Genomic DNA, 144,179 nt, shown 5'->3' on the forward strand with positions numbered 1-144,179 from the left:
CCCGCTGCCACGGGAGGGTAGGACAAAAGATGTCATGCAAGTTCTTTTCCATAAGCACGTATGACTATATTCGGAATACATGCCTACATTACATTGATGAACTGGAGCTAGTTCTGTGTCACCCTATGTTATAATTGTTGCATGATTGCTCGCATCCGACATAAGTATCCATCATTGATCCAATGCCTACGAGCTTTTCACATATTGTTCTTCGCTTATTTACTTTTCTGTCTCTACTATTACAATCACTATAAAACCAAAAATATTACTTTTGGTACCGTTACCGCTACTATCATATTACTTTGCTACTAAATACTTTGCTGTAGATATTAGGTTTCCAGGTGTGGTTGAATTGACAACTCAACTACTAATACTTGAGAATATTTTTTGTCTCCCCCTGTGTCGAATCAATAAATTTGGGTTGAATACTCTACCCTCGAAAACTGTTGCGATCCCCCATACTTGTGGGTTATCACCCCCGCGTGTCAATCTAGGGCTGGTTCGTCCCCAGGCGGCTCTTTTTCGGCGCCCTTGGGGGCCGAACGGCTAGAGATGCTCTTATAATTAAGATCCCAAAGGAAGTGATGGAAGCACAATTAGCAAACACTGAGATCGCAAAGTCTGTAGGAATTTCAAACAAAGCAATAATTGATCTTGTGGACGAACAAGCATGTGGACTTCCAAATCTTGTGTTTGCACCCGAAGATATGAAAATCGTTTGTACTCTAAGAGAACACTACAAGCAAAAAAAGGTGACACAAGGGGAGTGAGGGAGTCCTGGATTAGGGGGTCTCCGGACAGCCGGACTATATCCTTTGGCCGGACTGTTGGACTATGAAGATACAAGATTGAAGACTTCGTCTCGTGTCCGGATGGGACTCTACTTGGCGTGGAAGGCAAGCTAGGCAATATGGATATGGATATCTCCTCCTTTGTAACCGACCTTGTGTAACCCTAGCCCCCTCCGGTGTCTATATAAACCGGAGGGTTTTAGTCCATAGGACAACATACAATCATACCATAGGCTAGCTTCTAGGGTTTAGCCTCTCTGACCTCGTGGTAGATCTACTCTTGTACTACCTACATCATCAATATCAATCAAGCAGGACATAGGGTTTTACCTCCATCAAGAGGGCCCGAACCTGGGTAAAACATTGTGTCCCCTGCCTCCTGTTACCATCCGCCTTAGACGCATAGTTCGGGACCCCCTACCCGAGATCCGCCGGTTTTGACACCGACATTGGTGCTTCCATTGAGAGTTCCTCTATGCCGTCGCCAGAAGGAAGGGTGTCTCGTCTCGTCTTTAAAGACGATACTTCTGTCGGGGGAGCTTTGGCTGTCGGCCAAACTCTCCGGCTAGGCGGATTCATCATGACCGCCTGTTCGGCCGCCGCGCCGACGATGACTTCTCGGGTCATCGAAAACAGCCTCCATGTCAAATCGGCACTCGCCTAACAGATGGATCCAATGGAGTTCCCCTCCTTAAACAAGCTCTTGGATCGCGTCGCCGCCTTGGGAGTCGCTACGGACTATGATCGGATTGGGCTTAAACCCGACCAAAGGGAGATTAACTCTCCACCGATCACCCATCATATTGCAGTGGTGGAGGAACAACGCGACGACCTTTCCTCTATCTTGAGGACCAATTATGTCCGGATTCCCGAGCTCTCCGAGCCGGATGCCCGTTCGCGGGAGGACAACATCCAATCCCTGAACCTTGAGTCAGGTAGCGGACCAGGATTATCGGGTAACACCCCGGAACCGGAACTTCCAAAATTGGAAACTCCTCGCCCCTGGATCCCAGATGGGGAGTGGGTTCGGATTTAATTCCACCCACCCAAACATAAGCGATCTTTCCCACATCAGGCAAGAGCCGCAGGAAATAGTACATCACTATTGGGCCAGATTCCTCCTTGCAATAAACAAGGTTAATGACTGTCACGAGGAAGATGCAATCTCATTTTTCTGCAGTAATTGCATGGACAAGGGAATCCTTAACGCCATAAATCGCCGTGAGATAACACGCTTCGCTGATTTGGCGTCCATAGTACGAAAGTACTGTGCGATGGAAAGTGCCTGGAAAACTGAAACAAACTTTTGGGATAATCCGGCCCTGAATACAAACCTCGTCCGAAATAAAAGTATGCATTATCACAATACACCCAGGTTAACTACCAAAAAGCAAAAACCCTCTACAGGGCATGGAACCGTACTGGAGGGATGGCTCAAGGGACCCTACAAAATTCATAGCACAGCGGATACAATACCAACGCACAGCCTTAGAGCATGTTGGATACTCCGGCAGGTGGCCAAAAGTGGTGAGGATCTTCTTATCCCAGATACCACAGAGCACCATCCCTTGGATAGCAATATGGTGTTAACAGTGTTCAAGACCTTCGCGTCAAATAATAGGCGCAAGCGAACACTCTGCAGCATGGCCGAAATCTGCCACGTAGCAGCAATAAATCCATGGAGTGACACGGCTATTACCTTCAATGCCAGTGATGAACCCAAATTCCGAACAGCCCGAGCACCAGCCGCACTGGTCCTCAGTCCAATCGTGTACGGCTTTCGACTCAGTAAAGTACTCATGGACAGCGGCAGCGGACTAAACCTCATCTATGAGGAAACTCTTCAAAAGATGGAAATAGACTGGAACCGCATCGAGCAAAGTAGTACAACCTTTAGAGGAATTATCCCTAGCCGGGAAGCATGTTGTGCTGGGAAAATCACACTAGATGTGGTATTCGGCACGCCGGACAATTACAGGTCCGAAGAAATTACATTCCAAGTGGCCCCATTCAGCAGTGGCTATCACGCTCTTTTAGGACGGGAGGCGTTTACGATCTTCCAAGCCGTACCCCATTACGGGTACATGAAGCTTAAAATGCCCGGGCCCAACGGAATCATCACTCCCGCCAGTGATCCGGATACAACACTCCGCACCGAAAACAAAACAGCCGCTTTGGCCCTCGAGGCATTATCCGAAGCCCTCTCGGCCGAGGAATTAACCACGCTACGCTCCAAAGTGGACAGGGACGACGTGATACTCGACAAGAGATCCAAGTCTACCTCTTTTAAACCAGCGGATGAAATAGTCAAATTCCAAGTCCACCCAACGGACCCTACAAAAACAGCCTCCATCGGGGCACAGTTAAACCCCGTTGTGGACGCCGCACTACGAGAGTTCCTGCGCGAGAACTGGGACATATTCGCCTGACATCTCTCAGACATGCCAGGAATCCCACGCAGGCTGGCCGAGCATAGCCTCAATATCCTAAAGGGATTCAAGCCAGTCAAGCAAGCTCTTCGGCGTTTCTCCGAACCTAAGAGACATGCCATGGGAGAAGAACTAGCCAAGTTATTGGAGGCCAGATTCATTAGAGAAATAAAACATCCGGACTGGCTAGTAAACCTGGTGATGGTACCAAAGAAGGACAAATCCTGGCGCCTTTGTGTCGATTTCAAAGACCTCAATAAAGCTTGCCCAAAGGATCCCTTCCCCCTCCCATGCATCAATCAAATTATTGACGCTACCGCAGGACACGAGTCATTGTGTTTCCTCGACGCATACTCCGGTTACCACTAAATCAAGATGGCGGAGTCCGACCAAGCCGCAACGGCATTTATCACACCATACAGTCCCTTCTATTTCAACACAATGCCTTTTGGGCTCAAAAACGCTGGCGCAACATATCAGCGCATGATTCAGACATGCCTGGAGAAACAAATTGGCAAAACAGTAGAGGCATATGTAGACGATGTGGTCGTCAAAACCAAACACGTCGACTCTTTGATAGACGACTTGAGGCTCACATTCGACAACCTCCGAACATATGACATCAAGCTCAATCCAGAAAAATGCGTTTTCGCCGTACCAGCCGGAAAGCTCCTGGGATTTATTGTCTCCAGTAGAGGTATTGAAGCTAATCCGGCCAAAATCCGAGCGTTGTCACAGTTGGCTACCCCAATAGACCTCAAACAAATCCAGAAGTTAACTGGATGCATGGCGGCTCTAAGCCGCTATATCTCCTGCTTAGGAGAAAAGGCTTTACCCCTCTATCGCCTCCTTCGGCGCACCGAACACTTCGAGTGGACGGATGCGGCCACAGCCGGATTGGAAGAAATAAAGGCCATTTTGGCAACCAACCCAATCCCGGCCGCACCAAACATCGGTGAACCAATGCTGTTATACATTGCGGCAACTCATCAAGTTGTAAGAGCGGTGCTCGTTGTCGAACGGGAAGAGGACGGGCACAAATTCCCTCTTCAAAAGCCGGCATATTATGTATCCACTATCCTCACTCGATGCAAATCATGGTACCCGCATTACCAAAAGATAGCATACGCGGTATTCATGACATCGCGGAAACTGTGACACTACTTTCAAGAGTGTTCGATTATAGTAGCCTCGGAAGTGCCACTTAATGATATTATAAACAACCGCGACGCTACGGTCCGGATTGCCAAATGGTCCATTGAGCTCCTCCCATTCGACATAACATACAAACCTCGACGAGCCATCAAATCGCAAGTATTGGCCGACTTCGTCGCCGAATGGACGGAGGCCGAACTCCCTAAAGAGTACGGCACATACTCCAATTGGATCATGAACTTCGACGGTTCTAAAATGTTGGCCGGTCTAGGGGCTGGCGTCGTCCTGACGTCCCCAACTGGAGATACCGTTCGGTACATACTGCAAATATTGTATACAGACTCCAACAATGCAGCCGAATACGAAGCTCTATTGCACGGTCTTCGGATGGCAGTCTCCATGGGCATTCAACGCCTGGAGGTGCGTGGGGATTCAAACCTCGCAATATCCCAAATAAACGAAGATTTTGATGCCAAGGATCCGAAAATGGCGGCCTATCGAAACACCGTCCTAAAAATGTCAGCTCGGTTCGAGGGACTCGAATTTCACCATGTGGCTCGGGAAAACAATCAGGCGGCGGATATCCTCGCCCGCATCGGCGCAAAATGCGACGCGGTCCCTCCCAACATATTTTTGGAAAGGCTTTTCAAGCCATCCGTAGTTTGGGAAGGGGACACCGGTAACAATAGTTCGGACCACCGAACTCTCTGACACAATCGGAGGCTCCTCCACCGAAATAACACCTTCAGCCCACGAAATAATGGCCATTATTACCCCATGGACAGAACCATTCCTGGCCTACCTAACTAGACAGGAACTTCCAGAGGACCAAAATGAGGCACGCTGCATAGTGCAGCGATCCAAGGCCTACAGGGTCCATGAGGGAGAATTGTACAAGAAAAGCACTACCGGAGTCCTTCAAAGGTGCATCTCCGAAGAGGAAGGGCGGAATCTTTTGGCAGAAATTCACGCCGGACTCGGCGGTCATCACGCCGCAGCCCGGGCTCTTGTAAGCAAGGCCTTCCGTACATGATTCTATTGGCCAACGGCCCGGGCAGATGCATAGGACTTGGTCCAACGTTGCGCCGGTTGCCAGCTCTTTGCAAATCAAAGCCACATGCCACCCACCGCCCTCCAAACAATCCCCATTACATGGCCCTTTGCGGTGTGGGGGCTCGACATGGTTGGACCCCTTAAAGGGGGAACCCACAAGAAAAAATACTTATTGGTCATGGTGGATAAATTCACCAAATGGATAGAGGCCAAACCAGTTAAAACAGCCAAATCCGGACCGGTGATAATTTTCATATCCGGGGTTGTACACCGTTATAGCGTCCCCCACAGCATCATCACTGATAATGGCACGAACTTCACGACCGATGAGGTAAAACTCTGGTGCAGCAAAATGGGCATTAAGCTCGATTATGCCTCAGTCTATCACCCACAAACCAATGGTCAAGTCGAGCGAGCAAACGGTCTTATAATGAGCGACATTAAACCTAGATTAGTGCGTTCCTTAATGGAGTCTAACACACACTGGGTAGAGGAGCTCGACTCCGTATTCTGGGGGCTGCGGACCACGCCGAATCGTAGTACTGGATATACCCCTTTCTTTATGGTGTACGGCGCAGAGGCAGTCTTGCCCTGTGACATAATTCATGACTCACCTAGAGTGCGCATGTACAAAGAAAGAGAAGCCGAGCTCGATCGGTAGGATAGTCTGGACACCTTGGAGGAGGAGCACGACGTAGCCAAAGCCCGTTCCACATTTATCAGCAACTGGCTCGTAGATACCAAAGCAGAGAAGTACGGGCCAAAACTTATAATGTTGGCGAACTAGTTCTACGCCTGCCGGATAAGAAAAAGAACAAGCTCGAGCCCAAATGGGAAGGTCCCTTCATTATTGACCAAGTTCTGACCGGTGGAGCGTACCGACTGCGGGATGCATCGACTAGTCGACTCGAGCCGAACCCATGGAACGCGGCCAGGCTCCGAAGATTCTACGCCTAGCGCCGGACTCTATGTTAGTCCCCTCCCTTTGTCCATTTTTCACAAATGCATTATCTGTCTTGTTTTCCTTTCTTTCTTTCTTTTCTCATCTCTCTAGGCCTTCAAGGGTCACCTTGTGCCTTGTTCGCACATGACAGATGCTCTAGCTGCACTCTTCATACCTGGGGGCTTCTTTCACAGAAGCTTAAATTATTTATCCGGGCTTCAGGCCCAACACATGTGTTATACTTCTGCATGTACCTTTTTTAACCATTATATGCATCGATATGACTTAAGTTTTGGCCAAGCTGGGTTGCCTGGCTCTTGTATTTATGCCCTACGTTCCCGTTAATTAGGTAGGGCATAAGGGGAGCACCTCTGCGATTGTTACTGCCGGGTCAGCCGGATGTGTACCTCAGACTGGGTGAAGCCGAAAGCTAGCGTTCTTAAGGGAATATTCGGTCGGTGAACAAAAGATGATTTTTTATTTTTCATATCTACCCCCAGATGTTTTTCCTGTGTTTCCTATCACAGTCCAGACATGCACTTTAGGGCATGCTTGCCCAGGGAAAGGAACCCTTAATGGAACTATTCTCCCTGGAAGATGTTTCTTACTACCCATGTAATATAACATAACTAGTTGGGCACTTGTCTGATAAAGCACTAATGACCCCTAGGCCTAGTCTCCACGCATACCCCTGTTCTTATATAACTGAGCGGGTATTCGGATACACTCCGGACTATTGGGCCCGGAGGCTGAAGCGAAAAGGTCCGCAGCGACAAATGATCTACAATCCGGCTAGAAGGCATTATACATGTCACTTCAATTACATAGTCATGCAGACTGACTAAATTCTTCTTCTATACCATCCAACAGGCGGTCTAGCTTACAATCCTGTTGGGAATACTTTGCGGCTAATTCTACTTGCCCATAAACTAAGCTAACGGGAATCTCTTTTCCGTCGGGCCCCACAGGTCCGACCTCGGCCATGTGATTTGGGTCTGCTTTGGTATACCGTGTCTTCACCATGGCCCAGGCTTCTCTGGCACCCTGTCAGCAGGCTGATATCTTCCATAATTGGAAGCACCGCCGCGCTCCTTAGAGCTTCTCCGCAAGCTCCGCAACACCCTCTGGCAGGGAGAGGACGGCCACAAGGCCTGGGCAACACCCTGCATCACCTGCCAAACTTGTTTGTGCAGATGTGACAGCTCGGACAGAAGATCACCCGCAGACTTGGGCATTTCCTCCGCGGGATGACCCGTCAGCATACCTACAGACATAACGCTGTTAGCCGGCTTCTTCGCCGAATACCTTTAAAGGATTCGTTCAAGCACTTACTAAAAATGCCGTGTCGAAGCTTCTTATTCTCCTTCTCGGAGTCTGCAAGCTGGCTCCGAACGTCTTTTAGTTCCACGTTCAGCCTTATATTGCCGTCTTGGAGATTGTTTTTCTCCCGCCTAACCTGAGTCAGCACGCATTTGCCAGCTTCTAGCTACCGCATAACATGCCGGTCCTCCGGATTTTCTCCGGATTCATCTTTAAAATCTATTGTTAGATTTGCAGCCACACCGCGCACTATATGGTAACCATCATTTTTTTTAAATGTTACCAGCAGGAGGCTTTTTCTGTTCCTGCAATGCGGCAATAGCGGCCCGCAGTTGGGTCTTGCATTCCTCCAGCTCCTGAGACAGCCTAGTACTCTTCTCCGTAAGAACCTGCACAATAAAGATGATCCTTAAATCAGTTCTGCTAACTGTTTCAAGTCTCAGGGGCTACTGATACATACAAATCATCAGATTCACTCACCCATACATCCTTTACATATTGATCTGTGGCTCTGGTTAGACCATCTTGAGTGGCATGGAGGTACGCCTCTCCAGAATTAAAGGCATCAAACGCCTCTGGTGAGAAACAAGCGTCACGGAGTACGGCCCGGCAGCGCCTATGATTCATGGTGCTTTCCACTTCTGAGTTTGTAGCAGATAACCTATCCGCACCCTCTGTAGGGGGATTATCCGGTGCCTGCCCCATATCGCCTTCTGCCTTCGTGTCCGGTCCTGGTGCCCGACTGGTGGAAGCATGATCGGCGACATTGTCGGACATATTCTTGCGAGCGTTTTTTCTGTTAAAGAGACACGGGCGTCATTATATTTTGAAAAAGACGACAACCACGAAGCGGGGTTTGTTGTACCTTTGCACCGGCGTCTCCGTCCTAACCGCCTTCCTTTTTGGCCTACCCTGCCTCGATGCCTCCTGTTGGCGCGTTGCTGCAGGGCGTCCCGAATGCCTTCCCTGTAAAAAAGGCCATGTGAATATGGTGGGTGAAGTGTCCAAAAGGGGATCCTACCTTTTTGATTTGGGAATTTTCGGTTTTTCTTACATGCGATGCAGGGAGCAGTCCGGGATAGTCGGCCGTAATAGCCACCATGGCATCGTCGCAGCTCAACTGATAGAACTGTCGGTTTATCAGCTCCACGGAGATAACCGGATCTTCTTCGAGTGCGGAGTCAAGGGCCCGGTCAGGGTCCTCCGGTTGTGGAGAAGGGCTGCCGACCTCCTTTATGGCCTTTCGCAGTTCCTGCCGTAAATTGGCAAGGTGAATACCTATAATGAAAAATGCGAGAAGATGGAAATAAGGGGATATAGCTTACCCAGCTTGGAGGATTGTACATGGAGAATCCGTCCCGTGGCTTGATGCGGGTGAACTCCTACTCCTCTCCCTTGAACAGTTCGGATAGAATTTTGGCTAATGCGGGAGCATCGCCCAGACCCTTACGCCCGTAGCGGGTGGCGTCATCCTCCCCGTTGAAACACCACAAGGGGTGCCCATGATATTGAAGTGGTTGCACTCCCCGCATTATGCAAATCGACATAACTTCGGTTATTGTCAATCCTGACTGAGCCAGTGCCTTAATCCGGTTCATCAGATAGAGGACTTCTCTGTCGTCTTCCACCTGGGGGCTCCGTGGGCGCCAACTTCGGTGCTTCTTCAGAGGAGCATTGCTGAACTCACGAAGACCCCGCCGAACAGGGTCCGGAAGGGGAACGTCCTCCATATAAAACCATTTTGAAGGCCAGTCTTCGGACGGCTTCTTCGGGGTACCGGACAGATATCCGGTATCGGCGATACACCATACTTCGGCTCCGCCCACTTGATAGAGTGATTCCCTCTGTGTGCGAGGAACGAGGCAAAATAGCCTTTTCCACAGCTCAAAGTGAGCCTCGCAGGCCAGGAACAACTCGCAGACGGCAACGTAGCCAGCGATGTGTAGGATGGAGGCAGGGGTGAGATTGTGTAGTTGGAGGCCGTAGAACTCCAGGAGCCCGCGGAGGAACGGATGAATTGGAAATCTGAGTCCCCTTAGTAAGTAAGGAACAAGGCAAACCCGTTCCCCCATGGAGGGACAGGGAAAGTTCTCCGCCTGCTCCCCGCCATTGTAGGTGGCGAGCCCGGCTCGAACGGGCACCATGTATGCTGGAGGAAGAAATCCTTTGGTATGCAGTTCGACCAATCGACTATGTGGGACTGAACACCTCTCCCGATCACCAAGCTTAGGGCTACGTGGGTGGGAGGAGGAGCTGCGGAGGTCGGCCATGCTCGAATGGATCTTTCTGAAACACGCTCTGATGGATTCTCGCTGAGGGGAGGAAGGTGTAGATCGGATCTAAGAATCCCTATCCCTTTAATAGACAATTTATTTATTTGGCTGGGGGGGGGGCGAATGTAAAAAAACGCCCTGGCGCCTCGTATTCATTCGACGCGTGGGAGATAGCCCTTACTGGGCACAGAAGCCAAGAGGTTCAACATTTATGGAGCCGGACACTACTTACGCACACTTGAAGATCAGATAAGAACCCGGCTTGCAATGCCAAAGACAATACTGCGCGCCGGACTCATCGTCATTGAAGCCTGGTTCGGGGGCTACTGAGGGAGTCCTGGATTAGGGGGTCTCCGGACAGTCGGACTATATCCTTTGGCCGGACTGTTGGACTATGAAGATATAAGATTGAAGACTTCGTCTCGTGTCCGGATGGGACTCTACTTGGCGTGGAAGGCAAGCTAGGCAATACGGATATGGATATCTCCTCCTTTGTAACCGACCTTGTGTAACCATAGCCCCCTCCGGTGTCTATATAAACCGGAGGGTTTTAGTCCGTAGGACAACATACAATCATACCATAGGCTAGCTTCTAGGGTTTAGCCTCTCTAATCTCGTGGTAGATCTACTCTTGTACTACCTACATCATCAATATCAATCAAGCAGGACGTAGGGTTTTACCTCCATCAAGAGGGCCCGAACCTAGGTAAAACATTGTGTCCCCTGCCTCCTATTACCATCCGCCTTAGACACACAGTTCGAGACCCCCTACCCGAGATCCGCCGGTTTTGACACCGACAGGGAGTGTTAGAATACATGGAGAAGAAGGTAAAAGGAGATGCCAACTTTTTATATTCAATTTGAATTGATGAGCGTGATGTGATAACCAATATTTGTTGGGCTGACTCCAAAAGATCTCAGACTATGCATTATTTGGTGATGTTATTTATACGTCTCCAACGTATCTATAATTTTTGATTGTTCCATGCTATTATATTATCTATTTTGGATGTTAATGGGCTTATTTATACACTTTTATACTATTTTTTGGACTAACCTACTAACCCAAGGCCTAGTGCAAATTGCTGTTTTTTTGCCTATTTCAATGTTTCGCAAAAAAGGAATATCAAACGGAATCCAAACGGAATAAAACCTTAGGGAGAGTTATTTTTGGAACAAACGTGATCCAGGGGACTTGGAGTGGACGTCAAGAAACCAACGAGGAGGCCACGAGGCAGGGGACTCTTTTTGCGGTGTGTTTGTCGAGATCCGATGAATTGTGGGTTTATGATCAAGTTTATCTATGAACAATATTTGATTCTTCATTGAAATCTTTTATGTATGATTGGTTATCTTTGCAAGTCTCTTCGAATTATCAGTTTGGTTTGGCCTACTAGATTGATCTTTCTTCCAATGGGATAAGTGCTTAGCTTTGGGTTCAATCTTGCGGTGTCCTTTCCCAGTGACAGCAGGGGCAGCAAGGCATGTATTGTATTGTTGCCATCGAGGATAAAAAGATGGGGTTTATATCATATTGCTTGAGTTTATCCCTCTACATCATGTCATCTTGCCTAATGCATTACTCTGTTCTTATGAACTTAATACTCTAGATGCATGTGATACGTCTCCAACGGATCTATAATTTTTGATTGTTCCATGCTATTATATTATCAACCTTGGATGTTTTATATGCTATTTTATATGATTTTTGGGACTAACCTATTAACCTAGAGCCCAATACCAGTTTATGTTTTTTCCTTGTTTTTGAGTTTTACATAAAAGGAAAATCAAACAGAGTCCAATTGACCTGAAACTTCACAGAACTTATTTTTGGACCAGAAGAAGGCCATGGATTAAAAGAGTTGGGCCAGAAGAGTCCTGGGCTGCCCACGAGGGTGGGGGGCGCGCCCACCCCCCTGGGCGCGCCTCCCTACCTCGTGGACAGCCCGAAGACCCCCTGACTTGTTCTCGATGCCAAAACCTCTTTTATATACTGAAACTTCCAGAATAAACCTAGATCGGGAGTTCCACTGCAAAAAGCCTCCATAGCCACCGAAAACCAATCTAGACCCATTCCGGCACCTTGCCGGAGGGGGGGAATCCCCCTCTAGTGGCCATCTTCATCATCCCGGCGCTCTCCATGACGAGGAGGGAGTAGTTCACCCTAGGGGCTGAGGGTATGTACCAGTAGCTATGTGTTTGATCTCTCTCTCTCTCTCTCGTGTTCTTGATTCGAAACGATCTTGATGTATCGCGAGCTTTGCTATTATAGTTGGATCTTATGATGTTTCTTCCCCTCTACTCTCTTGTCATGAATTGAGTTTTCCCTTTGAAGTTATCTTATCGGATTGAGTCTTTAAGGATTTGAGAACACTTGATGTATGTCTTGCATGTGCTTATCTGTGGTGACAATGGGATATCACGTGGTCTACTTGATGTATGTTTTCGTGATCAACTTGCGAGTTTTGTGACCTCGTGAACTTATGCATAGGGGTTGGCACATGTTCTTGTCTTGACTCTCTGGTAGAAACTTTGGGGCACTCTTTGAAGTTCTCTGTGTTGGTTGAATAGATGAATCTAAGATTGTGTGATGCATATCGTATAATCATACCCACGGACACATGAGGTGACATTGGAGTATCTAGGTGACATTAGGGTTTTGGTTGATTTGCGTCTTAAGGTGTTATTTTACTATGAACTCTAGGGCTGTTTGTGACACTTATAGGAATAGCCCAACGGATTGATCGGAAAGAATGAATTTGAGGTGGTTTCGTACCCTACAATAATCTCTTCGTTTGTTCTCCGCTATTAGTGACTTTGGAGTGGCTCTTTGTTGCATGTTTAGGGATTCTTATATGATCTAATTATGTTATTATTGTTGAAAGAACTTGCATTAGTGAAAGTATGAACCCTAGGCCTTGTTTCAACGCATTGCAATACCGTTTGTGCTCACTTTTATCATTAGTTACCTTGCTGTTTTTATATTTTCAGATTACAAAAACCTTTATCTACCATCCATATTGCACTTGTATCACCATCTCTTCGCCGAACTAGTGCACCTATACAATTTACCATTGTATTGGGTGTGTTTGGGACACAAGAGACTCTTTGTTATTTGGTTGCAGGGTTGTTTGAGAGAGACCATCTTCATCCTATGCCTCTCACGGATTGATAAACCTTAGGTCGCCCACTTGAGGGAAAATTGCTACTGTCCTACAAACCTCTGCACTTGGAGGCCCAACAATGTCTACAAGAAGAAGGTTGTGTTGTAGACATCAAGCTCTTTTTTGGCGCCGTTGCTGGGGAGTTTAGTGATTGAACGTATATCTTTAGATCTTGCAATCAAATCTTTTAGTTTCTTGTTTTATCACTAGTTTAGTTTATAAAAGAAAACTAAAAAATGGAATTGAGGGTACCTCATATGCTTCATCTTTTTAATATCTTTCATGAAAATAAGGATTCCGATAATTGTGCCAAAGAGTTAGAAGAAGAATGCATTAGAATGTTTGGCACTGAATCTTTGAATCATGAGCATGATTGCAATGTTGTTAGTATGGATTCTTTGAATATCCATGATGCTAATGATATGAAAAGCCACAAGCTTGGGATGCTATGTTTGATGAAGATGATATTTTTTGTCCCCCAAGTTTTGATGAGAAAATTTATTTTGATGATAGCATGCCTCCTATTTATGATGATTATATTGATGAAAGTGGGTTTGGAAGAGTGTCAGCTTTAGAAAGTAATGATCCCACTATTTTGGAGGGTGTTGAATCTTATTGTGACAATTATGAAAGTGGGTTTGGAGAGGTCATGACTTTACTTAATGTTAATCCCACTATTTTGGAAGAATGTCAACTTTGCATACTTGTAGATCATGAAAAGAATGCTTTATGTGATGGTTATATTGTTGAATTCATTCATGATGCTACTAAAAATTACTATGAGAGAGGAACATATGCTTTTACATATTGCAATAATATCAAGTTTCCTCTCTATATGTTGAAAATCTTGAAGTTATGCTTGCTTTACCTTCTTATGCAAGTTGATTCTTGTTCCCACAAGTTGTTTTCTCACAAAATCCCTATGCATAGGAAGTGGGTTAGACTTAAATGTGCTAGTCATATTCTTCATGATGCTCTCTTTATGTTTCAATTCCTGGAAAATTCGAATCTGAGCCCGAGCTCATCTGCACCTGCGCTCACAAATAAAATTAAAATAAATACTAGAAAAATTCAAAAAAATCCAATAAAATTTGGGTGGTGGAAATTTGATGCGTGAGGTACTGTTCATATACTGTTCTGGTCTGATTTTTCTTTTTTGCTAAGAGCTGCACAGAAGTCCAAATGTTTTGAAATTTGGAGCGTGCCTCATGCATCAAATTGTCTACCACCCAAAAAAATTTGGAATTTTTTGAATTTTTTACGAATTTTTTTTGACCGGGTGCAGATGCACCCGGGCACCGAAACGCCGTTTTATGTGAGCATCATTGAAATCATCATGCCTAGCTAGGGGCGTTAAACAATAGCGCTTGTTGGGAGGCAACCCAATTTATTTTTTGTTCTTTGCTTTTTAATCCTGTTTAGTAATAAATAACTTATCTAGCCTCTGTTTAGATGTGTTTTTATGTTTTAATTAGTGTTTGTGCCAAGTAGAACCTTTGGGAAGACTTGGGTGAAGTCTTTGCGATCTTGCTGTAAAAAACTGAAACTTTAGCGCTCACGAGATTTGTTGCTATGTTTTACTGGAGAGTGCTAATTATTTGATTCTTTTTGCAGATGATTAATAGATAAATTCCACACGTCCAGAAATTTATTTTAGAATTTTTGGGGTTCCAGAATTATACGTTTGATCCAGATTACTACAGATTGTTCTGTTTTTGACAGATTCTATTTTAATTGTATTGTTTGCTTATTTTGATGAATCTATGAGTAGTATTGGAGGGTATGAACCATAGAGAAGTTGGAATACAGTAGATATCACACCAATATGAATTTAGAATGAGTTCACAATAGTACCAAAAGTGGTGATTTATTTTCTTATACTAACGGAGCTTACGAGTTTTGTGTTAAGTTTTGTGTTGTGAAGTTTTCAAGTTTTGGGTAAAGATTCGATGGAATATGGAATAAGGAGTTGCAAGAGCCTAAGCTTGGGGATGCCCAAGGCACCCCAAGGTAATATTCAAGGACAATCAAGAGCCTAAGCTTGGGGATGCCCCGGATGGCATCCCCTCTTTCGTCTTCGTTCATCGGTAACATTACTTGGAGCTATAATTTTATTCACCACATGATATGTGTTTTTCTTGGAGCATCATTTTATTTTATTTTGTTTTGCAAGCTGTTTAAATAAAATACCACTATCTGAAATTCTTAAATGTTAGAGAGTCTTCACATAGTTGCATAATTATTCGACTACTCATTGATCTTCACTTATATCTTTTGGAGTAGTTTGTCTTTTGCTCTAGTGCTTCACTTATATCCTTTTAGAGCACGACGGTGGTTTTATTTTATAGAAATTATTGAATTCTCATGCTTCACTTATATAATTTTGAGGGTCCTAAACAGCATGGTAGTTTGCTTTGGTTATGAAACTAGTCCTAATATGATAGGCATCCAAGATGGGTATAATAAAAACTTTCATATAAGTGCATTGATACTATGAGAAGTTTGATACTTGATGATTGTTTTGAGATATGGAGATGGTGATATTAAAGTTGTGCTAGTTGAGTAAATGTGAATTTGAGAAATACTTGTGTTGAGGTATGCAAGTCCCATAGCATGCACGTATGGTAACCGTTATGTGACAAATTTGAAGCATGAGGTGTTTCTTTGATTGTCTTCCTTATGAGTGGCGGTCGGGGACGAGCGATGGTCTTTCCTACCAATCTATTCCCCTAGGAGCATGCACGCAATGCTTGGTTTTTGATGACTTGTAGATTTTTGCACTAAGTATGTGAGTTCTTTATGACCAATGTTGAGTCCATGGATTATACGCACTCTCACCCTTCCATCATTGCTAGCCTCTTCGGTACCGTGCATTGCCCTTTCTCACCTTGAGAGTGGGTGCAAACTTCGCCGGTGCATCCAAACCCCGTGATACGATACACTCTATCACACATAAACCTCCTTATATCTTCCTCAAAACAGCCACCATACCTACCTACTATGGCATTTCCATAGCCATTCCGAGATATATTGCCATGCAACTTTCCACTGTTCTGTTTATTATGACACACATCATCATTGTCATATTGCCTTGCATGATCATGTAGTTGACATCGTATTTGTGGCTAAGCCACCATGCATAATTTATCGTACATGTCACTCTTGATTCATTGCCCATCCCGGTACACCGCCGGAGGCATTCATATAGAGTCATACTTTGTTCTAGTATCGAGTTGTAATCATTGAGTTGTAAATAAATAGAAGTGTGATGATCATCATTAATAGAGCATTGTCCCAAAAAAGGCCAAAAAAAGAATGGTCCAAAAGAAGAAGAATAAGAAGAAGGGGGCAATGCTACTATCCTCTTTTTCCACACTTGTGCTTCATAGTAGCACCATGATCTTTATGATAGGGAGTCTCTTGTTTTGTCACTATCATATACTAGTGGGAATTCTTCATTATAGAACTCGGCTTGTATATTCCAACAATGGGCTTCCTCAAATGCCCTAGGTCTTTGTGAGTAAGAAAGTTGGATGCACACCCACTTAGTTTCTTTTGTTGAGCTTTCGTACATTTATAGCTCTAGTGCATCTGTTGCATGGCAATCCCTACTCCTTGCATTGACATCAATTGATGGGCATCTCCCTAGCCCATTGATTAGCCGCGTCGATGTGAGACTTTCTCCTTTTTTGTCTTCTCCACATAACTCCCATCATCATATTCTATTCCACCCATAGTGCTATGTCCATGGCTCACGCTCATGTATTGCGTGCAAGTTGAATTTTTTTTAGATTACTAAAGTATGAAACAATTGCTTGGCTTGTCATCGGGGTTGTGCATGATGATTGCATTTTTGTGTGGCGAAGATGAAGCATAGCCAAACTATATGATTTTTTAGGGATGAGCTTTCTTTGGCTATGTTATTTTGAGAAGACGGGATTGCTTAGTTAGTATGCTTGAAGTATTATTATTTTTATGTCAATAATAAATTTTTGTCTTCTTATGGATCTGAATATTCGTGCCACAATAAAGAAGATTACATGGATAAATACGTTAGATAGCATTCCACATCAAAAATTATGTTTTTATCATTTACCTACTCGAGGACGAGCAGGAATTAAGCTTGGGGATGCTTGATACGTCTCCAACGTATCTATAATTTTTGATTGTTCCATGCTATTATATTATCAACCTTGGATGTTTTATATGCATTTATATTCTATTTTATATGATTTTTGGGACTAACCTATTAACGTAGAGCCCATTGCCAGTTTATGTTTTTTTCCTTGTTTTTGAGTATTACAGAAAAGGAAAATCAAACGGAGTCCAATTGACCTGAAACTTCACGGAACTTATTTGTGGACCAGAAGAAGGCCATGGAGTAAAAGAGTTGGGCCAGAAGAGTCCCGGGCTTCCCACGAGGGTGGGGGCGCGCCCACCCCCCTGGGCGCGCCTCCCTACCTCATGGACAGCCCGGAGAACCCCCCTGACTTGTTCTCGACACCGAAACCTCTTATATATACTGAAACTTCCAGAAAGAAACCTAGATCATGAGTTCTGCCGCCAGAAGCCTCTGTAGCCACCGAAAACCAATCTAGACCTGTTTCGGCACCCTGCCAGAGGGGGGAATCCCTCTCCGGTGTCCATCTTCATCATCCCGGCGCTCTCCATGATGAGGAGGGAGTAGTTCACCCTCGGGGCTGAGGGTATGTACCAGTAGATATGTGTTTGATCTCTCTCTCTCTCTCGTGTTCTTGATTCCGAACGATCTTGATGTATCGCGAGCTTTGCTATTATAGTTGGATCTTATGATGTTTCTCCCCCTCTACTCTCTTGTGATGAATTGAGTTTTCCCTTTGAAGTTATCTTATCGGATTGAGTCTTTAAGGATTTGAGAACACTTGATGTATGTCTTGCATGTGCTTATCTGTGGTGACAATGGAATATCACGTGATCCACTAGATGTATGTTTTGGTGATCAACTTGGGAGTTCCGTGACCTGGTGAACTTATGCATAGGGGTTGGCACATGTTCTTGTCTTGACTCTCCGGTAGAAACTTTGGGGCACTCTTTGAAGTTCTTTGTGTTGGTTGAATAGATGAATCTGAGATTGTGTGATGCATATTGTATAATCATACCCACAGATACTTGAGGTGACATTGGAGTATCTAGGTGACATTAGGGTTTTGGTTGATTTGCGTCTTAAGGTGTTATTTTACTATGAACTTTAGGGCTATTTGTGACACTTATAGGAAAAGCCCAACGGATTGATCAGAAAGAATAACTTTGAGGTGGTTTCGTACCCTACAATAATCTCTTCGTTTGTTCTCCGCTATTAGTGACTTTGGAGTGGCTCTTTGTTGCATGTTGAGGGATTGTTATATGATCTAATTATGTTATTATTGTTGAGAGAACTTGCACTAGTGAGAGTATGAACCCTAGGCCTTGTTTCAATGCATTGCAATACCGTTTGTGCTCAATTTTATCATTAGTTACCTTGCTGTTTTTATATTTTCAGATTACAAAAACCTTTATCTACCATCCATATTGCACTTGTATCACCATCTCTTCGCCGAACTAGTGCACCTATACAATTTACCATTGTATTGGGTGTGTTGGGGACACAAGAGACTCTTTGTTATTTGGTTGCAGGGTTGTTTGAGAGAGACCATCTTCATCCTACGCCTCCCACGGATTGATAAACCTTAGGTCATCAACTTGAGGAAAAATTGCTACTGTCCTACAAACCTCTGCACTTGGAGGCCCAACAACATCTACAAGAAGAAGGTTGTGTAGTAGACATCAGCATGCTGGATAGCGGTCGATGTGTGGAGTAATAGTAGTAGATGCAGAATCGTTTCGGTCTACTTATCACGGACATGATGCCTATATAGATGATCATGCCTAGATATTCTCATAATTATGCACTTTTCTATCAATTGCTCGACAGTAATTTGTTCACCCACCGTAATACTTATGCTATCTTGAGAGAAGCCACTAGTGAAACCTATGGCCCCCGGGTCTATTCTCCTTTATATTAATCTCACACCAACAAGTTATTTCTATTACCATTTTGCAATCTTTATTTTCCAATCTATATCATAAAAATACCAAAAATATTTATCTTACTATTATTATCTCTATCAGATCTCACTCTCATAAGTGACCATGAAGGGATTGACATCCCCTTTATCACGTTGGTTGCAAGGTTCTTATTTGTTTGTGTAGGTGCGAGGAACTTGCGTGTAGTCTCCTACTGGATTGATACCTTGGTTCTCAAAAACTGAGGGAAATACTTACGTTACTTTACTGCATCACCCTTTCCTCTTCAAGGGAAAACCAACTCAGTGCTCAAGAGGTAGCAAGAAGGATTTCTGGCGCCGTTGCCGGGGAGATCTACGCACAAGTCAAGACATACCAAGTACCCATGACAAACTCTTATCCCTCGCATTACATTATTTGCCATTTGCCTCTCGTTTTCCTCTTCCTCACTTCACCCTTGCCGTTTTATTCGCCCTCTTTTCTGTTCACCTCTTTTTTTCCTTTTGATTGCTTGCATGTTGGATTGTTGTCACGATGGCTCAAGATAATACTAAATTGTGTGATTTTTTCAATACCAACAATAATGGTTTTATTAGCACTCTAATTTCTCCTCTTACCAATGTTGAATCTTGTGAAATTAATGCCGCTTTGCTGAATCTTGTCATGAAAGATCCATTTTCCGGCCTTCCTAGTGAAGATGCTGCTACCCATCTAAACAACTTTGTTGATTTGTGTGATATGCAAAATAAGAAAGATGTGGATAATGATATTGCTAAATTCAAGCTATTCCCGTTTTCGCTTAGAGATCGAGCTAAAACTTGGTTTTTATCTTTGCCTAAAAATAGTATCGATTCATGGAATAAGTGCAAAGATGCTTTTATCTCTAAGTATTTTCCTCCCGCTAAGATCATCTCCCTTAAAAACGATATTATGAATTTTAAGCAACTTGATCATGAACATGTTGCACAAGCTTGGGAGAGGATGAAATTAATGATACGTAATTTCCCTACTCATGGTTTGAATCTTTGGATGATTATACAAAAAAATTTATGCCGGATTAAATTTTGCTTCTACAAATCTTTTAGATTCGGCCGCGGGAGGCACTTTTATGGAAATCACATTAGGAGAAGCTACTAAACTCCTAGATAATATTATGGTTAATTATTCCCAATGGCACACTGAAAGATCTACTAGTAAAAAGGTGCATGCTATAGAAGAAATCAATGTTTTGAGTGGAAAGATGGATGAACTTATGAAATTGTTTGCTAATAAGAGTGTTTCTTCTGATCCTAATGATATGCCTTTGTCTACTTTGATTGAGAATAATAATGAATCTATGGATGTGAATTTTGTTGGTAGGAACAATTTTGGTAATAACGCGTATAGAGGTAATTTTAATGGTAGGCCGTTTCCTAGTAATTCCTCTAATAATTATGGTAATTCCTACAACAATTCTTATGGAAATTATAACAAGATGCCCTCTGATTTTTAATCTAATATTAAAGAATTTATTAGTTCGCAAAAGAGTTTCAATACCTTGATTGAAGAAAAATTGTCTAAGATTGATGAGTTGGCTAGGAACGTTGATAGAATTTCTCTTGATGTTGATTCTTTGAAACTTAGATCTATTCCACTTAAGCATGATATCAATGAGTCTCTCAAAGCTATGAGAATTTCCATTGATGAGTGCAAAGAAAGAACCGCTAGAATGCATGCTAAAAAAGATTGCTTTGTGAAAGCGTGTTCTTCTAGTTTTGATTGTAATAAGGATGAAGATCTAAAAGTGATTGATGTGTCCCCTATTAAATCTTCATTTTGCAATATGAATCTTTGTAATTATGGGACTGGAGATGAGTTAACTTTAGTTAAAAGGCGTCCCAATGATTCGGAGTTTTTAGATCTTGATGCAAAAATTGGTAAAAGTGGGATTGATGAGGTCAAAACTTTACATAGCAATGAACCCACTATTCTGGATTTCAAGGAATTTACTTATGATAATTGTTCTTTAATAGATTGTATTTCCTTGTTGCAAGCCGTGCAAAATTCTCCGCATGCTTATAATCAATGTAAAGCTTTTACTAAACATATCATTGATGCTTTAATGCAATCTTATGAAGAAAAGCTTGAATTGGAAGTTTATATCCCTAGAAAACTTTATGATGAGTGGGAACACACTATTAAAATTAAAATTAAAGATCATGAATGCTATGCTTTATGTGATTTGGGTGCTAGCGTTTCCACGATTCCAAAAACTTTGTGTGATATGTTAGGTTTCCGTGAATTTGATGATTGTTCTTTAAATTTGCACCTTGCGGATTCCACTATTAAGAAACCTATGGGAAGGATTAATGATGTTCTTATTGTTGCAAATGGGAATTATGTGCCCGTAGATTTCATTGTTCTTGATATTGATTGCAATCCTACATGTCCTATTATTCTTGGTAGGCCTTTCCTTAGAACGATTGGTGCAATTATTGATATGAAGGAAGGGAATATTACATTCCAATTTTCGTTAAGGAAAGGCATGAAACACTTCCCTAGAAAGAAAATTAAATTACCTTATGAATCTATTATGAGAGCCACTTATGGATTGCATACCAAAGATGATAATACCTAGATCTTTTCTTGCTTTTATGCCTACCTAGGGGTGTTAAACGATAGCGCTTGTTGTAGGGAAACCCAATTATATTTTTGTTTCTTGATTTTTGGTTCTATTTAGTAATAAATAATTCATCTAGCCTCTGTTTAGATGTGGTTTTATGCTTTTAATTAGTGTTTGTGCCAAGTAGAACCTTTGGGAAGACTTGGGGAAAGTCTTTGCGGTCTTGCTGTAGAAAACAGAAACTTTAGCGCTCACGAGATTTGCTGCCATTTTTTTACTGGAGAGTGAGATTAAGTTGATTCTTTTCGCAGATGATTAATAGATAAATTCTTCACGTCCAGAAAATTATTTTAGAATATTTGGGGTTACAGAAGTATTCGAAACCTACAGATTACTACAAACTGTTCTGTTTTTGACAGATTCTGTTTTTCGTGTGTTGTTTGCTTATTTTGATGAATCTATGGCTAGTATCGGAGGTTATTGATGTCTACTACACAACCTTCTTCTTGTAGATGTTGTTAGGCCTCCAAGTACAGAGGTTTGTAGGAAAGTAGCAAATTTCCTTCAAGTGGATGACCTAAGGTTTATCAATCCGTGGGAGGCGTAGGATGAAGATGGTCTCTCTCAAGCAACCCTGCAACCAAATAACAAAGAGTCTTTTGTGTCCCCAACACACCCAATACAACGGTAAATTGTATAGGTGCACTAGTTCGGCAAAGAGATGGTGATACAAGTGCAATATGGATGGTATATATAGGTTTTTGTAATCTGAAAATATAAAAACAGCAAGGTAACTAATGATAAAAGTGAGCATAAACAATATTGCAATGCGTTGAAACAAGGCCTAGGGTTCATACTTTCACTAGTGCAAGTTCTCTAAACAATAATAACATAATTGGATCATATAACTATCCCTCAACATGCAACAAAGAGTCACTCCAAAGTCACTAATAGCAGAGAACAAATGAAGAGATTATTGTAGGGTACGAAACCACCTCAAAGTTATCCTTTCTGATCGATCTATTATAGAGTTTGTACTAGAATAACACCTTAAGACAAAAATCAACCAAAACCCTAATGTCACCTAGATACTCCAATGTCATCTCAAGTATCCGCGGGTATGATTATACGATATGCATCACACAATCTCAGATTCATCTATTCAACCAACACAAAGAACTTCAAAGAGTGACCCAAAGTTTCTACCGGAGAGTCAAGACGAAAACGTGTGCCAACCCCTATGCATAAGTTCACGAGGTCACAGAACTCACAAGTTGATCACCAAAACATACATCAAGTGGATCACGTGATATCCCATTGTCACCCTAGATAAGCACATGCAAGACATACATCAAGTGTTCTCAAATCCTTAAAGACTCAATCCGATAAGATAACTTCAAAGGGAAAACTCAATTCATCACAAGAGAGTAGAGCGGAAGAAACATCATAAGATCCAAATATAATAGCAAAGCTCGCGATACATCAAGATCGTGCCAACTCAAGAACATGAGAGAGAGAGAGATCAAACACATAGCTACTGGTACATACCCTCAGCCCTAAGGGTGGACTACTCCCTCCTCATCATGGAGAGCACCGGGATGATGAATATGGCCACCGGAGAGGGATTGCCCCCTCCAGCAGGGTGCCAGAACGGGTCTAGAGTGGTTTTCGGTGGCTACGGAGGCTTCCAGTGGCGGAACTCCCGATCTATTCTGCTCTCTGATGTTTTTAGGGTATATGGACATATATAGGCGAAAGAAGTCGGTCAGGGGAGCCACGAGGGGCCCACGAGGGTGGGGGCCCCGCCCAGGGGGGTAGGGCGCGCCTCCCTACCTCGTGGCTTCCTCGAAGCTTCCGTGACGTCTACTCCAAGTCTCATGGATTGCTTCCATTCCAGAAATAACTCTCCCAAAGGTTTCATTCCGTTTGGACTCTGTTTGATATTCCTTTTCTTCGAAACATTGAAATAGGCAAGAAAACAACAATTTGGGTTGGGCCTCCGGTTAATAGGTTAGTCCCAAAAATAACATAAAAGTGTTTAGTAAAGCCCATGAACATCCAAAACAGATGATATAATAGCATGAAACAATAAAAAATTATAGATACGTTGGAGACGTATCAAGCATCCCCAAGCTTAATTCCTGCTCGTCCTCGAGTAGGTAAATGATAAAAACAAAATTTTTATGTGGAATGCTACCTAACATATTTATCAATGTAATATTCTCTATTGTGGCAAGAATATTCAGATCCATAAGTTCAAGACAAAAGTTTAATATTGACAGAAAAATAATAATACTTCAAGCATACTAACAAAGTAATCATGTCTTCTCAAAATAACATGGCCAAAGAAAGCTATCCCTACAAACTCATATAGTCTGGCTATGCTCTATCTTCATCACACGAAATATTTAAATTATGCACAACCCCAATGACAAGCCAAGCAATTGTTTCATACTTTTGATGTTCTCAAACTTTTTCAATCTTCACGCAATACATGAGTGTGAGCCATGGACATAGCACTATGGTGGAATAGAATGGTGGTTGTGGAGAAGACAAAAAGGAGAAGATAGTCTCACATCAACTAGGTGTATCAACGGGCTATGGAGATGCCCATCAATGGATATCAATGTGAGTGAGTAGGGATTGCCATGCTACGGATGCACTAGAGCTATAAGTGTATGAAAGCTCAAAAAGAAACTAAGTGGGTGTGCATCCAACTCGCTTGCTCACGAAGACCTAGGGCATTTTGAGGAAGCCCATCATTGGAATATACAAGCCAAGTTCTATAATGAAAGATTCCCACTAGTATATGAAAGTGACAACATAGGAGACTCTCTATCATGAAGATCATGGTGCTACTTTGAAGCACAAGTGTGGTAAAAGGATAGTAGCATTGCCTCTTCTCTCCTTTTCTCTCATTTTTTTGTTTTTTGGGCCTTTTCTTTTTTATGGACTCCTTTTCTCTCTTTTTTTCATACGAAGTCTCATCCTGACTTGTGGGGGAATCATAGTCTCCATCATCCTTTCCTCACATGGGACAATGCTCTAATGATGATGACCATCACAATTTTATTTACTTACAACTCAAGAATTACAACTCGATACTTAGAGAAAAATATGACTATATGAATGCCTCCGGCGGTGTACCTGGATGTGCAATGACTCATGAGTGACATGTATGAAAGAATTATGAACAGTGGCTTTGCCACAAATATGATGTCAACTACATGATCATGCAAAGCAATATGACAATGATGGAGCGTGTCATAATAAACGAAACGGTGGAAAGTTGCATGGCAATATATCTCGGAATGGCTATGGAAATGCCATAATAGGTAGGTATGGTGGCTGTTTTGAGGAAGATAAATGGTGGGTTTATGGTACCGGCGAAAGTTGTGCGGTACTAGAGAGGCTAGCAATGGTGGAAGGGTGAGAGTGTGTATAATCCATGGACTCAACATTAATCATAAAGAACTCCCATACTTATTGCAAAAATCCATTAGTCATCGAAACAAAGTACTACACGCATGCTCCTAGGGGGATAGATTGGTAGGAAAAGACCATGACTCGTCCCCGACCTCCACTCATAAGGAAGACAATCAATAAATAAATCATGCTCTGACTTCATCACATAACGGTTCATCATACATGCATGCTATGGGAATCACAAACTTTAACACAAGTATCTCTCAAATTCACAACTACTCAACTAGCATGACTCTAATATCACCATCTTCATATCTCAAAACAATCATCAAGTATCAAACTTCTCATAGTATTCAATGCACTCTATATGAAAGTTTTTATTATACCCATCTTGAATGCCCATCATAGCAGAACTAATTTTATAACCCAAGCAAATTACCATGATGTTCTAAATACTCTCAAAATAATATAATTGAAGCATGAGAGTTCATCTATTCCTTCAAAATAAAACCACCGCCGTGCTCTAAAAAGATATAAGTGAAGCACTAGAGCAAATGACAAACTACTCCGAAAGATATAAGCGAAGCACAATGAGTAGTTGAATAATTATGTGAAAGGATCGAGAAGAGGTGTCTAGAGGGGGGTGATTAGACACTAAGTGCCAAAAATTGCAGTTTTTAATTTCTTTAAGTTGAAGTGGAGTTTAGGCACTAGTTTAACAAACACAATACATATCAAGCAAGCATGCAAAGAGTATATGAGCAGCGGAAAGTAAAGCATGCAACTTGCAAGAATGTAAGGGGAAGGGTTTGGAGAACTCAAACGCAATTGGAGACGCGGATGTTTTTGTCGTGGTTTCGATAGGTGGTGCTATCGTACATCCACGTTGATGGAGACTTCAACCCACGAAGGGTAACGGTTGCGCGAGTCCACGGAGGGCTCCACCCACGAAGGGTCCACGAAGAAGCAACCTTGTCTATCCCATCATGGCCATCGCCCACGAAGGACTTGCCTCACTAGCGGTAGATCTTCACGAAGTAGGCGATCTCCTTGCCCTTACAAACTCCTTGGTTCAACTCCACAATCTTTGTCGGAGGCTCCCAAGTGACACCTAGCCAATCTAGGAGACACCACTCTCCAAGAAGTAACAAATGGTGCGTTGATGATGAACTCCTTGCTCTTGTGCTTCAAATGATAGTCTCCCCAATAATCAACTCTCTCTCATAGGATATGGATTTGGTGGAAAGAAGGTTTGAGTGGAAAGCAACTTGGGGAAGGCTAGAGATCAAGATTCATATGGTGGGAATGGAATATCTTTGCCTCAACACATGAGTAGGTGGTTCTTTCTCAGAAAATGTGTATTGGAAGTGTAGGTATGTTCTGATGGCTCTCTCCATGAATGAAGAGTGGGTTGAGGGGTATATATGGCCTCCACACAAAATCTAACCGTTACACACAATTTACCAATCTTGGTGAGACCGAGTTGAGAAACTCGGTCGGACCGATTTAGCAAACCTAGTGACCGTTAGGGTTTTCGGTGGGACCGACTAGATCAACTCGGTGGAACCGATGTGCTAGGGTTAGGGTAAAACCAAAACTCGGTTTGACCGATTACTCAAACTCGGTGGGACCGATTTGGGTAATAAGCGAAATAGAGAGTTGGCCAAGCAAACTCGATGGGGCCGATTGCATATCTCGGTGGGACCGAAAATATTGCAACAGGTAACAGAGAGTTTGCAAGCCCATCTCGGTGAGACCGAGATCCCATTGGTGAGATCGAACGGATTAGGGTTTCTGGCAGTGGCTATGTCAACTGAACTTGGTGGCTCTGGATAGAAAGAATCGGTGGGGCCGAGTTTGACTTTTGGTTTAGGACATATTTGGAAGTGAGAAAGTGGTTGAGGGCTTTGGAGCATATCACTAAGCACTTTGAGCAAGCAAGCCATTAAGCAACACCTCATCCCTTCTTAATAGTATTGGATTTCCTATAGACTCGATGTGATCTTGGATCACTAAGATAGAGAATGTAGAGTCTTGATCTTGAAGCTTGAGCCAATCCTTTGTCCTTAGCATCTTGAAGGGGTTCCACATCCTCTAGTCCATGCCACTTCATTGTTGAAATTATCTGAAACATACTAGGTAAAAGTGTTAGTCCAACAAGAGATATGTTGTCATTAATTACCAAAACCACCTAGGGAGCACTTGTGCTTTCAATCTCCCCCTTTTTGGTAATTGATGGCAACATACATCAAAGCTTTAGATAAAGATATAGAGAGTAGCAAGTAAAGCTTTGGAAAGACATGTAACAAGCATAGGCTCCCCCTACATGTATGCAATCATGTGAATATGGTATATATATAAGCATGTGAGAGCATAACCATGACAGAGTAGCAATGTGTTACATGTATCTTGGCTATGTGCATCAGAGCAAGTGATGAAAACATGAGAAATGTACCTTTATGCCCATGAGTCCTTCTTGCAAACAGTATGTACATCAGCAAGAATTTCTCATACACATGACCATGATGCATATACTTACCTTGTGGTCTTGAGTTGGCTAGGATGGGATGAACCTGCGTAAACAAGGTTAGATAACATAGATGCACCTACTAGCTAGAGCAAACAAAAGAAACCACAAGAGTACCAAGACTGGGATGACATGTAGAGTGAGTACAGAGTACCACTATAGATATTGACATGTCCCCAAAGAGAAGGATATGCAATGAATTTAAGAGTTTTCTTTCCCTTGGATGTCTTTCTCCCCCTGAATCTAGCATGGGATACTGGGAGAAGATAGGGAACAGAAAAACAGAGCTAATGCAAATAAGCACATATGAACATGTCTTTCCCCCAAGAAGACATGTGGCATCTCTCCTCTTGAACATCAAGCATCTGGGATCCTCGAAGATTACTCTTTCCTGGAGTATTCCCTCCCCCTAGAGATATGATTAAGCTTTGATGTGATCTCTCTCTCCCCCTTTGACATCAATTTCCAAGAAGGGTCTTCTGCAATTTGTTGTGAATGGGTTCGGTCCTTGAGTCACAGTACAAAGCATTAAGGTAAATGTGATGCTTGCAGAGGACAAGATTCATTGAGTGGAGCTGGATCAAGAATAAAGCAGGAATAAATGGCAAAATGTTTTCCCTGTAGTGAAATCGGTGTCACCGAGTTGTATGCTTCGGTTGCTCCGAAAATCTTCGGTTAGACCGGAAACATGAAACCGGTGGAACCGAGTTCATCACAGAGAAAAACACTTGTCACCTCAGCTCACTAGAAAAATAAGATCTCACAAAGATTTGCAATGAATTGGATGCAGAAAATTGCAGAATGAAAAGCAATGAAAATAAACTAAAAGGTCTATATGAAGTTTGAAAGGGGAAACAAATATGCATGAGACAAGTGCAAGAACACAGAAAAGAACACAAGAGAACTTCATCTAGAGTTGGGCGGTGACAAAGTCACCTATGTTAGAGTACATTGACTTAGGAGTCAAGTAAGATCACTTGATCATAGGTCGTACTCATCGTTCAAGCTCAAAATGGGGTTACCATTTTTTGTTTACGTATCTTGATGTATTCACATCTTGTCGAGTTGCTTTGACTCATGACTTGGAGTAAAGCTACTCTAAGATGGAATAACATACCTTGGGTGGCGGTGTTGATCTTGATCATGTAGTTGAACTTGTGTGGGTTGCTCAAGGTTGATGTAGCCCATCAAGAGTTGGGAGCACCCTTTGGATTTTGAGTTCATCTACCTACATGGGTTAGTTTTCGCAAGGAAGAGCACTTGTGTATCCAACATGACAATCATGAAACTCAACATAGGATTTGTCAAAGGATATGTTTGAAAGGTTTCGTGCTTCCTTGTCATCAACCACCATTATGTAGAGACTTGGTGATGTACAGATTGCTCAAGATGTGAGTGAGTTGCAATCTCATAGAATTAGATTCGTCCAAGTACCTACAAGGGTTAGATAACATGCAAGATGCAAATTTTCAAGACATAAGATAATCATCAAAATATCAAGTGATTAGTCGTGAGCTCAAGTCTTGCATGTATCCAATGGATTTCCTACTCCAAGTTTGAAGCATCAATGATGTTCAATTCACCTCTTAAGCTGCAAAACACTTTCTCATCAAGTGGTTTAGTGAATATATCCGCTAATTGCTTATCGGTGCGAACATGCTTAAGGTTTATGTCACCCTTAGCAACGTGATCTCGAATGAAATGATAACGAACTTCAATATGCTTAGTTCGAGAGTGTTGCACGGGATTGTGAGCAATCTTGATAGCACTTTCATTATCACAAAGTAATGGAACATGTTTCACATATATCCCATAATCTTTAAGAGTCTGGGTCATCCAGAGTAATTGAGCACAACATGAACCAGCGGCAATGTATTCCGCTTCAGCGGTGGATAAGGATACTGAGTTTTGTTTCTTGGAAGACCAAGACACAAGAGATCTACCAAGGAATTGACAAGTACCCGAAGTGGACTTCCTATCAACCTTGTCACCGGCATAGTCCGAGTCAGAGTAGCCAACAAGATCAAAGGAAGCTCTCTTTGGATACCAAATGCCAAAATTTGGTGTATGTATTAAGTATCTCACTATCCTCTTCACGGCCTTAAGATGACATTCCTTAGGAGCAGCTTGATATCGTGCACACATGCACACACTTAACATGATATCAGGACGTGAAGCACATAGATATAACAATGAACCAATCATAGAGCGATAAACCTTTTGATCAACCGGTTCACCATCTTTGGTCAAATCAAGGTGTCCACTAGTAGGCATGGGTGCAGTCATACCTTTGCATTCTTGCATATTGAACTTCTTGAATAAGTCCTTGGTGTACTTCGTTTGAGAGACAAAGGTGCCTTCCTTAGTTTGCTTGATTTGCAAACCAAGAAAGAATTTGAGTTCACTCATCATAGACATCTCAAACTTCTCCGACATTAGCTTCCCAAACTTTTCACTAAAATGAGGGTTAGTTGATCCAAATATAATATCATCAACATAAATTTGGCATAAAAATAGTTCTCCATTAATCCTTTTAGTAAAAAGAGTAGAATCTATTTTTCCAATTTCAAAGCCTTTTTCAATAAGGAACTTGGTCAAGTATTTATACCATGCTCTAGGAGCTTGTTTAAGACCATAAAGGGCTTTGTGAAGTTTGTAGACATGATTAGGTTTCTTAGGATTGACAAAGCCAGGAGGTTGCTTAACATAAACCTCCTCCTAAATTTCACCATTTAGAAAAGCACTTTTAATGTCCATTTGGTACAAAGTGATATCATGGTGATTAGCATAAGCAAGTAAGATGCGAATGGACTCAAGTCTAGCAACGGGAGCATATGTCTCACCATAGTCCATACCTTCGACTTGTGTGTAGCCTTGGGTGACGAGACGTGCTTTGTTGCGAACCACTTGTCCATCTTCATCTTGCTTGTTGCGAAATACCCATTTGGTATCGATGATATTGTGGTTGTTGTCGGGCTTCTCAACCAATGTCCACACTTGATTTCTCTCAAAGTTGTGTAGTTCTTCATGCATAGCGTTTATCCAATGGATCTTCCAATGCTTCTTCAACCTTCATAGGTTCAATGCGAGAGATGAATGAATAGTGTTCACAAAAGTTAGCTAAACGAGTTTTTGAGCGAGTGATTCTCTCGGTTTGGATATCATTGTAGATTTGCTCCACGGGATGATCTTTAGCAATTCTTGCTCGAACTCGTGAAAGCTTTTGCTTGGGTCTTTGTTGAACATCTTCTTCATCTTGTTCTTCTTCTTGGCCTTCTTCATTGTTAGCGTTGTCGTTCTCTTGTCGTGGTGGAGAAGGAGGTTTTTGACGTTCGTCTTGGTGCACTTCCTCGTTTTCTTCATCTTGGTGTGTCCCACTCATGGATGCTTCCGTATCAATTCTTGGTTCACCTTGTCGTGAGGTAGAAGCTTCCACTTGGACGGACGAGGTACTCTCCTTTATCTCCATTGGACGAATCTTGCCAATAGGCAAGTCTTGGATTGCTTCTGAGGGTTCTTTGTCTCCTACATTAATTGGCAATTGCTCTACTTGTGAGCCGTTAGATTCATCAAACTTCACATCTACCATTTCTTCAACCTTTCGGGTGAAATTGTTGTAGACACGGTATGTGTGAGAGTTTGAGCCATAACCAAGTAGGAAACCTTCATGAGACTTAGGAGCAAATTTAGAACGATGATGCTTATAAAGAATGTAGCACTTTGAGCCGAATACTCGAAAGTATCCAACTTGGGGTTTGTTACCGGTGAGGAGCTCATATGCCGTCTTGCCGAGTAGTTTGTGAAGATACAAACGATTTGTTGCATGACAAGCTGTCTCAACTGCTTCCGCCCAAAAGTGTTTTCGCGTCTTGTACTCATCAAGCATCGTTCTCGCCATCTCGATAAGAGTCCAGTTCTTCCTCTCGACAACTCCATTTTGTTGATGTGTGTACGTAGCCGAGAAATCATGTGAGATCCCTTCTTCGTCAAGAAAGGTGTCCACATTTGCGTTCTTAAACTCCGTTCCGTTGTCACTCCGAACCTTTTTGATCTTCATGTCGAATTGATTTTGGGCCTTCCTAGCAAAGTTTTTGAAGATCTTTTAGACCTGCGATTTGTCATCAAGAAAGAACACCCACGTAAATCTTGAAAAATCATCAACTATGACTAGACCAAATGAGTTACCACCGAGACTCTTGTAGGCATTTGGACCAAAGAGATCCATGTGAAGTAGCTCGAGTGGTCTTCTTGTGGTCATGATGTTCTTAGTGCGATGACTTCCTCCAACTTGTTTCCCTGCTTGACAAGCACTACAAAGTCTATCCTTGTCAAATATGACATCGTTAACGCCAAGGATATGATTTCCTTTAATGAGTTTGTCAAGGTTTCACATGCCCACATGGCCTAGCCTTCTATGCCACAACCAGCCTTTAGAAGATTTAGCAATTAAGCAAGTTTTAGGTTGAGCCTTTTTAGTGAAATCAACAATGTAAAGATCTCCTCTACGCATACCGGTAAAGACCATTTTATGATTATGTCTACGAAACACTTGGCAGTCTACTTTAGTAAATAGGACATTGAAACCGAAATCGGCAAGTCTAGATACTGACAGTAAGTAGTAGCCAAGAGATTCAACGAGCATGAGATTTTTTATGGAGCTATCATGAGATATGGCCACCTTACCAAGGCCAACCACCTTACCCTTTGAATTATCACCAAAAGTGACATAATTTCAAGGGTCGTCGTTTTCAGCAAGCTCACGGAACATGTCTTTATCTCCGGTCATATGATCAGTACATCCACTATCAAGGACCCATTCCTTTCCTCCAGCCATGTAGCCGCGAAGACTTGCCATAAGACCAAAGTGTCTCATCGCATCATCGAGATCATAGTCACTATCATCATCATCCTCATCTGAGTATTCATGTTCAACATCATCTTGTGATTGATCAATTCCTAGAGAGGGCAATTCATTAGATAAATGATCATTTCTATAGTTATCTTTATGAATTCTAATAGCTCTAGAAATGATATTGCTAATGATTCCAACATCTCCTTTGGCACTCGTAAGATTAGTAAGCTCAATTAAGCAGTCACCAAATTTGGGATCATTGGAACTCATCTGAATCAAGGCAATAGACTTATGGAGGATTTCATCTAGATATTTCAAGGAATAATTAGGAAAGAGTTCCTCAAGAAATTTCCATATGGTGTAGGCACACTTAAGAGTCGGCAAACATCCAATCAAGTTTCTAGGCAAGCCTCTAGTGATAAGATTAACAGTTCTAAGATTGTGAATCATGTCAATTGACCCATCAAGGGTAGGATGCATGGGATCAACATGAGGTGCACAAGGGCTAGCAATATACTTGTTCAAGTGATATTCATTGAAAATATCAAGCATTTCATTTTCCACTCATGAAAATATTCTCCATCAAGAATAGGCACTCTACGTCTAAGACTCCCCAAAGTAGACTCATCCATCTTCCTCCAATGGTGTTTAAACTAAGGCAATGGAGACCAAAGCTCTGATACCAATTAAAAGGATCGAGAAGAGGTGTTTAGAGGGGGGTGATTAGACACTAAGTGCCAAAAGTTGCAGTTTTTAATTTCTTTAAGTTGAAGTGGAGTTTAGGCACTAGTTTAACAAACACAATACATATCAAGCAAGCATGCAAAGAGTATATGAGCAGCAGAAAGTAAAGCATGCAACTTGCAAGAGTGTAAGGGGAAGGGTTTGGAGAATTCAAACGCAATTGCAGACACGGATGTTTTTGTCGTGGTTCCGATAGGTGGTGCTATCATACATCCACGTTGATGGAGACTTCAACCCACAAAGGGTAACGGTTGTGCGAGTCCACGGAGGGCTCCACCCACGAAGGGTCCACGAAGAAGCAACCTTGTCTATCCCATCATGGCCATCGCCCACGAAGGACTTGCCTCACTAGCGGTAGATCTTCACGAAGTAGGCGATCTCCTTGCCCTTACAAACTCCTTGGTTCAACTCCACAATCTTTGTCGGAGGCTCCCAAGTGACACCTAGCTAATCTAGGAGACACCACTCTCCAAGAAGTAACAAATGGTGTGTTGATGATGAACTCCTTGCTCTTGTGCTTCAAATGATAGTCTCCCCAACACTCAACTCTCTCTCTCACAGGATATGGATTTGGTGGAAAAAAAGGTTTGAGTGGAAAGCAACTTGGGGAAGGCTAGAGATCAAGATTCATATGGTGGGAATGGAATATCTTGGCCTCAACACATGAGGAGGTGGTTCTTTCTCAGAAAATTTGTATTGGAAGTGTAGGTATGTTCTGATGGCTCTCTCCACGAATGAAGAGTGGGTTGAGGGGTATATATAGCCTCCACACAAAATCTAACCGTTACACACAATTTACCAATCTCAGTGAGACCAAGTTGAGAAACTCGGTCGGACCGATTTAGCAAACCTAGTGACCGTTAGGGTTTTATGTGGTACCGACTAGATCAACTCGGTGGAACCGATGTGCTAGGGTTAGGGTAAAACCAAAACTCGGTTTGACCGATTACTCAAACTCGGTGGGACCGATTTGGGTAATAAGCGAAACAGAGAGTTGGACAAGCAAACTCGGTGGGGCCGATTGCATATCTCGGTGGGACCGAAAATATTGCAACAGGTAACAGAGAGTTTGCAAGCCCATCTCGGTGAGACCGTGATCCCATCGGTGAGATCGAACTGATTAGGGTTTCTGGCAGTGGCTATGTCAACTGAACTCTGTGGCTCCGGATAGAAAGAATCAGTGGGGCCGAGTTTGACTTTTGGTTTAGGACATATTTGGAAGTGAGAAAGTGGTTGAGGGCTTTGGAGCATATCACTAAGCACTTTGAGCAAGCAAGCTATTAAGCAACACCTCATCCCTTCTTAAGTATTGGCTTTCCTATAGACTCAATGTGATCTTGGATCACTAAGATAGAGAATTTAGAGTCTTGATCTTGAAGCTTGAGCCAATCCTTTGTCCTTAGCATCTTGAAGGGGTTCCACATCGTCTAGTCCATCCCACTTCATTGTTGAACTTATCTGAAACATACTAGGTAAAAGTGTTAGTCCAACAAGAGATATGTTGTCATTAATTACCAAAACCACCTAGGGAGCACTTGTGCTTTCATTATGTAACTATGTGAAGACTCTCTAACATTTAATAATTTCAGATCTTGGTATATTATTCAAACAGCGAGCAAAACAAAATAAAATAGAATGACGCTCCAAGCAAAACACATATCATGTGGTGAATAAAAATATAGCTCCAAGTAATGTTACCGATGAACGAAGACGAAAGAGGGGATGCCTTCCGGGGCATCCCCAAGCTTAGGCTCTTTTTTGTCCTTGAATATTACCTTGGGGTGCCTTGGGCATCCCCAAGCTTAGGCTCTTGCCACTCCTTATTCCATAGTCCATTGAATCTTTACCCAAAACTTGAAAACTTCACAACACAAAACTTAACAGAAAACTCGTAAGCTCCGTTAGTATAAGAAAATAAATCACCACTTAGGTACTGTTGTGAAATCATTCTAAATTAATATTGGTGTAATATCTACTTTATTCCAACTTCTATATGGTTCATACCCTCCGATACTACTCATAGATTCATCAAAATAAGCAAACAACACATAGAAAACAGAATCTGTCAAAAACAGAACAATCTGTAGTAATCTGTATCAAACGTATACTTATGGAACCCAAAAAATTCTAAAATATATTTCTGGACCTGAGGAATTTTTGTATTAATCATCTTCAAAAAGAATCAACTTAATCTCATTCTCCAGTAAAAAATGGTAGCTAATCTCGTGAGCGCTAAAGTTTCTGTTTTTACAGCAAGATCGCAAAGACTTTCCCCAAGTCTTCCCGAAGGTTCTACTTGGCAAAAACACTAATTAAAACATAAAACCACATATAAACAGAGGCTAGATAGATTATTAATTACTAAACAGGAGCAAAAATCAAAGAACAAAAATAAAATTGGGTTGCCTCCCAACAAGCGCTATCGTTTAACGCCCCTAGCTAGGCATGATCATGACAATGATGCTCACATAAAAGATATGAATTGAAATATAAAGAGAGCATCATGAAGAATATAACTAGCACGTTTAAGACTAACCCACTTCCTATGCATAGGGATTTTGTGAGCAAACAACATATGGGAACAAGTATCAACTTGCATAGGAAGGCAAAACATGCATAACTTTAAAACTTTAAGCACATAGAGAGGAAACTTGATATTATTGCAATTCCTACAAGCATATATTCCTCCCTCATAATAAATTTCAGTAGCATAATGAATGAATTCAACAATATAATCATCACATAAAGCATTCTTTTCATGATCTACAAACATAGAAAATTTACTACTCACCACATAAGCAAAATTCTTCTCATTCATAATAGTGGGAGCAAACTCAACAAAATAACTATCATGTGAGGCATAATCCAATTGAAAACTAAAATCATGGTGACAAGTTTCATGGTTATCATTATTCTTTATAGCATACATGTCATCACAATAATCATCACAAATAGCAACTTTGTTCTCATAATCAATTGAACCCTCTTCCGAAATAGGGGGATCATTACTAAATAAATCATGACCTCTCCAAATCCAATTTTATACTGTAATTATCACAATAAGATTCAACATCCTCCAAAATAGTGGGATCATTACTTCCTAAAGTTGACACTCTTCCAAACCCACTTTCATCAATATAATCATCATAAATAGGTGGCATGCTATCATCGTAATAAATTTGCTCATCAAAACTTGGGGGACAAAAAATATCATTTTCATCAAACATAGCTTCCCCAAGCTTGTGGCTTTGCTTATCATTAGCATCATGGACATCCAAGGAATTCATAATAACAACATTGCAATCATGCTCATCATACAAAGATTCAGTGCCAAACATTATAATCCATTCTTCTTCTAACACTTTGGCACAATTATCGGAATCCTTATTTTCATGAAAAACATTAAAAAGATGAAGCATATGAGGTATCCTCAATTCCATTTTTTATAATTTTCTTTTATAAACTAAACTAGTGATAAAACAAGAAACTAAAAGATTCGATTGCAAGATCTAAAGATATACCTTCAAGCGCTAACCTCCCCGGCAACGGCGCCAGAAAAGAGCTTGATGTCTACTACAAAACCTTCTTCTTGTAGACGTTGTTCGGCCTCCAAGTGCAGAGGTTTGTAGGACAGTAGCAAATTTCCCTCAAGTGGATGACCTAAGATTTATCAATCCGTGGGAGGCGTAGGATGAAGATGGTCTCTCTCAAGCAACCTTGCAACCAAATAACAAAGAGTCTCTTGTGTCCCCAACACGCCCAATACAACGGTAAATTGTATAGGTGCACTAGTTTGGCGAAGAGATGGTGATACAAGTGCAATATGGATGGTAGATATAGGTTTTTGTAATATGAAAATATAAAAACAGCAAGGTAACTAATGATAAAATTGAGCATAAACTGTATTGCAATGCGTTGAAACAAGGCCTAGGGTTCATACTTTCACTAGTGCAAGTTCTCTTAACAATAATAACATAATTGGATCATATAACTATCCCTCAACATGCAACAAAGAGTCACTCCAAAGTCACTAATAGCGGAGAACAAACGAAGAGATTATTATAGGGTATGAAAACACCTCAAACTTATCCTTTCTGATCGATCTATTATAGAGTTCGTACTAGAATAACACCTTAAGACACAAATCAACCAAAACCCTAATGTCACCTAGATACTCCAATGTCACCTCAAGTATCCGCTGGTATGATTATACGATATGCATCACACAATCTCAGATTCATCTATTCAACCAACACAAAGAACTTCAAAGAGTGCCCCAAAGTTTCTACCGGAGAGTCAAGATGAAAGCGTGTGCCAACCCCTATGCATAAGTTCATGAGGTCACGGAACTCGCAAGTTGATCACCAAAACATACATCAAGTGGATCACGTGATATCCCATTGTCACCACAGATAAGCACATGCAAGACATACATCAAGTGTTCTCAAATCCTTGAAGACTCAATCCGATAAGATAACTTCAAAGGGAAAACTCAATTCATCACAAGAGAGTAGAGGGGGAGAAACATCATAAGATCCAAATGTAATAGCAAAGGCCGCAATACATCAAGATCATGCCGACTCAAGAACACGAGAGAGAGAGAGAGGTGTCAAACACATAGCTACTGGTACATACCCTCAGCCCTGAGGGTGGACTACTCCTTCCTCATCATGAGAGCGCCGGGATGATGAAGATGGCCACTGGAGAGGGATTTCCCCCTTCGGCAGGGTGCCGGAACAGGTCTAGATTGGTTTTCGGTGGCTACGGAAGCTTCTGGCGGCGGAACTCCCGATCTATTCTGCTCTCTGATGTTTTTAGGGTATATGGACATATTTAGGCGAAAGAAGTCGGTCAGGGGAGCCACGAGGGGCCCACGAGGGTGGGGGCGTGCCCAGGGGGGTAGGGCGCGCCTCCCTGCCTCGTGGCTTCCTCGAAGCTTCCATGACGTCTACTCCAAGTCTCCCGGATTGCTTCCGTTTCGAAAATAACTCTCCCGAAGGTTTCATTCCGTTTGGACTCCGTTTGATATTCCTTTTCTTTGAAACACTGAAATAGGCAAGAAAATAGCAATTTGGGCTGGGCTTCCGGTTAATAGGTTAGTCCCAAAAATAATATAAAAGTGTTTAGTAAAGCCCAGAAACATCCAAAACAGATAATATAATAGCATGAAACAATCAAAAATTATAGATACATTGGAGACGTATCATTTATGAACCATAGAGAAGTTGGAATACAGTAGGTTTAACACCAATATAAATAAAGAATGAGTTCATTATAGTACCTTATGATGGTAGTTTGTTTTCTTATACTAACGGAGCTCATGAGAGTTTTTGTTTAAGTTTTGTGTTGTGAAGTTTTCAAGTTTTGGGTAAAGATTTGATGGATTATGGAACAAGGAGCGGCAAGAGCCTAAGCTTGGGGATGCCCAAGGCACCCCAAGGTAAAATTCAAGGACAACCAAAAGCCTAAGCTTGGGGATGCCCCGGAAGGCATCCCCTCTTTCGTCTTCTTCTATCGGTAACTTTACTTGAGGCTATAGTTTTATTCACCACATGTTATGTGTTTTGCTTGGAGCGTCTTGTATGATTTGAGACTTTGCTTTTTAGTTTACCACAATCATCCGTGTTGTACACACCTTTTGGGTGAAACACACATGAATTGAAATTTATTAGAATACTCTATGTGCTTCACTTATATCTTTTGAGCTAGATAATTTTGCTCTAGTGCTTCACTTATATCTTTTAGAGCACGGTGGTGGTTTTATTTTATAGAAATTATTGATCTCTCATGCTTCACTTATATCATTTTGAGAGTCCCTCAGAACAGCATTGTAATTTGTGTTGGTTATGATACTAGTCCTAATATGATAGGCATCCAAGATGGGTATAATAAAAACTATCATAGAAAGTGCATTGAATACTATGGGAAGTTTGATACTTGATAATTGTTTTGAGATATAAAGGTGGTGATATTAGAGTGTGCTAGTTGAGTAATTTTGAATTTGAGAAATACTTGTGTTGAAGATTGCAAGTCCCGTAGCATGCACGTATGGTAACCGTTGTGTAACAAATTTGAAACATGAGGTATTCTTTGATTGTCTTCCTTATGAGTGGCAGTCGGGGACGAGCGATGGTATTTTCCTACCAATCTATCCCCCTAGAAGGATGCGCGTAGTGCTTGGTTGTTGATGACTTGTAGATTTTTGCAATAAGTATGTGAGTTCTTTATGACTAATGTTGAGTCCATGGATTATAGGCACTCTCACCCTTCCATCATTGCTAGCCTCTTCGGTACCGTGCATTGCCCTTTCTCACCTTGAGAGTTGGTGCAAACTTCGCCAGTGCATCCAAACCCTGTGATATGATACACTCTATCACACATAAACCTCCTTATATCTTCCTCAAAACAGCCACCATACCTACCTATTATGGCATTTCCATAGCAATTCCGAGATATATTGCCATGCAACTTTCCAGTGTTTCATTTATGACATGCTTCATCAGTGTCATATTGCCTTGCATGATCATGTAGTTGACATGTATTTGTGGCAAAGCCACCATGCATAATTTATCATACATGTCGCTCTTGATTCATTGCCCTTCACGGTACACCGCCGGAGGCATTCATATAGAGTCATATTTTGTTCTAGTCTTGAGTTGTAATCGTTGAGTTGTAAATAAATAGAAGTGTGATGATCATCATTAATAGAGCATTGTCCCAAATAAAAAAAAGAGAAAGGCCAAAAAAGTCCCAAAAAGAAGAAATAAAAAGAAATAAAAAGGGACAATGCTACTATCCTTTTTCCACACTTGTGCTTCAAAGTAGCACCATTATCTTTATGATAGAGAGTCTCTTGTTGTGTCACTTTCATATAATAGTGGGAATTTTTCATTATAGAATTTGGCTTGTATATTCCAACAATGGGCTTCCTCAAAATGCCCTAGGTCTTCGTGAGCAAGCAAGTTGGATGCACACCCACTTAGTTTCTTTTGTTGAGCTTTCATACATTTATAGCTCTAGTGCATCCATTGCATGGCAATCCCTACTCCTTGCATTGATATCAATTGATGGGCATCTCCCTAGCCCGTTGATTAGCCTCGTCAATGTGAGACTTTCTCCTTTTTTGTCTTCTCCACATAACCCCCTATCATTATTCTATTCCACCCATAGTGCTATATCCATGGCTCACGCTCATGTATTGCGTGAAAGTTGAAAAAAGTTTGAGATTACTAAAGTATGAAACAATTGCTTGGCTTGTCATCGGGGTTATGCAAGATGAGAGCATTCTTGTGTGACAAAAATGGAGCATGACCAAACTATATGATTTTGTAGGGGTGAACTTTCTTTTGCCATGTTATTTTGAGAAGACATGATTGCTTAGTTAGTATGCTTGAAGTATTATTGTTTTTTATGTCAATATTAAACTTTTGTCTTGAATCTTTCGGATCTAAATATTCATGCCGTAATAAAGAAAATTGCATTGAGAATTATGCTAGGTAGCATTCCACATCAAAAATTCTGTTTTTATCATTTACCTACTCGAGGACGAGCAGGAATTAATCTTGGGGATGCTTGATACATCTCCAACAGATCTATAATTTTTGATTGTTCCATGCTATTATATTATCTGTTTTGGATGTCAATGGGCTTATTTATAAACTTTTATATTATTTTTGGGACTAACCTACTAACCCAAGGCCCAGTGCAAATTGCTGTTTTTTGCCTATTTCCGTGTTTCATGGAAAAGGAATATCAAACGGAATCCAAACGGAATAAAACCTTCGGGAGAGTTATTTTTGGAACAAACGTGATCCAGGGGACTGGGAGTGGACATCAAGAAACCAACGAGGAGGCCACGAGGCAGAGGGGCACGCCTACCCCCTGGGCGCGCCCTCCACCCTCGTGGGCCCCTCGTGGCTCCACTGACCTACTTCCTCCTCATATATATCTATATATATTCATATACCCCGAAAACATCTAGGAGCACCACGAAACCCTATTTCCACCGCCGCAACCTTCTGTACCCAAGAGATCCCATCTTGGGGCCTTTTTAGAGCTCCGCCGGAGGGGGAATCGATCACGGAGGGCTTCTACATCAACACCATAGCCCCTCCGATGACGTGTGAGTAATTTACCATAGAACTTCGGGTCCATAGTTATTAGCTAGATGGCGTCTTCTCTCTCTTTGGATCTCAATACAATGTTCTCCTCGATCTTCTTGGAGATCTATTTGATGTAACTCTTTCTGTGGTGTGTTTGTTGACATCCGATGAATTGTGGGTTTATGATCAAGTTTATCTATGAACAATATTTGATTCTTCTCTGAAGTCTTTTATGTATGATTGGTTATCTTTGCAAGTCTCTTCAAATTATCAGTTTGGTTTGGCCTACTAGATTGATATTTCTTGCGATGTGTAGGATCGAAAGTATGTCTAGAGGGGGGGTGATTAGACTACTTGACCAAATAAAAATCTAGCATTTTCCCAATTTCAGTTCTTGGCAGATTTTAGCTATCTTAGCACAAGTCAAGCAATCTCCACACAATTCAAGCAAGCATGCAAAAGAGTATAGGAGCAGCGGAAAGTAAAGCATGCAACTTGCAAGAATGTAAAGGGAAGGGTTTGGAGGATTCAAACGCAATTGGAGACACGGATGTTTTTGTCGTGGTTCCGATAGGTGGTGCTATCGCACATCCACGTTGATGGAGACTTCAACCCATGGAGGGTAACAGTTGCGCGAGTCCACGGAGGGCTCCACCCACGAAGGGTCCATGAAGAATCAACCTTGTCTATTCCACAATGGCCGTCGCCCACGAAGGACTTGCCTCACTAGCGGTAGATCTTCACGAAGTAGGCGATCTCCTTGCCCTTACAAACTCCTTGGTTCAACTCCACAATCTTGTCGGAGGCTCCCAAGTGACACCTAGCCTATCTAGGAGACACCACTCTCCAAGAAGTAACAAATGGTGTGTTGATGATGAACTCCTTACTCTTGTGCTTCAAATGATAGTCTCCCCAACACTCAAGTCTCTCTCACAGGATTTGGATTTGGTGGAAAGAAGATTTGAGTGGAAAGCAACTTAGGGAAGGCTAGAGATCAAGATTCATATGGTTGGAATGGAATATCTTGACCTCAACACAAGTGTAGGTGGTTCTCTCTCAGAAAATGTGTATTGGAAGTGTAGGTATATTCTGATGGCTCTCTCTTCGAATGAAGATTGGGTGGAGGGGTATATATAGCCTCCACACAGAATCTAACCGTTACACACAATTTGCCAAACTCGGTGGGACCGAATGATTAAACTCGGTCGGACCGATTCAGCAAACCTAGTGACCGTTAGGATTTTCGGTGGGACTGATATGCAACTCGGTAGGACCGATATGGTTAGGGTTAGGGCATAACGTAATCTCGGTGTGACCGATTACACAAACTCGGTGGGACCGATTTTGGTAATAAGATAACCAGAGAGTTGGTCAGGTAAACTCCGTGGGACCGATCGCTCATCTCGGTGAGACCGAAATGTTACAAAAGGGAAATAGGGAGTTTACATTGCAATCTCGGTGGGACCGATCGCTCATCTCGGTAAGACCGAAACGTTACGAAGGGAAACAGAGAGATTACAATCCCATCTCGGTGAGACTGAGATCCCTATCGGTGAAACCGATTTGCCTAGGGTTTGTGGCAGTGGCTATGACATTTGAAACTCGGTGGCGCCGGATAGATAGAATCGGTGGTGCCGAGTTTGACTTTTGGTTTAGTTCATATGTGGATGTGGGAAGGTAGTTGAGTGTTTTGGAGCATATCACTAAGCACTTTGAGCAAGCAAGCCATTAAGCAACACCTCATCCCTCCTTGATAGTATTGGCTTTTCCTATAGACTCAATGTGATCTTGGATCACTAAAATATAAAATGTAGAGTCTTGATCTTGAAGCTTGAGCCAAACTTTTTGTCCTTAGAATTTTGAGGGATCCACTTTCCTCATCCATGCCATGCCATTCATTGAGCTTTTCTTGAAATATTAATCTTGGAATAATGTTATCTCAATGAGCTATATGTTGTTAGGAATTACCAAAACCACCCAGGGATAGTTGCATTTTCAATCTCCCCCTTTTTGGTAATTGATGACAACATATAGATCAAAGCTTTGACAAATGATAATAAGAGTGAAAGATATTGTCGCTTTGAGAAGTATGTGAAAAGCAATAGCTCCCCCTAAATTTGTGCATATCTTAAGATTTGCTTTGGACTGCAAATGCACGATGAATTAGGATCATGGGTTACTCTTCCATGTCACATACATCTTGGTGGAGCGCTCAAAATGATAAGAATTAAATACATGCACTCATCACCAAGCAAAGTGAATGATCATATAAGGATAAGTAAGATAATATCATCTAACAAGCATAAGTGTAGCCTATGATCAACCACATGATCATCAATGTCTCACAGATAATAGCGTAGTATCTCAAGCAATCAAAAGAAAAACAAAGTTCAGCCACCAAAGCAAGAGAGAATAAAAAGCAACGCTCTCTCTCGAAGCCTATGATCTATACATTTTTCTCCCCCTTTGGCAACAAGTTACCAAAAAGTTCATAGAAAATGCATAGCACTAGAACGTCTCTCAGGCTTGGTCTTCAAGTGGTGGTGTCTATAGAACTCCAAGAACGAAGGCTTCAGTTGAAGTAGATGGAGCTGCTGGGGTAGGTGCTAGAGCTGGTGGCACTGAAGCTATAGCTGGTGCAGATGAAGTGGCTCTAGTGTCCGGTACAGGCACTGCAGCAGATCTCTAAGCTCGAGGCACTCTGGCAAATGCATCAGTGGTTGTCTTGCCCTTCCTCTCCTGCATGTCATCCTGTAGCTGCTCCACAACAGACTGAATCTCAGTTACTTTGACATCTAAATCATAGAATTTTTGTTCCACGTTTCTTTCCAGGCTCTCCTAGTTTTGAGTTAGGGTGGCCAACCCCTTCTCAATCCTCAGAGATGATGCTATCAAGTAACCAAGTTGGTCCTGCTTGCTTTTCAAAAAGTACTCAGATGCCTCCTCTTGAGTTGGCATCTTGGCAGCCTTCTCTTTCCTTGCTTTCTCCTTCTTCTCTTGAGCTTGTACTGATGATGGTTCATTCTCATTCATCACAACTTGGTTGTCCTCGAAGTCAGGATAGATAGGCAAGTGTTCCTTATCCAACAAGTATGTGCCTGTGCCCATCTTTGAGTTTATCAACTCCTGGATCTGTGGGGCATATCCACAACTTCTTTTCTGGTCAGCTGTTGTCCTCTTGATAGTCTCAACTATAAGGCTCATGACCTTGAACTTCTGTGGCACATCAAATATATGTAGCAAGTTAATTGCATGCCCTCTGATCATGTGGTGGTCACCTGACTTGGGCAAAAGAGTGTGCCTTAGGATCCAGTTGATCGTTGGCAGTCCTGACAGAAGAAAATGGACTGACCCAAACTTGAAAGTCTCAAGAGAATCTTCAGGAATCTCCTTGTACATCTGTGACATAGAATTGTGATCCATCTTTTTCTTGGCATAAACATCCAAGTCATCTTCACTTTCCTTTGGGGCATTGATCAGATTGGCCCATTCCTCAATAGTTGATTGGTATCTCATACCTTCAGACATCCAAACTATTCTACCATCTGGATAGAAGTGTGATGTGGAGTATAATTGCATTATGAGCTCCTCATTCCACTTTGTGAGATTCTGCCCAACAAAGTCTGCAACTCCACAAGCACGGAAGCTGTCAAACAAACCAGGATAGTGTTCCTCATTTTCCTTCATGTAGGTCCAGTTGACCCACCTCATATCACACACTATAGGCTTCTTGTCCAGCAAAATTGTCTCATAGAAATCCTGTTGTTCCTTTGTGTGGAACCTGTAATCAACAGCAGTCCTTCTCCTTGTAGCATATGGGTCTGTCTCTCTCCATTTCCTCAGTCCTGAGTCTCTCCTGATCTTCATGTTCTCAGCCACAGGATGAGCATCATTGTGGTCTGGAATTTTTGGCTTCAATTTTCTCAGAACATGTTCTTCATCTTCTTCTTCAGCAACAGTCTCAGGCACTGGGGCCTTGTTCTTCTCAGCAGCTGGTATGTTTTTGGTATTTCTCTTTGGTGCAGTCTTGGGCTTGGAGGCAGCTTTGGGTGCTTCTTTGGGCTTTGATGTTGCAGCCCCTGTCCTGATAGCATCACCCATAAGCTTATGTGCCTTGGGTGCTGGTGCAGCAACCTCTTCTTCCTCTTCTTCCATCATGAAAGCCTTTCCAATCACTCTGGCCATGGTCTTCTTGACCCTTTCCTTCCTTTTCTTTCCTTCTGCAGCAGGCTCTTTGGGTTGAGATTGCAAAGATGCTTGAGAGGATTCTCTGGCCTTAGACATTGGTTGTCTTCCTGCTGGCCTTTTGATCTTCATTCCTGGCTTAACTCCAGCTGAGTTGTACTCCTTAACCACTTTCTTCTTTGATGTGGCCTCATCCTCAGTGGCCACATAGTCTTCATCCTCAGACTCTGAAGTTTTCTTCTTGCTTGCTCTAGTGGCAGCCTTTGGCAAATTGCTTGGGGTGCTCCTGCTACCATCATCTGAACTGCTAAAGGGACTAGTGCCCTCACTCAGGTGAACCTGCTCCTCTGACCTGTTCTGGCTGTCACTCTGGTCAGACATGTTGCAAACACTGACAGAAGACCCTGTGAATAGATATAGATGAGATAGAGTGGATGAGCATCACAAAATGCAGAGGTTTTTGCAAAAGAATGAGTCAAAAACTTAGTTTTAGTTTTCCACAGAAAGCATTTCGGATCAACCGATTTGCAAACTCGGTGATACCGAAGCAGGTGTTGGAACCTAAACTAGTGAACTCGGTCAGACCGAGTCACAGTTCGGTGGCACCGAGACTGCTAGGGTTTCACAAAGTCCTAAACTCGGTCACACCGATTTGCAATTCTCGGTCAGACCGAGAACCACATGTGCAATGGCCTTGGCCGAATCGGTGGAACCGAGTTCTGCAACCCGGTGGGTCCGAGATGGTTTCGGCGGAAACCTAACCCTAAATTTTCGATTCAACTCTAATCTACAGAGTGTTTTGACTGGATAGAAGCGTTTCAATCGTGGTAAGAATCATAATGAACACAATGTGCTAGGAATCGGACGGGGATAGCACTGTGATCGAGTCCATACCCTAGTTCGGCGATGAACTCGCTACGGCGGCAACGGCGGGGAAGAATTCCGTTGACGGCGGCGGAGACCAGCGACAGGAGGCGGCTGGCGACGAGGAGGACGATCCGGAGACCCAGGAGGCAGAGCGAGCTATGCGCGGGCGAAGGGGTTTCGGAGAAATTTCCAAAATTTTGCCCGTGAGTATATATTGCCCGACCCTGTCGGTGTGAGCGAGTGGAACAACTCGGTGGCACCGAGATGCATAACTGTTGACAGTTACAGCAACTCGGTGTGACCGAAAAGTTCAAATTGGTTGCACCGAGATTGAAAACCTAGATCGACTTAGTGATCTCGGTATGACCGAAATGGATGAATCGGTCAGACCAAAACACACAAATAAGTTTTGGAAGTTTAAGTCTATGACGAATCGGGGACTCCGAGTGCTCCTCACACAGAATGGTTCGAATCTGACTTGATCAAATTTTGTGATGTAGCATGAATAGAGTTTGAGACGAGAAAAGCATAGATAGCTAGAGAGGGTTCTTAGGCATTCTTGTCCATCCACTTGGCAAAAGAAAAGAAAACCAAACAATCAAAACAACAAGTGGATGTCCTCGAATGAGTAAAATATGCAATCAACATGCTCACACAATAAAATGGCAATTGAAATATGTGGCAAAGCATGCACAACCAATTCTAGCATCTATCAAACAATTTGCGATGACTAGGTCATCTATATATGAGTATATTGACTTAGGAGTCAAATGGGAACATTTGATCATAGGTCATACTCATCGTTTAAGCACAAGTGGGGTTACCACTTTTACATAAAGCATTGTTGTGTTCACACCATTAGAGTTGCTTTAGCTCAATTCTTAGAGTAAAGCTCCCCCTAGATGTGAGATCCCCCCTAAGAGGGATGAACTAACCTTGGGTTTTGTCGATGATGACTTCATGTAGATGTTGAAGATGTGGATGCTCAATGTTGATGTAGATCATTTGGAGCTATCCATTGGAGTGAGTTGCACTTTCAATACCTACACGGGTTAGTCCCACAAGGAACAAACAAGGATATCCATAGACATAGAGTGATGCACACACAAGATGATGTCTATGAAAGCTTTTAGGTTACCTTGTCCCTTGTCTTACCAACAAGAGGGTTTGTGACTCCTTGAACTAGTGCAAGATGTGGAAGTTGATTGCACTTGTTCTTGCCAAGATGATAAGAGTGAAGTATGTTGGCGGAGTCACCCTCAAGAACTCTCTAGTTCTTCTTCTTCGGGATCCACACCATCTCGATGGGAATCCTCGGTGTTTTAGTTGTACTTGATGAAGTGGACTTTGAAGTAGTCTTGGGAACCCACTTGACCAAGGCCTTAGGAGCTTCTTCAAATGCATCAATTTCCTCTGGAAGCTTGTCCTTGCCTTTTTGCTTGTGGTCTTGTGGTGGAAGATCATCTTGAGCTTGTGTCCCTTTGAGAGAAGTAGGATCATACTTCTCTTGTTGAGGAACAAACTTCGTCTTGGGGTATTGATCTTCTTCCCACTCAACTCCATTGGCATTGAACTTTTGTTCAAAGCCAACACCTTGATTCTTCCGGTGCCTTCCTTGCTTGCGTACAATTTCCTCGAATTGCTTACTTCCGGCAAGGCTCTTGTAAACACCTTTCTCTATAATTCCCTTCAATAAGCTATTTTCTTGCTCAAGTGTAACTTGGCTAAGAGAATCATTAGTGGAATCAAGAGAACTACTAGAAGCAACAATGTTGGATTTAACATGATTATTGTTACTACTAGAGGAAGAATCTTTCTTGTTCTTGTTACTAGACTTGACTTGAGGCATGTAAGTGGATAAGAGTAAACGCTTGGCAATTTAAGAAGAACTTTTCTTGTGGAGATCATCATTGATTGCTTTTAAGAACCCATGCTCTTGCTCAAGGTTGAGCTTTTCAAAGCGCAATTTCTCATGAGTCCTTAAAAGTTCTCGATGGTCTCCTAAGATAGTTTCATGAGCTAATTAAGAGTGTTTAGTTCTTTAGTTAGAGACTCAATCTTCTCCTTATGATTGTCATTCGTTTTATCTTGATTAGCATGATTAATTGACGTTTCATCATAGTATTCATCACTAGAGTTGTCAATAAGTAAATCATCATCACCTAACAAGTCATCTTCATCACTATTCAAATCAACATACTTAGGGTGTGATACCTTTGGGCCTTTAGCCATGAAGCATGTTCCAACTCCTTCATTTGGTGAGTCAAATATGTCGTAGGAGTTGGTTGTCACAAGTGCTAGACCGGCAACACCTTCATCTTGAGTATATTCGGAGTCGGAGTGATAGATTCTCTCGGAGTGGTTGTCGGAGTCGGAGCCGGATACCCATTCACCAACATGAGCTTGGTGTCTTCGTTTTGTGTAGCTCCTTGATGAGTTGTCCTTTCTTTCCGAATCCTTGCTTCTTCGTGAGGGTCTTCGTTCATAACGATCATCTCTACTCCTTCTTTCTCTAGATGGTGATTCTTCTCTTCTACTTCTTCTCTTGGGAGTATCTTCTCTTCTCTTGTAGGGGGCCGTACACTCATTGGAATAGTGTCTGGGCCTTCCACAATTGTAGCAGTTTCACTCTCGACTAGAAGATCTTTTGTCATTGTAGGACCTTGACTTGGAGCTTCTCTCTTTGCTTCTACTCTTATAGAACTTGTTGAAGTTCTTCACCATTAAGATCAATTCTTCATTAAAGGTTTGTTTCTCACTCGATGATGTGGGGGATTCACATGAGGCTTTGTAAGCACCACTTGATTTGTTGTGAAGTTCCTCTTTATCCTTGAGTGACATCTCATGAGCAACAATTCTTCTGATGACTTCCGTTGGCTTGAGATCTTTGTAATTGGGCATCATTTGGATCAATGTGCACACGGTATCATATTTTCCATCCAAGGCTCTTAGGATCTTCTTGATGATGAATCTATCGGTCATCTCTTCACTCCCTAAGCCGGCAATCTCATTTGTGATAAGAGCAAGCCTAGAGTACATTTCAGCGACGCCTTCACCATCCTTCATTTTGAACTTGTCAAGTTGACTTTGAAGCACATCCAACTTGGATTCCTTGACGGAGTCGGTACCTTCATGCATGTCAGTCAAAGTATCCCAAATTTCCTTTGCATTCTCAAGACGGCTGATTTTGTTGAATTCTTCGGGGCATAATCCGTTGAAGAGGATATCACAAGCTTGAGCGTTGTATTGTAGCATCTTCAACTCATCCGCGGTAGCTTCACGATTTGGTTCTTTCCCATCAAAGAATTCACCTTACAAGCCAACACACACAATAGCCCAAACGGCGGGGTTATGTCCAAGAATATGCATTTTCATCTTATGCTTCCAACTAGCAAAATTAGTACCATCAAAGTAAGGACCTCTACGGTGATATTTTCCCTCGCTAGATGTCATACTCTCCTAGGTTGTGAAACCAAGTCTATGACCACCAAAAGCTATGGAAATCAAAGCAAATGGAGACCAAAGCTCTGATACCACTTGTAGGATCGAAAGTATGTCTAGAGGGGGGTGATTAGACTACTTGACCAAATAAAAATCTAGCCTTTTCCCAATTTTAGTTCTTGGCAGATTTTAGCTATCTTAGCACAAGTCAAGCAATCTCCACACAATTCAAGCAAGCATGCAAAAGAGTATATGAGCAGCGGAAAGTAAATCATGCAACTTGCAAGAGTGTAAAGGGAAGGGTTTGGAGGATTCAAACACAATTGGAGACACGGATGTTTTTGTCATGGTTCCGATAGGTGGTGCTATAGTACATCCACGTTGATGGAGACTTCAACCCACGGAGGGTAACGGTTGCGCGAGTCCACAGAGGGCTCCACCCACGAAGGGTCCATGAAGAAGCAAGCTTGTCTATTCCATCATGGCCGTCGCCCACGAAGGACTTGCCTCACTAGCGGTAGATCTTCACGAAGTAGGCGATCTCCTTACCCTTAAAAACTCCTTGGTTCAACTCCAAAATCTTGTCGGAGGCTCCCAAGTGACACCTAGCCAATCTCCAAGAAGTAACAAATGGTGTGTTGATGATGAACTCCTTGCTCTTGTGCTTCAAATGATAGTCTCCCCAACACTCAACTCTCTCTCTCACAGGATTTGGATTTGGTGGAAAGAAGATTTGAGTGGAAAGCAACTTGGGGAAGGCTAGAGATCAATATTCATATGGTTGGAATGGAATATCTTGACCTCAACACAAGTGTAGGTGGTTCTCTCTCAGAAAATGTGTATTGGAAGTGTAGGTGTATTCTGATGGCTCTCTCTTCGAATGAAGAGTGGGTGGAGGGGTATATATAGCCTCCACGCAGAATCTAACTGTTACACACAATTTGCCAAACTCGGTGGGACCGAATGATTAAACGCGGTCGGACCGATTCAGCAAACCTAGTGACCGTTAGGATTCTCGGTGGGACTAAGATGCAACTCGGTAGGACCGATATGGTTAGGGTTAGGGCATAACGTAATCTCAGTGTGACCGATTACACAAACTCGGTGGGACTGATTTTGGTAATAAGCTAACCAGAGAGTTGGTCAGGTAAACTCGGTGGGACCGATTCGCTCATCTCGGTGACACCGAAATGTTACAAAAGTGAAACAGAGAGTTTACATTGCAATCTCGGTGGGACCAATCACTCATCTCGGTAAGACCGAAACGTTACGAAGGGAAACAGAGAGATTACAATCCCATCTCGTTGAGACCGAGATCCCTATCGGTGAAACCGATTTGCCTAGGGTTTGTGGTAGTGGCTATGACATTTGAAACTCGGTTGCGCCGGATAGATAGAATTGGTGGGGCCGAGTTTGACTTTTGGTTTAGGTCATATGTGGATGTGGGAAGGTAGTTGAGGGTTTTGGAGCATATCACTAAGCACTTTGAGCAAGCAAGCCATTAAGCAACACCTCATCCCTCCTTGATAGTATTGGCTTTTCCTATAGACTCAATGTGATCTTGGATCACTAAAATATAAAATGTAGAGTCTTGATCTTGAAGCTTGAGCCAAACTTTTTGTCCTTAGAATTTTGAGGGATCCACTTTCCTCATCCATGCCATGACATTCATTGAGCTTTTCCTGAAATATTAATCTTGTAATAATGTTAGCTCAATGAGCTATATGTTGTTAGGAATTACCAAAACCACCTAGGGATAGTTGCACTTTCATAATGGGAGAAGTGCTTAGCTTTGGGTTCAATCTTGCGGTGTCCTTTCCCAGTGATAGCAGGGGCAGCAAGGCACATATTGTATTGTTGCCATCGAGGATAAAAAGATGGGGTTTATATCATATTGCTTGAGTCTATCCCTCTATATCATGCCATCTTGCCTAATGCATTACTCTGTTCTTACGAACTTATTACTCTAGATGCATGCTGCATAGCGGTCGATGTGTGGAGTAATAGTAGTAGATGCAGAATCGTCTCGGTCTACTTGTCACGGACGTGATGCCTATATACATGATCATGCCTAGATATTCTCATAATTATGCATTTTTCTATCAATTGCTCGACAGTAATTTGTTCACCCACCATAATACTTATGCTATCTTGAGAGAAGCCACTAGTGAAACCTATGGCCCCCGGGTCTATTCTCCTTTATATTAATCTCACATCAACAAGTTATTTATATTACTATTTTTCAATCTTTATTTTCCAATCTATATCATAAAAATACAAAAAATATTTATCTTATTATTATTATCTCTATCAGAACTCACTCCCGTAAGTGATCATGAAGGGATTGACAACCCCTTTATCGCATTGGTTGCGAGGTTCTTATTTGTTTGTGTAGGTACGAGGGACTTGCGTGTAGTCTCCTACTGGATTGATACCTTGGTTCTCAAAAACTAAGGGAAATACTTACGCTACTTTGCTGTATCACCCTTTCCTCTTCAAGGAAAAACCAACACAGTGATCAAGAGGTAGCAGTTATATGCTTTGACACCACGTATAGGAAACTACATGATGGGCGTCTATTTATTTTAATTGCTGGGGTGAACAATCACAAGAAAACTATTGTCTTTGATGCCACATTTCTCTATGATGAAACTGCTGAAAGTTTTGGTTGTCCTTTTAGAACATTTCTAACAACTATGTCCGGGGAATGTCCAAGGACGATTCTGATTAATGAGGATGCAACAATGGCCAAGGCAATCAGTATAGTCTTGCATCAGTCTCAACGTAGACTTTGTGTGTGGTATATGTGTTGGGGAACGCAATAATTTCAAAAAAAAAATCCTACGCACACGCAAGATCTATCTAGGTAATGCATAGAAATGAGAGGGGAAGAGTGTTGTCCGCGTACCCTCGTAGACCGTAAGCAGAAGCGTTATGACAACGCGGTTGATGTAGTCAAACGTCTTCACGATCCGACCGATCCTAGCACCGAAGTTATGGCACCTCCGCGATCTGCACACGTTCAACTCGATGATGTCCCACGAACTCTAGATCCAGCTGAGTGTCGAGGGAGAGTTTCGTCAACACGACAACTTGATGACGGTGATGATGAAGCTACCGGAATAGGACTTCCCCTAAGCACCGCTACGATATGACCGAGGTGGATTATGGCGGAGGGGGCACCGCACATGGTTAAGACAATGATCAACTTGTGTGTCTATGGGGTGCCCCCTCCCCCGTATATAAAGGAGTGGAGGAGGGGGAGGGCCGGCCCTCTATGGCGCGCCCTAGGGGAGTCCTACTCCTACCGGGAGTAGGATTCCCCCTTTCCAAGTAGTAGGAGTAGGAGAGAAGGAAGGGGAGGAGAGAGGGAAGGAAAGGGGGGCACCCAATTTGGATTGGGCTAGGGGGCGCGCCTCCCACCTTTTCCCTTCCTCTCCTCTATTCCACCAAGTCTCAATAAGGCCCATACACTCCCTGGGAGATTCTGGTAACCTCCCGGTACTTCGGGAAATGCCCGAACTCATCCGAAACCATTTTGATGTCCAAACATTGGCTTCCAATATATCGATCTTTATGTATCGACCATTTCGAGACTCCTCGTCATGTCCGTGATCATATCCGGGACTCCGAACTACCTTCAGTACATCAAAACACATAAACTCATAATACCAATCGTCACCGAACGTTAAGCGTGCGGACCCTACGGGTTCGAGAACTATGTAGACATGACCGATACTCATCACCGGTCAATAACCAATAGCGGAACCTGGATGCTCATATTGGTTCCTACATATTCTACAAAGATCGTTATCGGTCAAACCGCACAACAGCATACATTGTTCCCTTTGTCATCGGTGTGTTACTTGCCCGAGATTCGATCGTCGGTATCTCAATACCTATAGTTCAATATCGTCACCGGCAAGTCTCTTTGATCGTTCCGTAATGCATCATCCCGCAACTAACTCATTAGTCGCATTGCTTGCAAGGCTTATAGTGATGTGCATTACCGAGAGGGCCCAGAGATACCTCTCCGATACTCGGAGTGACAAATCCTAATCTCCATCTATGCCAACTCAGCAAACACCATCGGAGACACCTATAGAGCATCTTTATATTCACCCAGTTAAGTTGTGACATTTGATAGCACACTAAATGTACCTCCGGTATTTGGGAGTTGCATGATCTCATATTCATAGGAACATGTATAAGTTATGGAGAAAGAAATAGCAACAAACTAACCGATCATCGTGGTAAGCTAACGGATGGTTTAAGTCAATCACATCATTCTCTAATGATGTGATCCTGTTAATCAAATGGCAACTCGTGTCTATGGTTAGGAAACATAACCATCATTGATTCAACGAGCTAGTCAATTAGAGGCATACTAGTGATACTCTGTTTGTGTATGCATTCACACATGTACTAAGTTTCCGATTAATACAATTCTAGCATGAATAGTAAACATTTATCATGATATAAGGAAATATAAATAACAACTTTATTATTGCCTTGCTACCTCTTGAGCATGCATTGGTTTTTCCTTGAAGAGGAAAGGGTGATGCAGCAAAGTAGCGTAAGTATTTCCCTCCGTTTTTGAGAACCTAAGGTATCAATCTAGTAGGAGACTACACGCAAGTTGCCTGGTACCTGCACAAACAAATAAGAACCTTGCAACCAATGCGATAAAGGGGTTGTCAATCCCTTCACGGCCACTTGCAAGAGTGAGATCTGATAAATAATTAGATAAATATTTTTGGTATTTTTATGGTATAGATTGGAAAATAAATATTAAACTAGAATTGTAGATTGGAAACTTATATGATGTCAAGTAGACCCGGGGGCCATAGGTTTCACTAGTGGCTTCTCTCAAGATAGCATGTATTACGGTGGGTGAACAAATTACTGCCGAGCAATTGATAGAAAAGCGCATAGTTATGATTATATCTAAGGCAATGATCATGAATATAGACATCGCGTCCATGACAAGTAGACCGAAACGATTCTGCATCTACTATTATTACTCCACACATCGACCGCTATCCAGCATGCATCTAGAGTATTAGGTTCATAAGAACGGAGTAACGCATTAGGCAAGATGACATGATGTAGAGGGATAAACTCAAGCAATATGATATAAACCCCATGTTTTTATCCTCGATGGCAACAATACAATATGTGTCGTTTCCCTTTCTGTCACTGGGATCGAGCACCGCAAGATTGAACCCAAAGCTAAGCACTTCTCCCATTGAAAGAAAGATCAATCTAGTAGGCCAAACCAAACCGATAATTCGAAGAGACTTGCAAGGATATCAAATCATGCATATAAGAGAATACTCAAATAATATTCATAGATAATCAAGTTCATAAACCCACAATTCATCGGATCTCGGCAAACACACCGCAAAAAGAGTTACATCGAATAGATCTCTAAGAAGATCAAGGAGAACTTTGTATTGAGATCCAAAGAGAGATAAGAAGCCATCTAGCTAATAACTATGGACTCAAAGGCCTATGGTAAACTACTCACACATCATCGGAGAGGCTATGGTGTTGATGTAGAAGCCCTCTGTGATCGAATCCCCCTCTGGCGGAGCGCCGGAATAGGCCCCAAGATGGGATCTCACGGGTACAGAAGGTTGCGGCGGTGGAAAAGGTGTTTCATGGTTCTCCCCGAAGGTTTCAGGGTATGAGAGTATATATAGGTGACAGAAGTAGGTCGGTGGAACTGCGAGGGGCCCATGAGGGTGGGGGCCCACTGAGGGAGTCCTGGATTAGGGGGTGTTCGGATAGCCGGACTATACCTTCAGCCGGACTCCTGGACTATGAAGATACAAGATTGAAGACTTCGTCCCGTGTCCGGAAGGGACTTTCCTTGGCGTGGAAGGCAAGCTTGGCGATACGGATATGCAGATCTCCTACCATTGTAACCGACTTTGTGTAACCCTAACCCTCTCCGGTGTCTATATAAACCAAAGGGTTTTAGTCCGTAGGACAACATACAGAACAACAATCATACCATAGGCTAGCTTCTAGGGTTTACCCTCTCCGATCTCGTGGTAGATCTATTCTTGTACTACCCATATCATCAATATTAATCAAGCAGGACGTAGGGTTTTACCTCCATCGAGAGGGCCCGAACCTGGGTAAAACTTCGTGTCACTTGCCTCCTGTTACCATCCGGCCTAGACGCACAGTTCGGGACCCCCTACCCGAGATCCGCCGGTTTTGACACCGACATTGGTGCTTTCATTGAGAGTTCCTCTGTGTCGTCACCATCAGGAAGGATGCCTCGCCCCGTCTTTAAAGATGGCACCGTTGCTAAGGGAGCTTTGGCTGTCGACCAAACCCTCCGGCTAGGTGGTTTTCTTATGACCACCTGTTCGGCTTCTGCGCCGACGATGACCTCTCGAGCCATCGAAAACAATCTTCATGTCAGCTCGGAACTTGCCGAGCAGTTAGATCCAATGGAGCTCTCCTCAATAAACGAGCTCTTGGATCACATCGCCGCCCTAGGAGTCGCTACGGATTACGACCAGATTGGGCCTAAACCCGATCTGAGAGAGATTAACTCTCCCCAAGTCACCCATCATGTTGCCGTGGTAGAGGGATAGTGCGGCGAACCTTCATCTATCTTAAGGACTAGCTACGTCCGGATTCCCGATCCCTCCAAGTCGGATACCCGTGGAGGGGAGGACATCACTCAAGACCTGAACTTAGAGTCAGGCGACGGGCTAGATTCATTGGACAGCATCCAGGAATCCAAATTTTCGAGTTTGGAAATTCCTCGGCCTCTGAGCCTCTGATGGGGCAAGGCCAGGACTGGGTTTTGACATCCGGAGACCATGTATACTACCCCTTTACCGCCTCCTTCGGCGCACCGAACACTTCGAATGGACGGATGCAGCCACGGCCGGACTCGATGAAATAAAAGCCATACTGGCAACAAACCCAGTCCTGGCCGCGCCAAACATTGGCGAACCAATGCTATTATACATTGCAGCAACACATCAGGTCGTAAGCGCAGTGCTCGTCGTCGAACGAGAAGCGGACGGACACAAATTCCCCCTTCAAAAGCCGGTCTATTATGTGTCCACTGTCCTCACTCCCTGCAAATCACGGTACCCGCATTATCAAAAGATTGCGTACGCGGTATTCAAGGCATCCCGGAAGCTGCGACACTACTTTCAAGAGTGTTCAATAACGGTAGCCTCGGAAGTACCACTTAACGATATTATAAACAACCGTAACGCAACAGGCCGGATTGCAAAATGGGCAATTGAGCTCCTCCCGTTTGACATAACTTATAAGCCACGGCGATCCATCAAGTCGCAAGTATTGGCCGACTTCGTCGCAGAATGGACGGAGGCCGAACTCCCTAAAGAGTACGGCACATATTCAAATTGGATCATGCATTTCGACGGCTCCAAGATGTTGGCCGGACTGGGGGCTGGCATCGTTCTGACGTCCCCCACAGGAGACACAGTTCAATACGTACTCCAGATTATGTACACGGACTCCAACAATGCATCCGAATATGAGGCCCTTTTACATGGTCTCCGGATGGCAGTATCCATGGGCATTCAACACCTAGAGGTGCGCTAGGACCTGAACCTCGCAATATCCCAAATAAATGGAGACTTCGATGCCAAGGATCCAAAAATGGTAGATTACTGCAACGCCGTCCTAAAAATGTCAGCTCGGTTCGAGGGGCTTGAATTTCACCATATAGCCCGGGAAAATAATCAGGCGGCAGATGTCCTGGCACGCATCGGCGCAAAACGCGATGTAGTTCCCCCCAACATCTTTTTGGAAAGGTTGTTCAAGCCATACGTAGTATGGGAAGGGGAGCCGAACAATAACAGCCCGGCCCCAACCGTAGTGCCCGACACCGAAAATTCTGACACAATCGGAGGCTCTGGCAATGAAATAACACCTTCAGCCCACGTAATAATGGCCGTCATCGCCCCATGGACAGAACCATTCCTTGCCTAACTTACTAGGCAGGAACTCCCCGAGGACCAAAATGAGGCACGTTGCATAGTGCGGCGATCCAAAGCCTACAGAGTCCACGAGGGAGAGCTCTATAAGAAAAGCACTACCGGAGTCCTTCAAAGGTGCATCTCCGAAGAGGAGGGGCGGAACCTCCTGGCTGAAATTCATGCCGGACTCGGCGGTCATCACACTGCAGCTCGGTCCCTTGTAAGCAAGGCCTTCCATACAGGCTTCTATTGGCCGACGGCCCGGGCAGACGCTCAGGACTTAGTCCAACGATGCACCGGTTGCCAGCTCTTTGCAAACCAAAGCCATATGCCACCCACCACCCTCCAAACTATCCCCATTACTTGGCCCTTCGCGGTCTGGGGGCTTGACATGGTTGGACCCCTTAAAGGCGGAACCCACAAGCAAAAATACTTACTGGTCATGGTGGATAAGTTCACCAAATGGATAGAAGCCAAGCCTGTTAAGACGGCCGAATCCGGACCGGTGATAGACTTTATATCCGGGCTTGTACACCATTACGGCGTCCCCCACATCATCATCACTGATAACGGCACGAACTTCATGGCCGACAAGGTAAAACTCTGGTGCAAAAACATGGGCATCAAGCTCGATTATGCTTCCGTCTATCACCCACAAACTAACGGCCAGGTCGAACATGCAAATGGTCTTATCATGAGTGGCATCAAACCCAGATTAGTGCGGTCCCTCAAGGAATCTAACACGCACTGGGTAGAGGAGCTCGACTCCGTACTCTGGGGGCTGCGGACCACGCCGAATTGCACCACCGGATACACACAAATCTTTATGGTGTACGGCGCAGAGGCAGTTTTGCCTTGCGACATAATTCATGACTCACCTCGAGTGCGCATGTACGAAGAAAGAGAAGCCGAGCTCGATCGGCAGGACAGTTTGGACGCATTGGAGGAGGAGCATGACATGGCAAAAGCCCGCTCCGCATTCTATCAACAGCAGGCTCGAAGATACTAGAGCAGAGAAGTACGGGCCAAAAATTACAATGTTGGCAAATTAGTTCTACGCCTGCCGGACAAGAAAAAGGAAAAACTCAAGCCCAAGTGGGAAGGTCCCTTCATAATTGACCAAGTCCTGACTGGTGGAGCGTACCGCCTGCGAGATGCATCGGATAACCGACTCGAGCCGAACCCATGGAACGCAGCCCGTCTTCGAATATTCTATGCCTAGCGTCGGACTCTGTGTTCGTCTCCTTCCTCTGTCCATTTTTTATATATACTGTCTGTCTTACATTTCTCCCCTTCACCCCTTCCTTTCTCTTATAACCTTTAAAGGCTCATCAAATGACGTGCTATTCGCACTCATTAAACCTGGGGGGCTTCTTTTAACAGAAGCTTATTTATACGGGCTTCATGCCCAACACATGTGTCACACTTCCGCATGTACCTTTTATTCACCGTTATATGCATCGATATGACTTAAGTTTTGGCCAAGCTGGGTTGCCTGGCTCCTGTGCTTACCCCTACGTTCCCGATTGTTCGGCTAGGTGGTAAAGCGAGCACCTCTGCGATTGTTACTGTCGGGTCAGCCGGACGTGTACCTCAGACTGGGTGAAGCCGAAAGCTAGCGTTCTTAAGGGAATATTCGGTCGGTGAACTAAAGATGATCCTTTTTATTATTTATCTATACGCCCCCAGATGTTTTTCCTGCGTTTCTTTTCGCAGCATAGACATGCACTTTAGGGCATGCCTCCCAGGGAAAGGAACCCCTAACAGAACTATTCTCCCTGGAAGATGTTTCTTACTAACCATGTAATATAACATAACTAGTCGGGCACTTGTCTGTTCACGCACTAATGACCCCTACGCCTGGTCTCCATGCATTCCCCGGTTCCTATATAACCGCATGGGAATTCGGACACACTCCGGACCGTCAGGTCCCGAGGGTGAAGCGAAAAGGTCGGCCATGACAAATGATCTACACTCTGGCTAGAAGGCATTATAAATGTCAATTAAATTACATAGTCATTTTGACTGATTGTATTCCTCTTCAATACGATCTAACAGGTTGTCTAATTTACAGTCTTGCTGGGAATACTTTGCGGCCAACTCTACTTGGCCATATACTAAGCTTACAGGGATCTCCGTCCCATCGGGCCCTACAGGACCGACCTCGGCCATGTGGTTGCGGTCAGCCTTTGTGTACCGCTTCTTCACCATGGCCCAGGCCTCCCTAGCGCCTTGACGGCAGGCCGATATCTTCCACAATCGGGAGCGCCGCCGTGCTCCCTTTAGCTTCTCCACAAGCTCTCCAAGACCTTCGGGCATGGAGATGGATGGCCACAGGGCCTGGGCGACGCCTTGCATCGCCTGCCGAACTCGATCGAGCAGTTGCGAGAGCTCGGGAAGAAGGTCACCCGTAGAACCGGGCATCTCCTCCGCAGGACGACCTATTAGCACACCTACAGACATTGCTCTGTTAGTCGACTTCCTCGCCAAACTTTCTTTCAAAGGTTCGTTCAAGCACTTACTAAATATGCCGCGCCGAAGCCGCTGATTCTCCTTAACGGAGTCTGACAGCTGGGCACGAACATCTTTCAGCTCGACGCCCAGCTTGGTGTTGGCATCTTGGAGATCATTCTTCTCCCGCCTCACCTTTGTCAGCACCTTCTCACCAGCCTTTAATTGGCATAGGAGGTGTTGCCTTTCCAGATTCAATCCGGCGCCATCTGCAATTTCATTTGACAGATTCGCACCCATGCCGTGCTTCGCAAAATACTTATCTTTCGAAGTGTATATTACCAGAGGGGGTCTCCTTGGGATCCCCTGCCGCGGCTAGTGCGGCCTCAAGTTGGGCTTTGCACTCTTCCAGCTCCTTGGACAGTAGGGAATTCTTTTTTGTAAGAACCTGCATAACAAATGATCCTTAAATCAGTTATTCTAACTGTTTCAAGTCTCGGGGGCTACTGGTATATATATATATATATATATATATATATAATTACCAAAATTTTCTTACCCGTATGTCTTTTACATATTGCTCCGTGGCTCTGGCTAGACCATTTTGAGTGGCACGGAGGTACGCATCTCCCGAATTGAAGGCATCTAACGCCCCTTGGGAGAAACAGGCGTCGCGAAGGATTGTCCGGCGATGCCTGTGGTTCATGGCACTCTCCACCTCAGAGTTGGTGGCAGACAACCCGTCCACATCCTCCGTCGGAGGAGCGTCTGGCGCGCGCCTTGCGTTCGCCTCCGCCTCCGGACCAGGCTTTGGAGCCTTGCTGGTGGAGGCGCGATTGGCAGCCTCTCCAGATATAGTCTGGCGAGGTCTCTTTGTCCTGAAGAGAGCACGAGTGTCAATGTGCCTCGAAGGTATAGCACCTGGGATAAGGGGGCACGCCATACCTTTGCGCTGACGCCTCGGTCCGGACTGCACTTCTTTTCTACCCACGGGGCCCTGCGGCCCCTCGTTGGCTTGTCGCCGCAGGTTCGGCCTTCCGCCTCAAAAACCTCCCCTGCAAAGTTCGGTTGTAATCGGGAAACTGAAAACACGAGAGGGCGGACACCTATTCAGGGTACTGGGACTTCGATCTCAGTTACCTGGGAGGCCGGGATTAGCCCTGGGTAATCGGCCGTAATGGCCACCAAGGCATTGTCCTTGCTCAATTGATGGAACACTCCATCAATCAGCTCCATAGATATGTCCGGATCCTCTTGAGAGGCCGGGTCGAGGGACCGTCCTGGGTCCTCGGGTTGTGGAGGAGGGTTGTTTATTTCCTTAACAGCTCGGCGCAGTTCCTGCGTTGAAGTCGTCAGACTGAATATTTAACAATGGGAATACAAAACGGATGGGCAAGTAAATGCGACCGCTTACCCAGCTTGGGGGATTGTGCATAGAGAATCCACCCTGTGGGTTGACGCGGAGAAATTCCTCCTCTTCTCCCTTATACAAAGTGGACAAGATCTTTAGTAGAGTGGCAGCTGAATCCGGCCCCTTACGGCCGTAGCGGGTGGCGTCATCCTCCCCGTTGAAGTCCCACATGGGGTGGCTTCTGTACTGAAGCGGTTGCACCCCCCGCATGCATTCGGCCATAACCCCGATCATGGTCAGTCCGGAATGGGCTAACAATCTTATTCGGACAATCAGGTAAATGATGTCCCTGTCACTTTCCCTCCGAGGGCTCCGTGGACGCCAGCTAGGCGCTTCTTTAAGGGAGCACTGTCGAACTCAGGTAGGCCAATCCGAACAGGATCCGGCAGCGGGACATCTTCTATATAAAACCATTCCGAAGGCCAGTCTTCGGACGCCTTCTTTGGGGTTCCGGATAGATATCCGGTCCCGGCGATGCGCCACACTTCGGCTCCGCCCACTTGATACATTGACCCCTCCTTAGAGTGGGGCACAAGGCAGAATAACCTTTTCCATAGCCCGAAATGAGCCTCGATACCCAAAAACAGCTCGCAGAGGGCTACGAAGCCCGCGATATGCAATACGGAGGCAGGCGTGAGATTGTGTAGCTGGAGGCCATAGAACTCTAGGAGCCCCCGGAGAAATGGATGGATTGGAAATCCGAGCCCCTTATTAAATAAGGGACGAGGCACACCCGCTCTCCTCTGGAGGGATTGGGGGCGCTCTCCGCTTGCTCTCCGCCATTATAGATAGCAAGGCCGGCTCAAACCGGGACCATATAGGCCGGGGGGAGAAATCCCTTGGTCTGGAGCGTCACTAGCTCGCTGTGCAGGATGGAGCATCTCTCCCAATATCCAGGCTGAGGGCTGGAAGGGCGAAAGGAGGAGTTGCGATGGCTGGCCATGGTGGAATGGACCTTTGTCGGATGCGCTCTCATGAACACTCGTGAAGGGGGGAAGATGTGGTTTGGATCTAAATCCTCGTCCCCTTAAATAAGGCAGCTCATTTATGCGGCTAGGGGTGTGAGTGTAAAAACACTCAGACTTTTCATATTCGTTTGACACATGGGAAACGACCATTATTGGGCATAGAATCCAAGGAGCGCAACATCTACAAGAAACCGGACTTTATTCAACAGGTACACGGAATTTGGAGGAGAACCCGCCTTGCAATGCCGAAGACAATCTGTGCGCCGGACTCATCGTCATTGAAGCCTGGTTCGGGGGCTACTGAGGGAGTCCTGGATTAGGGGGTGTTCGGATAGCCGGACTATACCTTCAGCCGGACTCCTGGACTATGAAGATACAAGATTGAAGACTTCGTCCCGTGTCCGGAAGGGACTTTCCTTGGCGTGGAAGGCAAGCTTGGCGATACGGATATGCAGATCTCCTACCATTGTAACCGACTTTGTGTAACCCTAACCCTCTCCGGTGTCTATATAAACCGGGGGGTTTTAGTCCGTAGGACAACATACAGAACAACAATCATACCATAGGCTAGCTTATAGGGTTTAGCCTCTCCGATCTCGTGGTAGATCTACTCTTGTACTACCCATATCATCAATATTAATCAAGCAGGACATAGGGTTTTACCTCCATCGAGAGGGCCCGAACCTGGGTAAAACTTCGTGTCCCTTGCCTCCTGTTACCATCCGGCCTAGACGCACAGTTCGGTACCCCCTACCCGAGATCCGCCGGTTTTGACACCGACACCCGCCCTCCTGCCTCGTGGCTTCCTCGCTGCTTTCTTGACGTCCACTCCAAGTCTCCTGGATCACGTTTCTTCCAAAAATGATAGTCGCGAAGGTTTTATTCCGTTTGGATACCGTTTGATATTCCTTTCCTGCGAAATACTGAAATAGGCAAAAAAACAGCAATTTGCACTAGGCCTTTGGTTAATAGGTTAGTCCCAAAAATAATATAAAAGTGCATAGTAAAGTCCATTAAACATCCAAAACAGATAATATAATAACATGGAAAAATCAAAAATTACAGATACGTTGGAGACGTATCATGCCTCTAGTGCATATTTCCTTTAGTCTCCCACTTGCACTAGAGTCAATAATCTAGATTACATTGTAATGATTCTAACACCCATGGAGTCTTGGTGCTAATCATGTTTTTCTCGTGAGAGAGGCTTAGTTAGCGGGTCTACAACATTCAGATCCATATGTATCTTGCAAATCTCTATGTCTCCCTCCTTGACTTGATTGCGGATGGAATTGAAGTGTCTCTTGATGTGCTTGGTTCTCTTGTGAAATATGGATTCCTTTCCCAAGGCAATTGCACTAGTATTGTCACAAAATATTTTCATTGGACCCAATGCACTAGGTATTACACCTAGATCGGATATGAACTCCTTCCTCCAGACTCCTTCATTTGCTGCTTCTGAAGCAGCTATGTACTCCGCTTCACACATAGATCCTGCCACGACGCTCTGCTTGGAACTGCACCAACTGACAGCTCCACCATTTAATAAAAATATGTATCTGGTTTGCGACTTAGAGTCATCCGGATCAGCGTCAAAGCTTGCATTGATGTAACCATTTATGACGAGCTCTTAGTCACCTCCACAAACGAGAAATATATCCTTAGTCCGTTTCAGGTATTTCAGGATGTTCTTGACCGCTGTCCGGTGATCCACTCCTGGATTACTCTGGTACCTCCCTGCTAAACTAATAGCAAGGCACACATCAGGTCTGGTACACAGCATTGCATACATGAGAGAACCTATGGCTGAAGCATAGGGAATGACTTTCATTTTCTCTCTATCTTCTGCAGTAGTCGTGCATTGAGTCTGACTCAACTTCACACCTTGTAACACATGCAAGAACCCTTTCTTTGCTTGATCCATTTTAAACTTCTTCAAAACTTTATCAAGGTATGTGCTTTGTGAAAGTCCAATTAAGCGTCTTGATCTATCTCTATAGATCTTGATGCCCAATATATAAGCAGCTTCACTGAGGTTTTTAATTGATAAATTCTTATTCAAGTATCCTTTTATGCTATTCAGAAATTCAGTATCATTTCCGATCAACAATATGTCATCTACATATAATATCAGAAATGCTACAGATCTCCCACTCACTTTCTTGTAAATACAGGCTTCTCCCAAGTCTTTATAAAACCATATGTTTTGATCACACTATCAAAACGTATATTCCAATGCCGAGAGGCTTGCACTAGTCCATAAATGGATCGTTGGAGCTTGCACACTTTGTTAGTACCTTTTGGATTGACAAAACCTTCTGGTTGCATCATATACAACTCTTCTTTAAGATATCCAATAAGGAATGCAGTTTTGACATCCATTTCCCAAATTTCATAATCATAAAATGTGGCAATTGCTAACATGATTCGGACGGACTTAAGCATCGCTACGGGTGAGAAGGTCTCATCGTAGTCAACTCCTTGAACTTGTCGAAAACCTTTTGCAACAAGTTGAGCTTTGTAGACAATAACATTACCGTCAGCGTCAGTCTTCTTACTGAAGATCCATTTATTCTCTATGGCCTTCCGATCATCGGGCAAGTCAACCAAAGTCCACACTTTGTTCTAATACAAGGATCCCATCTCAGATTTCATGGCCTCGAGCCATTTTGCGGAATCTGGGCTCATCATCGCTTCCTCATAGTTCGTAGGTTCGTCATGGTCAAGTAACATGACCTCCAGAACAGGATTACCATACCACTCTGGTGCGGATCTTACTTTGGTTGACCTATGAGGTTCGGTAGTAACTTTCAGAAGCTTCATGATCATCATCATTAGCTTCCTCACTTACTGGTGTAGGAATCATTGGAATTGATTTCAGTGATGAACTACTTTCCAATAAGGGTGAAGGTACAATTACCTCATCAAGCTCTACTTTCCTCCCACTCACTTCTTTCGAGAGAAACTCCTTCTCTAGAAAGGATCCATTCTTAGCAACGAATATGTTGACTTAGGATCTGTGATAGAAGGTGTACCCAACAGTCTCCTTTGGGTATCCTATGAAGACACATTTCTCTGATTTGGGTTCGAGCTTATCATGTTGAAGCTTTTTCGCATAAGCATCGCAGCCTAAACTTTAAGAAATGACAACTTGGGTTTCTTGCCAAACCACAGTTCATAAGGTGTCGTCTCAACGGATTTTGATGGTGCCCTATTTAACATGAATGTAGCCGTCTCTAAAGCATAACCCCAAAACGATAACGGTAAATCAGTGAGAGACATCATAGATTGCACCATATCTAATAAAGTGTGGTTACGACGTTTGGACACACCATTATGTTGTGGTGTTCCAGGTGGCGTGAGTTGCGAAACTATTCCGCATTGTTTCAAATGAAGACCAAAATCATAACTCAAATATTCACCTCCACGATCAGATCGTAGAAACTTGATTTTCTTGTTACGATGATTTTCCACTTCACTCTGAAATTCTTTGAACTTTTCAAATGTTTCAGACTTATGTTTCATCAAGTAGATATACCCATATCTGCTCAAATTATCTGTGAAGGTAAGAAAATTACGATATCCGCCGCGAGCCTCAATGTTCATTGGACCACATACACCAGTATGCATGATTTCCAATAACTCTGTTGCTCGCTCCATTGTTCCGGAGAACGGAGTTTTAGTCATCTTGCCCATGAGGCATGGTTCGCAAGTATGATACGTCCATTTTGCATCATGCTTTTATATCGATATTTATTGCATTATGGGCTGTTATTACACATTATGTCACAATACTTATGCCTATTCTCTCTTATTTTACAAGGTTTACATAAAGAGGGAGAATGCCGGCAGCTAGGATTCTAGGCTGGAAAAGGAGCAAATATTAGAGACCTATTCTGCACAGCTCCAAAAGTCCCAAAACTTCACGGAAGACGTTTTCAGAATATATAAAAAATACTAAGCACAAGAAGTTCACCAGGGGGCCACACCCTTCCCACGAGGGTGGGGGTGCGCCCCCCTACCTCGTGGCCCCCCTGGTGGCCCTTCGATGACCATCTTCTGCTATATGAAGTCTTTCGATGAGGAAAAAATCATAAGCCATCTTCTCGGACGAAACTCCGCCGCCATTCAACCCAAATTTATTGATTCGACATAAGGGGAGCCAAAGAATATTCTCAAGTATTAGCAGCTGAGTTGTCAATTCAACCACAACTGGAAACTTAGTATCTGCAGCAAAGTGTTTAGTAGCAAAGTAATATGATAGTGGTGGTAACGGTAATAAAAGAGTAATGAAAGCAAAGTAATATTTTTGGTATTATGTAGTGATTGTAACAATAGCAACGGGAAAGTAAATAAGCGTAAACCAGTATATGGAAAGCTCGTAGGCATCGGATCAATGATGGATAATTATGTCGGATGCGGTTCATCATGTAACAGTCATAACATAGGGTGACACAGAACTAGCTCCAATTCATCAATGTAATGTAGTCATGTATTCCGAATATAGTCATACGTGCTTATGGAAAAGAACTTGCATGACATCTTTTGTCCTACCCTCCCGTGGCAGCGGGGTCCTAATGGAAACTAAGGGATATTAAGGCCTCCTTTTAATAGAGAACCGGAACAAAGCATTAGCACATAGTGAATACATGAACTCCTCAAACTACGGTCATCACCGGTAAGTATCCCGATTATTGTCACTTCGGGGTTAACGGATCATAACACATAATAGGTGACTATAGACTTGAAAGATAGGATCAAGAACTCTCATATATTGATGAAAACATAATAGGTTCAAATCTGAAATCATGGCACTGGGGCCCTAGTGACAAGCATTAAGCATAGCAAAGTCATAGCAACATCAATCTCAGAACATAGTGGATACTAGGGATCAAACCCTAACAAAACTAACTCGATTATATGATAAATCTCATCCAACCCATCACCGTCCAGCAAGCCTACGATGGAATTACTCACACAGGGCGGTGAGCATCATGAAATTGGTGATGGAGGATGGTTGATGATGATGACGGCGATGAATCCCCCTCTCTGGAGCCCCGAACGGACTCCAGATCAGCCCTCCCGAGAGGTTTTAGGGCTTGGAGGCGGCTCTGTATCGTAAAACGCGATGAATTCTTCTCTCCTATTTTTTTCTCCCCGAAAGCAGTTATATAGAGTTGGAGTTGGAGTCGGGAGGTCTCCAGGGGGCCCACGAGGTAGGGGGGCGCGCCCTAGGGGGGCACGCCCCCCACCCTCCTGGAAAGGGTGTGGGCCCCCTGGTCTTCATCTTTGGCGAGGATTTTTTTATTATTTATTGTAAGACATTCCGTGGAATTTCAGGTCATTCTGAGAACTTTTGTTTTCTGCACATAAAACAACATCATGGCAATTCTGTTGAAAACAACGTCAATCCGGGTTAGTTCCATTCAAATCATACAAGTTAGAGTCCAAAACAAGGGCAAACGTGTTTGGAAAAGTAGATACGACGGAGACGTATCAACTCCCCCAAGCTTAAACCCTTGCTTGTCCTCAAGCAATTCAGTTGACAAACCGAAAGAAATAAAGAAAAACTTTTACAAACTCTGTTTGCTCTTGTTGTTATAAATATGTCAAGCTAGCATTCAAGTTTTCAGCAAAGATTATAACTAACCACATTTGCAATAATTCTCAGGTCTCATGATTACCCATATCAATAGCATAATCAACTAGCAAGCCATAATAATAAATCTCGGATGACAACACTTTCTCAAAACAATCATAATATGATATAACAAGATGGTATCTCGCTAGCCCTTTCTGAGACCGCAAAACATAAATGCAGAGCACCTTTAAAGATCAAGGACTGACTAGACATTGTAATTCATGGTAAAAGAGATCCAATCATAGTCACACCCAATATAAATTAACAATGATGAATGCAAATGACATTTGCGCTCTCCAGCTAGTGCTTTTAATAAGAGGGTGATGACTAACCATAAAAGTAAATAGATAGGCCCTTCGTAGAGGGAAGCAGGGATTTGTAGAGGTGCCAGAGCTCGGTTTTGAAATAGAGGTGAATAATATTTTGAGCGGTATACTTTCATTGTCAACATAACAACCAAGAGATGGTGATATCTTCCATGCTACACACATTATAGGCGGTTCCCAAACAGAATGGTAAAGTTTATACTCCCCCTTCACCAAGAAACATCAATCCATGGCTTGCTCGAAACAACAAGTGCCTCCAACATACATCAGGTCCCAGGGGGAGTTTTGTTTTGCAATTATTTTTGATTTAGTTTGCATAAAGCATGGGACTGGGCATCCCGGTGACCAGCCATTTTCTCGTGAGTGAGGAGCGGAGTCCACTCCTCTTGAGAATAACCCGCCTAGCATGGAAGATACAGGCAACCCTAGTTGATACATGAGCTATTCGAGCATACCAAACAGGATGATTATTTGAAGGTTTAGAGTTTGGCACATACAAATTTACTTGGAACGGTAAGTAGATACCGCATATAGGAAGTTATAGTGGACTCATCTGGAATAACTTTGGGGTTTAAGGGATTGGATGCACAAGCAGTATTCCCGCTTAGTACAGGTGAAGGCTAGCAAAATACTAGGAAGCGACCAACTAGAGAGCGACAACAGCCATGTACATGCATTAAAATTAATAAACATTGGATGCAAGCATGAGTAGGGTATAATCCACCATGAACATAAATATCGTGAAGGCTATATTGATTTGTTTCAACTACATGCGTGAACATGTGCCAAGTCAAATCACTTAAATCATTCAAAGGAGGATACCACCCCATCATACCACATCATAACCATCTCATTAGCATGTTGGCACGCAAGGTAAACCATTATAACTCATAGCTAATCAAGCATGGCACAAGCAACTATGATCTCTAATTGTCATTGCAAACATGTTTATTCATAACAAGCTGAATCAAGAACGATGAACTCATCATATTTACAAAAACAAAAGAGGTCGAGTTCGTACCAGCTTTTCTCATCTCAGTCAGTCCATCATATATCATCATAATTGCCTTTCACTTACATGACCGAACGATGTGAATAATAATAAGAGTGCACGTGCATTGGACTAAGCTGGAATCTGCAGTCATTCAATAAACAGGAGAAGACAAGGCAATATGGGCTCTTTTGTCAGATAAACAATAATGCATATAAGAGCCATTTCAACAATTTAATTATGGTCTTCGCCTATCGACCCCCAAAGAAGGAAAAGAAATAAAACTATTTACACGGGAAAGCTCCCAACAAGCAAAAGAAGAACAGGAAATATTTTTGGGTTTTCTTTTTAATTACTACTACAAGCATGGAAAGTAAATTAATTAAAAGCTACAACTAAATTTTTTTGGTTTTTCTTAAGGTTTATTAAACACACAAGAAGAAAGCATAAAAGGAAATAAATTAGCATGGATGATACAATGAAAAAGTATGAGCACCGACATCTAGCAATGAGTGTGTGTGAACATAAATGTAATGTCGGTGAGAAATACGTACTCCCCCAAGCTTAGGCTTTTGGCCTAAGTTGGTCTATGGCCACGGCTGGCCTGGCTGATATCCATAATAATAGTTGTTGGGGTCGTACTGCGATGAGGAAGAAGAAGGCTCCGATTGCCACTGGCTGGCAATCATCTCTGGATCCCACTGATAGTTAGACTGTCGTGAAGTATCAAATTGTGGTTCCGGTTCTGGCTCCTCGGCTGGTGCAGGGTTCCGGTAGGCGTGAATAGCCATCAACGGAACAAGGTACGTGCCTACAGTCAAATCAAACAAAGAAGGAGCAGGCAAGGTAATAGTCTCGGGATGATGTTTATTAAAGAACAATTGATATTTAAGCTCTCGTGCCCTATTCTTAATAATAAAATCATGTGCCACCATACTTTTATAATCCAGATAAACACGAGGCAGCACTTTTTCTTCCTTCTCAGCATGCCTAATAGGTATGTTAAAATGTGCAGCTAGGCGTGTAGTATAGATGCCTCCAAAGATGGGGCCCTTAGTACAGTTCATACTTAACCGTCTAGCAATAGTGCCACCCATACTAAAAGAGTTATCACCGTATAAGCCGTGGTGCAAAATAATAATATCAGGGATACTCAGGTTTCCACAGTTTCCGCGGCCAATTAAGCAACGACTAGAAAATAATGCAAAGTAGCGTAAAACGGGAAAATGTATGCTAGTGATTCGTGCATCGGAAACCTTCCTTGTTTCCCCTACAGTGATAGTGTCAATAAATCCCTCCACATCATCACGATGTGGTTCTTCTGTCTTGCCCCCAAAAGGGACTAAACAAATCCGACAAAAATCATAAAGTGACATCTCCTTATGCTCATCATATAAATAAAATTCCACCGTAGGTGGTGAGTTCTTAGAATGAAAATGAAAGTTTTGCACAAAGGTATTTGTGAGCAAGAGATACTGATCGCATTGGTCGTGGAGGAAAGCAGTAAGGCATGCAGTCTGAGCCAACTCATGAAAATCTTCATAAATCCCGGCTGCTCTTAAGAAATCCTTGGAAGGCCATTCACACGCCCGAACCTCCGCGGTGCGCGGCAAATTATATTTAGGCTTCGGTGCCTTTTCCTTCAAGCTTTGGCTCGATGAGCCCCTCAATAATCTTCTCATCATTTTCTGAAAAATTCTGAAATTTTTAGTAACTTCAAAATAAAATTAAACCAAAACTCAATAATATTGATAGCAACTACTCCTACAAGTGCCTAGAGCCTATATCATGCATCAAAACTACTTTTGACCATATAAATTTGACATGCAAGCTCAAGAATAGGGTCACCTAAGAAGCAAAAATTTGCAATGAATAAAGCACTAGAACAAAAACTAATTGGACCAATGGAGGAGTCACATACCAAGGAACAATATCCCCAAACAGTTTTGTGGGAGGTGCTTTGAGCAAGGAGATCGAAAATGGCAGCAAAGAGGGCCGGAACTCGTGCTTGAGTTGGTTTTCCGTGTATGTGGGAGGAAGAAGAAGAGGATGGGTACAGGAATAAGTGGAGGAGGGCCACCGTGGGCCCACGAGGCAGGGGGGCGCGCCCTCCACCCTCGTGGCAAGGTGGTTGGCCCCCCTGGTGTGTTCTTTGTTCCATAAATCCTCAAATATTCTAGAAAAAAATCATATTTAATTTTCATGGCATTTGGAGAACTTTTATTTTCGAGGTATTTTTATGTTGCACGGATAATCAGATAACAGACAGAAAATTATTTATTTTTACTTTAATTCAACTAAATAACAGAAAGTATAGAGAGGGTACAGAAGGTTGTGCTTCTAGTTTCATCCATCTCATGATCATCAAAAGGAATCCACTAACAAGGTTGATCAAGTCTTGTTAACGAACTCATTCCGAATAACATGGAACCGGAGAAATTTCGAATAATACTAGGTTACCTCAACGGGGATATGCACATCTCCAATAATAAGTATATCATATTTCTTCTTGACAGTAGGTAGAGGAAATTCAAAACTTCCAAATATAATCGATGGAATTTTTCCGATAGAATTGATACTATGAACTTGAGGTTGTTTCCTCGGAAAGTGTACTGTATGCTCATTACCATTAACATGAAAAGTGACATTGCCTTTAGTGCAATCAATAACATCCCCTGCAGTATTCAAAAAAGGTCTTCCAAGAATAATAGACATACTATCATCCTCGGGAATATCAAGAATAACAAAGTCTGTTAAAATAGTAACGTTTGCAACCACAACAGGCACATCCTCACAAATGCCGACAGGTATAACAGTTGATTTATCAGCCATTTGCAAAGATATTTCAGTAGGTGTCAACTTATTCAAATCAAGTCTATGATATAAAGAGAGAGGCATAACACTAACAAGGGCTCCAAGATCACATAAAGCAGTTTTAACATAGTTTCTTTTAATGGAGCATGGTATAGTAGGTACTCCGAGATCTCCAAGTTTATTTGGTATTTCACCTTTAAAAGTATAATTAGCAAGCATGGTGGAAATTTCAGCTTCCGGTATCTTTCTTTTATTTGTAACAATATCTTTCATGTACTTAGCATAAGGATTCATTTTGAGCATATCAGTCAACCGCATACACAAAAAGATAGGTCTAATCATTTCAGCAAAGCGCTCAAAATCCTCATCATCCTTTTTCTTGGATGGTTTGGGAGGAAAAGGCATGGGTTTCTGAACCCAAGGTTCTCTTTCTTTACCATGTTTCCTAGCAACAAAATCTTTCTTATCATAACGTTGATTCTTTGATTGTGGGTTATCAAGATCAACAACATGTTCAATTTCTACATCATTATCATTACTAGGTTGAGCATTATTATGAACATCATCATTAACATTTTCATTAGGTTCATGTTCATTGCCAGATTGTGTTTCAGCATCAGACATAGAGATATCATTTGGATTATCAAGTGGTTCAGCAATAGGTTCACTAGAAGTTTGCACAGTTCTATCATTTTTCTTTTTCTTATTTTTAGAAGAACTAGGTGCATCAATATTATTTCTATGAGAATCTTGCTCAATTCTCTTAGGGTGGCCTTCAGGATACAAATGTTCCTGAGTCATTCTACCAGTTCTAGTAGCCACTTTAACAGCATAATTATTTTTCTTAGTATTCATCTCATTGAGCAATTCTTTTTGAGCTTTAAGTACTTGTTCTACTTGAGTGGTAACCATAGAGGCATGTTCGCTAACAAGTTTAAGTTCACCTCTAATATTAGCCATATAATCACCCAAGTATTTGATCATATCAACATCTTGTTTTAATTGTCTACCAAAATAAGCATTGAAGTCTTCTTGCTTAAACATAAAATTATCAAACTCATCCAAACACTGACTAGCAATTTTAGTAGGAGGGATTTCATCTCTATCATATCTATAGAGAGAATTTACCTTTACTACCTGTGTCGGTTTATCGAGGTCTGGAGGTTCTTCAATAAATAAAGGACTAAGATCATATGTTTCTTCAATAGGCGGTAAATTAAGACCATGTATTTCTTCAATAGGAGGTAAATTCTTAACATCTTCAGCTTTAATACCTTTTCTTTCATAGATTTCTTTGCCTCTTGCATATCTTCGGGACTGAGAAATAGAACACCTCTCTTCTTCGGAGTTGGTTTAGGAATAGGATCATTAATTGGAGCAGGAGCTGGCTCAGGAGCTGGCTCAGGAGGTGCCCAATTATTTTCATTTGTCAACATATTATTCAATAAGATTTCAGCTTCATCCGGTGTTCTTTCCCTGAAAAGAGAACCAGCACAACTATCCAGGTAATCTCTGGAAGTATCGGTTAGTCCATTATAAAAGATATCAAGTATTTCATTTTTCTTAAGAGGATGATCAGGCAAAGAATTAAGTAACTTGAGAAGCCTCCCCCAAGCTTGTGGGAGACTCTCTTCTTTAATTTGCACAAAGTTGTATATTTCCTTTAAAGCAGCTTGTTTCTTATGAGCAGGGAAATATTTAGCAGAGAAGTAATAGATCATATCCTGGGGACTATGCACACAACCAGGATCAAGAGAATTAAACCATATCTTAGCACCACCCTTTAATGAGAACGGAAATATTTTAAGGATATAAAAGTAGCGAGATCTCTCATCCTTAGTGAACAGGGTGGCTATATCATTTAATTTAGTAAGATATGCTACAACAGTTTCAGATTCATAGCCATGAGAAGGATCAGATTCAACCAAAGTAATTATATCAGGATCAACAGAGAATTCATAATCCTTATCAGTAACACGGATAGGTGAAGTAGCAAAAGCAAGGTCAGGTTTCATCCTAGCATTTAGAGATTGCTTATTCCATTTAGCTAATAACCTTTTGGGTTCATATCTATCTTTGCAAGCTAAAATGGCTAAAGAAGCTTCTTGATCAAATAAATAACCCTCAGGAATAACGAGTGATTCTTCATCATCACTTTCATCATCATAATCAGATTCAATATTTTCAATCTCTCTAGCCCTAGCAAGTCGTTCCTCGATAAAATCACTAAGTGGCATAGTAGTATCAGGCATAGAGGTAGTTTCATCATAAGTATCATGTATAGCAGAAGTAGCATCATCAATAACATGCGACATATTAGAACGAATAGCAGAAGCAGGTTTAGGTGTCACAAGCTTACTCAAAACAGAAGGTGAATCAAGTGCAGAGCTAGATGGCAGTTCCTTACCTCCCCTCGTAGTTGAGGGATAGATCTTGGTTTTTGGATCTCTCAAGTTCTTCATAATGATAAGCAAATATATATCCCAAGTGACTCAAAGAATAGAGCTATGCTCCCCGGCAACGGCACCAGAAATTAGTCTTCATAACCCACAAGTATAGGGGATCGCAATAGCTTTTGAGGGTAGAGTATTCAACACAAATTTATTGATTCGACACAAGGGGAGCCCAAGAATATTCTCAAGTATTAGCAGCTGAGTTGTCAATTCAACCACACCTGGAAACTTAGTATCTGCAGCAAAGTGTTTAGTAGCAAAGTAATATGATAGTGGTGGTAACGGTAACAAAAGAGTAATGAAAGCAAAGTAATATTTTTGGTATTATGTAGTGATTGTAACAATAGCAACGGGAAAGTAAATAAGCGTAAACCAGTATATGGAAAGCTCGTAGTCATCGGATTAACGATGGATAATTATGCCGGATGCGGTTCATCATGTAACAGTCATAACACAGGGTGACACAGAACTAGCTCCAATTCGTCAATGTAATGTAGGCATGTATTCCGAATATAGTCATACGTGCTTATGGAAAAGAACTTGCATGACATCTTTTGTCCTACCCTCCCGTGGCAGTGGGGTCCTAATGGAAACTAAGGGATATTAAGGCCTCCTTTTAATAGAGAACCAGAACAAAGCATTAGCACATAGTGAATACATGAACTCCTCAAACTACGGTCATCACCGGTAAGTATCCCGATTATTGTCACTTCGGGGTTAACGGATCATAACACATAATAGGTGACTATAGACTTGAAAGATAGGATCAAGAAATCTCATATATTGATGAAAACATAATAGGTTCAGATCTGAAATCATGGCACTAGGGCCCTAGTGACAAGCATTAAGCATAGCAAAGTCATAGCAGCATCAATCTCAGAATATAGTGGATACTAGGGATCAAACCCTAACAAAACTAACTCGATTATATGATAAATCTCATCCAACCCATCACCGTCCAGCAAGCCTACGATGGAATTACTCACACAGGGCGGTGAGCATCATGAAATTGGTGATGGAGGATGGTTGATGATGACGACAGCGACGAATCCCCCTCTCCGGAGCCCCGAACGGACTCCAGATCAGCCCTCCCGAGAGGTTTTAGGGCTTGGCGGCGGCTCCGTATCATAAAACGCGATGAATTCTTCTCTCCTTTTTTTTCTCCCCAAAAGCAGTTATATAGAGTTGGAGTTGGAGTCGGGAGGTCTCCAGGGGGCCCACGAGGTAGGGGGGCGCGCCCCCCACCCTCGTGGAAAGGGTGTGGCCCCCCTGGTCTTCATCTTTGGCGAGGATTTTTTATAATTTATTGTAAGACATTCCGTGGAGTTTCAGGTCATTCCGAGAACTTTTGTTTTCTGCACATAAAACAACATCATGGAAATTCTCCTGAAAACAGCGTCAGTCCGGGTTAGTTCCATTCAAATCATACAAATTAGAGTCCAAAACAAGGGCAAACGTGTTTGGAAAAGTAGATACGACGGAGACGTATCACGTCACGAGGCGGAAGCTTGGCGGAACCAATCTAGGGCTCTGGCAGAGCTGTTCTGCCGGGGAAACTTCCCTCCGGGAGGGGGAAATCATCGCCATCGTCATCACCCACGCTCCTCTCATCGGGAGAGGGCAATCTCCATCAACATCTTCACCAGCACCATCTCCTCTCAAAACCCTAGTTCATCTCTTGTATCCAATTCTTGTCTCCAAATCCGGGATTGGTACCTGTGGGTTCCTAGTAGTGTTAATTACTCCTTGTAGTTGATGCTAGTTGGTTTATTTGGTGGAAGATCATATGTTCAGATCCTATATGCATATTAATACCCCTCTGATTATGAACATGATTATGCTTTGTGAGTAGTTACCTTTGTTCCCGAGGACATGGGAGAAGTCTTGCTATTAGTAGTCATGTGAATTTGTTATTCGTTCAATATTTTGATGTGATGTATGTTGTCTCTCCTCTAGTGGTGTTATGTGAACGTCAACTACATAACACTTCACCATTATTTGAGCCTAGAGGAAGGCATTGGGAAGTAATAAGTAGATGATGGGTTGCTAGAGTGACAGAAGCTTAAACCCTAGTTTATGTGTTGCTTCGTAAGGGGATGATTTGGATCCACATGTTTCATGCTATGGTTAGGTTTACCTTAATACTTTTGTTGTAGTTGCGTATGCTTGCAATAAAGGTTAATCATAAGTGGGATGCTTGTCCAAGTAAGGACAGTACCCAAGCACCGGTCCACCCACATACCAAATTATCAAAGTACCGAACGCGAATCATATGAACGTGATGAAAACTAGCTTGACGATACTCCCATGTGTCCTCGGGAGCGCTTTTTTCTATATAAGAGTTTGTCCAGGCTTGTGCTTTGCTACAAAAAGGATTGGGACACCTTGCTGCACTTTATTTACTTTTGTTACTTGTTGCTCGTTACAATTTATCCTACCACAAAACTATCTATTACCACTTATTTTAGTACTTGCAGAGAATACCTTGCTGGAAACCACTTATCATTTCCTTCTGCTCCTCGTTGGGTTCGACACTCTTACTTATCGAAAGGACTACGATAGATCCCCTATACTTGTGGGTCATCAAGACTCTTTCCTGGCGCCGTTGCCGGGGAGTGAAGCGCCTTTGGTAGGTGGAATTTGGTAAGGAAAAATTTATATAGTGTGCTGAAATTTACTGTCACTTATTACTATGGAAAGTAATCCTCTGAGGGGCTTGTTCAAGGTATCTTCACCCCGACCAGTAGAGCAAAGAGTTGCTCCTCAACCTACTGAACCTAATGAAAATGAAAATGAAAATGTCTGCTTTGAAATTCCTTCGGGTATGTTAGAAAAACTGCTAGCTAATCCTTTTGCAGGAGAAGGAACAAAGCATCCTGATGAGCACCTAATATATGTTGATGAAGTTTGTGGATTATTTAAGCTTGCAGGTGTGCCCGGAGATGTTATTAAGAAGAAGGTCTTCCCTTTATCTTTGAAGGGAGATGCATTGACATGGTATAGGCTATCTGATGATAAGGGGTCATGGAACTACAAACGGTTGAAATTGGAATTTCATCAGAAGTTTTGTCCTATGCATCTTGTTCATCGTGGTCGCAATTATATTTATAATTTTTGGCCTCGCGAAGGAGAAAGCATTGCTCAAGATTGGGGGAGGCTTAAAGCACTGTTATATTCATGCCCCAATCATGAGCTCTTAAGAGAAATAATTATTCAAAATTTATATGCTCGGGTTTCTGATAACAATCGCACCATGCTCGATACTTCTTGTGCTAGCTCTTTTATGATGAAGACTATTGAATTCAAATGGGATTTATTGGAAAGAATTAAACGCAACTCTGAAGATTGGGACCTCGACGAAGGTAAGAAGTCAGGTATGACACCTAAGTTTGATTGAGTTAAATCTTTTATGGATACCGATGTTTTCCGTAAATTTAGCAGTAAATATGGACTTGACTCTGAGATAGTAGCTTCTTTCTGTGAATCTTTTGCTACTTATGTTGATCTCCCCAAGGAGAAGTGGTTTAAATATCATCCTCCCATAGAAGTAAAAGTAGTTGCACCAATTAAAGTTGAAGAAAAGACTATAACTTATAATGATCCTATTGTTCCTACTTCTTATGTTGAGAAACCACCTTTCCCTGTTAGGATAAAGGATCATGCTAAAGCTTCAACTGTGGTTCGTAAAAGCAATATTAAAACTTATACACCTCCTGAGCAAATCAAAGTTGAACCTGATATTGCTACTGTTAAAGATCTCTTGTCTGATAATATTGATGGGCATGTTATTCATTTCCTTGATGAGACTGCTAGAATTGCTAAACCTTGTGCTAAAGATAAAAACAGACCTGTGGTAGGCATGCCTGTTATTTCTGTTAAAATAGGAGATCATTGTTATCATGGCTTATGTGATATGGGTGCTAGTGCTAGTGCAGTACCTTACGACTTATACAAAGAAATTATGCATGATATTGCACCTGCTGAGATAGAAGATATTGATGTCACAATTAAACTTGCCAATAGAGATACTATTTCACCAATGGGAATTGTTAGAGATGTTGAAGTCTTGTGTGGGAAAACTAAATATCCTGCTGATTTTCTTGTTCTTGGTTCCCCACAAGATAGTTCTTGTCCCATTATGTTTGGTAGACCCTTCTTAAACACTGTTAATGCTAAGATAGATTGCAAAAAGGATGTTGTTACTATCGGTTTAGATGATATGTCTCATGAATTTAATTTCTCTAAATTTAGTAGACAACACCGTGAAGAAGAATTACCTAGTAAGGATGAAATTATTGGTCTTGCTTTTATTGTCGTACCTCCTAGTGATCCTTTAGAACAATATTTGCTAGACCATGAAAATGATATGTTTATGAAGGAAAGAAGGGAAATAGATGAAGTATTCTTTAAACAGGAACCTATTCTAAAACACAATTTGCCCGTTGAAATCCTAGGGGATCCTCCTCCACCCAAGGGTGATCCCGTGTTTAAGCTTAAACTATTGCCTGATACTCTTAAATATGCTTATCTTGATGAGAAAAAGATATATCATGTTATTATTAGTGCTGACCTTTCAGAGCATGAGGAAGAGAGATTATTGAAAACTCTGAAGAAGCATCGTGCTGCTATTGGGTATACTCTTGATGATCTTTGAGAGCATTAGTCCCACTCTATGTCAACATAAAATAAATTTGGAAGAAGATGCTAAACCAGTTCGTGATCATCAACGACGGCTGAATCATAAAATGAAAGAAGTGGTAAGAAAGGAAATACTAAAGCTCCTTGAGGTAGGTATAATCTATCCCGTTGCTGATAGTCAGTGGGTAAGTCCTGTCCATTGTGTCCCTAAGAAGGGAGGTATTACTGTCGTTCCTAATGATAAAGATGAATTGATTCCTCAAAGAATTATTACAGGTTATAGGATGGTAATTGATTTTCTCAAATTAGATAAGGCCACTAAAAAAGATCATTACCCCTTACCTTTTATCGATCCAATGCTAGAAAGATTATCCAAACATACACATTTTTGCTTTCTAGATGGTTATTCTTGTTTCTCTCAAATACATGTGTCAGCCAATGATCAATCAAAGACTACTTTTACTTGCCCTTTTGGTACTTTTGCTTATAGACATATGCCTTTTGGTTTATGTAATGCACCTGCTACCTTCCAAAGATGCATGATGGCTATATTCTCTGACTTTTGTGAAAAGATTTGTGAGGTTTTCATGGACGATTTCTCCGTCTATGGATCTTCTTTTGATGATTGCTTGAGCAACCTTGATCGAGTTTTGCAGAGATGTGAAGAAACTAATCTTGTCTTGAATTGGGAAAAGTGCCACTTTATGGTTAATGAAGGTATTGTCTTGGGGCATAAAGTTTCTGAAAGAGGTATTGAGGTTGATAAATCCAAGGTTGATGCTATTGAAAAGATGCCATGTCCCAAGGACATCAAAGGTATAAGAAGTTTCCTTGGTCACGCCGGTTTTTATAGGAGGTTCATTAAGGACTTCTCAAAAATTTCTCGGCCTCTGACTAATTTATTACAAAAAGATATACCATTTGTCTTTGATGATGATTGTGTAGAAGCATTTGAAATACTTAAGAAAGCATTGATCTCTGCACCTATTGTTCAGCCACCAGATTGGAATTTACCCTTTGAAATTATGTGTGATGCTAGTGATTATGTTGTAGGTGATGTTCTAGGGCAAAGAGTTGATAAGAAATTAAACGTTATTCAATATGCTAGTAAAACCCTAGACAATGCTCAAAGAAATTATGCTACTACTGAAAAAGAATTCTTAGCAGTTGTATTTGCTTGTGATAAGTTCAGACCTTATATTGTTGATTCTAAAGTAACTATTCACACTGATCATGCTGCTATTAAATATCTTATGGAAAAGAAATATGCTAAACCTAGACTTATTAGATGGGTTCTCTTGCTACAAGAATTTGACTTACATATTGTTGATAGAAAGGGAGCTAAGAACCCCGTTGCAGACAACTTGTCTAGGTTAGAAAATGTGCTTGATGACCCACTACCTATTGATGATAGCTTTCCTGATGAGCAATTAAATGTCATAAATGCTTCTCATACTCCTCCATGGTATGCTGATTATGCTAATTACATTGTTGCCAAATTCATTGCACCTAGTTTCACATACCAACAAAAGAAAAGGTTCTTCTATGATTTGAGGCATTACTTTTGGGATGACCCACATCTTTATAAAGAAGGAGTAGATGGTGTTATTAGATGTTGTGTACCTGAGCATGAACATGAACAGATCCTACACAAGTGTCACTCCGAAGCTTATGGAGGACACCATGCTGGAGATAGAACTGCACATAAGGTATTGCAATCTGGTTTTTATTGGCCTACTCTCTTCAAAGATGCCCGTAAGTTTGTCTTATCTTGTGATGAATGTCAAAGAATTGGTAATATTAGTAGACGTCAAGAAATGCCTATGAACTATTCACTCGTTATTGAACCATTTGATGTTTGGGGCTTTGACTATATGGGACCTTTTCCTGCCTCTAATGGATATACACATATTTTAGTTGTTGTTGATTACGTTACTAAGTGGGTAGAAGCTATTCCAACTAGTAGTGCTGATCATAACACTTCTATTAAAATGCTTAAAGAAGTTATTTTTCCTAGATTTGGAGTCCCTAGATATTTAATGACTGATGGTGGTTCACATTTTATTCATGGTGCTTTCCGTAAAATGCTTGCTAAGTATGATGTTAATCATAGAATTGCATCTCCTTATCACCCTCAGTCTAGTGGTCAAGTAGAATTGAGTAATAGAGAGCTCAAATTAATTTTGCAAAAGACTGTCAATAGGTCTAGAAAGAATGGTCCAAGAAACTTGATGATGCATTATGGGCCTATAGAACTGCATATAAAAATTCTATGGGTATATCTCCATATAAAATGGTTTATGGAAAAGCATGTCACTTACCTCTCGAACTAGAACACAAGGAATATTGGGCTATTAAAGAGCTCAATTACGATTTTAAACTTGCCGGTGAGAAGAGGTTATTTGATATTAGCTCACTCGATGAATGGAGAACCCAAGCCTACGAAAATGCCAAGTTGTTTAAAGAAAAAGTTAAAAGATGGCATGACAAAAGAATACAAAAGCATGACTTTAATGTAGGTGATTATGTATTGCTATACAACTCTCATTTAAGATTTTTTGCAGGAAAACTTCTCTCTAAATGGGAAGGTCCTTACGTTATTGAGGAGGTCTATCGTTCCGGTGCCATAAAAATCAACAACTTCGAAGGCACAAATCCGAAGGTGGTGAACGGTCAAAGAATCAAACACTATATCTCAGGTAATCCCATAAATGTTGAAACCAATGTTGTTGAAACCGTAACCCCGGAGGAATACATAAGGGACACTTTCCGGAACGTTTCAGACTCCGAAAAGGAATAGGTATGTGGAACGGTAAGTAAATCGACTCCAAAACAGTTTTTAAGGCAATATTTCTCCGTTTTGGAATATTTAGAAAAACAGAAAAATAAGAAGCAGTCCGAGAAGGACACGAGGGCTCCATGAGGGTGGAGGGTGCGCCCTACCCTCCTGGGTGCGCCCCCCTACCTCGTGGGCACCTCGTGCGCTCTCCGGACTCCGTTTTCTTACACGACACGTATTTTGGTCGGTAAAAATTCATTATATAATCTCCCGGGGTTTTGAATCCCGTATCAGGCAATTATCCTCTATTTGTGTTTCGAGCTGTTTTTCTGACAGATCCAGGATGTCATGTCGTCTTCAAGTGCCCCCAAGGACTAGTTCTTCGAGAAGGTCATCAACCCCTACCTCGCGGAGGTGCTGCAACACCCTCAAACCATTGAGATGCGTGAGGGGTTGTTGCACATCCACGATGTTGAGGGACCAAGGAAGACCGGAAGCACGGAGGCAAGGCTCGAGGCATTGGAGCAAGATGTTTTCAGGTGTCAGGAGATGGTGGAGCGTGGACTCGATTCCAATCACCTTTTGATCACGGAGTTCACCAACAACCACAATCTGGACGCCAAGGACATTGGGGAGTCCATCTTCAAGCTTCATGAGAAAATCGAGCACCTCCAAGCCCAGATCTATGACCTGCAAAATCAAAACTGTGAGTATGAATATAGATTCAAGAGGATGAGTTTGGCTGCAGATTTGAGGTTTCAGGAGACTCGATCATCCTTCTATGACGGTGAGCCTATGCCTTGGAAGAAGGACGACAAGCCTACGCCATCAACAAAACCATCACCTTCTCCACCAACAAAGAAGAATTGAGTATCTAGTATGGGCACTCCCCTTGGCAACTGCCAAGCGTGGGGGAGTGCCCCGGTATCGTATCACCATCACTTTTATCTTTACCGTTTTTCTTAGTTCGATCCTTTTGGTAATATCTTGATCTAGTAGAATAAAAGTTCTTAGTATGATCTAGTTGTGAGTTTTGCTTTATGACCCTTCTATGTAATCAAGTCCGTGAGCTATATAATAAAGATTAGTGTTGAGTCAAGGGCTTGATTATTTTGCCATGATCCTAAGTGAATAAAAGAAAAGATAAAGAAATAAAAAGAAACAAAGGGGTCATATGGACCTTATGGAGAGTAATGAGCTCACATAGAAAAAGTATGTTGAATAAAAGTTGTTGAGAGTTGACAAACATAGTTTTGGTCATCGTTGCAATTAATAGGAAGTAATAAAGAAAGAGAGGTCTTCACATATAAATATACTATCTTGGACATCTTTTATGATTGTGAGCACTCATTAAAATATGACATGCTAAAGAGTTTACGTTGGACAAGGAAGACAACGTAATGGGTTATGTTTTCTTACATCTGAGATAAATTATATTGTCATGGATCATCCAACATGGTTGAGCTTGCCTTTCCCCCTCATGCTAGCCAAATTCATCGCACCAAGTAGAGATACTACTTGTGCTTCCAAATACCCTTAAACCAGTTTTCCCATGAGAGTCCACCATACCTACCTATGGATTGAGTAAGATCCTCCAAGTAAGTTGTCATCGGTGCAAGCAATAAAAATTGCTCTCTAAATATGTATGACTTATTAATGTGGGAGAAAATAAACTTTCTACGATCGTGTGATATGGAAGAAATAAAAGCAACAGACCGCATAATAAAGGTCCATACCACAAGTGGCAATATAAAGTGATGTTCTTTCGCATTAAGATTTTGTGCATCCAACCATAAAAGCGCATGACAACCTCTGCTTCCCTCTGCGAAGGGCCTATCTTTTACTTTTGTCTCCTACCTTGCATAAGAGTCATGGTGATCTTCACCCTTCCTTTTTACATTTTATCCTTTGGCAAGCACAGCATGTTGGCAAGATCCTGGTACATATGGCTAACTGGATGTGAGTTTTCATGTACTATTATTGTTGACATTACCCTTGAGGTAAAACATTGGGAGGCAAAACTATAAGCCCCTATCTTTCTCTGTGTCCGATTAAAACTCCATATCCATAAGTATTGTGTGAGTGTCAGCAATTGTGAAAGATTATATGATAGTTGAGTATGTGGACTTGCTGAAAAGCTCTTATATATTGACTCTTTCCTATGTTATGATAAATTGCAATTGCTCCAATGACTGAGATTATAGTTTGTTAGTTTTCAGTGAAGCTTATGATTCATACTTGAAATTGTGATTGAATTATTACTCTAGCATAAGAAATCATATGACAAGAATTATGTAAGTTGTTGTTCTAAGAATGATCATGATGCCCTCATGCCCGTATTTTACTTTTATCGACACCTCTATCTCTAAACATATGGACATATTTTTCGATTTCGGCTTTTGCTTGAGGACAAGCGAGGTCTAAGCTTGGGGGAGTTGATACGTCCATTTTGCATCATGCTTTTATATCAATGTTTATTGCATTATGGGCTGTTATTACACATTATGTCACAATACTTATGCATATTCTCTCTTATTTTACAAGGTTTACATAAAGAGGGAGAATGCCGGCAACTGGGATTCTGGGCTGGAAAAGGAGCAAATATTAGAGACCTATTCTGCATAGCTCCAAAAGTCCTGAAACTTCACGGAAGACGTTTTCAGAATATATAAAAAAATACTGAGCGCAAGAAGTTCACCAGGGGGGCCACACCCTGCCCACGAGGGTGGGGGGCGCGCCCTACCCCCCTGGGCGTGCCCTCCTACCTCGTGGGCCCCCTGGTGGCCCTCCTATGACCATCTTCTGCTATATGAAGTCTTTCGATAAGGAAAAAATCATAAGCCATCTTCTCGGACGAAACTCCGCCGCCACGAGGCGGAACCTTGGCGGAACCAATCTAGGGCTCTGGCGGAGCTGTTCTGCCGGGGAAACTTCCCTCCGGGAGGGGGAAATCATCGCCATCGTCATCACCCACGCTCCTCTCATCGGGAGAGGGCAATATCCATCAACACCTTCACCAACACCATCTCCTCTCAAAACCCTAGTTCATCTCTTGTATCCAATTCTTGTCTCCAAATCCGGGATTGGTACATGTGGGTTGCTACTTACTAGTAGTGTTAATTACTCCTTGTAGTTGATGCTAGTTGGTTTATTTGGTGGAAGATCATATGTTAAGATCATATATGCATATTAATACCCCTCTGATTATGAACATGATTATGCTTTGTGAGTAGTTACGTTTGTTCCTAGGGACATGGGAGAAGTCTTGCTATTAGTAGTCACGTGAATTTGGTATTTGTTCGATATTTTGATGATATGTATGTTGTCTCTCCTCTAGTGGTGTTATGTGAACGTCGACTACATAACACTTCACCATTATTTGGGCCTAGAGGAAGGCATTGGGAAGTAATAAGTAGATAATGGGTTGCTAGAGTGACAAAAGCTTAAACCCTAGTTTATGCGTTGCTTCGTAAGGGGCTAATTTGGATCCACATGTTTCATGTTATGATTAGGTTTACCTTAATACTTTTGTTGTAGTTGAGGATGCTTGCAATAGAGGTTAATCATAAGTGGGATGCTTGTCCAAGTAAGGATAGTACCCAAGCACCGGTCCACCCACATACCAAATTATCAAAGTACCTAACGCGAATCATATGAACGTGATGAAAACTAGCTTGATGGTATTCCCATGTGTCCTTGGGAGCGCTTTTCTCTATATAAGAGTTTGTCCAGGCTTGTCCTTTGCTACAAAAAGGATTGGGCCACCTTGCTGTACTTTATTTACTTTTGTTACTTGTTGCTCGTTACAAATTATCCTACCACAAAACTATCTGTTACCACTTATTTCAGTACTTGCAGAGAATACCTTGCTGGAAACCGCTTATCATTTCCTTCTGCTCCTCGTTGGGTTCGACACTCTTTCTTATCGAAAGGACTACGATAGATCCCCTATACTTGTGGGTCATCAAAGTACCAAGTGATTCATAATCAAGTGATTCCAGAAGTTCATCAGAATGGAGTTTCTTCATGTTCTTTACACCAATATGACCCAAACGGCGGTACCACAAATAAGTTGCACTATCATTATCAACTCTGCATATTTTGGCTTCAATACTATGAACATGTGTACCACTACTATCAAGATTTAGTAAAAATAGACCACTCATCAAGGGTGCATGCCCATCAAAGATATTACTCATATAAATAGAACAACCATTATTCTCTGATTTAAATGAATAACCATCTCGCATCAAACAAGATCCAGATATAATGTTCATGCTCAACGTTGGCACCAAATAACAATTATTTAGGTCTAAAACTAATCCCGAAGGTAGATGTAGAGGTAGCGTGCCGACGGCGATCACATCGACTTTGGAACCATTTCCCACACGCATCGTCACCTCGTCCTTAGCCAATCTTCGCTTAATCCGTAACCCCTATTTCGAGTTGCAAATATTTGCAACGGAACCAGTATCAAATACCCAGGCGCTACTGCGAGCATTAGTAAGGTACACATCAATAACATGTATATCAAATATACCTTTCACTTTGCCATCCTTCTTCTCCGCCAAATACTTGGGGCAGTTCTGTTTCGAGTGACCAGTCCCTTTGAAGTAGAAGCACTCAGTTTCAGGCTTAGGTCCAGACTTGGGTTTCTTCACTTGAGCAGCAACTGGCTTGCTGATCTTCTTGAAGTTCCCCTTCTTCCCTTTACCCTTTCTCTTGAAACTAGTGGTCTTGTTGACCATCAACACTTGATGCTCCTTCTTGATTTCTACCTCCGCAGCCTTTAGCATTGCGAAGAGCTCGAGAATAGTTTTATCCATGCCTTTCATATTATAGTTCATCACGAAGTTCTTGTAGCTTGGTGGCAGTGATTGAAGAACTCTGTCAATGACACTATCATCAGGAAGATTAAATCCCAGCTGAGTCAAGTGGTTGTGGTACCCAGACATTCTGAGTATATGTTCACTAACAGAACTATTCTCCTCCATTTTGCAGTTATAGAACTTATTGGAGACTTCATATCTCTCAATCCGGGCATTTTATTGAAATATTAACTTCAACTCCTGGAACATCTCATATGCTCCACGACATTCAAAATGTCGTTGAAGTCCCTGTTCTAAGCCATAAAGCATGGCACACTGAACTATCGAGTAGTCATCAGCTTTGCTCTGCCAGGTGTTCACAACATCTAGCGTTGCTCCTGCAGCAGGTTTGTCACCTAGCGGTGCTTCCAGGACGTAATTCTTTTGTGTAGCAATGAGGATAATCCTCAAGTTACAAACCCAGTCCGTGTAGTTGCTACCATCATCTTTCAACTTACCTTTCTCTAGGAACGCATTAAAATTCAATGGAACAACAGCACGGGCCATCTATCTATAACAACATAGACATGCAAAATACTACCAGGTACTAAGTTCATGATAAATTAAAGTTCAATTAATCAAATTACTTAAGAACTCCCACTTAGATAGACATCTCTCTAACCATCTAAGTAATCACGTGATCCATATCAACTAAACCATGTCCGATCAGCACGTGAGATGGAGTAGTTATCAATGGTGAACATCACTATGTTGATCATATCTACTATATGATTCACACTCGACCTTTCGGTCTCAGTGTTCCGAGGCCATATCTGCATATGCTAGGCTCGTCAAGTTTAACCCGAGTATTCTGCATGTGCAAAACTGGCTTGCACCCGTTGTATGTGAACGTAGAGCTTATCACACCCGATCATCACGTGGTGTCTCGGCACGACGAACTGTAGCAATGGTGCATACTCAGGGAGAATACTTGTACCTTGAAATTTAGTGAGAGATCATCTTATAATGCTACCGCCAAACTAAGCAAAATAAGATGCATAAAGGATAAACATCACATGCAATCAATATAAGTGATATGATATGGCCATCATCATCTTGTGCCTTTGATCTCCATCTCCAAAGCACCGTCATGATCACCACCGTTACCGGCTTGACACCTTGATCTCCATCGAAGCATCGTTGTTGTCTCGCCAACTATTGCTTCTACGACTATCGCTACCGCTTAGTGATAAAGTAAAGCAATTACATGGCGATTGCATTTCATACAATAAAGCAACAACCATATGGCTCCTGCCAGTTGCCGATAACTCTGTTACAAAACATGATCATCTCATACAATAAAATTTAGCATCATGTCTTGACCATATCACATCACAACATGCCCTGCAAAAACAAGTTAGACGTCCTCTACTTTGTTGTTGCAAGTTTTACGTGGCTGCTATGGGCTGAGCAAGAACCGTTCTTACCTACACATCAAAAAAGCACAACGCGGTATAGTGATTGCTTTTTGATCTTCAGAAAGAACCATGTTCATTGAATCCGATTCAACTAAAGTTGGAGAAACTGACACCCACCAGCCACCTGTGTGCGAAGCACGTCGGTAGAACCAGTCTTGCGTGAGCGTACGCGTAATGTTGGTCTGAGCCGCTTCATCCAACAATAACGCTGAATCAAGAATCAACTAGTGATGGCAAGCAATATGTATATACCCACGCCCACAGCTCCTTTGTGTTCTACTCGTGCACATAACATCTACGCATAAACCTAGCTCGGATGCCACTGTTGGGGAACGCAGTAATTTCAAAAAAATTCCTACGCACACGCAAGATCTATCTAGGTAATGCATAGCAACGAGAGGGGAAGAGTGTTGTCCACGTACCCTCTTAGACCGTAAGCGGAAGCGTTATGACAACGCGGTTGATGTAGCCGAACGTCTTCACGATCCGACCAATCCTAGCACCGAAGGTACGACACCTCTGTGATATGCACACGTTCATCTCGGTGACGTCCCATGAACTCTAGATCCAGTTGAGTGTTGAGGGAGAGTTTCGTCAGCACGAAGTCATGATGACGGTGATGATGAAGCTACCGGAACAGGGCTTCGCCTAAGCACCGCTACGATATGACCGAGGTGGATTATTGTGGAGGGGGGCACCGCACACGGTTAAGACAATGATCAACTTGTGTGTCTATGGGGTGCCCCTCTCCCCCGTATATAAAGGAGTGTAGGAGGGGGGAGGGCCGGCCCTCTATGGCACGCCCTAGGGGAGTCCTACTCCTACCGGGAGTAGGATTCCCCCTTTCCAAGTAGTAGGAGTAGGAGAGAAGGAAGGTGGGAGAGAGGGAAGGAAAGGGAGGCCGGCCCCCACCCAATTCAGATTGGGCTAGGGGGCGCGCCTCCCACCTTTTCCCTTCCTCTCCTCAATTTCACTAAGGCCCATACACTCCCCGGGGGTTCTGGTAACCTCCCGGTACTCCGAAAAATGTCCGAACTCATCCAAAACCAATCCGATGTCCAAACATTGGCTTCCAATGTATCGATCTTTATGTCTCGACCATTTCGAGACTCCTTGTCATGTCCGTGATCATATCCGGGACTCCGAACTACCTTCGGTACATCAAAACACATAAACTCATAATACCGATCGTCACCGAACGTTAAGCGTGCGGACCCTACAGGTTCGAGAACTATGTAGACATGACCGAGACTCATCAACGGTCAATAACCAATAGCGGAACTTGGATGCTCATATTGGTTCCTACATATTCTACGAAGATCTTTATTGGTCAAACTGCACAACAACATACGTTGTTCCCTTTGTCATCGGTATGTTACTTGCCCGAGATTCGATCGTCGGTATCTCAATACCTAGTTCAATATCATTACCGGAAAGTCTCTTTACTCGTTCCGTAATGCATCATCCCGCAACTAACTCATTAGTCACATTGCTTGCAAGGCTTATAGTGATGTGCATTACCGAGAGGGCCCAGAGAAACCTCTTCGATACTCGGAGTGACAAATCCTATTCTTGATCTATGCCAACTCAACAAACACCATCGGGGACACCTGTAGAGCATATTTATAGTCACCCAGTTACGTTGTGACGTTTGATAGCACACTAAGTGTTCCTTCGGTACTCGTGAGTTGCATGATCGCATAGTCATAGGAACTGTTGGAAATATGCCCTAGAGGCAATAATAAATTAGTTATTATTATATTTCCTTGTTCATGATAATCGTTTATTATCCATGCTATAATTGTATTGATAGGTAACTCAGATACATGTGTGGATACATAGACAACACCATGTCCCTAGTAAGCCTCTAGTTGACTAGCTCGTTGATCAATAGATGGTTACGGTTTCCTGACCATGGACATTGGATGTCATTGATAACGGGATCACATCATTGGGAGAATGATGTGATGGACAAGACCCAATCCTAAGCCTAGCACAAGATCATGTAGTTCGTATGCTAAAGCTTTTCTAATGTCAAGTATCATTTCCTTAGACCATGAGATTGTGCAACTCCCGGATACCGTAGGAGTGCTTTGGGTGTGCCAAACGTCACAACGTAACTGGGTGACTATAAAGGTGCACTACGGGTATCTCCGAAAGTGTCTGTTGGGTTGGCACGAATCGAGACTGGGATTTGTCACTCCGTGTAAACGGAGAGGTATCTCTGGGCCCACTCGGTAGGACATCATCATAATGTGCACAGTGTGATCAAGGAGTTGATCACGAGATGATGTGTTACGAAACGAGTAAAGAGACTTGCCGGTAACGAGATTGAACAAGGTATCGGGATACCGACGATCGAATCTCGGGCAAGTATCGTACCGCTAGACAAAGGGAATTGAATACGGGATTGATTAAGTCCTTGACATCGTGGTTCATCCGATGAGATCATCGTGGAACATGTGGGAGCCAACATGGGTATCCAGATCCCGCTGTTGGTTATTGACCGGAGAACGTCTCGGTCATGTTTGCATGTCTCCCGAACCCGTAGGGTCTACACACTTAAGGTTCGATGATGCTAGGGTTATAAAGGAAGTTTGTATGTGGTTGCCGAATGTTGTTCGGAGTCCCGAATGAGATCCCGGACGTCACGAGGAGTTCCGGAATGGTCCGAAGGTAAAGATTTATATATGGGAAGTCCTGTTTTGGTTACCGGAAGAGTTTCGGGGTTATCGGTAATGTACCGGGACCACCGGGAGGGTCCCGGGGGTCCACCAAGTGGGGCCACCAGCCCCGGAGGGCTGCATGGGCCAAGTGTGGGAAGGGACCAGCCCCAGGTGGGCTGGTGCGCCCCCCACAAGGGCCCTAGGCGCATGGAAGAGTGGGAAGGGGGCAAACCCTAAAGGGGATGGGCCTTAGGGCCCATCTAGTGGCGCCTCCCTCCCATCTCCCCTCTTGGCCGCCACCCTTGTCCCCATCTAGGGCTGCCGCCCCCCCTAGGGGTGGGAACCCTAGAGGGGGCGCAGCCCCTCCCCTTCCCTATATAAATAGAGGCATTGGGCTGCCCACAACACGCGATTCGATCTCTCGTTGGTGCAGCCCTACATCTCTCTCTCCCTCCTCTTCTGTGGTGCTTGGCGAAGCCCTGCAGGATTGCCACGCTCCTCCATCACCACCACGCCGTTGTGCTGCTGCTGGATGGAGTCTTCCTCAACCTCTCCCTCTCTCCTTGCTGGATCAAGGCGTGGGAGACGTCACCGGGCTGCACGTGTGTTGAACGCGGAGGTGCCGTGCGTTTGGCACTTGGTCATCGGTGATTTGAATCACGACGAGTACGACTCCATCAACCCCGTTCACTTGAATGCTTCCGCTTAGCGATCTACAAGGGTATGTAGATGCACTCTCCTTCCCCTCGTTGCTGGTCTCTCCATAGATAGATCTTGGTGACACGTAGAAAAATTTTGAATTTCTGCTACGTTCCCCAACAGGAACATGTATAAGTTATGGAGAAAGCAATAGCAACAAACTAAATGATCATCGTGCTAAGCTAACGGATGGGTCAAGTCAATCACATCATTCTCTAATGATGCGACCCCGTTAATCAAATGACAACTTATGTCTATGGAAACATAACCATCATTGATTCAACGAGCTAGTCAAGTAGAGGCATACTAGTGACACTCTGTTTGTTTATGTATTCATACATGTACTAAGTTTCCGGTTAATACAATTCTAGCATGAATAATAAACATGTATCATGATATAAGGAAATATAAATAACAACTTTATTATTGACTCTAGGGCATATTTCCTTCAATATGAATCAAAATGCTTGCAAACACCTTGCTTGAGTTATTGAAGAATATAAGAAGTTCAATGCTGATTTTCAGCATTGTATCTATGATATTGAGGAACAATATGATTTTGTAGATGAGTGGAATAGAATGATAGATAAATATGGATGACAGACAATACGAAGTTCAGTGCTAATTTTCAGCATTGTATCCATGATATTGAGCGACAAGATGGTTTTATAGATGAGTGGAATAGAATGATAGACAAATATGGACGACATGATAATCAGTGGCTGCAAAGGACTACCCGAAGAAGTGAAAGCATGAATAAACAACTAAAGCAGTACATTAGTATTAGATATGACATGCTTCCCTTTTTTAGCATTTCGAGTGGCTTGTTGCCGATAAAAGATTTGTAGAGGTGAAGTGTGACTTCAAGGCGTCACAAAACTACTCCCAAGATGAAGGTAAAAGATAGCTATGTATTCGTGTATGGTGCAACTATATATAGTCCAACAATATTCAAGATGTTCCAGGAGCAAGTGCTTCAGATCTTGAACTATGACACATTTCTTTGTGATGGTATTGAGAAAGAGCAGATCGTATGTACAGTTAAATTTCATGGCATGCAGCGTGAGCATGTCATCAGATTGGATCCAAGCAAGCGAAGAAAAAGTCAATTGCAGTTGCAAGAAGTTTGAATTTGCTGGACAATATTAGTAATATCAAGCATATACCTGAACAATATATATTGAAAAGATGGACAATTAGTGCCAAAGTGCTCGACATACCAAGCAATCGCAATCTGCATGAGGATCTAAAAGCAAGAATGTCGAACTTCTACAAAGACTTGTGCAAAATATTTATCCACGTAGCTTCTCGCGCCACAGAGTCTGATGAAACATATGATATGGCTGCTAAATGCACAGAGCAGCTAGCACAAGTTACGGAGAAACAGTTGAAAATTAGAACTAATCTGAATCCAAGCAGCCACTATTTTTACTCCTTTTATGCAATTATGAACGAAACTTTCTCGATTCCAATCCAACTCATCCTTTTGGAGTTGACGTCCGGATTTGGGTAACTCCTTTGCTTCACAAGGTATATACTATAGTACTAGTTGCATAGAGTATTTTTCAAACTAAGACTTACAATTAACTTTGCGGTTGAAGGTCCGAACATTGACTCTAGTACAGTTTCAAAACATAACGAGGGGCTTGAAAGATCAAGAGGTGTTAAGGTCAAGGAGAAGACGTATGAGGATCAGCAAGGCGCATTGGTGGCTTGGAAAAAGCAAAGAAACAAAGAAGCAAAAGAAGATCGATGATTCTTTACAACTACAACTTAAAATGCCTTTCACAAATCAAATGTCCGTGTATAACCCAATCTTGATGGTACAAGAAGTCTACCCCTTTTTAACTTTCTCTCATTTTTCAAACTTCAATGACGCCCAGCTTTGCTATTAATTTTCTTAGGGTCATTTGGGAGAAAATATTGTACGAGGATCAGCAAGACCCATTGGTGGTCTAGTTGGCATGCATAATACTATCTATGATATTCTTATTCTGATCGGCCTCAAATAAATTCTAAATACGGACCTTCTGGTTTTTTATGTAGTTCCTTGGTTGTCGTGTACTCTATCTTTGATCGTCTCGCATTATTCCACAAGATATTGTCATGTGAACCCATTGTATATCTTCCTTGTTTGCATGTGTTTTCAGACTAGCAACTTTCGATTGATATACTTATGAGCCTCTTCAAGAGATTCCAAAAAAATCTCCCATATAAATGATTATTGGGGCTTCCCCAATAATTTTGTTGGGGTTTGTAGGTGTGATGCTTTCTCATATCTCAATAATCCTTCCCTAGCATCTTTTTTAAGGACCATCCTTCTCCGGCATCAAACCTGACATATGGCCACCACTTGTCAATGATCTCTCTCTCTCTCTCTCTCTCTCTCTCTCTCTCCGGGTGACTATGTGCGGGCAGTCAAGCGGCGGCGTGGTGGTCCCACAACACGATGGTCCGTCGAGGATTTGATGGGCGGCAAGGTGGGCAATGGCGGCGGCGTGCTAACCTGGCAAGGATTGGGAGTGGTATTGGAAGAAGCCAAAATTTTCTAAATATTGAAAGGGACAGAGAGATTTATTGGGAGCCCCTAATAATTTTTTTGAGAAAAGATGTATGTTGGAGCACACTACTTGTTCCTACTCCCCTAATATCAGACTTTTATTGTGGAAGTGGTTCTCTCGAAGATACTCTTAGGCTTGTTTTTTTTCCTTTGTGAAAATCACGTGTTAGCCTTGGGGCTTTTTTTTGTGGGAACGTATTAGCCTTAGTTGATTTGACCGGATTGCACAAATGTGAGTTTTCTTTTGGAACACAGTATGGATACATGTGCTCACATATCCATGCATATACTCATCCTTATAAACACACATTTTATTTTTATGAACACCTCCGAAAGACTGGACCGACATATCATCTTGAGATTAACGAAGTCATCAAAGACATCTCATTGTCAACAGGAATGTCTTCTCCCACTGAACGTGGATCGTCGAAAATCTTACAATAAATCCAAAAATAAATGTGAGCACTACGACTTGAACGCTGATGAGTTGGGGATATAGTTGTCCTCATCATTCAACCACAGGTTGGTTTGCGCACAACTGTGAGTTGAGCGAGAGAATCAAAAGAAATCAAATCATGTGGTCCACACAAAATCTCGGAGATAACGTGATGCAATACTGCAAGAACATTACATATACATCGCACCTGAAAAAAAAAACATTATATAACATCGCAAGAACATTTAGTTCGACCGTAACCCAACTGACTTAGCTGCATGGCAACATGCCAACATGTGGATTATTAGGGACTTATAGGTAGGCACCATGTGCGTGATGAAACGTACGTGACATGGCAGATCAGACCCTCGAACCTTGGACTTTGATCACATACACCGACGTTCTGCTTCGGGAACTCGTGTGAAAACTTGTACTCCACCACGCTCCTAGTTTGGAGACAAAAACGACATGCGGCAAAAACGGCATGGCTTTGTAGTACTGCGTACGAAAAACACGTCCGCGCCATGTCGTTTCTGCCGACACTTGAGCATCTACGTACCCACGGACGCCACCGACGAGATGCTGCACCCCAATGCCGGCGAACGAAAATGCTACAACACGTCGGCCGGAAGAACACAAGGAAGGGAACTGAACAGAATGGCCAGGGCAGGTGGGCAGATGATTTCCGTGTACGAAAGACCGGCGCATTCATGATGGGATTCTCGCTCTTCATGAGATTGTTCATGGGGTGGCGTCGCAGGATCATAAGACTGGTCTTTCTTGTGGCTAGTGCTTCAACATTGGGGCTTTGATGAGAGATGGTGTTCTTGGATCATGCAGTTAGTTCGGACTGGTAATACGGTGATTAATTTTAATGGCGAGATGAGACCATTTTTTTTGGTCCTCTAGCGGAGTGAAACAAGGGGACCCTATCTCCCATGTTCTTTTCAACCTCGCTGTCGATGCCTTGGCACACATCCTAGACAAAGCTAGGATGGCCGGTCACCTCTCGGGGTAGTAAGTCACTTGATCAATGGAGGTGTCACCCATTTACAGTATGCAGATGACACCATGATTATGGTGGAGGAGTTGGATCTTAGCATCGTTAATCTTAAGTTACTCCTTTTATGTTTTGAGGGCATGTCGGACTTGAGATCAACTTTGACAAGAGTGAGGTCGTTGTCTTGAGATACTTTGCGGCCAAGCAACAACGGATCACGGACAACCTAAATTGCAAGTTGGCGGCCTTCCCCATTGCATATTCAGGGATGTTGTTGTCCAACTTGAGGACTTTGATGCATGAATTCGACCCGCTGGTGGGGTGAGTAGCGTCTCGGGCAAAGCCTGGTGTGGACGGTTCACTTTCAAGGGGAGTAAATCTTTTCTTATAAGCTCTAACCTCGCGAGCGTCCCCATGTATATGATGGGGATGTATATCTTACCAGAGGGCGTTCACATCTTCTTTGATAAGGATTTGGCTAGATTTTGTTGGCAGGCAGCAAACGGCCGCCAGAAATATCATATGGTCAAATGGGCGAACATTTGTTTGCCCAAGAATCGGGGTGGATTAGGTATTATTGTCCCGCGCCACATGATCGTCGCCCTCATGTTGAGATGGGTGTGGCAGATCATGCGGGGTGAGGAAGGCTTGTGGTTGCAGCTTCTTCAGGCAAAATATCTAAGAGGCGAGCCTGTCCTGGCATGCTCTCGCTCGGGTGGCTTCCAGTTTTGGAGATCCATCCAACAGATCAAGGAGAACGTTCGTCTATAGGTTTCCTTCACTATAAGAAATGGGGAAGGAACCCAATTTTGGCTGGATCCATGGGTTGGTGGCGAGCCACTTCGGATGGGTTTCCCTAATCTGTTTGCTATCAGCGTTGGCTCTTGGTTTCCGCGGTCTCCCAAGATGTTTCATCGCACATTTGGGCAAGAGGAAATTATGGAGTGGACTAGATTGCGGGTAGCCCTCCGCCGGTGTTGCCAGATTATTCGAACACCGTTTCTTGGAGTCTTACACATTCAGGTGAGTTCCATGTGAGCTTGGCATATTTGCACTATGCCATTCGCCCACTATTCCTTGGCTTTCTCCTCTGTAGAAAGCCCCATTGCCTTTAAAGATGAAGATTTTTGTGTGGCAACTATTGCGTGACCGCCTACCCTCTAGGGCCGAGGTGGTTAAGCGGCACGGCCCAGGTAATGGCATATGTCCCTTCTGTGTTGTCTCTGAAACCGAGACCCACATCATGTTCTCGTGCACTGCTGCGCAGGCCCTTTGAACTTTCATACGCGAGGCACTGGGGCCCGACAGGGGAGCCCTGAACTTTGCGGAGTCCTTGAGACTAGAGCTACCCAGACTGGGCGTAATCGCTGATTATTCTGGCTTATCTTTGTGGCGATGTCGTGCATGTCGTGGATGACACGTAATAAAGTGGTGATTGAGTGGGTCTTTCCGCAGCAGGCCTCTGTCTCGTTCTTCAAATTCCTTACTTTCCTGCAGCGCTGACACCCGCTTTCTAGGCAACGTGACCGCGTCCGGCTTGGGCTCGTGCTGGATGTGCTTCTGGCTACCCGCACGTCACTTATCCTCTTCAGATGGCCGCCTTGTCTACTGCCAGTCGGTGGCTTTTTTCATATTTCTTTGATGCTTTTTTTGGGCGTGATTGTGATGTTGTCTCAACCGTCTTATTTGCTATGTTACGTGGGATTTGGTTGTATGGACAATTACTTTATTTATAAAGCGGGCCAAGTCTCACCCTGTTTTCTTTTTCGCTAGTGTGTTGCAAACTGAGCATAACTCAGATTGTTAGGTTCTTTGTAGTGGAACGAATTCATCAGGTTCAAGTCTTAGACTTACAGGTGCTTATAATTTTCTATTTTTATTTCAGGTTTTTCGACGATGTTCGTTTAGTGAGAAAATGTGTTTTTCGTCGACTACAAAGCTGATTGTGATGACTTTATTAATTTTAAGATGTTGTGTCGACTAAATTTTGAGATGTTGTCCTAAAGAAGCCGGTACAAGCCTAACATGATAGTGCGACGCACGGTAGGGTATTCGAGAGCATCCTAATATTGACATGACTGATCGTGACCAATGGACTACAACAAGATGACTGAACAACAACACCGACCACCTCTTCAACGACGCATGAGTACAAGACCCTGGCCTTTTATGGGCAACAATGATGTTGCCACTTGCCAGGACTGTGACCGTCGCAGTCACTTCGGTCAACATGGCGGGTGTCATGCTCATCCTCCTGTTCAGATTGAGTTTATGTTTTCATGCTCATGCTAGTGAGACAGACACGCTAGACTTTTCTTCGGCTTGCTAAATGTATGATTTGCCTTTCCGCAAAGAAAGAAAAAGGGTATAGTTTGCCTCTTATGACAGATTCCATAAGTCATATGCATGCCTTGTTTTCTCAGATTAAAACTAATTCGAGTGTTGCTGATTACTTCAACAGGTTCATGCTTAATTATTTCAATATTTTAAAAATGCTTTATTATGTGTTCTTTTTCTTGGGGGAAAAGGGTTTTCATTATTCATCCATAATTAGAATGATCCTTTTTTTTGCGAGAAAACTTTTGATCTATTCATCTTTAATAATAGCAGTACAATGAACACCGGAAATAATAAAAATTACATCTAGACTCATAGGCCACCTAGCGACGACTATAAGCACTGAAACAATCAGAACGATCCAACTCACGAAGTTTTACAACACCATCCGGGCCAGACCACATGGGGTTGTAAAATCAACAACCATAATCATTTAATATCAACAAGGAATGGGAGGCGATGTACTTTGTTAATCTTCAGTTGTATGTTTACTGTGGCGAATAAACTCAGTTGGGTTTAGTATTGTGCTTTGCCGTGGAGACAAGTCAAATTATGCTATCGTATGGTTGCCACGCTTTCAGTGTATATATTCTGAAACACACAAATAAGTACTGTACTTGTTTGTTAGCAATTTAAGGAAAAAAAACTGGGAGGGCACACAGCACTGATTAGTCTAAAACATCTAATCCTGGCAGAATTATCATAATCAAATGCAAAGCTAAATGACAACAAATTCCATATATATAATTGTGGTGATGCAAAGGAAATTATCATGAAGTTGTATCAGACCACATAATAATTGAGATAAAGCAACAAGGAATGACTTGTGGGGGGAAAGAACAATAGTACTCGAAAGTCAAAACAACTGCTAATATTGTTAGAATTTGATTTATAGCTCTCTCTAAAGACAAAGAAAAACAGGTTTGTACATTTGCCAAGTCTGTTTTCATGTAAAAAAACAGGGAAAACATCAAAGGACATGATGACAACAGCCATTCCTTGGACACTGGAAATACCAGAGTTACACTTATTCACTATGCATAATATAGCAGTAGAGTAGCAGAAGAACCCTGACAAAAAATAGCAGAACAAGCACAACACCACTGTAAGTAGCAAATCATGCTCCATGATTGACTGAACATTCAGTACAAAAAAAGAAAAAACAGAAACTATTACAAAACCACCGAGCAGTAGCAGTTTAAGCTCAACAAAACTGTTGCTTAGGAGAAGACAAATAGTACATGCGCAACTAGACATTAAATGGAGCCGTTTCCACATCATATTATAGGGAACTTATCTAGCTATATTAATATCGCTGAGATGCTATCTCCTGAAAAAAGGAACACTGCATACTCAGGTGTGATCAGCAGCCGGATTATACACCATGCTTCACATCAGTGCACCAGCGCCGCATTTTAGTAGCAGGCTACGCATCTTGAGCTACTGGTGTGTATCAGCAAGCTAGCAGAGTCAACCTAGCTATCAGGTTCTATTAGCACGGACCCTGAGAACTTCCAAGTCCATGTCGTCAGGGTCAGTTGCCTGGATCTCAAAGTGCACCCCGTCGAGCTCGTGGCGGAATTGATTCCTCGACACAGCATATATGGTCTTTGCACGGATGCGACAATCATCAGGAGACCTGAAAAGAAAGGGAACAGCTGTAATATTGTTATCTTCTTAGGAATTAGTAGCAGCTACCTGTGACAACTGACAAGAATACCCTACAAAAACTGAAACAAAAAAACAGGTATTCAGTACCATGAATGGAAAATCCATGGGAGTCATGCAGTGCAAGTGATATGTATCTCCCACATGGACATTTCATCAAATTTTAAAAACGTTATCCCATGAAATCTAACATTTAATTAATATCTTACCAAATATCAACGTGCAACTAATACATCTTACCTAATATAACGTGGAACTAATATCCTACCTAATATACACGTGCATGGCAGGTACACGATTACTAGTGTACTGTGTACACAAACATTCTTGTCTAAAAAACATTCTAACCACTGACAACTGAAAAGTATTGTCAAGTGCACTGCCGTCAGCTAGCCCCATTGTTACTGAATTGCACTTTTGTATTCATCGCTTTGCTGTTACCTTCGCGAGGTTACACGAAAAATAAAATGTTTCCTTTGTAGGATATGAGAGAATTAAGTTGGTCGTTGGGTGAGCTTGAAACATAATGCTTATTGGACAGAGTATCATGTAACGCGTATGAACATCCTAACAACTGAAAGCTGAAAGGATTGTACAATGACTGGGGTCAGCCACCCCCAGTTTTACTGAAGCTGTGCTTCTGAACCCACCCCATCGCTGTTTAAGTGTTTAGCACAGCAATAAATCTTTTTGGAGAATTATCATAGCAATAAATCTTTTTCCACAATTGACACAACCATAAATCCTTTTGAACAATTATCATAGCAAATAAATACATCTGCCTAGATAGAATCTTCAACTCTGTAACCAAACTGAATTCAGTCACAGGTGACAAGAAACAGGGGGCAAGAAAGACGAGGCTAACCAGGAGATGAAGAAAATCTTGCTCTTGCGGCAGTTGTCGTCGCTGACGAAATCCAGGTCGTAGACGGCGTAGCGGCAGTCGTCGACAGGCAGCGAGGCCGTGAAGTCGTCATAGCTCTCCCCGGGCGCACCGGTCTTCTCGACCACGACCTCCTCCGTGCTGTCGTCGATCTTGAATATCACGTACCGGTGCACCTTCCTCCTCTTCAGCTCCATGAACGCGCTCTTGCTCCGCTCCGGGACGTCAATCCACGCCGGCGAGTTCCCACCCTACACAAACAACCGGCCAGTTCCCCCGTCAGCCACAGAACAACAGACATTCCCGCTCGCTCGGTTGCCAAGATCGGCGAAAAAGAAAGGAGAAAACAACAACCATGAGCGTAAACCCAAGAAACTCCATGGTGCTGTTGCTATTGCCGCCGAGGAAGCCCGGCGAAGGGGTTAAAAGGGGAGGGGGAGACAGGGGGTGGGGGTGGGAACTCACCAGGCATGGCCACGCCAAGGCCGCCGCCGCCGCCAGCGCCATGTGCTCTCGCTCGCCAAGATCCTGGTCTCGCGGCGGGGTGGCTCTGGTCGATCCGAGGGAGGCGGGCGGGCCGAGGGATCGATCCCACGGGGGGTGGAGGAGATTGGGTTGAGGTGGGATTAGTTTAGTTTTCCGATGGGAGGCGGGATCGAGAAAGCGTATTGATGATGGGATCATGGAATTCGTGCGCGGCGCCCCGCCGCGTCCAGTTGAAATCCACGCCTTCAACCTAGATTTGGGCCATCAAAGAGGCCCAGTCTGTGAACCAAATAGTAGCCGGCATTATAAAGGATTAAGGAGCCTATAGACGGCCCTGCTAATATGGAGAGCCCGGCCCAATATAAAGATTATTTTCGTTCAAGAAGTGGTTTCGAAGCGCGAGCACTGTGTCTCGCATTAAGCCCGGCCCAATAGAAAGATTATTTTCGTTCAAAAAGTGGTTTCGAAGCGCGAGCACTGTGTCTCGCATTAAGCGAGATGGATGGTTCTCCACACTCCCACATTTCCAGATTGGCAAGCATCGCATTACATGTGCTCCATCCACTTGTTGTAACCTGTAAGTTTCACTTTTTTCGTAGATTCGTTTATTCAAAATATTTTATCTCAAACCGTATGTCAAATCTCGAACCGTTTTCATTGTGTGATTCCTCGTGTCGAGATCTTCAAAACTAGATCATATATTGACAGGTTTCGATGAAAAGTTTTCACGAAAAAACCCAAATCGGGAGCATATTTTCCCCTTTCCGAGAGACACAACCGTGCCTCTCGCGGAAGCAAATCTGTGCCTCCACGAGAAGTAAATTTATACCTCTCATGGAAGAAGAAAAAAGAAAACACATTTTTTTTCTTTTTCGAGAGGCGCAGCCGTGTCTTGTGGAAAACAAATCCGTGCCTCCACGAGAAGCAAATCCGTGCCTTTCATGATAGGAATTTTTTTTTCTTTTTCGAGAGCCACGGTCATTCTTCTCGCATAAGCAAATTCATGCATTCATGAGAAGTAAATATGTGCCTCTCGTATAGGAAAAAAACATGCTTTTTCCCTTTTGCAAGAGACGTGGCCGTGCCTCTCGCGTAAGCACACCACGAGAAATAAATCCGTGCCTCTCGCATAAGGAAAAAAACACATTTTATTTTCCTTTTCTGAGAAGCACGACCATGCCTCTCACGGGAACATATCCGGGCCTCCACGACAAGTAAATATGTGCCTCTTTGTGGAAGGACCGTGTGTCGGTGTTAAAACCGGCGGATTTCGGATAGGGGGTGTAGAGTTGTAGTTATATGAACAATGGTAACAGGGTACGAGGGAGACAATGTTTACCCAGGTCCGGGCCCTCTCGAAGAGGCAAAATCCTACGTCCTGCTTTGCGTGTATTGATGTGATGGAGTACAAAGTACGAGATGATCTACCTCACGATCGTATGATCATGTTCTAAACCCTAAGGCCGGTAATCGTGTCCCTACGGACTAAACCCCACAACTTATATACACGTTGGGTAGCTAGGTTACACATATGGTTGATTTCCAACATGTCGGCTATTGAGCTATCCTTGAAGTACACGTCAAGTCTTCGGAGGTGTCCACCTGGGTTACACCGAGGTTTAGAGCTCCCGTAGCCCTTCCTTGTAATGATCGGTGGGCCGTAAGTTCGGCCCATGGACTATGGGTCACATAGGTTATTACCCCTTAGTCTAGGACACCGTCACCATACCTCTCGTGTAAGAAAATTCATGACCTCATGAGAAGTAAACATGTGCCTCTTGCGAAAGGAAAAAATAAAACATATTTTTTGTGTAATTTTTTTCAAAGTTTTTTTTTCGAAAACATAAAAAAAACCGGGCGGAAACCAAAAGCCAAAAAACCCCAAAAAATCATCTAGAGCGCGACACGTGGCGTTGACTAAGAGCGTGCCAAGTGGCGAGCTCCCAGCCCACCCCAAGTGGCCCTTTCGGGGGCTCCCGAAGGAGTACTCCTTAATTTTTTTAACATAGTACAAACGCAAGTGTTCATATATACCCGTCTAACATTTTCCAATACAAATTAAACATTTTTGTAATACATGCTCAAAAAATTTTCTATAAACATTTTTGAAAATAATTCAAATCCCCGATTAACATTATTTGAATGCAAAATTAACATCTATTGAACACATGGTCAACATTTTTCTATACAGTTTTAACAAATTTCTAAATGACTGATTAACACTTTTCTTATAAAAATATTAATATTTTTTAATACATGTTCAACATTTTTTATACACATTTAACATTTCCCAAAGGCTTGATTAACATTTTTCAAACACTTGTTCAATATTTTTTAAATGCTTGATTAACATTTGTATATACACAATAAAAAATCATTATTTTTTAATACACGGTCAACATTTTCTCTATGCACATCTAACATTTCCAGATGCTTGATTAACATTTTTCAAATATTTCTTCAACACTTTCTCAAATACTTGATTAATATTTATATACATGATCAAATTGTTTCATCATTTTTAATACATATTATCAGTTTTGCTATACACATTTAACATTTATCAAAAGCTTAATTAACATTTTTTTCAAAATTCTTGATTAGCACTTTTATATACATGATAAAAAAATGTCATCATTTTTTCAATACATGATCAACAAGTTTTCTATTTGCATTCAACATTTTTCCAAATGCTTGATTAACTTTTTTCAAATACTTGTTCATTTTTTTTCAAATGTTTTGTAGAGAGTTTTTGTAATATTTCTATTAGCAATTTTTAAAGTAGAAACAAAAGTACAAAAATAAAGCAAAGAAAGATAGCAGAAAAAGAGGTCGTGATCTGCCGCGCGCGTGGGCTGGCCCATCTCGCTCGGCCCTTCAGCGAGTGTGAAGGTGGACCCGTTGAAGGCGAGACATAGGTGCACCCGCTTGGAAGAGAAACTAGTTAGCGAGTACCCTCACGGGAGGCACTTCCCACGTAGAACGTGATGCACTCATCCGTCGCCACATGTTGCATGCTGGATGCACCCCACATGGCAGACATTTTTGATTTTTGCTTGTTTTTAGGGTTTGATTTTTCTTGTTTTATAGGTTTTTTCTCAAAAATATTGTTTTCTCTTTTCTTGTGTTTTTTCATGGAGCACATGTGCGCGCAAGTGCTTCACACGTAAGCATAGTCTGTGCTTCACATTAGAAGCATGGATTAGTACTAGGCGGGAGGGTTGAAATAAAGGACACAAAGTATCAGATAACCCCCAAACAAAGATACCTAAAACTCCCACCGGTAGATCATAGCCTCCCAAACTCCTGCACCGATTGAGAGGACGGAGGAGTAAGAGGGTAATGATCTACGAATGGACGAGATGTGGCTGCAGGGGAACCCTAGAATGCCATAGGAGAGGGCGGGTGTTGCATGTATTTAACCTTTCCGAGAAAACAAATTTGATCCTCTCGTGCTACTACACCCTGAACTAAAAGTCGGTGCATGCACCCAATTCATTTTCACTCAAAGCCGTGAGTTTGTAGTCTACTTGTGCTCTCTCATCAAACAGTACAAGGAGGTCGTGCATTCATTGGAACCTATCTTCTTTTCGTGGTTTCTTATTCGAGACATTTGAAGAGGCATTTAAAACTAAGGATATGAAATTTAATTTTAGTGTAAAACAATAAAAGCTCTAGTCCTGGAAACAAAAAACATTGTAGCTTTGTATATTTGACATATGCGATATACAAAGGGTATGTAGACACTCTCAGACATTTCATAAATTTTTTTGAGTGAGATGAGCACGTTTATGCCTTTCTTGCCCTAATAGTCTCGCTCCTGTGTCACCCGAGGGGCGACACCTGGGCACTGATATGTCCATTTTTGATGCGGAGCATCTCAAGGTCATCCCCATGGACCTACCATCACCTCACCAAGTGCCTAGCGGACACATGACACGAGTACGTGCAAGGGCTCTCGAAACCGAGGTGACATCTCTCCTCTCACACTTCCACTTCGATACGCATGAGACATGGCTACTACCTCAAACGGAGACATTGTGCATACTTAGGTATCTAGGAGTTGGCCATGAAGAAGCTAAGGAGCAAGGAGAAGAAGAAGAGGAAGATGGACGTGAAGACGGAGAAGAAGAAGAAGAGATGCGGAAGAAGCTACAGGCTCCGCACGACCGACCTGGACCGGACGTCCGATGATCTCCAGGCTCCGGACGTCCGACCCAGACCGGGCGTCCGACACCTCCTCACCCGAGCCAAAACGACGGAATTCCGAGGCCTCCCGGACGACCCCGACCAGACGTCCGACCGAAGCACACCCGAGCCGAATCTACGGACGTCCGACAGGCACCGGACGTCCGGACCCTCGCGAGCCTCCGGACGACCGGTGACTCCCGGGCGTCCGACGCCTGTGCGCTGCCATGTGTTGGGCCGCAGCCCATGTACCCCCACTTCGCCCCATTTTGCACTAAGACTATATATAGACCTCCTATTCCTCCTAGCTAGGATTAGCATTGGTTTAGCTCATATTTAGAGACAGAGCATTGCTCATCCACATCGGATCTACTCTATGAGAGAGACCGCGGCCCCTCTTCGGAGAAGATCCCTTTGGATTCAAGACCCCCTAGGGGAAGATCCACTTGTGCATTCAAGACCTCCTCACGGAGAAGACTGACTACCTTTTGTATCGTCCCTAGTTGACCGTGTACCGTGTGATCTCTTATGTACTCGAGGATCTAGCACATGTGTGACTATTTCTTGTTGGTTTAGTGATTCTCTTTGTGTTTTCCCCGTGTTTTCCCTCGTTTCCCTCCTCGTGTTCTTCGTGTTCATCGCGGGATCCGCTCCTTTCGTGAAAGATCGACCGATTAGGGTTCTACCCTACATCATCTTGGTATCAAGAGCCACGTTGATCACGATTTCGGAGCCTCCTCGTTGTGTTGCTAGCCTAGTTTTTTGTTGATTTTGTCCCTAATTCGAAAATTCCCCACAAAAATAGCCCCAATTTTTTTGTGATTTGTTGGTGTGTTGAAATTTTGTTGGATTTGATCCGTGGATTTACTTTGTTTTGAGTGGATCTAGCTTCCCCACCCTTTTCATCCACGAAATCGCCCGGATTCGACGAATTTCACCTCACCCACCCCGCCCACGTGAAGGTCATCCCGTGCCCGAAATTCGCCCAGGCACTGGACATCCGACCCCCACCGGACGTCCGATGACCGGACCAGCCCGGACGTCCGACGATCACTGACGAAACTGAATTTTTTCAGTTTAATCACCACCACCGCCCCACATTTCCGCATACGCCCTACTACCACCTATACACCGTCACCACATCTGCATACCACCACCATTGCTTACCCGTTCCGCACTCCGACACGTGTTGCCACTTCGAGATTTGAGAATTTGAGTTGCGGTTCCGTATCCTTTTGTGTTTCGGCTATCTAGATACGGTTCGACATCAACATCACCACCGCTCATCTTCGCCACGGACGCGTCATCAATAACGACCACCTCGACTACATCTTGGTATTCGTGCCACCATTTTGACACCATATCGTAAGCGAGAACGGTAACCTCACCTTGGTATTGGACATATCACTCTTGCCATTACATTGATAGCCATCATAGCCTTACTCCTTTGCGTCACTTACCCATCGAGACTAGCCTTTGAGTATTGCCGACAACGAGACTTGTGCACATTAGTGATCATACTTCCCATAGCATACATACATCATTGTTGCATATCCTGGTATCATCTCTCGTGTCACAAGGTTGTCATCGCATACAGAATTGCTATCTTGGTTCGTGAAGCACTGCATGAAACAAGAGCTCAAACAAGCTTTTAAGCAAACGGGAAAGACAAGCAAAGAGCTTTTAAGCAAGAACCATAGCATCATACAACATTAAGATTGTCATATTAGATCATCTTGGATCATATCATAGAAACACCTTGCATAGACCATACTTGGGATAGAAGTCGTTGCACTTTTGCTTAGTAGGTTGTGCACAAGTCTTGTATCCGCCTATTGTGCAATCGTGCTAGCGTCTCTCTAGTGTTGTGCAACAAGAGCATTTTTGTGGATTCCACATTTTGGCTCATCCTTGGTTGCCCAAGCCCACTTATCTTTGTGCGTGTGTGTTTCCGTGTAATTTACTTTGCTTGGTCTACTTGTTGCATTGCGAACTTGCGAATCTTTTCCAACATTATTGAAGCTTACTTACAATTGCATCAAATTTTGTGCCACCATACTTACCAAGCTCCACCATAAGCTTTTACTTGTGTAGGTGTGAGAATCTGACACGAATTGGTACCAATTGTGCTATTTCCTTGTCCACATTGGAGTGGTCATTGATCCACTTTCAACTTCGGTCAAGGTACATTTGGTATTCGTTCTTCTCTTTATACCACTCACATTTCTTCTCTTGGAATGATGGATAGGCCAAGTACTTCTACCAACCCACTCTTCATTGAGCACGACAACGATATGAACTCCTACGTCACCAAGAGCCACCTCTTTGGTGCACAACGTGCTTTGCATCAAGAGCAACAAGCAATGAGTGAACACATCGACAACCTCGCCGCCGACTTGCGACTCTCCGAGCAACGTACAAGGGACTACTTCGACCACAAGCTCGACGATCACAAGCAAGAGAACAACGCAAGAATGGATGAGATTCATGCTTTGTTGCTCAATCGCTCTTCTTCCACTTCGTCCTCAACAAGACGGAGCCGCTCAAGTCGACACTCCGACTTCACCCTCTCCGGCTCAAGTACACCAACATCGAACACTCTTCGACGTGCCGCGCGCAACGATCGTCAAGCAAGCCTCTATCCTCTACGTGGCACCAACTCTCAAGAGCACCGACAACGTCAAACCCAAGAGGCTTTTGCGCTAGCACGAGAACGGCAATGACAACGCCAACATGAAGAGGAAGAGCGTGTGCGTCTACACCAAGATGCACAAGATTTTGAGGCACAACGCCAAGAACAACAACTCCGTGAAGCTCAAGCACTTGAGGCGCAACAAGCTCTTCAAGATGCAAGTCGAGCCATAGCCAAACGAGGCCGACATGCTCGTGAACATGAAGAAGCACTTCGCGAAGAAGCTCACAAATGAAGATTTCAAGCTCGCGTGCATCGTCAAGTTCCTCCTCGAGCTCGACAAGCTCCTCCACAAGCTCGCCAAGAACATCAAGTTCACCAAGAGCATGAAGATAATGGGAATCCTCCACGACAAGAGCAACATGAGGTTGACAACCCTCTTCTCCAAGAGAAAGACGAGCTTGAAAATCATCAACAACATGGACGTCATCATCCCCGAACCAACACAATGAAGAGCAACGCTACGGCAAGCTCAAGTTCACCATGCCCAAGTTCAATGGAAGCAACGATCCCAAAGAGTACCTTTCATGGGCATTGAAGGTTGAAAAAATCTTCCGTTTGCACAACTATGACGAAGAGAAGAAGATCGCGATGGCATCCCTTGAGTTCCAAGACTATGTCCTCATTTGGTGGGAACAAGTTATCGAGCGCTGAGAGGCAAGAGGTGAACCACCCATCACTACTTGGGCACAAATGAAGGATGTCATGAGAGCACGCTTCGTGCCTACCTACTACAACCGCGACCTCTTCAAGAAACTCCAACTACTCAAGCAAGGAACCAAGAGCGTTGAAGAGTACTACAAGGAGATGGAGATTGCCATGATAAGAGCCAACATCACGGAAGATGATGAGCAAACTATGGCACGTTTCTTGAATGGACTCAACCATCCTATCAATAAGATCGCCGACTTCCAACCATACTCAAACCTCATCGAGCTTGTGCATCAAGCTACAAAAGCAGAACATCAAGTGCAAGACGATTTCAAGTATGCCAAGTTCTCATCCAAGTCCTACGGCTTCTCCAACACCCAAGCTTCAACGACTCCAACATCGTCTACCAAGCCTTCTACAAGCAACGTCGACAAGTCGAGTCACAAGAAAGCTTCGTCAACTCCAAGTCATCCTCCTACTCAAGCAACTTCAAGCCGAGAGCTTCATCATCATCAACCCCCACCGATGAGACCGTCAAGACAAGTTCCTTCAAATGCTTCACATGTGGAGGCCGAGGCCACAAGTCCTATGAGTGCACCAACAAGCGGACCATGATCCTCAACTCCGACGGCACCTACGACTCGATGAGTGAAGGACAAATGGACGCCCTCGAACAAGTTGCCATGCACCGGCAAGTGAACGATGAAGAAGAACAAGTCTTTTGCGATGAAGATTCAAGTCCCGCTCTTATTGTCTCCAAGGTCTTGACTCTCAACATCACCAAGAAGAAGACCAAAGATGCCATATCTTTCATACCAAGGCCGGCATCAATGGACGATCCGTCAAGGTCATCATCGATGGAGGGAGTTGTCATAACCTGCAAGTGAAGAACTTTGCTCCAAGCTCCAATTGACCAAGACGAAGCACCCACATCCATACAAAGTTCAATGGCTTAGCGACTCTGACACTCTCCAAGTCGAGCATCGAGTAAGTCTCCTTCAAAATTGGTGCCTACGAAGACACTTTGGAGTGCGACGTTGTTCCCATGACCGTTTGCCACCTTCTTCTTGGACGCCCATGGCAATTTGATAGAGGTGTCATCCACAACGGTCGAATTAACCACTACATCTTCAAGATGAAAGGAAAGGAGTACATACTTCACCCCATGTATCCAAGCCAAGTGATCGCCGACAAGCAAGCCACCCATCATGGAGAGAATAGTGAGAGAGCGAGCCACGAAAACGAGAGTGAGCACCACAAGCCCAAATCGAGCGCCTCCATGATGAGCGAGAAGAACTTAGTCCTTAGCCCAAATCAAGTACAAGTCTCCTTCAAAATGGAATTTCAAGATGTTTTCCCCGACGAGCTACCTCCGGGACTACCTCGACTACGAGGCATCGAGCACCACATCGACCTCATCCCTGGAGCACCTCTTCCGAACAAAGCTCCATACCGCGTCAACCCCGAAGAAACCAAAGAAATACAAAGGCAAGTAAAGCATCTCATAGACCATGGACATGTGCGTGAAATTTTGAGCCCTTGTGCCAAAACGAGACAGTAGCTTTCGCATGTGCTCCGATTGTAGACCTATCAATGCTATCACCGTTTGCTATAGGTATCCCATTCCATGCCTTGATGATATGCTTGATGAACTTAGTGGTGCCACTATCTTTTCAAAAATCGATCTTAAGAGTGGTTACTCACTACAAAAAAAGACACATCCGTGACATTTTGGGCTGAATGAATTTTTTGTTGTCATACTTATGACACTTCTATGACAATAATTGTGACAAAACACGGTATCATCATAAATGTGGTGGGGTCCTACTTCTATGACAAAAAATCATGACATAAAATGGGCTTTTCGTCTTGGGCGGGCCGGAGACTCAGCTGCATGACATTCTTTGGGCCGTCCATGACGGAAAAAACCATGGTAGAAGCGAGGGCGAGGAAAATATCGGGGTGTTCCCGATTACGGTGGGTGGTCGGGGCCGAGCGATGCGCGTTTCTCCCGTACACGCACGCGCGTGGGTGCGAGGCATTGGGCTCTAACTGAACCCGAGCGAGGCGTTAGGCTCTAACTGAATCCGAGCGATTGCACTGCAGGCTACGCGTTACTGAACCCGAGTGATCGATCGATGGCTGTTAACTGAACCCGATCGAGCGATTCCTTCACTACTGCTGCTAACTAAAGCCGATCGATGCTGCCTCTGGATGAACAGTGAGCGTTATTGGGGAGGTTTGGATGAATAGTTCCCGATGGGGGTGGATGAACAGGACACCATGGTGTTGCCTCTGGATGAACAGGACCCCGATCGATCGAGCTGGTTGGGGCTGGATGAACAGGACCCCGTGGAGGGCAAGATGAACAGTAGACGATGGAGGGCTGGATGAACAGTAGCCCGTGGAGGGGTGGTTGAATAGGAGCCCATGGAGAGGGCTGGTTGAACAGTAGCCGGTGGAGTAGCGCGCGGTGGGGGCTTGATACGTCTCCAACGTATCTATAATTTTTGATTGCTCCGTGCTATATTTATCTATTGTTTTGGACATTATTGGGCTTTATTATCCACTTTTTTATTATTTTTGGGACTAATCTATTAACCGGAGGCCCAACCCAGAATTGTTGTTTTTTGCCTATTTCGGGGTTTTGAAGAAAAGGAATATCAAACGGAGTCCAAACGGAATGAAACCTTCGGGAACGTGATTTTCTCACCGAACATGATCCAGGGGACTTGGACCCTACATCAAGAAACAAGGGAGGAGGCCACGAGGTAGGGGGGTGCCTACCCCCCAGGCGCGCCCTCCACCCTCGTGGGCCCCCTGTTGGTCCACCGATGTACTCCTTCCTCCTATATATACCTACGTACCCCCAAACGATTAGATATGGAGCCAAAACCCTAATTCCACCGCCGCAACTTTCTGTATCCACGAGATCCCATCTTGGGGCATGTTCCGGAGCTCCGCCGGAGGGGGTATCCATCACGGAGGGCTTCTACATCATCACCATAGCCCCTCCGATGAAGTGTGAGTAGTTCACCTCAGACCTACGGTCCATAGTTATTAGCTAGATGGCTTCTTCTCTCTTTTTGGATCTCAATACAATGTTCTCCCCCTCTCTTGTGGAGATCTATTCGATGCAATCTTCTTTTTGTGGTGTGTTTGTTGAGATCGATGAATTGTGGGTTTATGATCAAGTCTATCTATGAACAATGTTTGAATCTTCTTTGAATTCTTTTGTGTATGATTGGTTATCTTTGCAAGTCTCTTCGAATTATCAGTTTGGTTTGGCCTACTAGATTGATCTTTCTTGCAATGGGAGAAGTGCTTAGCTTTGGGTTCAATCTTGCAGTGTCCTTTCCTAGTGACAGTAGGGGCAGCAAGGCACGTATTGTATTGTTGCCATCGAGGATAACAAGATGGAGTTTTCATCATATTGCATGAGTTTATCCCTCTACATCATGTCATCTTGCTTAAGGCGTTACTCTGTTTTCATTAACTTAATACTCTAGATGCATGCTGGATAGCGGTCGATGAGTGGAGTAATAGTAGTAGATGCAGGTAGGAGTCGGTCTACTTGTCTCGGACGTGATGCCTATAGACATGATCATGCCTAGATATTCTCATAATTATGCTCAATTCTGTCAATTGCTCAACAGTAATTCGTTCACCCACCGTAGAATACTTATGCTCTTGAGAGAAGCCACTAGTGAAACCTATGGCCCCCGGGTCTATCTTCATCATATTAATCTTCCAATACTTAGTAATTTCCTTTACTTTTTTACTTTGCTTTTATTTTACTTTGCATCTTTATCATAAAAATACCAAAAATATTATCTTATCATATCTATCAGATCTCACTCTTGTAAGTGGCCATGTAGGGATTGACAACCCCTTATCCCGTTGGTTGCGAGGATTTATTTGTTTTGTGCAGGTACGAGGGACTCGCGCGTAGCCTCCTACTGGATTGATACCTTGGTTCTCAAAACTGAGGGAAATACTTACGCTACTCTGCTGAATCATCCCTCCTCTCCGGGGAAAAACCAACGCAGTGCTCAAGAGGTAGCAGGGCAGGATGAACAGGAGCCCGTGGATGTACAGTCGCAGGTGGAGGCTGGAGGAGGTCGACGGTGGATGAACAGTAGCCCATGGAGGCTGGAGGGGGTCGACGGTGGAAATGAACAGTATCCCGTGGAGTCCCGTTTTGCGGTACGCCACACCCCTCATGATGAACAGGACCCCCGTTTCGACTGTAGTGCTCCAACACAAGTCCGTTTCCTCTGTTTTGCGGTACGCCACACCCCTCCCGATCAACAAGACCCCCGTTTCGACCGTAGGAGGTCCGTTTCCTCCGGTTTGCGGTACGCCAGACCCCTCCCGATGAACAGGATCCCGTTTCGAATGTGGCCAGTCGAACACAAGGCCGTTTCCTCCGTTCTGCGGTACACTAGGCCTCGTTTCCATCGGCTGTTCCGTCCAAGCCCTCCTGATGAACACGACGACGCATTCCATTCCGACCCAGCCGGTTGGCTCCCCATGAACACGACGATGACGCAGTTTCTCCGTTCTGACCCAGTCATGTACACAAGCCCTGGTCGTACGTATGCGCGAGTAGGCATTCGAGACCCTGCCCGTATGTACGTACGTGGTTGTATTTTCTTTCTTGCACACTGGCCGCTGTACGTACGTGTACATGCTACGTGCACGCCTCTACTACGACACGTGCGCGCCTCTACATCGAATAGTATGTACGTACATGTTCGCGACCAGAATGACAACGCTACGTACGCTTCGACCAGGTGGGTCCCGACTACCAGGCACTTCCTTGCGTGCGAAGATGTAACTGGTGGGTCCCAGCAGTCAGGGGGCGAATCGTTTTTTTGTCCGGACGCACTTCCTTGCATGCAAAGATGTAGCTGGTGGGTCCCAGTAGTCAGGGGAGAACGTTTTTTTCGCAAAATACGGTGGCCCGTCGAGTGGGTACCCGCTGTCAGGTGGAGGAATAATTATTTTGCGCGTAATAAGGAGGCACTTCCTTGCTGTGGCCATGGACCCAGCTGCCAGCCTCTCTACGTACAGTCCACGTCCGATGGAAGCCATTCCTTGACCACGTTGAGCACGCCGCGTGGAGAGCACTAGGGTGGTGGACGACGGCGAGGCCTAGGAAGGGGACGACGCGGAGCCGGGGAAGACGCGACAGTGGAAGCCTGCGCGGAGAGGAGTACGAGGGTTCACTGGTTCGGCTACGGTGTGAGGCTGCCATCGCCGCAGGGCCTGGCCAGCAATGGGAATAGTAGGGGCGGTGAGGCCTCCGCGGCAGCACAGCCGGCCACGGGAGGCAGGAGCACGCGGCACGACCGGCGCTGCTTTGGGCGGCTGGAGCAAGAAGACCAGAGGTTGCAGAAGCACTACGGCCGTTGGATGGACATCATACGGTCATTGGAGCTAGAATCATTCATACTGACTAAGTTGACACAGCACTCCATCCCCGTCAACTTAGTAGGCCCACAAGTCAGCCTCCCACCAAGGTGGGTCCCGACCAGCAGGGGGAGTATTCATTTTTTTGTGCGTAATAAGGAGGCACTTCCGGTGGGTCCGAGCTGGCAGCGGGGGTAACATTTTTTTCGTGCAATATGGTGGCCTGTCCGATGGGTCCCAACAGTCAGGGGGGAAACGTTTTTTTTCATGAAATACAGTGGCCGTCCGGTGGGTCCCTGCTGCCAGGTGGAGGAATCATTATTTTCCGCGTAATAAGGAGGCACTTCCTTGCTGCCGTCGTGGACCCGGCTGTCAGCCTCTCCACGTATAGTACATGTCCGATGGAAGCCGTTCCTTGACCACGTTGACCATGCCGCGCTGAGAGCACCAGGGCGGTGGCGATGGTGAGGCCTAGGAAGGGGACGACGCGGAGCCGGGGAAGACGTGGCAGTGGAAGCCTGCGTGGAGAGGAGTATGAGGGTTCACTGGTTCGGCTGCGGTGTGAGGCTGCCGTCGCCGCAGAATAATAGGGGGTGTGGGTGAGTAGAGGGATGGCCTGGCCAGCGGTGGGAGTAGTAGGGGGCGGTGAGGCCTCCGCGGCATCACAGCCGACCACGGGAGGCAGGAGCACGTGGCACGACCGACGCTACTTTGGGCGCTAGAGCAAGAAGACCAGAGGTTGAAGAAGCACTACGGCCGTTGGATGGACATCGTACGGTCACTGCAGCTAGAATTGTTTATATTGACTAAGTTGACAAAGCCCTTGGTACGCGTCAACTTAGTAGGCCCATAGGTCAGCCTCCAAAACGGTGCGCCCAGATGTCAGGGGGAGGAATCATTTTTGGGCGGCTGAAGCAAGAATATCCGAGATTGAAGAAGAAGCACGACATCCGTTGGATGGACATCCAACGGCCACAGCTGCCAGAACCGTGTGTTGTTGACAAAGCCTTGCATACGCGTCAACTTAGTTTTTTAGGGGACGCGTCAACTTAGAAGGCCCACAAGTGTGTGACAGAGAACATATAGCCCATTTGCGATTTGTAAGAATGTACAACCCATTTTTTAATTCTAATGGAAATTTACTACAACCCATTTACATTTTGTTAAAAGTACAACCCATTTTCTAGCTTGGACAACGATTAATAATTTCAACCAACCGCTCAAAACAGAATTTTAAAAAAATTACCACATTTTTATGGGATCCGAAACATTTTTATCCGAAATTTCTTATCAGATTAAATATAATTTCAAAATAAAGTTGTATTACGTTAAAATCCAACGAAATATTGCGCGCGCAACAAGTAATGAAATTAAAATTTTCAAATTCCAAAAATAATATATTTTTTAAACTAATTACGCGTTTCGTGCATTTTTTTATAGTTACTGCCCAGTTATTATAATTACATCCCATTTATTATTTCTTAAAGTCCATTTTCTTGTTAAGCCTAATGCATACCTCCTAGGAAAGTTTGCAGCCCAGCGGGGCAGAGAATAACAAGTTGACCCGGATATTGTGTACAACTGCCGGCCCAGTTGCATTGCTGATGTTGAAAAAAAGCCTGTGTAGTACAGTACAACCTAACATGGCTACTCAGCCCACATTCAGCGACGCCGGAAAGGCCCAAACAAGGCTTCTGTACAACTTTTTGAAGTCACTGAGCTCAATTAATAACTTAAGAAAAAAGTTAGACTACAGTTGAACCTAATTAAAAGTTGTCACGAGCAAATAAATAATTCAACGGGTCCCACTTGTGCGTGTGTGTGTGTGAGAGAGAGGCCCATCGGTCGATGCTCGTAAATACATCTTTCAGCCATATGCATTGTTGATGCTCAGTAAAAACTTATATAGTTGACACAATCATATAGAACATCATAGCACACTGAACTTGCATACAAAAATTTCACGCAGGCGGCACAATCAGGATGGAAGCAGTGGATCGCTACGGGTAGGGCTATGTTGAAACCAACGAACTCGTACATAACGGTTTATCCCTTGAATGTTGTGCAAAGAAAACAGACAGACAACACAATAAGTTCTGCTAGCACATTAAGTTGATGTACAATCCTTTCTAAAAAAAAGTTCAGGTACAAAATTAGAACAGGTCACAATCAAATGTACTGGCACATCAGTGCTTCACACCCATAGCTCGGATTTAACTAGTATCTGACAAGATTCAGTTGTTACCTCAAATTAGAGCACATCTAGGCAGCCAGCCCTGCCTCTTCTCCCAAAGAAGCAGTGGCCTCCGCCGCGCGATGGAGTAGGCCCTGTGCCATCCAACGTTCCAAGCAACACGGGGAAAGTCTGACGTTAACTCCTGTAATGGACGTCGTCGACAGACCCTGGCACCAGCGGCGGCGGCAGGACTTCGATTGATGGATTGACCACTTCTTTGACATGCACGAACACTCGATACAGGTACATCCCTAACATGGTCCACGGCGGCCTTGGTGGCGACGAATAGTACAACCCCGGTTCCTGCACCGGTATCTCAACACCAATCACCTTCGGTATGGTGGACGGCTTCTTCATCCATGCCATAACCATCAGAGCCCAGCTGTCTGGAGGAACAAACATACTTACGAGCTCACCTCCAAGGTTGTTGATAAGCTCATTCATGGACTCGTTGTTCCAAGCACGTCGAGGCATGCCATGGAAGGTAAGCTTTGTTAAAAACTCAAGATCAGAGGGCACCGAGCCCCATCCTGGGTGCCACCGATCAAAGCTCACCAGTGCGCCATCGCAGAACAAACGCCGGGAAGATTCGAACACACGACTGCAGTCGAAAGTTGTCCGGAACCTGACGAAGAAAGCAGCCGGTGGCGGACAGACTTCGATGAGAAAGTCACTTATTTGGATGCCGTGCGCAGTGCCAAGAGCTTTGACAAGGTCTTCTAGCAAGATGGGAGGCCGATCGCCGTTGATGGTTACCATCAGCACTTTCCCAGCAAACTGGTCGTCAAGCGCCGCCATGCCACTGTTGAGTGATAGCACGCAGCGACCGAAGGCAGGACGGACCTCGGGATCTCTGACTCGGAGATCCGCGTTGATTGACGACATGATAGTGAGCTTGAGTACATGGAGTACAGGAGGGGGATTTGGGGGAACTGGAGTAGGAATCGAGATTCCAGAGGTGGGGAGGGGTGGGAGATTGGGGATGAAAAGGTAGCTTGAATTTCGAACACGTGCCAATATGCTCTCGGCGCGCAAGCAAACGAAAACATCGGTGGCACCCACATGTCGGCCTAAGAGTCCTTATTCTTTATTTTTTGGAGAGCCCGACCTTTTTTTTAGGATCTTTTGAGAGCCGAGCCTGAGAGTCATAATTGACCTGTTTGGCATTGCGTTACTACTCAGCCCATATTCAACGACACCTCACTGGCCCAAACAAGTGTACATCATCGAAAAGACACTGAGCTCAAATTATATAACTTGAAAAAAGGAGATACTCTCTGAACACTGGAGAATGGTGATGCCCTCATTTAGCCCACCAGTAGTTCGAGACAATAAACAGTTCTAAACAACGATATATACAACATTCAAACACTGACTAGTGACTACTACTGACATAAACAACAAGACATGATAGTTCATAAGAAGTCTTGCTACACCACCAAAACGCACCCATATGCAGCGCTCAGACTCTCGTGATCCAGATGAGAATGACATTCTAAACAGAGGCAACTATTACATAGTAAGAGTGACATAGACGAGGATGACCAAATGATAAAGAATATGCATAACAAAAGAAATAACTACCCATACAAAACAAGCAGCAAAGACAACAAAGTCATTCGAAGAGATGATCCAACACCATCATAATTTGCAGCCCCGCTTCAGCGACCAATGATCCGGAGACACCAGTACTCCACCCTTTCGACGCAACAGCCCAATTACCTATCAACCTGAAGGCTTGAACCACATCACTGCCTGTCGTAATTGAGACATCCAAGGATCAAAGTTAATCCAGATGCCTTTGTCATTCTCACCTTCTTTTGGCTGCAAGCTGTATCGTTGACAATCAGGGGAGTTTGCTCTCAACTCCTAGGGCTCGTCGTGTAGACACAATTTTCCATAGCAAACAGAGCCTCTCTTCCTTCAAGGTCCTTGCCAACGGTGATCTCCTGGTTAATCGGATAATTGAGTCTGAGAAACAGAGAGTGTGAACCAAGGCTGTTTACCTGCCTCCAACTAAAAAATCCCGAAGGCCCCAACAAGCTGGTATCCTGCTCATAGACGTAACAGCCACTGTCCGGATACTCACGTATTTCACTGTGCTTGTATACAGTGGGGTTTTTGCAATATACGTTTTCTGGCTCATGTGTCCGAATGATCATCAGTCTTTTGCCGTCGTCTGATCGACCGAGGAACCAGTTGTGCTTCCCTGTTTTTGGCAAAGGTGGTGTGATTACAAACGGCAGTAACTGTAGGGACACTACATCGTATCAAAAAGGACAGGCATTGTTAATGTAAGATCAACATTGTTCAGAGTATGAGTAGGATAATGCAAGAAACAACATTGATATGTCCCTGTTGGAACTGGGAGGAAAATACAGGGAAATGTATACTGGGTTCGAAAATATTGAAGTGCCATGCATGGTTATACTCATGTTATCTCGTAATCGATTCTTCACAGGAAACTACCATGTCATGCATGTTATGGAATCATGTTCTGTCCTCACAAACAAATTCTTCAAGGTAACTAACAAACCATGCATTGTTATATACTCATGTTCTGTGGGCAAATTTTTTGTGAGGATATTATTCTAGCCATTGATTGTTGAAGGGCGAATATAGGTATGTACACATGGTAAGCATTACATGATTTCACTACTTCCAAATATAGAGTTCTCCATATGCACATTTACTTCCCTAATGTATGGTTAGATGAAACCAATAGTGTGGTGCATGTTTCTACATCATGAAAATGAGGAAACCAACATGGCCATTGATACACACTCATATTTAGTAGTAGTATATAGATTACTGTAAAATAAGGAGAATATCCATATATTCCTAACCATTTGATTATTCAGGGGTACAAATTGGCTGTAATGACATGATCACAATCGCATGAATTAACTCATTCCAAATATAGCTGATTTCCGGCGTCTCTAATACATTGCCATAGTTCTACTCAAATTCTGCTCAAATAGGGATATGCCAATCATCACAAAAAGTTCAAACAGTGTCATGGCGTCATCATTAACATGAGACGGAAACAACTTACACGCGTCGTCCCAGCAATACGTGGTGCCATCTGCTTTGTCGATCGCATAGATGATTCCATTGTGTTCAATAGCATCACAGAAGTGTGTATCAGCTTTGAGATGATCCATTGTGAGCTGAGTTGTCTCCAGCTAAAGAAGGCACCGGCGTAAAGATAGGCGAGTCCGCGGTCGAACAAGGCAATTAGCTTGAAGTCTGCGTAATTCGCATGTCGTGTGGGCACTTGGCATATTACAATCTTCTGCAAAATAAGGTCTGTCCATCTGACGTGGTAATCTAGATGACTAGGACTGCAATGGTAAAACTCTATATAATCCAACGGAGGAAGGATAATCTCATGGGAGGTCTGGAAGTTCATGAGCACCAACTTTTTACTGTCTTCTCTGAAGGCAGCCATCCAGTGGGAGTTCATGCCGACCCAGTACATACCTGCCAAGAAGTTTCGGGCGATGGTGATCGGATCGAAGTCGAGGGAAATGATGTACGGCGACCCACTACATACCCGCAAAGAAGTTTCGGCTAATGGAGATCGGATTGAAGTCGAGGGGCATCATGTACGCCTCCGTATCATGGTGAGCCAATCTTGCAAGACCAGATAGCAGCAAGTAGGGTGTCTTGAAAATCTTTGGCCTTGCTTCGATGATGGCCGTGTGCATGCCCCTCGAGCATGCAGCCAGCCGCAGGGCGCTCAACATATCCATACAAGAACAACAGAGGTCGAGGACGTCACTGGGGAGATTCCTCCAATCGCGGCTCATATGGATCCTACGCGGTTCGCGTTCGGCCATGGTGGAGTTTGGAAGGTGGGGTTTTGGGGGGGGGGCTTGATTTATGGGGGAGAAGGCTGTCGGTGCTGGAGCAGCTAGCGAGGGAATAGTGGTATTGGGGGAGGCAAGCGAGGCGAGGGTATGCGGGGGCACAGTGAGATAATGAAGAGTGACCTCAGGATCTCCGGTGAGACGGAGATGGAGATGGATTGGTGCTAGGGGAGAGGGAGACGAGGCGAGGCATGCTATACAACGGCGGTGATAGTGACTGCACATTGCATAAGGTGAGGCTGACTTTGGTAACCCGGATACGCCGCCTGGACTGTTGTCACCTCGGGCACAGGGTCTTGTCACTTCACTGTGAGGACTGGATGAATAATAGTATTTTGACCATCAAGTGTACCACAGTTGTACTACTACTACTAGTAGGAGTAGTAGGAACATGAGTACACTCCCGTGCTAGCATTCCTCTGGGTTCACTTCATCCTACAGCTATCATCCATATTGTGAGCAGAACCAAATTCTCGTGCATGCGGAAGCGCGAAGAAGGACTTCTCTTTTTCGAGGATAACCGCATATTCCTTAACCGTAGTAGGAACATGAGTAGTACTCCCTCCGATCCTCTTTTGTCTGCGCATAACTTTTTGAGTATTTCTCTAATTAGTTTGCGTATATACCCTTTTGCATGCGCCCATTTCCCTCCATGCCCCGCATTCACAGCATTAATTAGCGTATGCATGAGCAGCTGCAGCCAGACTCCAGCCAATAAACTGTAGCATACGAGTGGGCCATTCTGTGCACGTGGGAGAGAGAAAAGGCAACTGAAGAGCCCGTCCAATCCATTGCATGCAGCAGTTAAACCACCGTAGCTCTCCTCATGCATGCACATAACTTCTCCCATTTACTTCTCCATCGGGAACCGATTTTCCTCGGCTTTTGACTACTCATTGATCTTCATTTGCATCCAAACCACACTGCATTCACATTGTTTTAACCTCTTCACATCCTCCTGGAGTAATTCCAAAGCCCCTATAAATAATCATCTTCTTCAGTTAGACTAACCATCTAATCCTAATTCTCCAAACCATAGCCCTCTGGTCCAGCGGTTCCAAATGGCGAAAGAGATCGAGATACAGGTTTTTAGCGTCCAACATGTCCTCGTCGAAGGCTCGTTGAGCATAGTTGCCATAGTCACCGACCACCCAAGGATTGTTCGGAAGTGGATCAACAATGTATCCAACTCCCTCCAAAAGGTGGAGATGAATGTCATCGGTCTCGACGCAGAGTACACGGAGTGTGCCACTGGGAAGATCCAACGCGTCGCTGTCCTTCAGTTGTGCCTCGAAGATGATGTTTTGGTGTCCCACATCATACAGGCGCCCTCCATACCAGGTGAGCTTCACGATTTCTTGTCTCGGGAGGACATATATTTCTGTGGGGCACCCATCGCAGGGGACAAACAGAAGTTGGAGCCGTAAAACCTTGATTTGAAAAGCATCGCTGACCTACAAACCAGAATAAAAATTCCTGTAGAAGATTGTGATAAACCGACACCATCCCTATTCGACGTAGCAAATTTTGTGCTCGGAACAAATCTTTAGAAGGGTGACGAGATGCTGGCATTAAGGTCGTCTGGATGGGAGAATTATCCCTTGACGTACGAGCAGATAAAATATGCTGCTCTCGATGCCCGTGTGAGTTTCAAGATAGCTGCAAGGTCCATAGAGCTTGTCGCGAAGCTGTCTCCCACAAAAAATGAGAACAAGAAGAAGAAGAAGAAGAAGATGCTGCACCAGCAGCAGGGCATTATGGATGGATGAACTATTTCCTCTCTTGTAAAAAAATATTCCCTCTCTATGTATATTGATATAGATGGACTATTTCGATGGTGTGCATGTCTTTGGAACAAGTAGTAGCGTGGGTCCGCTTGACTATAGGAACTATTTATCCGCCTAGCTTTCTCTACTACTCCTTCCAGTAATCGGTATGCAATGCATGTGTCCGTAGACATGACAGCTTGCCCATGGAAGTTCAACTACGGCGACCATCACGTTTCATCCACTGCCACTCGCGATTCCCATGATGCCACTCCAACCCACGGCACCACGTCCCCTGACGTGCGCCTCACCCCTCTCGGCCGCACCGCCCCTCTGCCTTTGTGTGCATGACATGTGGGCCACCTTAAATGCAGCGAGCATCAATTTTCTACCATAGCCACACGCGATTCCCATGACGCCGCACGAACCCATGACACCACACGTCCCCTGACCTGCGGCTCACCCCTCTCAGCCCCACTGCCCCTCTAAATTTGAATTTGAAACTTATAAAATGAAAAGATTCAAAACAAATAAACCAGGAGAGAGGGAGTATATCGTAGGATGTATCCCATACGAAACAAGTCCCCTGGTTTGTCACCATGGAACATCAAGATGCATTTGTATGAGTAGTTTATCTTGTGAGAGAAAAGGATGAACGAGGGAAGGCCTCTAGAAATAGAGATAGACACTACTACTACCAATGTGCTGGCATGTGCGTTGCAATGGATCCAAAGTAGTAGAATAATACTTGTTCACGTGCTTGAAATATAAACACTCTAGTTTTGATATACATGTGTCAGCAGACATGACAGCTTGTCCATGGAAGTTGAACCATGACGATCATCACGTTTCTTGTTTCTACCACTGCCACACCCACACGCGATTCCCACGACGCCGCTCCAACCCTACCTGTAAGCACGATGTCCCCCAACGTGGACATGGATCCTCTGACGTGGCTATCACTGCCTTACCCTGCCTTTCCTTCGCTGATTGGTGGGACCCACACTTGCAGGTCCCACATGTCAGTGTTAGAATGGTAGGATTGTTCACGTCAGGGGATCCTCATCCCCCAACGTGCGCCTCATCCTTCTCGGCCCCACCGCTCCTCTGACTTTGTGTGCATGACATGCGGGCTAGCTGAACTGCGGCGACCATCAACTTTCTACCACAGCCACACCCGATTGGACGCGGTTTGCCTGCTCCACTGTTGTGCTCCGATCCGTACTCCCACACCATCGAATTTTCATCCAGCGGCTGTGACACATTTTGTCCCGGGCATCAATCCTCAGCTGGAGTACTTCTGTACTACAAGTAGTACCCGCCTGTGTGGCCATCTACGCCTCGTAACGCCCCGACGCCCAGCTGTCGCACCCTCGCCACGGCCACGCCACCACCGGCCGGTTCATCTCGAATGAGTGAGTCACGAACCACACCACCACCATGAGAATGACATGTGGGCCAGCCGTATTTAAGGTCCGCATGTCATTGAATCATAGGCCGGGCACTAAGCCACTGAAGTTCGGTCCCGTGGGCCCCGAGAGGGAAATGTAACTCCTGTGGCAGGCCTTGTGGTGCTCCCATAGTACGAGCTCGTGCCAAACCCGGAATTTGTTTCTTACTACTACCAACTACTAGTAAGGTACATGTGCATTGCACGCATGAGATTCTGGTGGTTTGTGCATTATGCTTCTACATGTGGAGTCTTCTAGATTCTACATGTGGCAAAATATGGTGGAATGTAGATGATATCCAATGGCCAGTAGTGCTCAGATTTGCCATCTTTGTACCGTCGGATTGGCTCCATCCAACGACCAACTTTCAAAGATATGGTTTTGTTTGTAGCCTAAGGTTGCCACGCCTAAGTTTAGGTGTGCCACAAGTGTGTTTGGTTGCGTTCTCGTCTCAGCATAGTTGTTCCCTCTTTGTGCATGCTCAACTCAACACCCATCTTCATGCATGCTCTCTTCATGCATGCTTCTAGTGTATTTGTGCTAATCTAGTGTGGACTCATGCACCCTCCATACACTCTACCAAACACCCAAAAGTGGGTCGAGAAGGGAACTCTTGGGATCATGCACCCTTCATACACCCTACCAAACACACCAGGCATGTGTTTGGTTCATTGCTACACTTGTGGCTTGCCACACTTTTCTAGCTACATGGTCCACATGTCATAGGCTCAACTTCTTGCCAAATCTTGCCACACTTGTGGTGGCCATTTTGTTAGCCACATTTTTTGTGGCAGACACACCTTGCCTAAGCTTAGTTGTGGCAAAGTTAGTCATGAATGAAGTTCAACCATGAAGTCTTCTAGATTCTACATGTAGCAAAATCTGGTGGAATGTAGATGATATCCAACGGCCAGTAGTGCTTGGGTTTGCCATCTTTGTACCGTCGGATTGGCTTCATCCAACGACCAACTTTCAAAGTTATTCACACACTATATAGGGGGTATAGATATAGATGTGTCGGCCCGTTGCAATGGATCCAAAGTATACATGTTTAGTGGAGTGCACTCTAAACACATTATCTATTTATTTTTCTCTAATCTTTCGTAGCCATGCAACCAAGCCACATAAGCTTCATGGGTGCCCCCCACATCATACTATTCATACTCCCTCCGTTCCATAATGTAGTGCCTATAGATTTTTTAAAAAGTCAAACCTCACAACCTTTGACCAAGTTTGTGGAGAAAAATATTTACATCTAGAGTGCGAAACATATATCACTAGATTCATCATAAGATGTAGTTTCACATTATATTTTTTTGGTATTGTAAATATAAATATTTTTCTCTACAAACTTGGTCAAAGTTTGTAAAGTTTGACTTCTCAAAAAATCTATAGGCACTACATTATGGAACAGAGGGAGTACTACATTGACTAAAAAAGATAAATCACCCAAAACAAGATCTTCCCTTTTTTGTTCCTATGATGCTGTGCCATGCACGTACCTACTAGTTGTATAGTGGTAGTACTAGTTGTATAGTACTACAAACACCAGTAGGAGTAGAGTAGTACGGAATGCTCATACTCTATCAACGAGCCCCATCTGACACCAAATTTCTTGGCTTCCGTGCTACAGCTAGATCTTCCCCTCGTTTCTGTTTTCCAACCCGACGGCGGGCGGGGTGCGGTTTGCCGACAGTCGGTTTGCTCAACGGCGGTCCCACATGAAAGTGAAAATGCTAGGAAACACACCTTCCCTAAGCTATGTGTCGTGCCGGACGGGCCATGTAGTACTCCCGATTCCCGGGCGTGTGTGTGGGGAGTGTGAGGTGAACGCGGCAGGCCTTTTCCTTTTACTAACAATGTGCCCGTGCGTTGCGATGGATCCAAAGTAGTAGAATAGTAGTACTTGTTCACAAACTTGAAAGAAATCACTCTTGTTTTGATATACTCCTAATATATTACTCCCTCTGTTCCTAAATATTTATCTTTTTAGAGATTTCAAATGGACTATCACATACGGATTATATAGACATATTTTGAAGTGTAGATTCACTCATTTTGCTCAGTATGTAGTCACTTATTGAAATCTCTAGAAAGACAGATATTTAGGAACGGAGGGAGTACTTTTCACTCAAAATATATTTCTCAGGCTATTTTGATGAGGTGAGGGAGGGATGTGGTTGCTTTCAAGATAATAAGGGGTTTTCTGCAAATTGGAGCAGAGAAGTGGGCTATTGTTGCAAAAATGCCACAACTTACCTCACAGCCGTTAGATGCAGATCTAATGGACAGAAACAACGAATGGCAGACACACCACCATCACCAACTGAGTCTTTTATAGGAGTATATATTTCTCAGGCTGTTTTGATGAGGTGAGGGAGGGATGTGGTTGCTTTCAAGATAATAAGGGGTTTTCTGCAAATTGGAGCAGAGAAGTGGGCCATTGTTGCAAAAATGCCACAACTTACCTCACAACCATTAGATGCAGATCTAATGGTCAGAAACGATGGATGGCAGACACACCACCATCACCAACAAAGTCTTTTATAGGAGTAGGAGTAGAGAAACATGTATAAATTGTAACATTTTGGTTCTCCTCCTTGGCACGATCGATAGATAGAAATAACGATTGGAAACGCTAGGGCAGGGCTATTTCCGCCAGATAAGCAGGGTATGTACTAGCTAGGTTGGCGCATCATCGGTTTGGTCACACGCGGTCCGACATGTTCTAGTGTTTCTAGCAAGATGCCCGCGCGTTGCACGAAGTTGATGGAAAAGGTAAGTACAACTTATAAATTGACGGATGGAGTACTAGTTACAGTGATGCATATAATTAAGCAAAGGGATCGCACATGTCAGTATTGACTGGAACAAGAATTCAACAACACAATAAGAATTAAGGCCACGATGATGATGCGATCGCAGTGGTGGTTACAGAAGGCAAGAAGAAAGATGCATCCATCAACGTACGACCTCCTCCTCCTCAACTTAGTGCGCCAGGCCACCGACCGGCGGCTAAGGAGCGGTGGCTTTTGTGGCGAGGTCAAGGTGCTTCTCAGCAAAGCATCCATGGCTTCCAGCCGGTTGAGGAAGGCCAACATCGTAGCGTCCTCACTGGCCTTGTAGATACCTATGTACATGATTTGCTTGTACATGTGGATGTGTAGGTTGACAAATTCTTGCAGGGCGAGGGGCGCCTCGCGGCGAGCGCGACCTCCAGGTGGACATTCTTTGTGGCATCGATAGGCAGTCGCAGGGCCACCGGTGCTTGAAAGAGGTTCCGACCATGGAGGCCGATTAGGGTGTCAGGCAATGAGGAGCCCGGGCGTGCGGGCTAGAGGAGTACGGCGATGTCGTCCACGAGCTTCTTGAGGACGGTGAACTTGTTGGTGGTGGCAACGATCATCTGGTCCAACTGAGAGTCGTAGTTGGCATCGACGGCGGCCATCCACCAGCCGGTCTCCAACACCATCTGCAGACGATCCTCGGCGCCATGCCACAGGCCGACGTCGTGGACCATTTGGCACAGCCACTGGCCGCTCACGCGCATCGCCGCCATGGGTCTGGAGTGATCTCTTCTGCGCTTAGTGTAGGTGGTTAGGCAAATGCTTAGGTGCGTACGATGTGGTAGATGCATTGGAATGGAGGGGCGCCTTTATATGAGGGCAAACTGCGTTGCATTCACATCGTGCAGCCTCTTTTACCGGTCCTCCTCCCATTACTTCCCTCATGAATTAATTGAAGGAGGATGCATTGGTCGTTCAACATTTTGGGAACCGCCACTCCCTCCCTCGTCTGCATTAAAGCCGTATCGGGAACTGTGCCGCCCGCTGTCAAATCGAATAGTACTGCGCCGCCCGCTGCACGCCCGGCTGAACACGCCTCCTCGCCTCCATCAAACCCCTCCATTAAACCCGCATGCAAACCGAGAAACCTACTCCGGCCACATGTCCGTTCATGAGCGGGCCGGAATTAAACGCAACACCGGCCGAGCTCCTCCCGTCCGCCCTCAGTTTAAATGAGGCCAGACGCCGGCCAAGCTCCTACCGTCCGCCCTCGATTTACACGAGGCCAGGCAGACAACGGGCAAGAATCACACCCCTCCACCGCTCCCCCATCTCCTCCTTTACCATTTTCTCCACTCTTCTGATGGCTTCCGAGGAGCCGTTATCCGGCATATTACCCGGTTGGGTGGCCCGCCGAGCCCTCCGAATACGGGCGAGGCCGCTCGGTGCTTCACCAACCTTGCTTGGCCCGATGGAGCCAGTTGCCGCCCCAAGCAGGCACGTGGTTCAGCAACTCGCCCCTCCAGTTCAGCTCGATGAGGAGTGGCGAGTTGCTCCACGCCGGCACAGCGGCGAGCACACCAGTACGGGTGTCGTCGCTGCCGCGTCGTACCGCGCCACCAGTGTCTGTGATGCCGCGCCTCCCACTACAAAAAAATACACTTCCGTGATGATACGTGTTTGTCATAGTAGGTCGCTTTTTTTGTCATGCATGTACATCCATGACAAATTTATGACAAAATCAAGATAATCATACCTGTGCTGTCGTAGAAGTGTTCCATGACATTACCAAAATTATCATCACGGAAGTGTCCACTTACATGACGATAAATCGCGCGTCACAGAAGTGCTTTCGTCAAGGGTGACCGACACGTGGAATCCACCGTAACGGAACGCCGTTAAGCTATCGGGTCGGGTTTTGGATCCGATAACCCGTTAACAGCCTCGACCAATGGGGATTTTCCACGTGTAAAATCATCATTGGCTAGAGGAAACACGTGTCGGCTCATCGTCGGGACAGATGTCATCCACTCACTGGATAGAAGGCGCCTATGATATGTCGACACGTGGCACGACCCAACAAGTTTAAATGGGCCGGCCCAACTAAAGGCCCACAAGATTTTGCGGACCATAATGGGCCGGCCCAGCTAAAGGCCCACGAGATTTTGCGGACCATAATGGGTTGGCCCAGCTAAAGGCCCACAAGATTTTGCGGGCCATAATGGGCCGGCCCAGGTAAAGGCCCACAAGATTTTTGTGTGCCATAATGGGCCGGCCCAGGTAAAGGCCCACAAGATTCTTGCGGGTCATAATGGGCCGGCCCAGCTAAAGGCCCATGAGATTTCACCGACATTAATGGGCCGGCCCAGCTATAGGCCCACAAGATTTTGAGGACCCTAGTAGGCCGGCCCATTAACTGGCTGCCATGTTTTGGGCCAAATGCCGGCCCATATTTGATCCGGTCCATTAACGGCCTGCCATGCTCCGGGCCTAATAGTGACCCATATGAGATCCGGCCCGTTAAAAGCCTACCACGTTCTGGGCCAAATTACGGCCCAGATCAGGTCCGTCCCTTTAAGAGGCTTTGGGCTCAATTATGGCCCATATCAGATTCGGCCCGTCAACTGGACACTATGCTTTTGGGCCCACTTGCTAAAGGCCCACTTAGTAATTCGGCCTGATATTAGTTTTGGCCTGTTAAGGGCCCGTTTAACATTTCGGCCCTATATTAATTTCGGCATGTTAAAAGCCCGTCATATAGTTGGGCCTAACTACGGCCCGATTTGCATCCGGACTGCTCGCAGCCGATATCTGATTGGGCCAAACAAGGACGCAGACAATTTTGGCATGTTAAAAGCCCGTGATTTGATTGGCACAATCATGGGCCGGGGTTCATTTCGGGCTGCTGCATAACTAGTAGGAATTAAGAACAAACCTACTCTATACAATAAAGAAATTACGGCATAGTAACTAAGAATAAACCTACACTACACAATAAAGGATTTAAGGTATATTACATCCACTGGGCATCGAAGTTCGCCACAAGTGATCATAAAGCGCAACGAAGAAGCAGATTACAAAAACTGGGCACCATTGCAGCGTAACAAAATAATACTGAACCGAGACCACTTCCAAGACAGTTCAAGAAAGGTTAGCCTTGCGGGGGAACTGCTGCGCAAGCTACTGAGCAAGGCTGTGAGACCGGCCTAGCATGTCCTTCATAGCTTCCAGGTGTAGCTGTTTAGCGGTGAGGTTCTCATTGGTGTTCTCCGCAATCTTTCTTAGAGATAGGACTTCAAGTCGAAGTTGAGTTGCAGAATGCCTTTCTTCTAGAACTTGGGACTGAAGAAGTCGAACTGATTCAGACAACGAATTCTGTGAGCTTGTCTGACTGTTAGTCTCAAGTAACTTGAACACTGCATCAAGACAAGACTTTGGGGTTGTCTCGCTATCTTCAAGATGTTTTGCCTTCTTTGCTGCAATATATGTTGGGTTTGTCTCACAGCCTTCAGCAGACTTGTGCATGCCATCAGGCATATCACCCTGAAACAAAGCAGAGAGATGACAGGTTTTGCACGTGTATAAACAAAGATGATAACTGTTCTGTCAATTCTATCCAATTTCAAATTAGAAAATAAAGAGTATGTTCAAAATATCAATAGCATAATTTTGCATTGTTCATAATGCGGGGAGCTTCACCACACTACTGGATTACCATGTCAACATAACAAGCATAGATGAAGGGCAAAGAAAATCATTATATCTATTTTGGATAATGTGCATGGCATGTTGTTCATATCATCAGCCACATCAGTAAGATAAAACAGGAGATGACAAGGTGCAAACGTGGGCTGCTTCACCACACACTGGATTATAGATCCACAAAAACAAGCATACATATAGGGAGTATTAAGTAATGTGCATGGTATGAATAAGGAATTTGGTTTTACAAGTAAAACTTAGAACTTACGATTCTTACGAACATGCATTTTGGTAGAAACAGCAAACTAAACAGCAGTAAACGATAGGGAGTATGAGCAAATTAAACAGCAGTTGAGGATAAAGGCTTTAGAAGGACTGACTTACATTAACAGTTAACACCGGCTTTATAATGCCCTTCTCCATGGCAAGGGAAGGATAACTCAAGAATTTCTCCATAGAATCTTCTTCATAAGCATTGCCTGTACTCTACATTTTGTAGAGAGTAATTATAGATATGATAATACTGGAAGGGATAGAGGATAATGAAGATAAGATGCAGATTGATGCTACATAATCAACTACCAATCCCTGGAAGTACAAGCGTTACAAGAAAAAAATGTACTGACAAGAGCAATGGGCTACACTTCTGCACTGGCATTGTCTGTGTATTCTACTTGTTGGTAAGATTAAATATAGATATGATCTTTTTTAGTAAATGGTGGGCGAGGGAGATAAGATGCAGAATGCTACAAAATGAACCAATCCCTCTTCCCATAATACAAGAGTGTTTTGAACACTGGTGTACTGTACAAAACGTTCTTATATTATGGGACGGAGGGAGTAGCTGTTAATGTAAGTACAGTGATAGACCACGTTCAGTCCTTACAAGAGGACTGCAGAGCTAAACCTCTTCAAAAGCATTGGGTTGATTCTAAATTTATGTAAGAGTCCATACGGATCTTATAATGTCCACCAAATGGACGATTACGAGGCTAACATGTGCAGTGATGCTACATAATCAAACAGCTATGAAAGTAAGTATGGTCATAGAGGGCAAGAGTTACTCACAAGAGCAATGCAGTGTGCAGTATAGTTGCGAGATTCTGTGGTCCCTTGAGAACGAATGTTCTTCTGCTAACAGTTTTCGTACAAGTGAGACATTAAGGCAAATGCAGAAATGTAGTTCAAATTGTGATGTGATATCATAGACAGTACCTTACGTTGCAGCCGAGACCAATGTGTAACAAGATTATTCCAGTCACCGTCGGACAAATGTAGCACCGGAGACTTTACAAAAATTTTGTTCAGAGGCTTGCCATCGAAGTGCGCTTGCCTCAGGTAGGAATGATACTTCATCAACGAGTGCTTGAAAAGCGCAACCAACCCTTGCTCGTCATCACAATCCAGTTTGCGCCTCACCTATTAAAAAGAATGAAATCTTGTGTCTTCTGTCAGCAGAAACATATGCAGTAATGACCATGAATAACATTAGTACATTACTGACGCGTAAGTTGCGGAGGAAGACTGGAAATTGTTCTGTGTCTGCGATATAATCTTTCCATGAAGGAAAGATGCGCACAAAGTTCCTGACAACAACATAAACTTCGTCTTCTAAACTGGGAAGAAATGGAACAGGGGTCCTATTTGCTGCAATTGGGGCTCTCTCTGGTTCGAAAAGGGATTTGACAACTGGATTTGGTGTACTCTTTGCTGGAATGGGGGTTTTGCATCGTACAGCTGGTGCTATGTCAACTGGCATAATCATACTGTTTGCTGCAGTTGGGGTCTGCTGAGTTGGGGCATCAGAAATGACCAGTGTAGTAGGGCTAGAGTCTGCTAGAGTTGGGGTATTTTGTGGGTCAGGTGATATTGTAACTACACCTAATGGACTATTTGATTTATTAGGTGCCACTACCTTTTCCAAATACTTTGCTTGTGCTCCTCCACGATCAGCAATCGCCCTCTTCCTTTTGAACGTCTGATACACAAGAACAACATTTGAATGGATAAATATGGTATGCTGTCAGATGGAATATGTACTGAAAATGGATAGGCAGGGCGTATTCACATACACGATGTGTAAACTAAGCTAATGGCAGTTCAACAAAGTAGAAGCAATGCAAAGCATCAGTTGCAAGATATGTGCGAGCAATGTAACCTTGGAAAGTTAGAGCAAGTACCTTGATGGGTGAATAAGATAGGGCATCTTCCTCTGACTCCTCCACTAGGGAGCTACATTGACTTAGGTCTCCCTCTAGCTCAGAATCACTGTTAGGATCATATTCTAAGCATGAATCTGTAGATGGAGAGTGTTTGCATTGCATTGCATCCAGACTTTATTTCAGTCCCTTAATGCCAAGTTTCACAGCCATGGCATTGTTCTGCTTTATTCTTTTCATGCGCGCAAGCTCATAATCATTATGATGCTGTTCAGAATCTGAGATTCATGAAAACATAAAAAGTAGTCAGATTATCTATGGAATGCAATGTGGTTTCAACTCGGAGAGTGTCTCCCTATAAACCCCTGCATATGCAAAGTTCACCTCCCCAACCGTGCTGACCAGACCACACACAGAGATACACACCCGAGCGGCGAACATGCATTTTCGAAACTAATTTAGGAACATTTAGCTGACCAATTAAACAACTCTGTTTTAATAATATCAGATTCATATTTGAACAACTAAGCTTGTTTAGCTTGATGGGCGGAGCAGTGTTATTATGACACGAAGCATGTATTCTGATCGTATAGTGATCATAAAAGGGGGAAACTCTAAGCATATATTTTTTAGCAAAAGAGGGTTTCCCCTCTGATTTCTATTAAAGAAACCACCACGGAACCAACATGATCAATTAAACCCTAAGCATGATCAATTAAACCGTATTATGGCTGTGCCATGTCAGATTTGAAGCTGCAAACCGGAGAAATGATATTTAGCATCCATTGTTTGCTTCGAACTAAGAACTAAATTCTAAGAGCTGAAAAGAAAGTAGAGTAACCAAGTTAAGATCTATTTTCTAGTTGAGATCAAAAAGTTGAGGAGATATGAAGTACCACCTCTCTTGTGGCGCCGTGTAGGCATCAGGGGTGCGATGGCTGTCGGTGGCATTGAAGCAGATCTGCGATGGTAGACGGGTGCATCGGGGGATAAGTCTCGTTGCGGTGGAAGAGAAGGTCGTGTGAGCGGCCCCGACAAAGAGGATGACGACGCCGATGAAGCGAGAGGACGCGATGCAGGGCTATTGGTCTGTCGCCGTGTATGAGAAACATCCATCTCTAGCAGTGGACGACACGGTCTTGGTAGGCGCTCCGGCATGGTGGAGGACGGTGGCGATGGATGTGGTGGAGGACGACAGCGATGGATGGGGTGGCGGACGGAGGCTGGTGTGGGAATGGGGTGTTCTAGCGCAGACGGTGTATGAATGGGAAAATGGAGGGAGAGGTACGGGGAACCATGTTTTTGGGACGTGCCTGTCTAAAATATGGGAAAGTTACGAACTTATCCCCCGTTTCAAATTTGGACGTCTCGTCGGTTAGGGATAGGACGGTAATCTCGCATCTCCCAAATATCTGCCGGTAACTATTTCGGGCGAGGAGAGGGTGTTTTGCCGCCCACGGTTGGCGCCCACGGTGTATGAACAGGGCTGACAGGTAGGGCGGTTGTGTCACGTCTGATGGAAGTTACACATCTGCCCCTATTTAAAATATTAGCCTACATCGATTTCAGGCGAGGAGAGGGTGTTTTGCCGCCCACAGTTGGCGCCCACGGTGTATGAACGGGGCTGACAGGTAGGGCGGTTGTGTCACGTCTGATGGAAGTTACACATCTGCCCCTATTTAAAATATTAGCCTACATCTATTTCGGACGAGGAGAGGGTGTTTTGCCGCCCACCGTGTATGAATGGGGAATAGAGGGAGAAACAGAGGTCTTTCGGACGAGCTTGAATCAAATGAGTTTTGCTGCCCATGTTTGACGCCCACCGTGTCGGAATGGGCTCAGAGGCGGTCGTGTCACATCTAATTGAAGTTACTAACCTACCCCTATTTAGAGCAGTGGAAATCGAGCCGATGGATTGTCCGTGTAATGGGTAGACAGTAATTTCCATCTCCCAAATACTTGGCTTCGGGCAGCCGATGTGGGAGTGGACATTTTGTTGTTTCTTTAGAATTTTGGGACAATAAGCATCCACGTTTACCCTGGCAACTAAATTCGAATCCATTTTGTATTCCTATATGAATCTTTATAAATCATTCTATGTGTTTTTATATATCTTCAAAAGGACGACAAAGATGTATTCCACTGTCTTATATGAATATGGTTTACAAATGCCGATACTCAAATTCAGAAACTAGAATCCAATTTAAGGTGAATTCGAATATTTGGAACACTTCATGTCCAACTCAAATGTCACACGCAGCATAATGTGTACTCCCATTTAGATATGTACACAAGCGATGTATCAAGATTCAAATACCGAGTCAATCAACCAAGAATGTACGGAACTAACAGACATATAAACACTTATAGAGTATGTGGATCAATAATATCAACTAACATACATAAGCCAGGCCGCTGTACTTTTTTTGGCTACAACAACATCCTATTTTTAGCCAGCATCTTGGCCCTTTCCGATGCGTGCCACTTATGGTCCATCTATACTACTATTGCTGAATGCACATTCAGCCCGATTGGCATATTTGTAGGTCTGGCACAGCAATCCAAATGAAATGTCTCCGAGTCTTATCAATTAATACAGACTTGTGCTCAAATAAAATTACAAAAAAAAACAAAAAAAACAATTATTACATGATCTCTAAAACAAATGGTTTGATTGATTACTTGAACAGACAACACAAAGGTTATTCAACTATGGAAAGAACATTTCACCTATGATTTACCAAGTAGGAATTTAATTTCCTTTTTTCCCCCAGGACCTTAACAATCTGGTCAGTCTCAGCTTAGTTCGTTTTGAAATCCACCAAATATTTAATGGTTGTCTTGAGTACTGCTTGTGATTGTGCTGTTTACTTCCTCAACATGTCAACTTCATCTCTAAGTGCAGAAGCAGAATCTCTTTCTACCACTAGTTTAGCCTTTAGAGCATCAGCAGTTGGCAATTCATAATGCACGATTGGGCCGGTGCCACTGCTGTGGGATGATGCAACGTCCATGGGGACCTCGCTCTTTGATCTTGGGCTAACCTGTTTTGCCATTAAAGTTCCGATTGGATTCAGAAAAGTTGAAGTTAGCAAAACATCTCAACTGGGAGTTATAACAGCAAACCAGTTAAACAAATAAGGAATTAAAGAGTTTCAATTGGATGCTGAAAAGTAGTTATTAACATCATTGTAACCCACTGTTGCAGCAGCAAAGCAGTTAAACAAACAAGTAGATATTTAAGTTAAGGCAAACAGGTAATTCTTAACAGTAAGTATCAAACACATAGATAGGCGCAGTCTACAATATGATTAACACGCTGTGCCATTATGTAATCAGTAGCAAACTAAACTAAGCCAAGCAACGTAATTGAACAATTTTGCAATAAGTGGCTAACTAAAATTCCAAGAAGCAGGTAACTGAACTTACACTAGTTCTTTGTACAGGCACACTACAACTTATTTTTCGCTTACAAGGTTGTACGAAGGAGTCCATGGCATCAATTGCTTGGATACGCAGTCCCAATACTTCTTTCTTCCCACACTGCATGGGTAAGTCAAATGGTTAATCTGGTAAGATAGTGCGTCCTTGATATGTTATATGAGGACGTGTAGTCAGACTAGTTATAGCCAAACACATCACACTGGCTTTTACTATATATTTCATGCGATTACTTTTGGCATATCGAGATCTAAGCAATCTACAATAGGATGAAAAGACTGGCATCCTTCACATTATTGGCAAACTCAGTTCATAGAAACAAGCAATTCAACCATTATGTGGGTAAATCAAAAGCGCCACTGGAATATTTTTCACTATCCAATCATAGACGTAAAAGGGGCGACGCCACCATAGGGGCTGGTATGGGCGGCCGCCTTAGGTGGCTGGAAAGTGTGCACCTAGTTTGAGTCGTCCAGGTTGGCCCATGCTAGTTTTGTTCGTCCCAACGCACGAGCAGGCAATGTAAAATATGAAGAAAAATGTTTCAATTTGGATGGGCCAATAACATAAGTGCAAGGCAGGCCCTATAACAAGCTCGTGGCCTAAACGAGCGCCTTCCATATCGATCGACAGCAGGAAAAATCCCAATTCATTTGCTCCAGCCTCCAGTCTGGTTCGCTCCTAACCTAGCCGCCGCTGGACAGACCGACATATCACTTCCTCGCGCCCTCGTTGGAGGGCGGTCGCCAGGCTTCAAGCGAACGGAAGGACAAGAAGATGAAGATCCAACCCTGGGTGTAGCCTGCATGGGAGGCAGTGGCGGCAGCACGGGCATGGCATTGAGCTTGCGCAAACGGACAGTCGCAACTTGCAAGAGTAGCATGCGCAACGAGCAGGTACATCACATCCCTGATTATATCTAATTCAACTCTTCAATTTCTGGCCAATAGTTAAACCTGACGGTGTTGTAAAACTGCTTGTATGTAGGGAATCTATGAGAAAATGAAACCAATTTCTACTTATTTTATAACTCCCCCAATCAATACTGAACTGACTGAATCTGATGTATCTAATCAAGTTTCCGGTGCAAACATACAAGCTCATGTTGTTCTTGAGCCTGAAGTGGCTAATGAAGATACTGCTAATGAAGGATTTGATGCAAACATTTTACATGCTCCTGGTGATGAACATATAGTGTCTAATGAGGGATCTAATGCAAGCATTTTGCAAGCTCATTGAAGGATTTAGTGTCTAATGATGATCTACTATATTGAGAGAGACAGAGATTTGCAGGCATTGATGACAAGAAAATTATAGTGCATTTTCATAGCTTGAGGAAACGTCGAGGCCATCTACCAGAAAGTCCCCGTATCATGACAACATAGCATAAATACTTTTCTAATCTATTGTTTGAAACTATTGGCATACTTGTGCAGGATAGATATATTGATATGCAGTTTGCGCACTGGTTATACGTGCAGTTACACTTCAATATTTTCAGTCAGAGAACGAATAATTCAAGAAGGTACAGACCATGGTTGTAGTCCTTGTACACCATGTTGCATTTTGTGTTTTTTGGTGCTTGCATCATTTAGTGTTTATAATCTGAACTACTTTGGATCATTAGCTGGTTTTCAAAGTGCATGTAGCTTCACATTTCTCAAGTTATGTTGATTTCCGGAGTGCAAGTGCCTTCGTATTTTTTAATTTAAATGTTCGCCCCTGGTAACTTGAATTCGTGGATCAGCCACTGCACACAAATCATACACGAATGCCAGTACGAATTAAATGAAATGCAGGGACTTACGCTAGCTCGCTGTACAGGCTCACTGCAGCTCTGCTTGCGCTTGGGATGTTCCATGTACAAGTCCATGTTACCACTTGCTTGGATGTGCAGGCCTTGTGCTCCTTGCATCCCCCTCTGCATTTTTGACACGGCGAATGGTTGATCAAATAAGAGGAATCGACCTTGATGTTGTACCGGAGGACAGATACTTACAAGGTTATACGGGTGTGTAGGATGTGTACCAGATCCCGTAGCGCCGTCATGCTTCGCTAAAATATGGATTTGCTTGTTTCAGATGATATCTCCAGAAGAAATAAGAGTTAAGGTCAGAGTTGCATAGGTGTGTAAGCTAAGAGAGCAGTGAAAGGATATCCAAACATCGTCGGAACAGTGCACAAGGGAGTGATGTGTGGATACCTAGTTCGGGCCGGCGTTTTGGCATGCTCGCCTAGCTAGAGTGCGGGTCACTTCAGAGCCGTTGAGGGTGATGCGCTGGCGTTGGCTGGCCGCGCACGGATGCAGATCTTGAGTGGCAGCGGAGCGCTACGATGCGGTGGACGAGACCGTTGGTGAAGCCCCAACGGCCTCGGGGGGCGGAGGTGGGACGATGTGCTCGGTGAAGTAGCCCCGGTGAGCTGGGAGACGGCGTCGGTGAAGCGCACCTGATGCGGTGGAACTCAGTGTCTGTGAGGCATGTTAGTTGCGGCGGCCAACGTTGTCGGTGGACCACCCGGTGCGGTGGACGAGGGCGTAGATGAGGTAGCTCCGGTGCGCTGGTGAAGCGCGACCGTCGTCTTCGTCGTCGTCGTCCGACACAGAGGTGGGGAACGGTGGGTGATGCTAGAAAAGAGCTTGATGTCTACTACACAACCTTCTTCTTGTAGACGTTGTTGGGCCTCCAAGTGCAGAGGTTTGTAGGACAGTAGCAAATTTCCCTCAAGTGGATGACCTAAGGTTTATCAATCCGTAGGAGGCATAGGATGAAGATGGTCTCTCTCAAGCAACCCTGCAACCAAATAACAAAGAGTCTCTTGTGTCCCCAACACACCCAATACAATGGTAAATTGTATAGGTGCACTAGTTCGGCGAAGAGATGGTGATACAAGTGGTATATGGATAGTAGATAATAGTTTTTGTAATCTGAAAATATAAAAACAGCAAGGTAACTAATGATAAAAGTGAGCGTAAATGGTATTGCAATGATAGTAAACAAGGCCTAGGGTTCATACTTTCGCTAGTGTAAGTTCCCTCAACAATACTAACATAATTGGATCATAAAACTATCCCTCAACATGCAACAAAGAGTCACTCCAAAGTCACTAATAGCGGAGAACGAACGAAGAGATTATGGTAGGGTACGAAACCACCTCAAAGTTATTCTTTCCAATCAATCCGTTGGGCTATTCCTATAAGTGTCACAAACAGCCCTAGAGTTCGTACTAGAATAACACCTTAAGACACAAATCAACCAAAACCCTAATGTCACCTAGATACTCCAATGTCACCTCAAGTATCTGTGGGCATGATTATACGATATGCGTCACACAATCTCAGATTCATCTATTCAACCAACACATAGAACCTCAAAGAGTGCCCCAAAGTTTCTACCGGAGAATCACGACGAAAACATGTGCCAACCCCTATGCATAGGTTCATGAACCCGCAAGTTGGTCACCTTAACATACATCAAGTGGCACGCGTTATCCCATTGTCACCACAGATATCCACGGTAAGACATACATCAAGTGTTCTCAAGTCTTTAAAGACTCAATCCGATTAGATTACTTCAAAGGGGAAACTCGATTCATTACAAGAGAGTAGAGGGGGGAAGAAACATCATAGGATCCAAATATAATAGCAAAGATCGCGATACATCAAGATCGTATCATCTCAAGAACACGAGAGAGAGATCAAACACATAGCTACTGGTAGATACCCTCAGCCCTGAGGGAGAACTACTCCCTCCTCGTCATGGAGAGCGCCGGGATGATGAAGATGGCCACCGGTGAGGGATCCCCCCTCCGGCAGGGTGCCGGAACAGGGTCCCGATTGACTTTTGGTGGCTACAGAGGCTTCTGGCGGTGGAACTCCCGATCTATCTTGCTTTCTGGAAGTTTTAGGTCACGTGGGTATATATGGGTGCAGGAGGTACGTCAGGGGAGCCACGAGGGTCCCACGAGAGAGGGGGGCGCGCCCTCCACCCTCGTGAGCACCTCGTTCCTTCCTTGACCTAGGGTCCAAGTCCATCAGGCGTGTTTCCTTCCAAAAATAACTTCTCCAGTTGATTTTGTTCTGTTTCGACTCCGTCTGATATTCCTTTTCTTCAAAACACTGAAATGGGCATAAAACAACAAATATGGGTTGGGCCTCCGGTTAATAGGTTAGTCCCAAAAATAATATGAAAGTGGATAATAAAGCCCAATAATGCCCAAAATAGTAGATAATATAGCATGGAGCAATCAAAAATTATAGATACGTTGGAGACGTATCAGTGGGGAAAGAGACGAGACGAGGGGCGATTCAAGGGTTGGCAGCGAATTAGGGATTTGAGCAATCTGGGTGCGGAAGGGGACGGTGGAGAAGAGAGATTTTGCATGGCCGGAATTGGGGCCGCCAGATATTTCAATCCAAAACATGGAAGCGCGAACTTATATTGTCGTCGTCCTTTTTTTGGGGGGGAGAGGGTGGGTGGCTGGGTGCTACGCGTCCGTCCGACACACGCGACCACCCCGACAGGACTATGCTTCGGTGCCTTAAGGCACCTGCCTTTGTGTCCATGACATATGGGCCCAACAGGTGGCTGGCCCACATGTCAGTGACCCAAAGGCAGTTGCCTTTAAGGCACCGAAGCAGCGTCCACCCCGACACGACCCTGGTTTGCCTGGTGCGCCTACATTTGAGAATGCAAATGAATCTGCTTTCATTTGCAAACGAATCTGTATGTATTACCATGCCCGTGTTTTCCTTGCAATAATTAGTCATTCGAAACGAGATACTCCATCCATTCACTTTTGTAAGTCGTTTCAGACAACTTAAAATGAACTGTTTTGCACATTGTCTGAAATGTCTTCAAGGTCTTATAAAAGTGAACAGAGGGAGTACTATAAATTAATTAATGAGGAGTTATTTGAAAAAAATCGAAATGGTACCCACGCTAACGTGGATTAGAGTTTGTGTCACATAATTAGTTATTTGAATTAGAGTGTGTGTCGCGTAGTTAGTTATTTGAATTAGAGTGTGTGTCACGTAGCGATCTCCAATTCTAACGTGGATTTCGCATTTCACTGTATCCAGGCTACTTTTTTAATACAAATTCATATGTATATGATGAACACCATGGTAGTGAGAAATTTTTTGGATGGATTCAAACATATGACCTACAAAATAGCACAACAAACTGAGTCAATGTCAACTTTTCGAAACTTAGTATGGCATGAATTCGAAATAATTACCCGTATGCCTGGTCCTCGGTTCAAATCTTACAATGTACATGAGCCAAGGTCTGGCTGGTACGCCATTGGGTCCTACCATTCGAGAATACGAAAGGAACCTTTTAAATTTCCGAACGAATCTATGTGTATTACAATACCCGTATTTTCCTTGCAAATACTAATCTCAATGTGGTAATTGATTTATGACGAGTTGTTGAATTAGAGTGAGTTTGTGATATAGTGATCTCAACGTGGATTTCACATTTCATGGTATCCCTAGTAAGTTTTCCAATGCAAATTCAAATTTAAAAGATGAACGATATGGAGGTGAGAAAACTTTGTATGTATCAAGCATATGACCACACACACACACACAGAGACACACACACAGACACAACAACAATCCAATAAGTATAGTGCATCTATTTTTCCAAATCATGCATGTATGACACGAATTCAAAAATACTCCTTCTATTCCTAAATATTAGTCTTTTAGAGAGTTCAACAAGTGACTACATACGGAGCAAAATGAGTGAATCTAGACTCTAAAATATGTCTATATACATCCGTATGTGCCAGTCCGTTTGAAGCCTCTAAAAAGACTAATATTTAGGAACGAAGGGAGTAAAATGTAAGACATCCATGGTCCTCAGTTCAATATTTAAAATGAACATGAAACTGAAACATGAATATTAAGTCTATTACTACAGTACATGCAAATGTTCTATTTAGGCGGAGCTATGATTGTCGGGGGTCAACCCCTCGACCTTAGATAAAATTGTGGAGCTCTGTTTAGGGTTGTTTAGATTATATTTGTCCCCACCCTCCCAGCCACCGATTGGTTGTGCACCCCCACCCCTCCTCCCCGGGAGAATATCATGTGCCCCCATACCTTAGATGCTATATGCCAATACGAGTTGCTTGGAGTTTGTAGATCTGAGATATAGCAGCTCACATGATGTGTCTTAATATTTCTGCAGGAAACCTTGATGAGTTTGAGAATTGCACACAATTTGTACAAAAACTACTTAGATGCCCTTTGATCCCATATCCAACGACCTCGAAGCTCGTATCACCGTAGCATCTAAGATGAAGGAGGACATCATATTCTCCTGTATGTAAGAATATCATGTGCTACCACACCTTAGATGCTTTGGTGATACAAGCTCTTCGGAGGCGTTGGATTTGTGACCCAACACCTCCTCGGTGGTTTGAATGGTTTTTTGCAGAAAAGCCCCAAAAGAGTTCGACCACTGCTTACAAGCACAAAGACTGCTCAGATGCCATTGGATCTCAGATCAAACGACCTCCAAGCTCGTATCACCGTAGCATCCAAGCTGCGATAGCACCTTATGTTTTCTCGCACGGGAGAGTATGAGGTGCTCCCGCACCGTAGATTCTATGGTGATACGAGTTCACTGACTAGTAATTTGTACGTGCTTTGCACGTTAGATTAAAAGTGAATATCCTATCTCATAAAAATCAGAGTACTACAATGAATTTATATATGAAGAATGCATTAGAAAAAAGCATATAGTTTTATTCCAAAAGAAATGATAAGGGCATGTTTGTGAAATCTTTTAGTTTTCCAAATTCAAACTTATAATATAGGTAAAATTTATTTGATGTTATAATTTTCATCTCTCCATACTTTCAAGTCAGCGTTTTCTCATAAACTCTATCTCATCTGTGTGTTGTCGACCACACAGCAATTTAAGTAACTTAGTGTTCCCTTAAGAAAAATAAAGTGAAGTCTAAATCTAAAATTTATAATGATATTTTGAATATTTCACTCAGCGAACAAAAATATTGCCATGCGTACACTTTTTTCTACCGTGTTCTAATTCTTTTGAGAAAAAAACACTTCCCTACATGCATTGAACAGTATTCATGTGAGGAGCAAATTGCTTATATAGGCCACTAGCCTCTACATGCACATTTGTTTAGATGCTTCTGGTGTGTACTGGAGTATTAACAGGAACATTTCACAATATGAGGCTAGCTGCGTGCTCACTTGAAGCTCTAGAAAGATCCTCCCAGCCTTGTTTTGGCGCCCAACCGTGGGAGCGAATCCCACTAACCATAACCGTTGGATCAGTAGGGTTCAACTTTGATAAACGGTGGCGATTCAACCCGCGGAGGAAATCAATGGCTAGCAAACGATTCTGCGTCACGGTGGGTGGCTATCCAAAGTTTGAAAATTGGTGTACTAGAGAAGATAGAGATACAGTATATTTTTACACGCACATTTTTCCTCCGTGCCGATACGTGGCACACCCTACCGCGCGGTTTCGGGGTCCTCCCGGGTGGTGCACACATATATTCTTCCTGACGTGGGACGCCCTACCGCGTGTTTTCTGGGTCCTCCTCGGTCATAGCGCCGAAGCAAGTAAATGAGTCGTCAAATCACGAAAGACCACCTTTCCCGCCGAGTACATCAGTGAAGCACGGTGGCTAGCTAGTTGGGCTAGTTCGACCGATTAGCTAGGCCGTCACCACATTTGTTTTTTCACCCCTTTTTTATCTACTTGCCGGCAGGTAAATTTAAATATCCACCGCGACGTTGCTCTGGTGTTTGGGTGCGGCAGGATTTTTAATTTTTTGATTGACGGGAGCAGGCGCGGCAGCAATTAGTCAGGATGACTCCGCCTGTACCCACTGCTCCTTGATGTGAGAAGTCGTCGACTGGTGTTTTACCGTGGTGAAAACCAAAAGATTCCCCGCTCCCTCCGCCTTCCCGAAGATTGCATTGCCTTTCAACCATTTCTCCCCCTTTGCTTCCTCTCCCCATTGCTTCTACCTGGTGCCATGGCAGCACAGCAGATCACGGAGTCCGAGGTGAGGCTCCTGACACAGGAGCTCCATGCCAAGGATGCAGAGCTCAAGGCCAAGGACGTGGAGCTCCGTGAGCTCAAGGAGGAGAGGAGTGCCATGCTCCTCCGTTATGTGTGGGACTTCACGGAGCTTCAAAAGCGGCAGGCGTCCACCACAAAGATGCTCGAGGCGTCGGCGGCGTTGCTGCAAAAAGCGGGAGATACGATAGGCCGTCAGGGGAGCCGGCTGGAGCGCGAGCGGGCCGATCATGACGAGGTCCAGGATCGCCTCAGCCACTTGGTGAACCAAGTTGCCATGCACGTGTTGCGGCTGCGCGATGCCTACCGTCATGCCAGCGCGACGATGCCGGCCGTCGGGCTAAACCCGTTCGACCACCC

At 43.7% G+C, this 144,179-nt stretch overlaps 1 protein-coding gene across 2 annotated transcripts; it reads right to left on the reverse strand.

Moving 5' to 3' along the window:
• Positions 1-99,439: 99,439 nt before the first annotated feature.
• Positions 99,440-101,614, reverse strand: LOC125528174 (actin-depolymerizing factor 10). 2 transcript variants are annotated; one of them, XM_087520589.1, is made up of 3 exons: positions 101,260-101,614; positions 100,888-101,156; positions 99,440-99,993 (listed from the first exon to the last, which is right to left on the reverse strand). In XM_087520589.1, exons 1-3 carry the CDS (start codon positions 101,587-101,589, stop codon positions 99,837-99,839), a joined length of 756 nt encoding a protein of 251 aa, XP_087376715.1. In that variant the 5' UTR covers positions 101,590-101,614; the 3' UTR covers positions 99,440-99,836. The 2 variants fall into 2 exon arrangements, with proteins under 2 accessions (XP_087376715.1, XP_087376718.1); XM_087520592.1 differs by having other exon boundaries at positions 101,371-101,605.
• Between the last annotated feature and the right edge of the window lie 42,565 nt (positions 101,615-144,179).

This window comes from Triticum urartu, chromosome 1A (assembly GCF_056163025.1).
Source record: "Triticum urartu cultivar PI428250 chromosome 1A, HENAU_Tu73, whole genome shotgun sequence".
NCBI lineage: Eukaryota > Viridiplantae > Streptophyta > Magnoliopsida > Poales > Poaceae > Triticum > Triticum urartu.

Bases quoted from the DNA above. Each gene is read 5' to 3' on its own strand.
- LOC125528174 (XM_087520589.1), bottom strand. From the start codon at position 101,589: ATGATCCCATCATCAATACGCTTTCTCGATCCCGCCTCCCATCGGAAA. The intron at 101,157-101,259 runs GTTGTTGTTTTC...TTGTTTGTGTAG, and splicing joins TTCTTGGGTTTACGCTCATG to GGTGGGAACTCGCCGGCGTG. The intron at 99,994-100,887 runs GTTAGCCTCGTC...CTTTCTTTTCAG, and splicing joins AAGATTTTCTTCATCTCCTG to GTCTCCTGATGATTGTCGCA.